Source organism: Colius striatus, chromosome 4, assembly GCF_028858725.1.
Source record: "Colius striatus isolate bColStr4 chromosome 4, bColStr4.1.hap1, whole genome shotgun sequence".
NCBI lineage: Eukaryota > Metazoa > Chordata > Aves > Coliiformes > Coliidae > Colius > Colius striatus.
Window position 1 is genome coordinate 67,702,775 of NC_084762.1, and position 144,179 is coordinate 67,846,953.

The 144,179-nt window shown below is 41.7% G+C and overlaps 1 protein-coding gene across 4 annotated transcripts; it reads right to left on the reverse strand.

The window, feature by feature from the left end:
- Window positions 1-2,393: 2,393 nt before the first annotated feature.
- On the reverse strand, window positions 2,394-119,490 carry PAG1 (phosphoprotein membrane anchor with glycosphingolipid microdomains 1). Of its 4 annotated transcripts, none has more exons than XM_061995204.1 (9): window positions 119,403-119,490; window positions 94,773-94,832; window positions 54,490-54,554; window positions 24,576-24,787; window positions 22,352-22,403; window positions 21,709-21,805; window positions 18,329-18,924; window positions 13,784-13,843; window positions 2,394-11,166 (listed from the first exon to the last, which is right to left on the reverse strand). In XM_061995204.1, the coding sequence occupies exons 4-9, from the start codon at window positions 24,698-24,700 to the stop codon at window positions 10,816-10,818; spliced, it is 1,281 nt and encodes a 426-aa protein (XP_061851188.1). In that variant the 5' UTR covers window positions 24,701-24,787; window positions 54,490-54,554; window positions 94,773-94,832; window positions 119,403-119,490; the 3' UTR covers window positions 2,394-10,815. The 4 variants fall into 4 exon arrangements, with proteins under 4 accessions (XP_061851188.1, XP_061851187.1, XP_061851189.1 ...); XM_061995203.1 differs by lacking the exon at window positions 119,403-119,490 and adding an exon at window positions 113,362-113,441; XM_061995205.1 differs by lacking the exon at window positions 119,403-119,490 and adding an exon at window positions 101,725-101,810.
- Window positions 119,491-144,179: the final 24,689 nt, after the last annotated feature.

Consider the following 144,179-nt stretch of genomic DNA (forward strand, 5'->3'; position numbering starts at 1 on the left):
ATTCACAGAATCACAGAATGATTCGGGGATGTCTTTTTTTTTTTTTTTTTTCTTTTTGCAGGCTTCCACCTTTTCCCAGAACAATTAAAGAAGGAAAACAAGGACTTTTAGGATAATCTGTTTTTTGTAGCTCAGCCAAACCCTTAATAGAATTTTGTGAGACAAAGGAAAAAACACAATGGTAGCATTAGAGTTCTGTCTTTGCCAGATTTCAAAGATTATCTACGTAAATGTGGAGCGTGTATGTGCTTCTCAAGATAGCTCACAAAAAACTTTTATATAATAGAAATTGTCCATCAGTCTTATATGTACAGATTGCAACCCTTATTTTTTCTTCACCTTGTGTCAGACTATAATCTTTAATAATAATGCTACTCACTGTTACGTTATCCTAATAATCCTTGATTGCATTATCTGATTTCCATTTCAGTCACATCTATAAATAAGTAGACCTTGAGTATTTTGGTCAATAATCTTTAGGGGCTATTTCAGAAGTATCTATGGTAGTTCTAATGTGCTTTCTAACACTGTGACACACAAGGGATTCCTGGTTTCTGCCAGAGCTGCTGGAAACAATTCTCTGTTGTTGCCTATCAGTCTTCCACAAAGGCTGCATGGGAATTCCAGTTGTGTGAGTTATACAAAGAGTCAATCTCATTTGTGTGATAACCAGCTGAGAAGAAGTAGTGATAAAGTATTGCATTAGCTGGAGCACTAGGAAGAACAGACATTCATGAAAGATCATGTCACCGCAATTTTGGGCTTTTGAAACAAATCTGTCAGATACATTTTCTACCAAGTAATGTCAGGCCACCTTTTAGTTCCAAGGCTTTCTAGTTCAATATAATGCTATGCTCCATGAACACAGGATGAACTGAGAGTCTTTGAGGGAATATGTACCCAATTAGAAGTAAATTGACAGTCACACTTCACAGGGAATAGTTCTATTTCAAACACCAGGTGTCACTGCAGTATACTCCTGACGGCACACCACGCTCGCTTCAGGTTAAATCTTTACTTTTGAGTGATGTCAAAGATCAGTAGAGAACAAAGATGCTCGTATTTGCTATACCGAAGTGTGTGCATGCAGCCCCACGATTAGCCAGAAGCTGGGCAAACTGTTCAGTGTTTCAGCCAGTCACTTTTATAGTTCTGCGTGGCTGGCCTCAAACCTGAAGCTAACCATTGTCATAGTTTGTTGGCTGATAGCAACTGTTTGGACTGAAGAGTGAAAACCATGTAATATCTGTGATGCAGTTCTCTTGATAATAATAATGCATGCATTTTTCAGAAGAACAGCCAGTAGCAGGTAATATTCAGCAGTTACTTCATAAAATAATGATATCAAATTACATTTTTGGCAGCTTCTTGGCCCATGAACGAATGTTAAACAAAAAGCAACCTTCTTTTAAACCCTCAGATCTGGAGCGATTTTTTCACATTAAATTTACAGCATTTTTACAAGTTCCCTATTTGACCTGTGACCTTATCAAACATTAAAGAGCCATCCCCTTGACAGTGAACAGATAGCATTTGCCTGCGCAAGTCTAATTTTTTTTAGCCTCCCAGCTCAGCATAATTAATCTGTGGCTGCATTGTGAATTTCCCAGGAACCTGTTCATCAGTACCTACTTGGTATTAAGTGGGTAAGGCTGCTCTTCTCTTATCTGTAATTAAAGATAATGAGAAGGAAGGTGCAACTCAGGGAGAATGCAAGTCCTAGCAGATTAAGTCTAGTGTCATGCTGTAGCATACAAAGAAGGCTTGTTCCAGTGGCACGCTTAAAAGATGACATTTCCTTGTGTTAGACGTACACGCAGAATCTGTGTTACACATTCAGTGGTGGTCCTAACTCAGCTGCCTCTGCAACTCTTCAGCATGTTCTTAAAGTATTTCTACACAAACCATAGTCTCGTCATTGACAAAGCAGTGCAGCAAATGGCTCAGGAACATTACCTAGAGAGCATCTCTAGCAAAGAAAAGGGAATGAATTGCCATGGCAGTTTCAGAAGATAATCCATATGGCTGGCAATTGCACTCCTTTAAAAACACTGAAAGCTGCACAACTTTCGAAGGCTTAAGTCCAATATTCTTACCTGCATTGGAGAGCACAGTGCCACGATAAGCCATGGGAGTTCCTGCTTCAGTCTAAAGGAAGCTTAAAACAGCTGCTGGTTTGTGCATGCTTTAATTTTGACAGGATTGTGGCTTTGGGAGAAGTAAGGTGCTACATAACACAAAGACTTCGTAGTTCTTGTCAGCTAAAGAAAACAACACAAAATGCCCAGAACAAACAGAATTCTATGAAATAATGCAGATTTTAGGACTTGCAAGAGGAAGTGACTGCAAGGACTGAATAAAAGATTTGTTAAAAAAACAAAAGAAAGCAAGAGTCAAAGTTTATTTACGGTGTTTTATTCTGTCTGGCTACTGAATTTATATCTAGATTTCAATCCAATGAATTTTGCGAGGATTACTGAATGAAACTAATTTCATTGCAATGTAACGTTTTCCATTTGACATAATTTACATGGATTTCCAATAAATTCAAAAGTTATTTGCAAATATATTTATTGGAGAACACAGCAGAGCATCTTTTAAAAGCTTTCAGAGAATACAGTACAGAATCTTCAGGGGTTTGTTTTTCTGCATATAAACAGGTAAATATTAGGATACTAGTGTACATAAATAAAACCTGGACTTTATATTATTGACCTATGTTCTTACTTTTAGATAACTGCCTCATATGTTTATGTAGCTTTTTCTTCCCCCCCCAAAATATTTACATAAAACTTGTCTACATTTACAGTAAATAACCATAATTACCTACTGTGCTTTCAGCAGCCAAAAGCTGAATTGGCTAGAAACATCAGATGAAGATCCTTGGAATAATGGTGTGACTAAATTACATCAACTGGTGTATACTACTGCAAAATGTTGAGAGGAATTTCACGGCATTTATCAATTTACAAAACGCAACTTAGTGTTGGATCTGAACTGCTCTAACAGTAGAATAAGCCCTGCAATTACCGTCGAGCTACAATTTATGGAATACACGTTCTGCAAAGCTACAGCATTTTAGTGTCTGCAGTGCTGTTAATAAAACTATATTGATTTCAAACAGGCAGCCAGCCAAATAACCCATCATGTAGCAAACAAGCCTCAGCAAAAGCCATCTCAGAAGTCTGCATGCAGTGACTCCAGGTCTCCATACTACAGTCGTTTTTTCAAACTGCTCTCACTGCCTACAGATCTGAACTACACATGCAGCATATGTAACTGTATCCACACGCAGATACCCAGAGACACTTCTAATCCTCCCTTTTCAGAAACTCATCCTGGTTTGAGGACCTTCTGCAGTTCTGCATCAGTGACCAGAGAACCAAATGGTTGTCTGGAAAACAGAAGTTTGTTGCTAGAATGAAAACACTGCTGGAAAACCATTCCAGTAAGAGTTTTTTTCCCGTTATAAAACAATGGATAAAATACATTAAAGTGTCTGTAATTACAAATAGTTACCCACTATGTTCTAAGTATGCAATGTTCCATATACAAAGCAATTTTATGCTGAAGCTCCTATAGCACCCAATTGAAAGTGACTCCTACTGATGCATGATTTTAGTGATAGCTGTTAGAGGTAATTATGCATATACCCGACTATTTTTGTTGTTCCTATGGAAGTCATATCAATTCACTAACATAGAGAAAATATATTTCACTGAAAACACAAACAAAAATATTTAGCACCAAATTAAATCATCTAAACTCTGTCTTAGGGTTCAATCCTGCACCTTTGTCTCATGCAAATAATTCTATTACAATAAAGGAATACAGTTTTGGGGTTGGTTGCTGTGGGGCTTTTTTTCCTTTTTTTTTTGCTAAAAACCATCTGTGCAAGTCTAGATCTGCACATGGTACTTCAATTTGAGTTTGTCTACATTTGTCTATTTTGGGTTCATGATAGAACAAAACAGTGTATTTAGAATTTACTTTCTCATAACCGAGGCTTGATAAAAGATCAGCATACTGCATCATGGTGAGGCAAAGAGGATTTGGTCCTGCCTTCCTGGGTATAGGGAATACTAAGAACAAACAATTGCATCCACGTCCTGTGAGATTCTCAGCAACTTGTCCCTTAACTGTGACCTCTTCTACTGTATAAATTTTTCTAAACAGGTAGGCTGTGACACGGGTGAAGTGCAATGAAATGAAGCTATTGTTCCTTTTACCTCTCTCTTCCTAGCTGTTGCAGTAGGCTATACCTGTCTTGCCCCAACAGTAAATGTTCTTTTCTGAGGTTGCAGGTGGGCTGTTAGCACACTTTCATCTAGAAAGACTAGCAGAAGCAGGTGACATGCCTGTGAACCAAAGGGCCACTCCTAAGTAGTCATTGCCATGAATTAGAGACATGCCCTACTGGAAATCATGAAGGTGGTATGTGTGGAAACTCAGGAGCCAGCAGAATGATCCAGATCCTCATTCAAAGGCTCATCTGCTGGTAGGATATTCTGATGAGGCTAGTTACAAGATCGTTCTCAAATAGCCTCAGAGATAAAGACCAAATTCCAGTATCTTCAGACATGTGAGAAACAAGGTTCTTGTGCTCTTAGGTGGTATTTTACTAATACATTTAAATGTACCAGTTCACCTCTTACATATATCTTTCCATATCAGTCAAGTGCTTGCAAGAACTTCTTGCCTTGAAAGTTAAGACCTCCACAGAAGTCTGCAAGACAGAACATGATTTCCCCAAAACATCTGACTTATATCCAGGCTCCCGAATCTCACAGGCAAATTAAAAAGGTCCCATTCAGAATTTGCAGAGACAGAAAGTTTGTCAGACCATGCTATTAACAATAAATGGAAGCTAGATACTACCACACATGGTAGACCAGTTGCTGTGCAGTAAGGGCGAGTCTCTTTACAGAAACGTCTTTGTTTCTAGGCACTTTGTTATCATGTTTGTGGTGACTGTCCTTTTGGCCACTTTGAAACTGAAGACCTCCAGAAACAAAACGTCACATCTTGAAAAAACCCAACTGTAAGTTTGATGTTATCTAGAGACTGAGCACAGGCCAACGCATGTGTAAGACAAAGATAATCCACACATTGCTATGGAAATTGGAGTGCCAGAGAGCAGGTCAGATCAAGTAAAGCATTACACTGTTCCACTGATTCTGCTTACACCACCTGAGACAGGTTGTCTAGAGTTAACTTAAATATATCATTGTGTAGACGGCTTACATGTAACGTGAGTTTCATCAATTAATCAATAGGAACCTTGTATTACAAATAAGCTGTCATCTTTCTTTTGTCCACAGGAAAAGAACAGTGTCTAAGTGTATGTGACACCCTAATGCACTCCTGTAAAATCACCACATAGGCAATTAATTTGTTTAATACTTTTGTTGTTTAATACTTTTTTGTAAGCCTGGGTCTTTCATACTGACCCAATTGAAAGGGTTCTCCTTCCTTGAAGAAAGAGAACCCTGTGTTTTTGTCTCTATGGTTTTCCATCCATAGCATTTATCTTTGGCATAAACCTCTAAATATGTTGCTAGATAGCACAGCATTAAAAAAATCTTTTTTTCTTGAGGCCAAAAGGAGCTCTGTCAGTGTCTTCAGCCATGACCATCCCTAAAGAGATGCTACGAACCAACTTCAGCACCACAGTATGAAATTATGAAATTACATTAATAACAATTATTCTCCCTGCTTCCAGGAAGAGGAGCCCTTGGAAGTCTTCAGCACACCACCGCAGGAGCATCTGTCTGGCTGAGCATCTTTCTGCATTCTCCTGTTCTGCAGTAGACCGCACACACCAGGCTACTTGTGAGGCACGTAACAACCTTATTCGGGCATGTTCCAACCTAAATAAGTAACACTTGTCTGAAGTAACTGGTAATTTGCCTATCAGCAAAAGGCCCTCATTGTAGCGTGGCCCAAATTAAAACATTTGTTGCAGAAACAGATTTCATACAGTCACATTGAAAGCAAATGTATATCCACAATAGGAGACAGAAAAAAGCCCTTGAGCTGGGCTCTATGGTGTTTCCAATCCCACATGGCACAGATGAGAGTCATGTCTCTATCTGCCTTAAGTCAAAGGCACCTGGCCTGCTTTTACACACCTGTGTCCCAGTCTCGGCTTGTTATGCATGACAACTCCATTCTGGTTGCGTGTGAGATGAACAAGAGACAGGGGCAGCACTGTCAGTCTAAGTCCTAAGTTCTGGGAAGCTGACAGTACTAGAGACAGCACTCTGTGTCACAGCTTTACACATCAGCTTTCGGAAAGCACATTGAAACCATTTATCCAGCATCTTATAAAAGCACCACTGAAAGGTTGAACAGAGAGCACCGCATATACAGAACTGTGATCAAGACAGCAGACAGGAGCTGCTCAGGGAGCCATGGAGAAGCACGCAGCCCAGGAGAATCCCGGCAGGGTGGATTCCCTGAAGGCACAAGAGGCGAGGGCTTAGAGAGCAAGGCAGCTGGTCCTCAGCCAGTTGCTACTGTGGGGATTGTCCAGCTCTGGGTGGCTCATGAATATGAATCCCCACACCTACTCATCCCTCCCCTGCTACATGTAAGCAAGCCTGCAGTTGGTACTCACAGAAAGACTGAAGCAGCTAATTGTTCACAGGTGACATGAACGAAGACCACCACCTCTCTGAATACTCACTGTTGAAAAATGTAGGTTCTTCAAATGAAGACTAGTAGTTCTTATTGCCAAGCTTTGTGATCATAGCTACATTACTGGGCTTTTCAGAGGATGTTTGTGATACACTATTGCTATTGTAGGGCTAATTGAGGTCCAATACATTTAACGTGTCTCTACAAGCTGTTTCCAACTTAGACAAGGAAGTCTTGGGATTGCCTCTTTGTACTTTTCAGTTAAACAAACACAGTATGGAAAAGAGTATGGAAGTACTAGCTGCTTAGTAAAAAAGGCACTATAACTGATCTAACCATGGTAATTGGGTACATGCCTGTGCTACAGGTATCTGTAAAGAATCTATTTCTGCCTGTGACTAAGGGAGCAATTCTGCATTTATCATGGTAGAAACAGGTGACTTGTGTAGGTATGTGATGAGAACTGGTTTAGGTATATGAGAAGCACAACTCCCATGGGAGACACAGATTCACAGAAGAGACATCCAAACTGCATTTCCTATTTCTACCACTTCCTGGAAGGCAATGAGAAAAGACCTTTTCACTAGTGCAGTTACACACACATTACAGTTTGTCTTGACCTTACTGTGGCAATTTGATGTGATCTTATTATATAGTTGTGCCAAATAATGGAGGCAAAGAAACAGTCCGTTGACACTTCCCCAGAAAAGATCACCAGGTATCAAATACTTTATTTTGGATGCTGACAAGGGGATATGGTGAAAAAAAGAAAAAAATAGCAATGAAGAGACAAGCAGAAGAGACTTTTTTCTTTACAGACAGATTAATTTGGGGATTACTGTTGGAAAAATCTTTCTATCCAACAGATTTAATGAAAAGGAAGCACTGGCAACGGCCGTAAAGGAACAGATCTTACTTCTGGAGAAGAGTGAACTAAAACAGAAGCTTCATTCTTTGTCAAGAGATGTAATTATTCACTGAAGAACCTTGGACAGAATTCTAAAACATTATTCTTTAGCATTAGACTCTACTATGGAGATTGTAGGGGAGTTATGGACTCCCTTGTGCACCCTCGTCCAGGGCAGTGATTCTTTTTTGCAGCTCTCAAGAGTCGAGTGTGCAGGGGTCTCAATGGCTGAGGGCAGGTACACATCCTGCAAGCAGCAATCCAAAATCCGGGCTCCTTCCCCACGTGGCTGAGGGTCTGGCAGACGAGGAAAAGGTGGTGACCAGCCTGAGAGTCATTTAAATGGGAAGGAATGTGCCAGCACCACAAGACTGCAGACATAGTACCCACTCCCAGTGTGAGGCTGTATGAGGCACGTTAAAAATAGAAACAAAACAAAACAAAAAAGGAGCTATTTCACCATGGAAAATGGAAGTTTGGGGGTCTCAAGGAGTGGCTGTCAGAACAGGGCAATGAAAGGAAGGAGTTGAGTGTTGCATCCCATCCTCCAAACCAACACTCTTGATCCTGCCCTGAAAGACCACAAAGAGAACCTCCTCTTTCAATTTGCTGGTCCTGATGGAGACAGTTCTAGAGTGATGTTTGATTTTCTTCTGCACCTTAACATTTTACTAGCAAGAGTTCAGTGTTATTCTTTGCTATCATTAACTGTCATTATCTCTTATCTTTATGCTGGTCTTGAAATCTAATCTGGTGAACCTGACAAACCTCCTGTTGCTCCTGTTTCTCCAAAAGCAGCCATCCATGTAATAAGACAATCTTTAAGGGATAATGACATCTTGAGATGTATTTGGGAATTTCAGGAGTTGAGGTATGCCTGCCACTGAGCTTCAGGAGTCAGACTGAGGACTACATATATAAACCCATACCCCTGAGCAAGGAACAGACAGCAAGCACATAGTTCAAGACTTCGTAATTTCTCCAGACTTAGCACAAAAGATCTGAAATAGGGTGCATCTTATCTTTGGCCATAGTGTGAAGCAGAAAGAAGAGTCAAAGGCAAACTTCATGAATTCACATTCAAGGGAACAGAAATAGAAACATTTTCTGAGAGAGAAACTCCACAAAGGCAAACCAAAGTCAGCTTTAAAAAGCACTTCAGTGAAGTGGAAGCAAAGGGTTTGCTCCAGCTGGGGAAGCGTCGCAGCATGGTCAAGAACAAGACGGATGTTGGCTGGTCAGAACTGCTTCTCCTCAAAGGAAGAGAGTCATAGATCAAGCACTGTCACATGAGGTCAGGATCCATGAAAGTCTGGATCACCCTGTGGGCAGAGTTTGTCTGCACACTTCCTTCTTCTCAGAGCTGTCACAGGCCAAGCTCATAAATCAGTACGCTTTCAGTTATGAAGTTATTTCTAATAAGTGTGAGCAACCAGATCTGCATTTGCTCTTTACAGAACCAAGTAATGTTGAGCACTAGCAAGTGATCTGAGAAGGACTCAATCTGGTACCTCAAAACCCAGTACCAACTGACCTGAAACTCAACCTGTGTTGGCTACTACAGAACAAGCCAACCTCAGTTGGCTGTTAAAGTCAGATTAAAAGTAAACTACTCTTCAAGCACATGCCAGATATTATGTACGTGAATGTATGTGAATGTTACCAATTTGGACCATAATTTATCTTTGTGACCACATTACATGTGTATGCTTATATACATTGGTATATATGCACATGTGTACACATAAATGTGTACAAATGCAGATCACACAATGCCAGTTCTCTACAGTTGAACTATTCTTTTATTATTGTACTATTCATTGTACCATTCTTAAAGAACACAAAAGTATCAGCCCAGTACCTGCTCATTTCATCCAAGTGCTGTACTTTGTTTTCAACAGTAACAGAATAACTTGGTATCTTTGAAACGCCAGTGGCTTTCAAACTGCTTATCAGAGCCCTAAGAAATTCTTGGTCACCCTCCTCCTCCTTTTAGCAGAGGAACATGGAGAACCAACAGCTATCCCGGACTAAATCCCACTGCCAGTTCTGCCTCTTGTGTCGCCCTGTGGCAGTGTTCTTTTACATAGGCTCTGCTATTTTGAATTTAAAACCAGCAAGGCGTGTTCCACATCCCTGCCCAAGAAGACATACACAAAAAAGAGAGGCAATTGTTCATTTACACCCTTCTGAAATAGGAAAAAAACTCATAAAGGCAAACCAAATAAAGCCCAAGGAAAGAATGGAGTTCCTCCTGTTACATAAGTCAGCAAGTTAATCTACAAAAATTTTGAAGATGAAAAATAGGTTGTAAAAATAAAAAATATCACTCAACACAGTACAGAGATTGTCCTACACAGTACATTAGACAAACATATTAAAATACTTTAAGCCTTAAAAAAGGGCAAAATTCTTCAAAAAAATGACTCAGTGCCGTTAAGGTCAGACTCAATATTACGTCAACGCATTCATTTTGCAACATGACAGTTTCCTGCTCTGTGACTGCGTCGATGCACGTGTGCACACGAGGGGAGCGGAGCAGGAACGCCAAGGGTGCCACCCGCCACTGTAAAGTGGTGTTTCACAAGTAATCGAACCAAAAACCTACCAATACCAGTGCACATCTCAAATATTGCAAGTCACATGCTACATCCCTTGACATTAAAAAAAACCCAACAACAGCAAAGCTGACAGAATTCATTCAAGTAGTAGGTTCCTTGTGAAGTACTGCTGTTTGCACTTTAGTTGCAATGAATGAGGTCCCCAAAAGACATAGAAGTGAGCACACCTTCCCCAGCCCTGCAAAGTAAGTCTGAGTTGAGGTACAATGATCCGTGACTTGCTCAACATTGTGGATGCCCAAACTTGAGTGAAAAATGATGCTTGCAAAACATTTTGAAGCAAGGGACATAAAATAATCTCTTAAAATGAAACGCTAGCTCTGTATAAAGGCAGTCTTTTTGGTATCCAATCCTGGGACAACAAGCAGGGCACTCCTTACCAAATTAGTGGTCATCTTGGAGCTAACAATAAAGAAGACTTCACGTGGTCCTGGCCGCCATTCTAACCTGACGTACCCTTTCCTGTGAGCTTCTGTCCCCCACCCAGAATAACCTAGCGTGTATCACACCCTGGCTGAAACCCAGGCTGCTTCTTCACAACTTTTGTTCTCTACTTAGCTTTGTACCTCAAAATGAGAAGCACTTTCTTCTCCACGTTTCACATGTTCCTTTGAAAATACCAGCAGAGAAATTTGCCTGCCGGAGGAGTTAAAGTCTGGTGAAATCCCTGTGGTGCTGCAAGTCCCCTATGCTCTCATAGTCATTCTCTCCTGAAAGAGCAGTGTAGTTTGTGTTAGGCACAGACAAGGTCCTGTCCTCTTCTTGACTCACTGATTGGATAGCTTCATAGTCAGGCTCCAGCTCCCCGTTTGGTCTGTCCACTGACTGAGGCACTGTGGTAATATTTAGGGTGTTTTCAAAGTCCTTTACGCTTGCATAGAGGCCGCTGCAAACAGATGGGGACCTCTGAGATGCAATTTCTTGAATACAGGTGTATGGAGAATCCAGCGCCTTGATGGCCTGTCCTGGCTTACTCACCGATGAGTACATGGCTGAGATCTAGGAAAAGAAGACACCTGCTCAGTATTGAAGCATGGCATAAAGCTTGTCTGCCAGTCCATACCCCTTCCACTACAAACACCTCCATGACTCGGGAAAAGACAGGATCTTGTGATGAAAACATGTTCTTTCTCTCCAAAACAAAGAGGATTTCTTACAGATTCTTTTCTGACATGCATTTATAAAATGATTTTCTTTCAGAAAATAATGCTATGTAAAACACTTTGTAAAACAAGTTTATAAATGTGAACATTCTTTGAACATAAATTTCCTGCAGGCAAATTAGACCTAGGACAAAAGGTAATGGCTTTGTGAGCAGGAGCTCTTGCAAGTTTTGCTGTGGTCCTAGAGCCAGCTTGGGCACAAGGGGGAGAATGACATCCAAGGGATGACCAGGCTGCTGTAATGTAGGAGAAGGATTCTGACTAGTCCTTGGGGTTTTAGAACTTATTACTTTTAATGGCAGTAGCTACTTTTCTGTTTTTAGAGACACTTGGATAGGAGAGTAGTTATTTGTTGGACCAAGGAGGCACCAAGTCATGTGAAGAGAACATTAAAAATCAGGAGATAAGCTACCTACACCAGAAAATATCAAATAGTGCTGATGTTAATAGGCAAGGTCTATTCTGCTGACTCAGCTCTGCCTAGAAAGAGGAGCTGCATCTTAGTCACTATGTATCAGAGCTTAAGACTAGAAACTGAAACCTCTCATCTACTATAAACACAAAAGAGCGAGCTGGAGTCTCACTCCCAGCTCTAAAAATATCCTCTGTGGAGGCCGTGTGCATAAAAAACTACACAAAAGAGGCCCTTAACGAAGAGGTGAAGGAGAAGCCTCCATCCACACATGTCCTTCTGCTCATGTCCTCACTCTTGACTCCCTCTCCCCATCCAAGTGGATACTTCTCCTTGCACAGGGCAGGCCTCTGAAATTCCCTGCACTGCTTCGCTGGTACCTAATATTGCAACTGCAGCATGGCTCCTCTGTTACATTTGAAGTCTTTCCCAAGCACACAAGGCCACTCTGGATTTTTATCAATCCAATTGAAGTAGTAGATTGACATGGAAATGTCCATTACCATTAAGCAACACTGACTGATGCAGATGAACCGGATTATTTCTGTTAGCTCTGTGTTTTTAGTTGTATATTTTTATAGAGACATCCAATTGCAGATGGCAAAACTTACTTTTTACTGATTTCAGCCAATCAAACAAAAAATGGCTTTTCTGCTCATCCATACTTTATCCTTTTCCAGCATTAAATCACAACAGAAAGCACTAGCTCACTCATCCCATTGACAAGTGTTTGCTTATTTCTAAGTCCAGAGAATGTATTTATAAATTGCACAGGTGTACATGCCAGATGATCACAAACAACCTTATTTCTGTTTAACTTTTCTAGCTTTGTTTCAGTCTCCTCAATTGACTAACAGGCATTTTAAACAACAGTTTATGTTATGTACTTTTCTTGGGCTTCTGTTTATTTCCCCGAGCCTCAGACACTTTGCATGGGAAGGTGGAGCATGTTTCAAAAGGCTGCTGATTCACAGAATCACAGAATGCTTTGGGTTGGAAGAGACCTTTAAAGATCATCTAGTTCCAATTCCCCTGCCAAGGACAGAACCTCTTCGGACTACCTGTGCCAGTGCCTCACCACTCTCACAATGAATAAAAACTTCCTTACTTGTAATATAAATCTACCTTGTTTCAGTTTAAAACCATTACCTCTTGTCCTATCACTACATACCCTTGTGAAAAGTCCCTCTACAGCTTTCTTGTTGGCTCCCTTTAGGTACTGAAGGCTACTATAAGGTCTCCTCACGGCCTTCTTCAGGCTGAACAACCTCAACTCTCTCAGCTTGCCTGCATAGCAGAGGTGCTCCAGCCCTCTGACCTCCTTCACGGCCCTCCTCTGGACTCAGTCCAACAGGTTCATGTCCTTCTTATGTTGGGGACCTGAGAGCCAGGTGGGTCTCGCCAAGGCACAGTAGAGGGTGAGAATCACCTCCCTCGACCCACTGGCCACGCTGTTTTTGATGCAGCCCAGGATATGGTTGGCTCTGTGGGCTGTAAGCACACACTGAAGTCTCATGGTCAGTTTTTTATCCACCAACACCCCCACTCCACCCCCACAGGGCTGCCCTCAGTTCACTCACTGCCCAGCCTATATTTGTGCATGGGATTGTCCTGACTCATGTGCAGGACCTTGCACTTGGCCTTGTTGAACCTCATGAGGTTTGCACAGGCTCACCTCTTGAAGTCTGCCTCTGGATGGTATCTCTTCCCTCCAGCATGTCAACTGCACCACACACTTTAATTCTCAAGTACAGCTTGTCACCCAAATCAAGAAGCTGCTCTAATGATTAAGTAATTATGGCCTCTCGTTATTTTCTGACATCACTTTTTAACCTGTTGGACTGATGTAGCCTTATGCCAGAATACTTCTGATTTTAGGAACGCGGCAATACAAACTCTGTGCAGAGAAACTATGGCTTTCATTTTCTCTTCAGAAGAATTTCACCTTTCTTAGATCCTGCTTAATCATGCACAGCTTATGCTAATTTCTGCCTGAAAAAAGGTCTCTAGTTACTTATTGAATTTCATGCAAGAAACTTACCTCGTCTTCTGTAAGAGATGGATCTTCCTCTCGAGACTTGTAAGACATAGAACTAAGCCTCTGTAAAAAAGGAAGGAAGAAAGAAAAGGCTTATTACCAGTCAACAGTGTGAAACCTATAATAAAACCTTCCCATTACAATCAATACATTATATTTTATAGTCATATGCTCACTACTTCTGTTTTACAGAGCTAATATATCCAGAGTACATCTCTGGAGATAACAGCCCTGAGGTTAGTAGAGGTTTTTAATGTATCTGCTCTTGTCCTGACCTGAAAAGGGTACAAATAATATAATGGTTAGAACCAACTCTGCTCCACTGTATCCCTGCCTTTACACATCTAATGAAGCATAAAAGAGTCTGCAAAGGATTTCAAACACTTAAAAGTCAGCTGTTGTGACACACTACTTGGCCTTCCATGTGATTTTCAGATATGCTTTTAGATGACAAAAGAATAATACTCAATTGGCATCCTCCTGACAATGACTGTCCTTCATCCAGTGTATCCTGGAAGTGCTGCACCAGAGGTGCTGTGTCCTCCTCCAAGAAAGGACACAGCTGTGCAGAGGTGCACAGCAGCACTGCCTCACATCCCTCAGCACATGAACGTTGAAAAGATCCGCTGCAGCCCACCCTGAGGCAGGCAGCTCAACCCCCAACATCTGGCTGGATCCAGTGGACATAGAAAAGTCACTAAGGATGGAGGTCTGATTTCAAGCACATAAAAGTGTCATAGACAAACTAGGTCATGAAGCCATTGGGGGAAAAAGCATTTTGCTGTTATGAAAACTGTCTTATGACCTTTGTGGCAACAAAGATCCTGGCTGCCTCACAGCAGTCCTGTGATTCCTCCTCCCTGGGGTGAGAAGGCTTTGCTGGACTCCTGCTCCACAGTGATTCACAGGGAGCCTTCCAGCACTGTTTGTGAGGACATTTTTTGGTGTTTCACACAAATTCTCCACCTAAAATACTTCAGACCTCCTCCCATGCAGATCAAGGTGGAGAAGTAGAGCTGGTTTTAGTACGGTCAATCAAATAACACTTCCAGGCACACATTATACACATGAGGCTTCTGGTTTTTTTTTTCCACAGAAGTGTATTACAACAGATGCTTTCCTACTTTCATTTTTCTTGGTGTTTTTATTTCCGGTAAATACCAAGCTTCAAACCCCTGGGGCACTTCTGAGGAAGATCCTGACCCAAACCATACTGAAGTCTGCCTGCTGCTTCCTAGGGGGCTTCCCTCACCCCTAACAACTCCCTTGCTTCTTTCTCCCACCCTGGAGAATGTGCTCTTTCACCTGTGGTTTCTTTTGTTCACCAAAAGAGAAAAAGTAGTTCAAAGGTGTTTTGGCCCCTTACTAGATCTGCTTCATTACAGCAAAGCTCAGTTTAGCCTTTCTTATTTTTTTTATTGAGGATTAAGTTACTAATTTCATCCTCACGCATTAGAACAAACATGAGCTTGCAAAAATACTGAGTGAAGTTATTTTCTCTTACCAGTGTATCTATAAGCACTATGTGTAAGGACCCCTTCTACAGTTTCCCACCCAAGTATTGACAAATGCCCCAGGGTGTTGTCAATCCTGTTCTTGTTTCCCTGGGACCTAGCGTCCTTTCTTCTAAAGGTGGAACCAGTGCCACGTCAAGTTTGAAACCTATTGTCATCTTGGATACTGAAAAAAAATACATGCTCCTAAGCATTTTGTATCTAGTATGCTTGAAACCTCAACAGCAGCAACACAAACAGTGTGAGTTCTTATTTGCCTTCCACTTTAATTTTGTTCCTTGACCACACTTGATATTTTGCTCTTTGGCTCAGTTGCTGCTTCTGACTCAGGCGCCAGAACAAGACAACTGTGCTCTGGTGCATTTGTGTAAGATGCTTTGCCCACCCTCAGGCCACACAAATCTGAAATCAGATGGCAGCAGCCAGACATACATATGGAGAGCATTTCTACCAATGCTCACTCTGGAAAGACTTGAGTGAAAAAGGAGATCTGTACCTCCTTCTTTTTTTTTTTTTTTTTTTAAATTAAAAAGGAAGAACTGAAGAAAAACTATTCTACCTCTCCAGTTTTATTAGAAGAACTACACTCACGTTTTTGCAGGGGATTTAGGCCTGTAAGAGGCATCGTGCTATTAAAGGTGCCTTTCTTCACCAAAAACTTTCAAAGGATTTGGCAGTGTCTCAGCCAAGAATCAATTTAGGTAATTAATTTTCACCCATTTATTGTATATCTGGCTCTGGAAAGGATCTTTTACACTTTTCTTGCTGTTATATACTGGAATGGTCTCTGGTGTGGTCCACCTAGGTCTCTCCAAAATGAGTGTGCTTCAAGAGCTGGCATGGGCTGAGGATCATCCTGGCTGTCCTGGTTTACAGGGTGAGAGATTGAAACAACCTGGACGTGATCTGTTCTCTGTCTGTTGGCAGGTACAAGTATCAGTGACACAAGCAGCCTCCCTGCCTGTCCCTTCTTTGTGCCCTACTAAAGCAAAGCCTGATTGTAGTCAGAGACTTGCGTGACTTAGGCCCAACCTCTCTCTTCATCACGGTTAGGACAGGATGGGAATCAGGCATCACGCTAAGCAAGGCAGCAAAGTAGCCTCACAAGACACAGAGCAAAGAGAGACACCCATGAAGTCAGTTTAACTAAAAATACTATCAGTAGAACATGCATTTCCATAAGCATCTTGGTTTTGGTTGCCGCATGGGAAGAAACAGGCGTCGCTCTGCCATGTTTGGAGCAGCAAAATGGGCAAAAATTATCATCATCACAACAGAAAACCAATCCTGCAACCAGCTCCCCACACAATGCCAACAGTAATGACATTTATATATTCCATCAATTACCATTTCCAACTCTGCTGCAGCTGTAGCTCTCAAGGACAGGACAGGCACGCGCTTCGATGCATAATGCATGTACCTAGCAGCCAACGTGGGAGTGATCTGATGCTGCCGAAGCTTTAGCTCAGGATGGCTTTAGCTCTGAATAAATTTTAATTAGACAAACACCTTTTTTTTCTGGCACTTAGGGGATTGTGTGTGTCATCTCTTAATCCTTCAAAACCTGAACCATTTTAATAAATTCCTACTCCTTGCAGTTACTGACACTGTATACACGGTGTGCTGGGGAGCTACAGAGCAGCAAATGATTTTCCTTTGTATTGGTGCCTGGGAAATGCGATGATTTTCTGCAAGTCTTTTCACACCTGGTAGGAAAAATGTCACTGAGACAGAAAGCTGTTTCTCTAAAAGTTTAATTAGAAATTACATATGGCCCGAATTTGGGAGGGGAGAGTGTTGGGGGGATTATTGCTGACAACCACATCTTATTTTTTTTACTTAACGAGCTCATTATTTATAAGTACATGCACTGAAGAGTCTACACAAACATTTTTTCTGAGTAGTCTTCAGCTTATTTACTTGAATGCTATTGTGCTTTATGTTATGTGGTTTGCTGATTATTTAACAAGATATTTGTCTGCCCTTTGCCCGGATTACTGAAATACTTTAAATAAGAGAATAACCAGAAACAAGTAACAATACCTCAACTCTGCTCTGATTTTTGAGGTAAATGTTTACATTACAATGTCACGTGGCATCTTAAGGATTTTTTAGAAATTTCCATCAATACCTACTATTACTTGATGACTCTGGCACCAAAATTATACTAATCTGCTAAAATCATAGTTCTTTCACTCACAATTAAGTTATCTAAACTAGTCCTGAAGAATGCAAACTCAACGGTTCATGAAACTCTGTGCAGTGATCTGAAAGCATCCTTAAAATTACTTCTGGTGAAAAACTGAAAACTGGAAAATAACTTGTTGGAAATGTCATCATTCTATTTTTCACGGAGTTCACCACTAACTTGTCCCGAGGCTGGGAGAAAGAATAAGCTGCTGAGAAAACATAACTTTTAGCCATGACTTCAGCACATAGAAATTCATTACTCTGTTTATGTGTGACATACAGAATGTGACAAACAGAAAAGCCAACAGTTGCCATCTCTGCTTCTCCCTCCTACAGAGATGCGCTCTGAGCAGATGCCTAACACACAGCTAAGTCAACATGGCCCAACAATGGAGGCCAATCTGAAATTAGGGCATCCACCAAGAATGGCCCCCCTCCTGTTCGTAAATGAAAGTTTCATTAGAAAAAAACAAAGGGAGGATTCTGAACAAGACACAGATGCTGACAGAGATGCTGTGTACCTATCTTAATAGTTCCCACAAGTACAATACCATTAAACAAAGAAGCAGAGGCCTCCTGTGCAATGTCTGGATAATATCTGGGAAAAGCCTTCCAAAACACAGGCTGGAATAGAATGAGCATATGCCTATAATGCAAGAAAACCACTGCACATTTTCATTTGTCCACATTTTACAGTCTTGCATCACCTTGAGCTTTTGTGTTTTGTTTTGTTTTTTTTCCCTTGGCTTTTTTTTTTTAATTTCAGAAGAAAAAGGTCCTCTCTCTCCCACCCATATGTTCTCTATAATCATTTGGCTCTTTGACAAGCATTTGCAGTATTTACCTTCTCTGGTCTACTTGCTCCTTCTGTCACTTCTTCTTCCACTTCTTTTTCTTGCACATTCTCATTTTCATCGAGAAGTTTCATGGGTACTGGAGGGGGAAGCTCATCCTCTACCTCTGGTGTGTTGTCAAGAGGGCTTTCTGAATTAGCACTTTGGCGACTCTTTTTATTTCGGTCAACAGATGCATATTCTGCTGATTCAATTCTGCGCTCAGGAATCTGATTCTGACCTTCAGGAACTGTCAGCGGAGGCTTTGATTTGCTGGTACAGCTCCCTTCCATGTTGGCTACTGCTCCAACATCTTTAATTTCCTTCACAGTTTCATACAAGCAGTCTTCAACTATGTTCTCCTGAGAGGAGCTGTCTTTTAAGACCTCGTAAGGCCCTTCCATTCCAAGACCTTGATAATTCTCTGCATTTCTAGCTGAGATGATGGTTTCCATGGTGGGGTTAGGGGGAATACTGGGTAGTTCCCGGCTCTGGTGACATTTTATAGACTTTCCAAGACTATCCTGTGGATCTAGCAGATCAGAGATGGACGTCTGCACTTCTTCATAAGGCTGGATACAGGCAGTCGTGCTGTCCTCTGAGAGCACTAGAGAAAATGATAAAGATGTATTTAAAACAAATGTGTAACTATTACTGTGAGCTGGGGCTCTCTACATCACTTTGGTTTTGTGTCTCATTGGAAAGGATACAAATACTAACACTGGGAAACGTCTGGTGGTTGTCACACTTTCTTATGCATCAGAAGGTTTCAGTTACAGAGATTTCCATACCCTACTGCTAAAATATCTTTCACACATGATCTTAAACACTCTCTGCACCTCCAAGTCACGTTACACAGCGACAGCATTCCCAGTGAACAGATGTGCAGGCAGATGCAGGTGTGCAAGGATGTTCAGCTGCTCTCTCTTAGATGGAATGCTTACAGACTTCTCAGTAGCCTCAGGTGGGGAATGCTGGTCGGAGACTTTGAACCAAGTGCCTTTAGAAGAAGCTTTATTATATTTTACTCTTTCCATTTCCCTGTCCTTTGGAATCAAAAAGGAAAGTGTTCTTGCCTCCCCCCTACCCAGCCCTCACCTTGTTTAACATGCTGGCCAAATTCTTGTCTGAATCACACCTCGCTCAGCCCCCTGCAGTCAGCCTCACTGCATGCTACACCAGAAGCTCCTCACTGGAAGCCTATGCCATACTTCTCTTAGTCTCGCAGCACATAATGTAGGCTGACAACCTACTAACGAGCCAGCCATATGCACAAAAGAGAAGACTAGACTTCAGAAAGTAGTGTTAGGCAGAACATGTTATTTTAAATCTCAGAATTGGGTCACATGTCACTGTCGCTAGAGAGTATTAGAGACCAAAATCCATGGGACTTTTCATCTTACAGTGCACACATATGACAACTGCCTGCATTCAGGAATGTACACATAGGCACATAAAAGCATGTTTCAGGTAGTATATGGTATGTAACTTTAGGTGACATCATTAATTTGAAAAATCACTTCTGAATGGCTTACTTAAGAGTTTCTGTGATACTCTCTCAGCAAAATCAACCCACTCCTCTATTTCCTTCAGTGCATTTGTCATGATAACATCCACTGTTGCCAAAGCAATCAGTATCCTTGATTTGGTGGTTGTCATGGACTTTGCCTTCTCTTGTGTGCAGGCCATGCAGACCCACAGTCAGCACCTGCAAGGAGCCACACCCTGACAGCAAAACTCAGGAGGGAACTGGAGATATAAGATGGTAATCATTGTCTGAATGGGAGATGGGAGGAGAAGAAAAGGAAAACATTCTTCTTTCACTTGACTCCTGCATACAACTGGGAAGGCACAGGTGGAATAGGAGGAGGTGTCCTATTGCATCCTGACTAGGACTCAAGATGTCTACACTACCCAGGATACCTGCAGACTTCCTGGGGAATATGATGAACCAGCCTACATAATCAGAAGTAATGACAGCTCACATTTCTGTGCTCTTCTGGTTGTGACACAGAAATGGTTGGTGTAGATAAGGAGTTGGCATAGATAAACACAATGTTGGCAGGTTGGGTAAAGGAAAAAACCCATCATTTGATGGTGCTGCTTCCATAGGCCTGCACCTGCTCAAAAGGCTAACAGAAACAGCCAAAGAAGGAACTATTAACAAAAATAACACATAAAGCATAAATAAGAAATTAAAGAACATTGATTCCTGTTATTCAGAAGGACTGTTGTACAGTCTGAAAACTATCAGCTGGTTGACAGCATGCCTTTTAGTAGCAGCTTCGACAGCTGCATGTATGGTGACTTGTGGGAAAGAGAAATGCTTCCCTTCTGCAGGGCTTTGCACATCAGGTCCCCTGGTAAGCCACACACTTACATACCAGTATGCTAACAGATGGGAGCAGTGATTAGCTGCAAAAACAAAGTTTAAAAACGCCTTTGGATACTTGTCTCTGAGGGTTAAAGACCAAATAGCTTCGCTTCTGGCTGCACAGAAAGATGAGGAGGTACAAGATGACAAGAACAGCCCATGGTATTGCTGCCTTGTGTGGAGACAACAGTTGGCTCTCAGTGGCTCTAAGCTGAGACTGAGTTTATTTTTAGGTGCAGCTGAGTAAAATATTTTCCAGTGCCACTTCATTGTGAATCATTTTGAGTGTTCAGGAAAGGGGAAAAAAAAAGCGCCTATTCATGTTGCCTGTTTTCTAAAATTCATAAATACAAGTGGCAGCCTCACACAGCACAGGACTGTGATCCAAAGCTGTAGTCCTTAGAAGAGGTCCTGAAATATTTCCACAGCATCCAGGAGTGAAGCTCCAAGGTACAACTGCACCTTCTGGTCACATCCCAATTCCATAGCTGGCTGAGATTAGAGAATGCTGCAGCCTTTGCCTGATGGCCTGGTCAGTCTGCAGGCATAGCTTGGTCACCCAGAGGAGGACCCTGGCACCTTCCCAGTGTTGGCTGGCAGAGAGGACTGGGAGCTGAGGTGCAGGGCTGTGCCAGAACATACCTGGCAGGGAGATGCAGCCCAAAAGGCCAACATCTCCATGGGAGGGACTGCTGACTTCACAGCAAGGTAAATGTGCTCACTGCCTTTTTAAACTCGACTGTAATTTTTGTGTGACTTACGCCCTGTGTGAAGAGAAGACTGACAGCCCTCCAGGGCACTGCATGCCCAGCCACTGCCCTGGGAACAGCATCTGATCTGGGATCAGACCTCCAGAGGCGAGCAGGGGGGAAACACACGGTACTCGGAGGAATAGCATGACTGTGTGCTGGGAAAGCTGATGGCTAGAACCCTGAAACCCGTGTGCAGCTAAGGTGTGAGCTGTGAGCAGGGGGCTGATGCCACTGGTGTCACACCCGTGGGGGCTGCGCTCCTCACCATCGCCGTTGCTGAGTGCCCCGTTCTGGTCACTGCTCGGCGGCGGCTCTGTTGCAGAACTTGTGATCGAATGGCTGAACACCTCCTTGTCAGAAGGCTGCAACACAAATTAGCGAGATGTGATCATGGGATGAAAATAAATGTTTGTATAAATAAGTAGGTGATGAATTTAGTTCTGATCTTGGGAGCTCTGACTCACAGGTTTTATTGGTGGGAAGGTCAAACCATACCGACTACGCTCAAAAATTCAGGTGCCTGTGTTTACAGATGTTAAAGCAAATAGATGCAAGAATTTCCAGAGTGATCTCCCTTCCAACCTTTATGGTAATAGTCATGAATTACATGGCTTTTACCCACAAGAAGGCAGCAGCTGACAACGGGTACATTGCACTGGTGCTGCCAATGGAGTGAGAGAAGGGCAAGAGACTGGGAGTACAACAGTGTCAGAAAGGGCACTGAGAAAGTGCAGGTTATCGGGATCTACACATGTTCTCCTCCCCTTCCTGTTCTGCAACTTTTAAAGTATTCCTTTCTCAACCATCTCCATAGTTCTGAGATGTTTTCTAATCTACAGTATTCTGCAAGGAGCTTGGTACAGGCCAACCACAAGACAGACACAAGCTGCCAAGAAACAAATACTTACCACATTCATCAGATTTTCATGATCTCCATTCTGATGTTTGGCCTTCTTTTCCCTTAATGAAAATGATACATGAACTGTTACTAAAGCTATCACTAATATACAAATCAATCATTAACAGACCTTACACCCCTGCAGGGAACAGAACTGTGATTCACAATAACATTGAAAATAGAATAACAGAAATTTATGACTGTGTATGGTCACCATCAAGGCAGGGTGGTGATAAATACATCTGAAGAGTTACAACAAACACATACAAACCTTTTTCTCCTTCAGTGTCAGAAGACAGTATGGAGTAACTGATGGTAATCAAAATATTATCCTTTATTTAATACCTGCAATGCTCAGAGATACATGAGAGACATGTTTTTGATGACAGACTACCTGGGGAATTTCTTAAACTGCATCAGGAAAAGGTGCTTATCCTGTGAAGAACTGGAAAAGCCCCACAAGAGCCATCCAGCCTACTCCCAGTCAGGATGCTAGTTCTAACTAACAATAAGCATGAGCAGTTCAAGAAGGACTACCAATTTCATAGCAGCAGAGGCCTTCCTTTTAAAATGAATCTTGATTCACTGGCTACTTCACAGGACTCAAATTATGGATCATGTTTCCTGTTTTTATCATTTTTGAAATACAGCTCTTATGCTGAATTACTGTCGTAAACTATAGGCTTAAAGTACTAATAGTCCTTCCCCTAGATGAAAAGTCAAGTAAAAAGGTGAGAAAATATGGACAATAAGAAACCTGCGCTGCTTCTAAAATCTGTACTTCCCACATTAGTAATTGTTAAAATTCTACCTAATTGAGAAATAAGAAAATGGAGCAAGTAAGGCTGCACCAGTTCAGAGCAGAGTTAAAATCTACACATACTTATTTTCCTTTTTGGAAGTTTTTCCAACTCTGACATTTTAGAAAGAGTAGATTGTGTTCAGTTTTCCATGTCCTCAAACATTTCTGAAGAGTAGATAGGCATACATTTTACATAATTGCATTTATGCCTAAACAGCCTGACCTACCGAATGACTTGTGGGCTGAAGGATTTTTCAAATAAGTTTTATACCTTTAAAAGAAAAAAAATAAATCTTTCACTATTTTTACACAAATATCACAGGAAACTGTGACCAATAGGAAGATGCTGAAATGTCACCTAATGGCTTACAAACAGCATTTATCCAGAATCACATGAAATTACAAGTTCCAACTTAATGCTTTTTAGGGCTTCAACCAAATTCTGGGGTTTGGTCTGTCCCATGACTGTTTTTTGTGATGTGGGCATTAGAGAAATCCTGCTGAAAAACAAGGTCTTCCACTGTAGACATATCTTGTGCCAATATAGATTATTTTATGGCTGAACAGCTTCCTCAATACTCTCAATGTTGAATGGCTGAAAGAACATGAAAGAACAAGCTCCTACAGGCGTAAGGGTCCAAAACAAAGATTGTGCTGCTGTATTGAGTTATGGGTAGTTGGTTTTTTTCCCCTGTACACTTGGCTGATTGAGCTATGCTGGCAAAATGTAGCGATACAGACAACAGCAGTCCTGCTTCTCATTGAGGAGGGTCTGAGTGGCCTGATCTGGTGGAAAGGCAGCTTCCCTGTTCAATCAGTGGGGCTTAGCCTATATGCCTTGAAGGGGCCTTGAAATGTGAATAAGCAAAATTAGGAGAAGTCCCTTTATCGGTGAAACTGAACCCTCTTATGGAGAAAAAAAATAAGGACAAGGCATGAGTACAAGACATTAATTAGTAATTCACTGCTTGATTCTTACTCATTCTGGCTTCAAAGGCAGGATCAATTCCCTAGTCTTCAGGAATGGCCAAAGCAAAGCTCAAATACACAGAAATAATTTTCCTTTCCTTTTTTATCTATACTTTTTTGGTCCTGTTTATCCTACCTAATGTCCTCAGTTTCAAGTTAACAGTGTTATCTGCTAACAGTCAGTGTCCACTTGTGCTCCAGGCTTCAGCTTAGGACAGAGCACCTAGCAAACACAACAGTGCTTTTCCTCCATAGCAGAAGAAAATAAAAAGAATACTTTAGAATGAACAGAACAGTTCAAATTCAGGTTTGCTCTGAAAACAGATTTCATATTGTATTTTTTTTTAATTTCTGGACCCAAATCCTCATTACTCCTTGCTAATCAGTTATCAGTAAATCTATTTCAGTCCTCCCAGTACTTGACCTAAGAACCGTTACTGCCTGCTAAGATCCCGAGCCTTACCTGTTGCAGCTGGAGCACAGAAAGATGAGGAAGGTGAGGAACAGGAGTGCTGTCATGGCTGCCAAACTTCCCCACAGGATGATGTGGATCTGTCCACTGCCTATGAAACCACCCTCTGGCCCCATGGTACTAGCAGGAGCTGGCGTCACTCAGGGATGAAGAGGTTACCCCTTGGAGAAGGCTGGCATCTGTGCTGTGGGCGCCTTCTGATTCTGCAGAAAGAAAAACACTATTAGAGGTAAATGCAGTTTTTGAAGGTAACAAATCCGACAGCTACAAATCTGGCAGGAGAGATTTTCAAATTCAGATCTTACAAAAAATCCCAGTTTAAACTACAAGCCAGCCAAAGAGGTTTTCAGCTACCTTTCTGAGGGTGACATGTAACAAGCCTTGTCAAATATTAACACAAGCTGTTACCTATCTACCATTGCAACATGAATTAAAGGTAGTACTGTATCTCTGCACTCATACTTTGAGGAAGTTTATAAATTCATTTCAAGGCACAAAGTAGTCTACTTTGTAGTGATTAAGTAGTAGTGTACTTAACTTATTTGAAAACTCAGCTTCCAAAACCAGCTAAAATTTCTGCAAAGTTAATAAGCCAAGACCAGCTGCAGCAAGCGTTCACCTCTTCTCCTCAATGTCTCCTGCCTGCACATCATTCAGTGCTTAAAGTACAGCCACACTTCGAAGGAATACCACAAAAACCTTTCTCATAGCAGATCAGATCTAAACTTATTTCTATGTGAAATGTTTATTTTCTTACTAGCATGTCTGGAAACTAATAATACCTAATTGCTCCTAATAATGCCTAATTGCCACCTGAGCCTAAGAAAACAACGAATAACAAAAGTAGAACCTGAATAAACAGTTTTTGCTACAGCATGGCAGCTCCTGGAGAAATATCCCCAGTAAACGGTATTTACAACATATAAGCTTTAGTGCACAATACAGTCTGAAATTTTATACAAGTTTTTAATGTAATACTTAGTGGACATAGCAAAATTAAAAAGAAGTCATTCATTCTGCACTGCTGGAGATATCAATTTCTCTGTAATTTAGGAACAGGTTACAAAAAGTCTGTTTACAGGCTTTCAGCCAGACTTCAAGATTGATAAGCAGTGGAATAGAATACAATGGCTAAGAAATAAGCAGTTATCTTTTGGGAATGGACAAGTAGCACAAACATTTGATTGAATAACGTCAATCCACTAACACTTACTTTAATTTTATGCATGTATTTTCTTATTTATATGTTTATACATGAAATATGTACGTACATATACTTTGTTTGCCTTGTAGCACAAGCATACTTCGTAACAGTAAATTCAATTAGGTACTAATATCATATCTGTATAAAAAATACCATGTCACCATTTTGTTCTTAAAATTTTATGAGGAAAAAAGATTAATTTCCAGAAAAAAGCCATTCCCATCAAAGGAAAAGTCAACAGAATGAACTTAACAACTAAGCTATACGACTGGGTAGTGCTTACAAGTAACATTTCTGTTCCTACAAAAAATGGGCTCATTGGTTTCTATTATTTATCAGACTTCTACACACCTTCCAAGAAGAACTACTTTATCTATGGTGGATAAAAGCATGCTTTTTCCCCCCCACAGAATCACAGAATGGTAGGGGTTGGAAGGGACCTCTAGAGATCATCTAGTCAAAGCCCCCTGCTCAAGCAGGCCCACCTACATACTTTCAGATATTTAATAGCACTGCAAGAACTTTGGAAGAAAGAAACAAAAGACAGAAAAAGTTGCCAATCCTGGAAAAACAACCTTCAAACTACAGTTAAATATTTCTAGATATCCAAGTTAGAGGACAGCCAGATAATCTGTAACTGTTCTAAACCCATAAATATCCAGAATGAGAAAAGTAGGTGTTGCACACCTTGCCAAAGCACAGACATGTCTTACTGGTGGTAACCTTGAGCACTGATACTAAAGAGCGACTGCCCTTTGGAGACCACTGCTGCCAAGCAGCGTGCCTCTGTGGTCATCTTGGTAGAGCTTTTACAACTAAACATTAAAAGCAATGGCAGACCACTCTAAAAGTGATGTACAGTGCAAATGTGAATCGGATACAGCCCTGCCTCATCCGTATTTTAAAGCAAAACTCAGGTTATTTCTACATTGAGTCATAGTCACATCACTGACCATGAAATAGAAAGACCTTAAGAGAAGTGGAATCAGACTTAGTCAGGAAAAAACTTGGTGTAATGCCTGCAAAGACTTCTCTGATGAGGTGCAAGGGCATCATGCACTGGGATGGATTCCTGTAGAGGAATCCATTAGAAAATGCTACAAAGCACACTGCACTGGCTGCCTTAACTAGCTCCAAACCTTTGTTAAGGGGTTTGAATAGAAAGTATTTTTCTATTAATCTTTTCTTTTTTATAAAACTTCAAGGACATTTTCTGCCCTGTTAAAGCTTTGAAAAAAATATTCATAAAAGATCTTTTCCCTTCCTCTTTTCCCATCCTTTTGCTTTTTTTTAAAAAAATCAACTTTTTCCTTCCTTGGAAAAAAAAAGGATGAAATAAAAATGAAAAGTGAAGAAAATGAATCAAATATTTTTTCAGCATTTTTGTTGTCTTTTCTTCCTTAGTTTTGCCCAAGAAACAACAAGACAGAATGCAAATAAAACAGAAACCTCTTTTTCTTTCCCCCCAAGACATCAGGCAAAGATAAGGGAAAAAAACAGGCATTTCAGAATATTTTTCTCTTTTCTTAAAAGGTAGTAACCTTTTTTTTTTTTAAGGAGATATGAAATTGTCTTTAAAGATACAATTTAAATTACTTCTACTATTAAGTTAACAATTTTATACCTACTCTGTAGAACAATACTACATTTCTCTTAGAAGAGTAAGTAATGTACCAAAAGCTAATATGGTAGGAAAAGTTATTCTTTTATTCTACACATATATTCTTAAGGCTGCTGGCATTTAAAGAAAAGTATTTGAGCTAAGGAAAGCTAAGGATGCATGGGGAGCGGCCTCATAGAAAAGCTGCATCTTTGAAGACTTCAGTACAGAGTTAGGAAGTGTTGAGATGAGCAGGAGTAGATGGAGTTGAGATTGAGCTTAAAAAGGAGTGAGATCAGAGGGAGAGAACTGAGGAAACCTACATGTGAATGCCAGGAGTGAAGTGCAAGACTGAAGCTACACATGAAGCTACACATCCTACCAGGCAGAAGCCAAATGGACCAAAGAGAATGACCAAGGATAGAAGATGTAGTTAATCTACAGCAAAAGAGCAAGAATTCAGAAGCTTTGACTGTAAACTGAGAGAAAGAGGTCGGAAAAGGCTGGAAAAGTACAGTGGCACTTGAACCAGAGGAGGCAACTGCCGGAGACAGCAATTACCTGTGCAAGCAGAACAGAGTAATAAACTGGGAGAGACTGATGACAGATGAAGTCCTGCGTCAGGGAAGCTGCGCAGGCAAGATGTGATCTGTGACTCCTCTTAGCTCCAATAACAGCAAGAATTTGGCATGAGTGCTAAAGGACCTAGAAGCTACTCAGCATACAGGACAAATGGAAGTAAATATAACTATGATACAAAAAAATCCCATGCCTACATTCACCCTTTGTGAACCCTTCTCACCAAGTGCCATCCGAGGGCTTACTCCTACTCCTTAATGCTTCCCAAACTATGAGGTTGAAATAGCATTCACTCGGTGCCTTTAACACCTTTAACAGGAGAGCTGCTGAAATACTTGACGCTGGACAAACACACACCAGCTGCCCTGAGCAGCCCTGGACAGAAACCTGGCACAGAGATAACATTGAAAATACAACTGTCTGGACTCCCTCTGCTTCCATTTGGTGAATGTCCAGACACTAAAATGTTAATGTATGCCTAAGGGAATGGATTTTGGAGATGTTTCAGAGACGAGCTTTGGAGAGAAACTCATTTGCAATCATAACCGTGGAACAACAAGCAGCTAATTTCGGAAAGCTCTCAGACAGCTGAAATGGTTAACGCCAGCTTTTGCAATAAAAAGTGATACAGTGCTGCCCTCTGGTGAGTCTCTCCTTTCGGGGACAGAGATCCGTGCGATCTGAAAGCAAACCCGGCGGCTAAACACTGAGCTCACACAGGGCCCTTCATCAGCCGGGCCTGAAAAAAGTCCTACCTCTACCCTTGAAAGGCTGCCAGACCTTCCAGAGGGGCATCGCTGTGGCAGAATAACAGTCAATTGAACTGTTGAAGGTTTCTTTTTTCATATGCGATGATCTTTTTAGGACGAAGATTTCTTTCATTGTACCCTTTCCACATAAATCTCCACACAAGTAGCTGGTGATGTCGAACTCCAAAACGGAGTAATAGAGACAGGCTTGGAAAACCTGAATAAGAAAACATTTCTTTTCATCAAAGGCAAAACGGAAACCATAGTCTGTGTTTGCGTTTCAAAGACACTGTCAGTTCAGAAAACTAATCCTTACACTGTACTGAATAAAATTTCTCCTTCTTGTGGCAACTTTCTCCTGTTCTTGAGATATTAGTGGAACCCATATGGTACTTAAGGCCTGTCGCCATTTCCTTAAAATTGCACTTAAATGAACAATTCCATTTGCAGTTTCAAGAAGACGAATATTTCGCTGCACGACTCCTCTTTTCGTGGTGAACATTGTGTTATTTTTCCTTACAAATGTTTCAGGGATAAAGCAGCGTTAAAGCAGTTCAATCTGAATCAGCATTGATGGGAGTGTAGGACATGGAAGTGCAAATTTGTTGCCAAACTGAAGGATAAAAAACTGTGTTTGGAGTGATGCAGTTTTGCACATAAGATCCAGGATGCACTTTTAGGAAGCACATGGAATGACAATTTCAACTAGTGAGCAAAAGCTTGGACTGAGACTTGAACTTCTCTGAAGCCTGGGAATGGATGGATCCAGCATGTTTCAGGTCCAGGATCTGGGGTTTCTGAGCACAGGTCCACCTGAGCTGACGGTGATGTGTAGGGAATGTGCTTTGTGAGAGGTAGCTGCCATGCCCCAGTGGCCTGGGAGGCCTGGCAGGAGATGGCAGCATGTCCCTCTCCCATCACCTTCCCCTTAGTTTCTTGGTTTTACAACTGGCCATTCATGTCCTGTTGCAAACTATGCTCAGTCCATACTTTCCAGAGGCACAAGAGTGGTAAAAGCCAACAGCTTCACCTCTGCTTTTCTTAATGAATTATAGATGGAGCATAGGCAAGGGAAGAAATTGTTTTGACAACTGAGCAACTTTGAATGTGAGAAGCCAAATGCGACAGGACAGGAGAGAATCAGGGATGGCTGTGGGATCGCAAGTCCCTATCCTGGGCTGTCAGGCTGGATTCAGCTAACAGGGACGCTGCCCAGGAGCTTAACATGCTCACCTCCGTGCTGAGCTTTGGTTACAGGGCTCTGTCTCAGGCTGCTTGGTCTCCTACTGCCCTCCTTCCCTTCCCACCCCTCCTGTTTCCAGTGCCTTGAGTTATCTGCTGCTAAACTGCAAAACAGATCAGTCATATCACCCGGTTGAGAAGATCCCCTCAACCCCAAACTGAGAGGAAGAGTAGAGTAGGAAATTTTTCTTTGTCTAGTAGCATGCCACCAGACAACTGTGTTAAACCGGAAAATGGTCAAATGCAAGATATGTGGAACTGAGACAGGAGCTGAAAAGTATGAAACTAATGCCCTTTGGTCTACATCCACTTGCAGATCCTGTCATTCAGACACAAAAATGGAACAGAAACCTGGGCTACAACAAACAGGCAGTGGCATAAACAGTCCTCCAGGTCTGAGTAACATCTGTGCATGCTGTTCCTTTTACCTTCTGTTCCTCCAAATACTGAAAACAGACTTTCTCTGTGAAGTCCTACAGGAGACCTAAGGAGGTCCTATTGCCCTACTCCCTCTCCAGAAAATTCCCTCTGCAACTTCAGACACAGCTCAGGCATCAGCAGGCCCAATCTATCTGCAAGTGCCCAAGGACTGAGCATCTCACTTGTATATAACATCCTCAGGCTGCCCTAAAGAAAACACCTGAGGGGAGGCAATCCATTACCGCAGCTCCTGCACCAACTAGAGGTCACACCAAACTACATGTTTGATTTAGAGAAGAGGGAGGACATGGCAGACACACTTCACTCAATCCAGAACTGTTTGTCGGGACTGTTGTCTGCATGCATGGAAACATAATGCTGCTGACAGGAAAAATGAAGCACTATGGTGAACTGAGTTAATGAAATGAACTTAAAGCACCCTTCCTTCACCCAAACAGATCTCTCTAAATGTTTTTATTTCAAAATGAGTCTGTTTTCTAACCTTTTCCACCACGTGTCCTCAGCATGCTTTAACGGCAGAGCAGCTGGAGGCAGCTCCTGCCTGTCTCCTTTCCGTAGCTCGCCACAGCTGGTGAATTCCTGACAGCACAAACTGATACGGAGTTACACTCAAATTTTGTGATGCTATCAGGGCTGCATTTGTCGCTGTGTGTGCAAAATACTTGGGCCAAACTTTTCACAACTATGTTATTTAGTATCACATTTCTCCCATGCAGGTCCTGCCTGCCTGCAGAAGTTGACAGGATTTGTGCTCTGAACATTAAGGTTACATCCATAGCAGTAAATTAAACATGTTGTGAATAACTGTCCTGTACTGCAGCCAGATGGCATGGCACAGTCTATAATGTTAAACTTTTTTACTCCCCACGGAATGGTGACTGTACGGTCCTCTAGTAGTAGTTCCTGAGCTGTGCTTTCCATTAGTTGAGGAAAAAAATCCATTTTTCCGCAACCAAAATTATGCTTTATGCTGTTCTAACCTGGTAAATCCAGATTCTTCATATCTCAAGAGTGAGAATCTGGTAACAGTGGGTCCTTTTGACCTTGACCTCCCTGTGCTCCAGCTCCTCTTCTCTCAGTACTCCTCCATCACACACATCCTAGGCTTTCTAACCACTCCAGCTTCTCTCACCAGTGCCCAGCTCTCGTCTCTTTCCCATTTCCCAGTGTTGTTTGCAGCATGGGCAATCACCTTGGCTATAGGTGACAAAAACTATATTAAGAATTAAAATAGCAATGACTATGGATGAGTACCTAATAAATTCAGTGTAAAGATGTTGAAATTTTATCAAAAAGAGAAAGTTCTGACAATTCTCAGGCACTGCTATTAAAATAGATGATACTATGGAACAGTCTGAATGCACAAACATTATCCTTTGGGGAGTTGGACTAGATCATAGAATCATAGAATGGTAGGGCTTGGAAGGGACCTTTAGAGATCATCTAGTCCAATCCTCCTGCAGAAGCAGGTTCACCTAGATCATGTCACATAGGAACATGTCCAGGCGGGTCTTGAAGACCTCCAAGGAAGGAGACTCCACAACCCCTCTGGGCAGCCTGTGCCACTGCTCCCTCACCTGAACAGTGAAATAGTTTTTTCTTATATTTAAGTGGAACATTTTGTGTTCCAGCTTCATCCCATTACCCCTTGTCCTGTTACTATCTACTATAGAAAAAAGGGATGTCCCAACCTCCTGACACCCACCCTTTACATATTTATAAATGTTAATAAGATCTCCCCTCAATCTCCTCTTCTCCAGACTAAACAGCCCCAGTTCCCACAGTCTTTCCTCATATGAAAGATGCTCCAGTCCCCTGATCATCTTGGTGGCCCTGTGCTGGACTCTCTCCAGCACTTCCCTGTCCCTCTTGAGCTGAGGAGCCCAGAACTGGACACAGGACTCCAGATGAGGCCTCACCAGGGCAGAGTAGAGGGAGAGCAGAACCTCCCTTGACCTGCTGGCCACACTCTTCTTGATGCATCCCAGGATGCCATTGGCCTTGGCCACGAGGGCACATTGCTGGCTCACGTTTAGTTTATTATCAATCAGGACTCCCAGGTCTCTCTCTGCAGAGCTGCTCTTCAGCAGTTCACTCCACAGCCTGTACTGGTGCATGGGGTTGTTCCTCCCCAGGTGCAGAACTCTGCATTTGTCCTTGTTGAACCTCACGAGGTTCCTCTCTGCCCAACTCTCAAGCCGGTCGAGATCCCACTGAATGGCAGCACAGCCTTCTGGGGAATCAGCCAGTCCTCCCAGTTTGGTGTCATCAGCCAACTTGCTGAGGGTACACTCTGTCCCCTCATCCAGGTTGTTAATGAAGATGTTGAACAAGATTGGCCCCAGAACCGATCCCAGTGGAACTCCACTGGCCACAGGTCTCCAACTCAATTCTGTGCCATTGATCACCCCCCTCTGGGCTCTGTCATTCAGGCAGCTCTCGATCCACCTCACTGTCCACTCATCCAAGCCACACTGCTTGAGCTTTCTGATGAGGATGTTGAGGGAGACAGTGTCAAAAGCCTTGCTGAAGTCAAGGTAGATGACATCCGCTGCTCTCCCCTCATCTAGCCAGCCGGTTATGCACTCATGGAAGGCTATCAGGTTGGTCAAACAGGATTTCCCCTTGGTGAAACCATGTTGTCTCCCCCTGATAACCATCTTATCCTTCATATGTTCTAGTGATGACATTCAGGATGAGTTGTTCCATCACTTTTCCAAGGATGGAGGTGAGGCTGACTGGCCTGTAGTTTCCTGGGTTGTCCTTCCTGCCCTTTTTGAAGACTGGATTGACATTGGCCTTTCTCCAGTCCCCAGGCACCTCACCTGTCCTCCATGATTGTTCAAAAATGATGGAGACAGGCTTAGCAATCACATCAGCCAGCTCCCTCAGCACCCTCGGATGCATCCCATCAGGACCCATTGACTTATGAGCCTTAAGCTTGGCCAACAAGTCTTTAACCTCTTCATCTTTCACCCAGGGCAAGTCCTCTGCTGTCCAGGCCATCCTACTATCCTTGCTGGACTGGGCTTCCCAAGGGCTGGCCTTGGCCATAAAGACTGAAGCAAAGAAGGCATTCGGCAGTTCGGCCTTCTCTGCATCCTCGGTCACTAGGGCACCCTCTGTGTTTATTAGCGGGCCCACATTCACCCTAATCTTTCTTTTACTGCCAATGACCTTTAGAGGTACCTTCCAATCTCTACTGTTCTGTGTGATTCTGTGACTCTTGCTTTAAATTGGTGCAAGGTACATAAGAGCAATAGTGACTAAATCCTTCTGGAGGCAACAGGCTACAAGACTGCTTCCTGGACTGAGGTCCTGCTTGGTAAAATCTCTGCTAATACCATAGAATCACAGAATTTATACAGTTGGAAAAGACCTTTAAAGTCATTAAGTCCAGCCCCTAACCTCACACTGCCAGGCCCATCACCAAACTAAACCATATCCCTCAGCACCTTATCTATGCATCTTTTGAATATCTCCAGGGATGGTGACTCAACCACCTCCCTGGGCAGCCCATTCCAATGTTTAATAACCTTCTCAGTGAAAAAGTTATTCCTCTAAACCTCCCCGAGTGCAACAGAAGCAAGATTGTGAAGTCTGTGCAAATGCACTGTAAAAATAAAGCTGCAAGAACATTTCACATTACTGTGTCCGTGTCTGCATTGCCTTGTTTTGCCTTCTAGCTGTTTACATGTAGATCCAGTACTGAACTATACAAATCTTAACAGCAAGATCACCCTTCTCATGCAGTACCTATTTGCAATTCACTTTTGGGGTTCCTGTGCACTAAATCAGAACAAATCCTTCCCTACAACAGATTAAACAAGAATATCTTATTCCAAGCAGGGAAGAACTACTGCAAGAGACCAGATGTGCACATAATTAAGATCTGCTCCTGAAAGCCTGATGCTGGAAGGAATTACTGACATGGACTGTGGTGCTGTTGCAGGCTGTCAGACAAGCCTTGCAGAGACTGTCCATACTGTAAACCTTCAAAACAGTTCACGTTTCTGCTTTGTGTAGCAGCAGAGTAATGAGGTTCTCATCTAATTCTCCACTGTATCTACTTTTACAGAAATGACAGCTGGCTTATCAAAGGATGTGTGTGTGTCTCTATAATACAAAAGCAGATCTAAGACAAAACTGAACAGTCTCAAACCACCAGTCACTTTTAACCCCTTCTAAGTCTTAATATCTCCTAAAGAGAAACTGAGTGTCTGAAAGCATCTATCTCTAGCATTGCAGAAAAATTTTAAAAGGCTTTTGCAGCAGTAACTGCTGATCTACACCACAATCTGCATTCATACTGCAATCAATCCAGTCATGCCTTGTCAGACTACATCACCTAAAGGTCAACGCATTCAAAGTTGACCTGACTTCTCTTTCCATTCTCTTCGCTCCACCCCTCCTAGAATTTTAGCAATTCCACATGCGTCTGCACTGTAGGCTGCCTCTCCTCAGAAAGACATTTAGGAAAGTGGGAAGAATCCAGACAGGAGTATGAACAATTAAGAGTGTGAATTCAAGAGCTTGCTCCGAGGCAGCGGATAAAACGGTGGAGAATTTTAGAAAATAAAAGATGTCACCAGTGAGGTTTTCTCAGCAGACAGTAAAAGTGGATTTTCGAAGGAATGTGAGAATAATTGTGTGTGAACATGATTACATCCCAGTGAAATACAGCCTGCATCCTGGGGTTACTGCATGTGCATAATTATTCCCCTAACTTCTCAAGTAGTTAGCACGTTTGTTTGCTACATTCACCAGGTCCTTCTGTGTGTAAGCCACAGGCTCACAAATCTCTGCCAAAGGTATCTGCCATTATAGATCAGGTTCTGAGTAAACAGGTTTTTAAACTACTAACTTAGAGCTCACAAATTCATTCCACAGTGGGTAGTAGTGTCACACCCATTTCACTCCCAGCAGTACAACGCCCCTCAGCACAAATAGGGAGAAACAGAGAAACCGTAAACGCAGAGCATCAGCTGGGCTTGCCCAGCTGCTGAAGAAGAAATCAATAATGAAGACTTTGTGAAACAGCTCCTAGGAACACCACCACATATTTTCCCCAGGCTTTAGCAGCCAAATAATGACTGTCTTGAATGCAACAGCAGAAAGCTTTATCTGACGAGTGACCATGCCAAAGATTACAGCTTAATTGTAGCATATTATGCTCTTTCCCACACCCCCACAATATCCCATATTGCTTTCTGGCTGCAGTGAGGTAATTAGACCACGATTACTGCATACTTCAGAGCATATAGAAATGAAAGCTGTCTTTGTGAAGTGTTTTCTGTCTCTGACACAACTCCTCCCGATAGCTTTGCTTTGCCTGGAACTAGATGCTATTTTGTATTAGACACAGCCTGTTTATAATTGCACTTTGCTGTTTATGTAATTCTAGCATGTCAAGTCCCCTTCCAGCCTTTGCGGTGCAACAGCACTTGGGGCAACCCTTTTGCTAACTCAGGTAATAACGGAAATAACAGAGAAATTCCCTCTAGCCTGGGAAGTGGACAGTCACAGATACTGCACAGAGATTGCCTCAGTCAGCTGACTTAAAAGACTTCCAATATACATGACAATTGTACTTGTTCTCAAACTGGTGTTTGAATCAGGCCCATGAAACACAATGGACAGATAGTACTTTTCCAGAGGATACTTCCCATTTCCAAAGGGCTTTGAACTTATAAAAATACAGAAGACTTAAAAATATGCAGCAGCAAAACACAATGCTCTGATTGGCCTCAATGAAAAGTTGCTAAAGAAGTGGGACTTAAAAAAAGTTATTTTAGAAAAGCAAGACTCCTCCTTAGAGCAGGATTCAATTTCTGTATGTTTACATCTTTAAATACAGGCTTTTCTTCACCTAGATGCTATCTGTGGGATCCCATCTGAGACATCTAACTTCTGTTACCATCACAGGAGAAGGCTAAATAACTTCTATTGTTACTTAACTTCTAGGTTGCTACAATTCTGGTACTTGCAGTGAGATTAACTCTACCTAAACTGAGAAATTTTAAAAATGCCATGGATCTAACTGTAAGGACACTACATCCTTTTAATGGCCCTTGAGCGGGCATTCCCTCTGTAATGAAGCACATCAAAACGACTCACATTTTCAAAAATCTAAGCAAAAGATTTTAAAATCTAAATATTCCAGTCTGCTGAGTGCCAATGCTAGTATGAAATCTATAGATATAAAAGTCTGGAAGACAGAAGTGTACGAGGGAAGCTGAGTGATGGTCCTTGGAGGCAGAGCACAAATTACATCAGAAGCGCCTGTTACATGTAAGATTAAATAATGTTGAAGCAAAAAGAATTAGTGAGAATTGAGTTGTGTAATATCCCACAGCAAGAAAGGCAATAATCAGTCATTTAACTTAGTGACAGACTAATTTTAAGAAAACAGTGTTCACCTTGTGATATACTTTGTAGAGGTGAAGAGCTATGTCAAACTCAAATTTCTTGTTATTCACTCTAATTGATTCAATAAAGTATTTTTCAACTCTTTAGCATTTGTATTTCCTTAGGAATGGCAGCTGTTCTTCTATATTTGGTGCATATATGCAGGGCTTTCTTCATTGCTGGAAACAGTCCCTGCTCTGGGCGACTGAGTTTACATTTTACCTGGACAAGACCAAAGCAGCACATGACAGAATCCCTATGTAAATAACTTTTTTTCATGAAAAAAAAAAAAAGTCCAAGAGAAAGAAGGATTCGTCAGTTTTTAAACAGCTCTTTGGCGGAGATGAGAACTGATCCCAGACACCTGGTGATCCCAGCCAGTGCTGCATCTACATGATCTTCCTTTTCTCCTTCAAGTTGGAAAGACAAACTTGTGGTCCTTGAGGGAATGTGCTGTCTTAACTTCAGTCATCCAAAAGTAATCTAAATTGTCTGCCTATACGCTCCACATAGTCATTAAAGACTCACTTCTGCTTGTGAAGAGTACCTTCAAAGGTAGAAGAGACTAGATGACACCTAGTCTACTCTTACAGACCCATGAATTTTCAGGCACCTAGAATTAGGAAAGGAGATACCCACAAATTATGGACAAAAGCAGGAGAGGTTAATGTGTGGTGACCTGCTGCAAAAGGTCTTCAGACACACTCTTTTGAGGTAACTTCTTTGGTTGACACATCACAAGAGAAAATGTGGCTAAGCCTTTGTGCAGTGGGAGTAGCACTGACAGACCAGGTGGCCTTACATTGTTGCAAAATTTTGTTGCAATTTCTTTCCTACAGTAGCATAATGATGTCATTTTGTCCTATCACAGAGTCCTTTAGGACCTTTAAGATCATCAAATCCAACTATTACTGTAGCACTACCACATTCACCACTAAACGATGTTCGTAGACAGCCCCAACTCCCTCAGCCATACCTCATAAGGCTTGTTCTCCAGACCCTTCACCATCTTCGTTGCCAATCTCTGGACACATTCAATGTCCTTTTTACAGTGAGGGGCCCAGAATTGAACACGGTATTTCAGGTGCAGCCCCACCACCAGAACCTCAGTTCGGTGGGACAATCATTTCCCTGGTCCTGCTGGCCACACTATTTGTGATACAAGCCAGGATGCCATTGGCCTTCTTGGCCACACTACTGGCTTACATTCATCTATTGACCAACATCCCCAGATCCTTTTCCTCCTTTTCCAGCCACTCTGCCCCAAGCCTGTAGCATTGCATGGGGTTGTTGTGGCCCAACCTGTCCCAAGTGCAGGACCTGGCACTTGGCCTTGTTGAACCTCATACAGTTGGCCTTGGCCCATCGATCCAGTCTGTTCAGGTCCCTCTGAAGAGCCTTTCTGCCCTTAGGCAGATCAACATCTGCAAACTCACTGAGGGTGCACTTGATCCCCTCATCCACATCGTTGATGAAGATGTTAAACAGAACAGGCTCCAACACTGAGCCCTAAGGAGCACTACTGGTGATTGGACACCAACTGGATTTAACTCCATTCACCAGCATTCTCTGGGCCCAGTCATCCAGACAGTTTTCCACCTGATGAAGGGTACATCTGTCCAAGTCACGACCAGTCAGTTTCTCCAGGAGGATGCTGTGGGAAAGTGTCAAAGGCTTTACTAAAATCCAGCTAGACAACATCCACAGCCTTTATCTCATTCATTGAGTCACCTTGTGTGGTAGTTTGACCCTAGCTGGATGCCAGGTGCCCACCACACTGCTCTATCACTCACCTCCTCAGCAAGCCAGGGAAGGGGAGAAAATAGGATGAGAGTCTCGTGGGTTGAGTTAAAAGCAGTTTAATAAAGAAGCAGCAAAGCTGTGCAGGTGAGAAGCGAAGCAAAAGCAAATAAAGCTGTTACTCTCTACTTCCCATCAGCAGCGATGTCCGGCCACCTCCCGAGAAGCAGGGCTTCAGTACGCGTAGTGGTTGCTTTTGGAAGGCCAAAAATGAATCTTGCCTCTCCTTCCTGCCCCTCTCCCCCAGTTTATATTACTGAGCTGACTGGTATGGAATATCTCCTTGGTCAGCCTGGGTCAGCTGTTCTGGCCGTGGTCCCTCCCAAGATTGTGCTCACCCACAGCTATTGGTGAAGGTGGGGGAAGGAATGCTGGAGGGACAGCCCTGATGCTGTGCGAGCGGTAGTCATAATAGTGATACCAACAGTAAGCACAGCACTGCAGGAGCTGCTGTGGAAAATCACTACCTTCCCAGACCCACTAAACCTTGTCATGGAAGGAGATGACATCAGTCAAATAGGACTTGCCTTTCATAAAGCCATGCCGACTGGGCCTGATCACCTGGTTGTCCTGTACATGCTACATCACAGCACTCAAAATGATCTGCTACATAACTTTCCTTGGCACCAAGGTCAGGTTGACAGGCCTGTAGTTTCCAGGTTCCCTTTTCATTCCTTCTTGTAGATGGACGTTACATTTGCTGCTGGACCTCCCCAGTGAGCCAGAACTGCTGGTAGATGATGCAGAGTGGCTTGGCAAGCACTTTGGCCAGCTCCCTCAGCACCTTCAGGTGGATCCCATCCCACTCGATAGACTTGTGTGTGTCTAAGTGGTGTACTATTTCCCCTTGGATTATGGGGGCTTCATTCAGTTCCCTGTCCCTGTCTTCTAGCTGAGAGGGCTGGGAACTCAAGAGAATAACTGGTCTCACTGTTAAAGACCAAGGTAAAGAAGGCATTAAGTACCTCAGCCTTTTCCTCATCCTTAGTCACTATGGTTCCTCTCGCATCCAATAAGAGATGAAGAGATTGTTCTTAGCCCTCTTTTTGTTGCCAATGTATTTATAGAAACATTTTTAATTGTCTTTTACGGCTTAAGTTCTAGTTGAGCTTCGTCTCTTCACATTTTCTCCCTCGATGATCTCTAAAGGTCCCTTCCAACCCCTATCACTCTATGATTCTAAGGGTTGCCTGCTCCTTCTTCCAAAGGTCATGTACTCTCCTTTTTTTTTTTCCTGAGTTCCAGCAAAGCTCTCTGTTCAGTTAGTCTGGTCTTCTCATCAGCTTGTCTTTTGGCATGTGGGGACAGCCTGCTTCTGTGCCTTTAAGATTTCCTTCTTGAAAATGTCTAGCCTTCCTGAAACCCTTTGCCCTTCAGGACTGCCTCCTAAGGAAGTGTGGTGACCAACTTCCTAAACAGGTCAAAGTCTGCCCTCCAGAAGTCTAAGGTAGCAGTTCTGCTGACCTCTCTACTTACTTCTCCAAGAATTGAGAACTCTATCATTTCACAATCACTGTCCCTGACACAGCCTCCAACCATCACATCACTCAGAAGTACTTCCCTGTTCCCAAAGAAGTAGAGCAGAGTGCCTTCCTTAGCTGTCTTCCTCATCAGCTGTGTGAGGAAGTTATTTCCACACACTCCTTGACTTTTCCCTGTCTTCTGTATTGTAATTCCAGCAGATATCTGTTAAGTCAAAGCCCTCCACAAGAACAAGGGTTAGTGATCGTGAGATTTCTCTGAGCTGCTTATAGAATATTTCATGTACCTCTTCATCCTGGTTGGGTTGTCTATAACAGACTCCCACTCATATTTGTCTTGTTCACCTTCCCCCTGACTGTTACCCATTAACACTCCACCCCATTGTGACCATCATTAAGCTCTAGACAATCAAAACACTGTCCAACATAGAGAGCTATAGCACAGCCACTCCTTCCTTGTCTATATCTTCTGAAGAGTTTACAGCCACTCTGAAGACTTCATAGCTTCCATTGGAAGGAGAGCCATGATAAATGAAAACACCATTTGCCTGTGACAGTACAGTATATCCTGCAGCTTCACCTCCGCACTGAGGTGCAGGAACTGCCCACCTTGCCAGCTGGAGCAGTGTGGGATAGCGGGGCAAAAAAATCAACTGCTTCCTGCCCCTACACTGATGTCCTGGCACATGGTGCATTTTATCTGCCTGCTCTCCTGCTGCAGAGAGGGAGATACAAAACTCTGGGCTTAATCTTGATGGACTGAGGCAGCAGAGGCCAATCATGGGCCCTGTGGGAATGATCTACAAGCTGGGTTCCCCCCATGCACACCCAAACCCCTCACTCCCTCATCATGACACACAGCAAATACAATTATAAGATCTAATGAACTGCAACTAATGTAATTCTGAAAGTCTTCACAGCTAATGAAAACCAGGTCTTCCCCTTCTCGATTTAATGGAGATCTTTGGTTCATACACTGTGGGAAACAAACTCTCCATGAAGCTATCTATGAACACTGCATTTACATACCCAGCAAATGCAGTTGCCTATCACAGTTTGGGTTCTTTCTCCTGACTGCTGGATACTTTTGGGAGGAAACTGTCTGTGAAGGGAAATGAACTTCAAAAAAATCCATATCACATTGTTTAAAGGGAAATCTCGAGTCTGAATGTCATCTACTAACTAGCACTTTGCAATTTTGAACTTGGTATAAACAGAATATGTCCTTAACATGAATAAATCATGATCCCGTATAAAAATACATCCCTCTTGCACCTACACAAGAATCAGAAGACAGAATTTGGCCTACAGCTTGTAAACTTGAATTTGTTGAATAACAAATGACTAAAAAAAATGATTTCCCCCCCTTTCTCTATTCTTTTCGCTGCCTCTTGGTATCAATTTTTCTGCAATTTAAGCATCACTAACGCTGCGAGACTTCCCCTGCCTCTGTGCTTTCCCATGTTACTATCATTAGCATTATTTTAGCAGGAAGCATCACAATATGGGTAGCACTACAGAGAGAAGGGCAAATACGCCTCCTGCAAAAAGGTTTGCTATTACTTTGAGTTACGAGCTGCTAAAGCATAATGACAGAGAAGCAATTGCTGGTAGGCAAGAGCAGCAGAACATCACATCACTTTACACAATCAATAGCCAGTCTGGCTTTACTTCTTCCTCCCTGAATTATTTTTCTATAATAATATACCACTCACACAAATTCCTTATAAAATTACCAGTACTGATAGTATCATCTATTGATTACTTTGGTTATGGCCCATTAATGTTAGGATATCCAAGTGGTTAGAAAGGCCAAGGCATGTCAGAAATACAAAGAACAGATGACAATAAATACCTGAAAACACTCTCTCAGAGAATGAAATGATAGTAATTAAGTTACAGGCCTGCTTACCTAAAATGTGACAAATAACATTAAGTAATAGTCAAAACACAAACATACATGTAATAATAATAAGTCAGCTCAAGAACATATACAGCTACAATACATGCCCCAGCCATTATACAACTTATAATTATAAATTTACAGGTCTGACTTTCCTTCACCAAGCAGTCTGGATTTCATCTACTTTATCTTTGTTCTTTGCCATGTTCAGGCTTGCTGTAACACCTCTCTGAACGTGGCTCATTTTAAAAGATAACCTAATGCTACATGGTGAACAAACCTTTCATTAATTCTTTTCCATTGCTTAGGGAGACAGTTTTATTATAAAGCAATACAGTTTTCAAAGAAACCATTCACAAATCAAGAGGGTGACCATTAGCTATCGAAAGCTGAAACATTTACAGGTTTATTTGATAGCAGCAACCGTAAATTAATTTTTTTGCTGTTGAAAGATTTTCTCAACTATGATGAACTGGCTGCCTGAAGAGCAAAGGTCATACAGCTCTGCATTTACTTAGACACGGCACCAAACCGAAGTGCTACTTTCAGAAAAATAACCATCCTTTTACGGAATCCTTTCTTAATTTTCATCTGACTTGTAACATATGACCTTGGTTTGGGGCAGCTGCTAAACTACTTGCTTTGCTATGTATTTCTATGAGTTATTCAGTGAACAGGAGAAAACCAAATTTGTCTGGAAGAAAGCAAAGACAACAGAACTCATCACTCTCTTTACCCTAGTTTCACACGTCTAAAACAAAAGCAGAAGGAAGCTAACAGATATTATGTGGGCAAGAATGAGAACCAGATTGGTAAGGGAGTATTTATTTTTAGAAAATCCCTCGTTTTGGAATGGTTATACACAGGCATGCACTGACCCAAATAGATCATGGCTCCTATCATTCCCTAGTGCATGCAAACAGATAAAATGCTGACGTGCACCAAAAAGGTTTGGGGCGAGAACACAAGCAAAATCCGCATAGAAAAGCACAGCAGCTGGCACATGCTGCTAATAGGCAAAGACAGTACTGCTGGCAACTGCAGGTGAAGCAAAGGCAAGGAAAATGCAAAATGGTAATGAAAAAATCAAAGGTCGAACCAAACAGATGAAGAAAATGAGCCAGCTGCCATACAGAACCTACTGCTGTCTCAGAAGGACAGTCATTTGACCCATTTCAGGAGGCACAATTTATTCCACTGTGTTGGTTCTGCCCAGTGATCAGCCCTCAGGGCCACTGATTACCCTCTGGTGCCCCTTTCTGACTTGGCTCGATTGCCCACATTGCTGTTCTGTGGCTCTGCAAATGAGACTGGAAGACTGGGAGATCATGGGTGAAATCCACAGTATGCCTCATCAGACAACTTACAGAGCACAGCAGAGCAGTAACATGGGCAGCAAACACAGTTCTCTGTCCTTTCTTCCTCTCAGCCCTTCCATAGTTTTTTTCATTTCCTATCAACATGAGTCCCAGTGGTACTGTGAGCTCAGTGAAATGGCACACATGTGATGTGATGGGTGAGAGTCAGCCACCCATCATGAGATGCATGAGATGCCCCAATGTGCCTCATCATGTGAATGGTATGTCTGAGCCTCCTGCACTCCTAAGGGCTACCAGGCAATGGAGCTTTGCAAGGGATGCAGCTGACAGTCCCCCAGGGATGTAATTTAGTTGCCTAATCAGTTGGCAGCTAGAATCACTTGAGTTGCCTAAGGACATCCAAGCTATCTGGAAGGCTATGCAGCTATGTCCATGGAGATGGACAACTTGATCACAGAATCATAGAATGGTAGGAACTCAAGAGATTTGTGTCCTTCTGGAGTGGCAGCTGGAGGCAAAGAGGCATAGCCTATGGCATTTAGAAGAGCATTCAGTGCCCTCTCTTTACTCAGATGAATCCTGCATCTGGATTTGGTAGGCAAACATGGCACAGGACCTACAGAAAACTCTCATGCTTCTCAAATAGCAGTTAGAGACTATGAGAAATGTCCCAGGACATCTCAAATGGCACCATCTCTTATTGGATAGGCAGCTGAAGGGGGCTCTGATCTCCAATGACTATAAAGAGACTTGAATGTGCCTTGCAGATACTTGTCTAAATTTAGTTGTTTTCACTTGCAGTTGAATCTCATATGAGTAACATCTTGCTTAATTGTTACACAGATAAAAGCACCTTCCTCTACAATTTCCTACACAATGATGAATGCTCTTAGCACCAAATCCTTCTCTCAAAGCCTTGTGAATTTAGGCAGGGATGAAGCATTTTAATCTAATATCAGAACACTTCTCTACAAGGAGAACAATACCAGAGCATCTCGCTCCTGACAGCTGGTAGGGCAAAAAAATTAAAGTCCAGATATTCAGAAACATTTGCTATCACAGACTCTATAATGTTTAATTATCTGATGCTGCTTAGGACTCTGGGTAGAGATAAAAAGAAGGAAATAAAACCACATGAATCTGGTCATCATATGAATATTTAAGGCTCCTCTACTGAAGCATCAATGTGTGGGCTCATATCAACCTTGCCTTAAACATCTCTACGCTGCTACAGAATGCCAGTGTAAGCATCAGATTAGCAACCATCAAAAGGATCTATATTCAGAGGAAAAAAGTTTTTCTCCCCTCATGAACATTTTTAAACAAAGCATTAACTTTCCTGTAATTTTTCCCGATTAAAATTTTATGTTACTGCAAAGAGATAGGTATGCAGGGAACTTCTAGCCCAATTCTGTTCCCAGTTGCTGTCATAAAATAACTGCAGGCAGAACAGGGTCCCCTCTGTGGGATTATATGCAACTCTAGGCTTCTTTTTATTTAATGCAACATTCACATACACACTAAAATATTAAACCTGTATTACAGACAACTAATTGCCCAACTGTTTTACACAAAAGTAGAATAAACAATAAAGCCTTTTAAAAAAAAAATCCATTTAAAGAGATCAGCAATATTTATAAAGCTACAAGAAAATGCAGGGATCTTAAGAAAAACACAAAAGAATTCTTGCTGCAACAGGAAGATTCCCGGAATTTAAAAAATTGTAAGTCAAGTCATGGATTTCTTTTGTAGACTATTCTTGTTTTGTCTTTAATGCCAGTGTGCTGCTATGAAAAAACTAGCCGAGTGTCCTGCAGGTACTGCAAAGCATTAGTCACTATTTTGTGAAAGTATGCTTAAATGTCAGCCTTCAGTGTAAATCTGCTGAGATTTAGTCTCTTCCCAGCGTACATCTATTACACTTCAGTAAATAGATGGGATATAAATAAAGTAGGAGCTCTGCAGAGTTTAAAACAGGAATTGCCACTGTATTAACAGGCTTATGGCAATGTTACTTAGAAGTATTTGTTTTAAAGTCTCAGCAGGCTTGTCCTGATGCCTATTGTGTAAAACCATCTGCTGAACAGACAGAATCGATCTCTGAGTGTGTCCTGCTTGGTTTGTAAATTTACTTACTGTGATTAAGTACATAACTCATTATTAAAAACAGTCAGACCTGGTCTTTCCTGAGGGTAAACTAATGTTTCTCATCATCCCTAAAAAAATATACACAATAAGAGATAAGGAATAGGTAAGGCATTTAAATAAGAGCTGTTATTTGAAAGACTTACTCCTGTGGCCTCAATCAACATGCAAACGTAGACTCACAATCTTCTTCACAAGATAATTACAATTCATAATTGGCACTTCTAAAGCATTTTTACAGAGCTGTGCAAATATTGACTAATTAGCCACACCAGAATCCTGTGGGGTAGGTGAGCAGGTACACTAACCCCCTTTCGCACCTGAGCAAATTGCTGGGAAAATAAAAAACCCAACTCTCATCCCACCAAAGGGGCTGAGAAGGTGAGGAGGTTTCCAGCCCCCTGCCTTTCCCCCAAGCCCATGTTGTTCCCATAGTCAATGTGTTACCTGCTCCTCTCTTCTGTAGTGGGGGTGAGATCAGCAGGATGTTAGCAGAGCTCTGGAAATAGTGGCCAAACCTCAGCTTGTTAGCCCAAGTCTCATTAAACAAAAGGTCTTGATATTCAAATGTCAAACTAAAGCCTGAGGATTTGACACAAGAACATGCAGTATTTACGTGAGGATGGTTGCCTCTTCTGCTGAGAAACAAACAATGATGTACTGCATGATTACAGCTTATTTCCAGAAACAAAATATTACACTTCCATGTAACTAAATAGTAGAAAAAGAGTTCTACATGTATGGGGTAAGCCACTATTACTTAAAATTCAGCCACTATTACTTAAAATTCAGTCCACTGTGCACCCACAATCAATGGTGAAGAGAGTGGAAGTCCTGACAGAGCCTCCAAGAGGCTCTATCTGCATTGTATAATAAAACACAGATGGCAAACAATGTCACTAAATGAAAAAAGGGTCTAAAAACGGAATGAAGATCCTTGGAGGCCACAGCATCTAGAAAGTCAAATATGACACTGAATATTGCTCCATTAAATCCAGCTCTCCAATCAAATTGCCCTTAGGAAAGCAATGATTAGTCAGTAGTGTCTCAGGTTTTCTGGTTTAAACCAGCAAACACTAATGATGTTGTTATTCCAGAGCTTTGTTATTAATCACCACATTCAGCAACGGCAAACAGGTCTTTTCCAAATAATTGTATTATCACAAATTCCCAATGTATAAAATATACACACAATATGAACTATTTTTACTTGGTGTAATCCTACTTTGTCTATTGAAACCGTTGGTTATATGTTGTGTCTAATATCCACTACAATCTCTTTAGGGCAAAGACTGCGTCCCTCTGTTTTTGTAAAGCCTCATTCACAGTTAAAATTACATATACATTAAAATAAAAAAGGAGAAATCATAAATTGTGGGAACTCATTCTCTGTTTATCAGGAATTCACAAGTGAGGATTTACATATTTTTAAAACAGATTCTATTATGACTATATTCCAGTGATCTGGTTGTCTTCTGTTCTTTAGGGATTGGGAGATGTCTTGTAATTTAGCTGCAACAACTATCTAAGTGAAACAGAAAAAATGTGTGGTGACTGGTTGAATACTTAATCCAGTGTTATTCCAATCTCAAGCTCATTCTTCAGCCTGGTTCACATTTAACAGCTTCTGAGACAAGTAGGTTTCCATCCCCAGTAAAGAGCATTAACATGATGGTATTTTAACTACTACATTAGTTATCTACTATGAGCAAGGCTAGACAAAACAAATAGTAGGAATAGAGCAGAACTGGATGCTCTAGTGAGCAAAATTCATCAAAAAATGCCCAAACCAAAGGATTACAGATTAGGTGGCTCAGGCTGCAATACGATAAAAGGGTAAAAAAGAGGCTTTTGTGCTCAGAACATTTGGAGTCCAACAATCTGTGAAAAAACATGAAACAGTCCAACAACAATATAATAAATAATAAACCACAATAAATTAATATCATAGAATCACAGAATGGTAGGGTTGGAAGGGACCTTTAGAGATCATCTAGTCCAACCCTGCTTGCAGAAGCAGTATGATGCAGTTGTCACTTCTGGCCACTCATCCCCAGTGTGTTCCCTGCACACCGGAGCAGGAACTGGGGGATCACAACCACAACCAGAAACATGGCAGTAACACAGCAGTTACAAGCCAAAGCTAAAGCTCTGTATGGTATACCATTTTATGAATGCACTTTTTTCCTCTTCAGGAGGAAGAGAGGAAACAAAAAGCAGCAGTTTTTAATCTCTATATACAAATACATTCATCTAAACAAGCATTCAGCCTGCTCTGAGGCTTTGATGAGCAATCTAAGGAGACTGCTGGGCTCTCACACCTGGAGCTGGCAAGTTAGCGAGAACACATGACGACTTTGGTCAGTAAGAACAGATGGTAGGGTAAGCACCTCTTATCCAGTACACTGATGTACATTTACAGTAGGTGAAGTGTGACAATGCTGGTAAAATGAGCTGGTTGGGTTACTGTTATCAGCCAGTAAGCGTTCTGCCCTTAGAGACCTGAAACTTCACACTCTGTAAGGTGGAGCGTGGACAATTATCTATGGACATTCCCCATCTTTTAAGATGCTAAGCCCAACTCATCAAATTCATAACATTTCTCATTTTTCTTTTTGGTTAATAAAACTAAAAGCTGTAAAGGCAACAGCATGTGAGGCCAACTCTGTACACTAGGATGGAAAATGCACTCATTTGCACAGAGTTAATGACTTGTCCTTAAATGTCCACTCACCCTCAAAAGACATTAGCACGTAATAGCAGCTGCTCATCCTTTGAGTGCAGATGAGTGTTGGAAAGAAGTGCTGAGAGGTTTTGTCCCAGAATTACATGTCACTGGTTTAAACGTTATGTGAAGAAATTACTTTAATTGCCTGTATCAATCTGGGACTGAAATGGTCCTACATTGGTCGCTATCTTGGTAGGAGAGGTGCAAAAGTCTTTCTCTGGTCAGGGTGTTGTTTGAGAAGAACATGTATGTATCTGAATGTCTAGAAAGCCTCCTCATCACAAAATAAGATGAAATAAAATCATCCCAATAAAATAACTTTGCAAAACATGAGCTAGTAAAGATAGTTTTGACCAGAAGTCTTACATCCAAAGAACTGACTTCTTCCTAGTATGAAAACTGAGAGAACAAGAATTGTTATTCTTGAGATAAATGCTACAGTTCAAATGTTACAGACCATATTAAAGGCATTCACGGTTGTCTCTGGGATTTAAAGAAGAGAAAGGAAACGACACTGTTGTAGGAAGGTTGGTGGTGATCAGAGTGCTAATGACCATGAGAAACACGAGATTTTTTTTCCCAAGTATCATTATCTAGTGGCCTTGAGTGCTAATCAAAACAAGGACTATAATGCCTGCTTTAATGGGGTTTGTCTCAGTAATGCTCCTTAAATGGAATAAACTACATTAAACCCAGACAAGCTACAAAGAGAGATAAATAGCAAAACAATACATTGGAAACATAAAGATTCTTTTAATCTACTATTAACTGAGTTACCATCCATGGCATTCACAGTTAACTGTGGTTTTGTAATCCATTTACTGAATTGTACAACTAAAATAGAAACGTTGCTGTCCTTCTGCTTAAAACAACATATTAAATACGTCCCAAATTAACCCCCAGAATGGCTGGTTTGCCAAATACTGTAGTAGACCAGGCTGCGTATCTACTTTGTTCGTTAAAAAGAAGGAAAATAACTCTCCTGGAGTTTTTTCTTCAAGTAAATGGAGGGACTCTTGTCCCCACGGAGGTAGTCCTGCCTGTAAGCCGGGCCCCTACACACCACAAGAAGGATGTCCCGGCAGATCAAAGACCTCGCATGCTCCCTCATCAACTGCTGCCATTCCCCACGGCTGCAGTGCTGCTGGGACAGATGCCAACTGATCTCAGTAGGCTTCAGCCCTCTTAATATTTATGGGATGAGGCACTGAATGCCATGAAAATTAATTCATCGCCATCAGCTTCCTCCTCCTTGTTCCTTTAGCCTTGCTCTGCTCTTCTCTGCATATGTTGGCCCACTGCATAGCCACACTTAATTTCTCCAGTTTGACACTCCAGAAGATCCTTTGAAATCTTTTTAATCCCTCAAAATAAATTAAAGAGATTTTCTGATGTATCTATTTTGCTGTTTCTCTCATGCTGAGATGGGAGTATCCTCAGCATCTGAGGGAGGAATGAAAACTGCGGATTTTGGCTAGATCCTGCAGGAAGAAGTGAGAATTCAGAGACAAAATGACAGCCAAGGTATAGAAGTAGTGATACTTTTATATTCATTTAGAATCAAGAGTGAAATGCTTGCAGGAGTCCAGTCTTGGAAAGATAACCTCTTTGTTCATGATGTACACAAAATGTAAGATCATGCACCTCATCTCAAAGAAATGTTCAATAAAGGTCTTTAAAAACCGAACCTGCAGCTTAGGGAACATGTAATTCATTCTGTAATTAACAAATTCCCCCTAGCATTACAGAGAAAAAAATTCCTATGGTTTGTATAGCTTTAGTAAAACGGTTGCTTTCCGGCTCTCAAGGGACTGTGAAAGGTCACTGGTGTTGAATATACATGATTTATAAAGTACTCTGGGATGAGAGGTGCTCTGTAAATGTAAAATATTATTAGAGCATACTCTCCTTAATTGATACACACTGAAATGGAATTGGCTGTGCCACAAGAACAGAACTAGGAAACCAAGTTAGCCTGATGATAGTGAATTGTCTACGGCTACTGACAGATGACAACAGTGAAGTATAAATCCATCTCACAGATTTACCTAATGCTGAAAGCTGTGGCTATGGCATCTGGAGTAGGTGTTATGTAGCTAGGAATTTCAAGTCTGTGTTACACAGAAATGACTAAATAGGCAAAGACTGCAGACTACTCTGTACCAGGATGAAAAAGTGGCTTCTGAAGCAACTGTAGGCATGGGAGCTCCTGAGTAGCTCATCCACTTTCCACAAAAGCAGTGCCTCACACAAATCAGCTCTCAAGCGTATGCCAGAGATGTTTCAGATGCCATGGTCCTCACGTGCCTCAAGTGGTGCTTTCAGACTCAAAATATGCACCCTATTTAATAATTAATTCCTGGCTCTGATGAAGGCTTCCAAGTTCCCCTAGCAGATTTCAACCTTAAGATTTCTTCACTTAACAGCTATATCCAAAGAAGCTTCCCAAAAACCAGTTTCTTATTGAAGTGACAATGAGTCGGACTGTTCTAGTGGTCCCATTCCCTCTCAGGGAAGTATAAATTATACTTTCACCTCACTTTTTGGGATGGATTCCAGTTTCTTTCTTCTGACCACAACAATCTACAAGGACAAGTGCAGAGTCCTGCATCTAGGAAGGAACAACCCCATGCACCAGTACAGGCTGGGGGTCGAACTGCTGAAGAGCAGCTCTGCAGAGAGAGACCTGGGAGTCCTGATTGATAATAAGCTAAACATGAGCCAGCAATGTGCCCTCGTGGCCAAGAAGGCCAATGGCATCCTGGGATGCATCAAGAACAGTGTGGCCATCAGGTCGAGGCAGGTTCTTCTCCTCCTCTACTCTGCCCTGGTGAGGCCTCATCTGGAGTCCTGTGTCTAGTTCTGGGCTCCCCAGCTCAAGAGGGACAGGGGATGATCAGGGGACTGGAACATCTGTCATATGAGGAAAGGCTGTGGGAACTGGGGCTGTTTAGTCTGGAGAAGAGGAGATTGAGGGGAGATCTTATTAACATTTATAAATATCTAAAAGGTGGGTGTCAGGAGGTTGGGACATGCCTTGGGTTGTGGAGTCTCCTTCCTTGGAGGTCTTCAAGACCCGCCTGGACATGTTCCTATGTGACCTGATCTAGGTGAACCTGCTTCTGCAGGGGGTTTGGACTAGATGATCTCTAAAGGTCCCTTCCAACCCCTACCATCCTATGATTCTATGATTTATACTTTAACACTGCAATAAATAACCAGTTTGAAGTAGATTTTAAAATATTTTCACAGCTGGGGCAACAACCCCATAAGTCGAAAAACTCCCTCTTCTCCTCCCAGGTAGAGACAGAGATTGTAGATCATATTCTGGATTCTTTTCAAAACCTAGGCCAAAAGATATCTTCAGCACAGTCAGTTCCTCCTCACATTATTATTCCCACTCTCACACATTCTTTTATCTGATTCCCTTCCTCCCTGAAGTTTACACTGTCATTCCAAACATTTTTCAACTGCACTTCTCTTCCTTTTTAAATTCTCCCTCTCATCAGCCATAAAAATCCCTTCTTGAAATAATACTTTTAGAAAAATGACACCATGAATTCAACACTATGAAGTAAGTTGTTCCTTTTTTTCTGTGCTAAACCAAGTAATTTTAGTTTTTTAAATCAAACCAAAAAACACCAAAAGCAACCAAAAAAAGCACAGCACTTTAGCAAAAGTATATGAGCCTCCTGCTCATAAAGGAAAAAAATGAAGCTCTTACATTTGAATGTATTCATGCTTTCCCACGAAAATTGATACATCTGTCTGGGAGGTAAAGAAGATGTGGCTTATCTATACTCAAGAGAACAGTTACATGAAATTATTGCATGCAGTAATGGATTTTCTAGCAATAGAAGTTTTGTTCAAGGATAATGTGAAAGTTATTCTCATCTGTGCAAAACAACTCTCACACACACAAAACCAATGCTCTTAATTTCTTCTATACTGAAAAAAACGCTGTTGTGTTTTTCTCTTCACCAACGACTTAAGCATTTGGTTTATTCTGCTCTCTTTGGATAATTTCTACTCTTAACAAATTTGCTCATTTGGCTACAGCTAAATTGCTGTAGTAATGGCAGACAATCACACTCTTAGGCTATGCTACACATGATTAATCTGTGCTCCAACTGAAAGCATTTATCATCTGGGGGCTGCCCTCCCTGTTTATCTTTTCCCTGTGTTTCCAGTTCTCCTTTCCTAAAAACAGTATGGGCTTTTAACCTAGGGAATGACATTTTTAGCTCTGAGGCCTATGTGTAAATGTAAATTTCCAGCTGTTAGAATAAAGAAATAGCAAATGTGAGGCAGATGTTAATATATTACTCATTGTTGGTAATACAAGCAAAAATCAACTTTAAAAATCCCGCAGCTATTCCAGTAATGAAAGCTTACTTGCTTGGGCATTTACACAGACTGGTGCCTACAGGAATAAGATCTAACTAGTTTCTCACAGTGGAGTCGCTCTAGTCAAATCCTCTGTGTTGTTTATTTATCTTCTGATATTAACAATCTTTGGGCTAGAACATATAGTAAATGAAATCATCTCCATACATTTCTTCTGCTTAGCAATCTGATGAGTGCCCAAAGACCATTTAGGTTATCTATTTTTTGGTACCTACTGCATGATAAAGTCAAGAGGTATCTGGAAGATTCTGTATCCTATGCTATAGCACTATTTTTCAGGGCCTTATTCAGCACCAAAAGTTAAACCACATATCTGATTTCTATCAAGTACCACTTGACCATAACTCTTCAAGCACTTATGAAGTCCGTGTAGGCAGAGCTGATGAGCAACTGCTTGAAGATCCTAAAGAACTCTTTCCTTTAAATCCACCAACTGAAAAATCTACATCACATCTGTGAATGAAATAAGATGCATCTTGGTGTAACTAGTATCTTTGTTGCTTCTACCACCTTCTAACCCTTGGAAACTTGTGAATGAACTGTCCTGGCATGGTGAAGACAAGTCATAGCCAGAGGCACAGAGCAGGATGGATCTTCAGAGCATATTTAAGACTTAGATTTTCTTCCATGGTTTCCAGTCTCTCTCTAGCTCTCGCAATTTCACATCTTCCATCTCTATCATCTCACATGGTCCCTCCCATGGACCTTGGATCCTCATGAATCCTGAAAGTCCCTTCTAACATTTATACAGCAGCGACTTCCAGTCGTCTTGTGTCAGGAATGTTTGTGTTTGCAATTCCTTTCACACCAAGCAATTCATTAAGGGCTCTGTTTTGATTACCAAAATGTGTGAACACAATTTTGTATCTCATCTATACAGGGTCATTCTTATGTCAGCTCATTTTTGACTGTCACAGTCTTTTCCCATCCTAAAGGCAAAATAGTGTTTACATTTGGTTAGTTAAAATATTTACATTGCACATTCAAATGATGCATTTTTCCCAGTGACAGGGCTCTCTGGTATTTCCTCCTGTACCTACTATGCAGCGGAAACAGATGATTAAGATGAATATTCCGTGTGTCTCTAAACAAGCAGACTAAGGAAACAAGCAGTATAGCTCTACTATACTAACAATGCTGGATTTTGCAATATCCAGGCAGGCTGTGTGATCTGCCCAGCGCTGCATGAAAATCTGTCATTTAGGACCCCAAATCAGAAGAGATAATTTCCAGTCATTTTATTTCAAATAGATTCTTCATTTATTGATCGCTCATTTATTCACTTGGTGTGTGAGGTAGAGTAAAACATGACAGATGTAGGTCCTGGGAGAGGAAGTAAGAATGATGTTGTTTGCTGATCATCAGCCTGTAGATAAAAGCCTCAAGCACACTGTGTCTGAATGGGGGCAGAGATGATAGGGGCTGCTACCCACCAAGAGAAGAGTGAAGTGCAGAAGGAAAAGTCACACTAAAGCTGTCAGGGGAAGGTCACAAAGGGATAGCATTTTTAGGAATCAGAAAACACATGGGAGTCTCCTGTTTTAACACTTCAAAACTGAATAAAATACTGCCAACTGGGACCTGCTGCACCAAGAGGTACATCAAACACACAACATGGCCAGTTCCCCACAGGCACTGTTTGAAGCTTGTGTAGAGAAAGAGCATACATGCAAAACTTCACATGAAGGTGAAATTCAACAACATTTAAGACATATTATCATCTGCACAGTAAACAGTTAATTTTGCTCTTGTATTTGTTACTACTGAACAATAAAAACACCATATGCAAGTCTTTCTGAGAAGAAATCAGATGCAAAGTGATGCAACTTTTCACATTTCTAGCAATGCAAAATTAAGAAGAACTTAAAAAATGTGGCTCTCAGTGGGTGTATTTCTTACCTTACAACACCATCCACAGAGGTCTTCATACAGGCTTTCCCAGTGAGGAAGTAAAAGCTTCTGTGCTGAAAAAAAAGGATGAAGCACCAGTTAAGAAGTTACCCTGTGCTTACGTCCATCACAAACTCTCCTGCATCTCTTTGTTTACAGAGACATATACAATAGATGAAAGTTTACTGTGTAAGCAAAAGCTATCTATTTTAAATTGACCCTGCTCACTTAGTGTCATATATTCTGGAGGAAATGGGTTATAAAAATTCACTGTATAAATGAGGAATGTAGCATTTAGCAAATTAACTTTAAGCAGGATTACTTTTTTTAAACTAACAGGGAATAAAACTTTGCCAGCTAAAACACAGCAGTAAAAGTAATAGGCTCTACAGTGATGTAAGGCAGTGTATTCACAACGATGACCAATTTTGATTCAACATAAAACCACATTTATCTACATATACTTTTATTTTCTGTTAAGAGTGTCTACAGTAAGGCATCCACTGAAAAACAAGAAAGAATTGCAATGCTTTTAATTATTCTGGATCTATTTTTTTTTTTTTGCTTGTGTAGACAAGCTCTTATTTGGAATTTCCACACTTGCTGGTCCCTGACAAGTACAAGAAAATCATTCAGATGTGCAGAATCTAATCTAGAGTCTCACTTCTCTCTCTCCTGGAAGGAATGACCATCAATAGCTCTAATTTGATAGATTTTTTTAAAAAAATAAAACAGGCTTAAATATGATTATTGTTACTTTAAAATGTCCTTCTTTACTGTAGCAGGTGTCTGGGACATGCTCACCTGCTGCAGAGGGCATTGTTAAGATGTTTATGTCCTAACAGCAAGACGTGAGGTCCGACACCATCCCTCCCACTCGGCTGCCCAGCCAAGAAGCCCCTCTCCTTCAGTGAGTTGTGCGTGGGGGAAAGCCTGCACAGAGGCAGCAAACAGGGGCTCACATGCCTGCAGGAAGGAGATGCCATAAACTCCCAGGCCAAGGGCAAGGATAAACCCAGGTATGACATTTTGGGTGAGCAGTTAGAAGCCTCGTGGCTCCCCATAGATAAAAGCTCTTTGCTCTGGCCACTATTGCTCCCAAGCCCACTGTGACTACCAACCAGCAGTTACACAGCTTGCAGCTCCTGGCCCTTGGCAGGCTGGCCCTTGGCAGGCCGGCGAGCAAGGCCCCTCCGGTCTTGGCAGAGGGACATCCAGCATGATGGGCAGCGGCTGCCACTGTCACTAGCAGGATGTTTTCCGGAGTTTCTCCTACAAGGCAATGTGTTTATTCTTTGAAACAGTTGCTCCCTAAAGATTAAAACCAAACAGAAGCACAAAAGCAGCATGTGTCCTCTGGGGCTGCTACGTGCCGTTGGGCAAACAGGAGGTAAGAGCTGTGCTCTCCTAAATTACATGCAATGAACAGTGCTGCTACATACACACACTGACAGAAGAGAGTAAGGCCCTTCAGTGCACAGATGACAGTCTCCTTTTCTTTATCTCCCCTTAAAAAAAAACCTTATCACCCCTGTCCCCCTTAGTATCTTTCAAATGCCAGTTATGCCATTAAGTACCCAATCTGGAGTCATGCTGGGGAGTCCCAACCACAACCCCAAAAGCATGTCCAACCACAATCCCCAATGCATGTCAGCCTGGTCACTCAACAGGAACAGTCGCAGCTCCAAGGCACGCATATTTAAGACCACGTTTGTTATCATCCTCAAATAGCAGTAAAAACTCTCAAAAATACAGTCAACAATTACAAGAGACAGACAGCAAGAAGAACAGCAAATGGACCTGGTTAAGCATTCAGACTACAAATATCTTTACTTTAAAATAAGAAAAATAATAGTAATTTAAAAACAACTAAAAATATCACCGAAGGAGTAAGAACACAGGAGGAATATCTGCACAATAACATCAAATCTGTTTAGCACAATCTGTATAATCTTAGTTACTACAAAGAGGCTGAAAAAATAGATGCAACAACAATTTTTCTTTCTGCTGAGGTGTGTGGAACAAATGTTTATTTTTTACCACTGTACAAGATGTTTTCTACCCCAGGGAGTACCTGCAGGGGAGAGGAACTGTCTCCGGTAATAGGAAGAAGTATTTACCTTGCTTAATGGCTATATGTTAATGTATTTCTATTAGTAAAATCCATTTAGTATTGCATATACATAGTAGCTTTTGGCTTACAAAGTAAGAAAGCTGGAGGAGACTAAACATTCTTTTCTGCCTCTGATGGGAAGACATACAGATTTTCTCATTACTGGTAATGTGAACTAGAGGGACATAAAGAGGAACAGACAAACTTCAGTAACATTCAGCTTCAGCACAATGCCACCATGAAGCTTTATTTTCCTAAGGAGCAGGGTGGACTTCAGAACTTCTCCCCCTGGTTGTATATCACTCATTTTTTCATTAATAACTGAATAGCAGCGCTCACTACTGTGCTATTATAAAGAGAAAAGCATTACCTTTGATTACCAAGGTCAGGTCCCCACTTGCACTGTGCAGGTGACACCAGGACAAGCTATCAGTATGTGCTACAAAACTCCCTCTTGTCGTTAATGTAGCTTTAGGATTTTCTGGACCTCTGCCCCCGGCCGATTCCGTATGCGCAGCGCGGATCCCCACCTTCTCCCGCTGCCAAGCCGGCCACAACCCGCGAACAATGCCGCCTCTGTCAGCCCAATGAACCAACAGTGGCACAAAGACATGCTCATATGCAGCCCCCAACTGGCGTTTTTTTTCCCCCTTCTTCTTGGAGTACAGGCTGATGAGAACGGACGAGAGAAAAATGCTTAGGTATTTGTGATTAGCCAAAGCTTTGTTATGTTTGGGAGCAGTGAGATGGTGTCGGCACAGGACAGGCATCCCAGTGCTGAGAGGAGAAATGAAATCTGCACTGTTGAGAGTGCTCCCTGCCTTGCCTCGCACATTTTTGTTTCAGATCCGTGGGTGGCTGCATGAGCAAGCAGCCGAAATAGGGGAGGAGTTACACAAAATGCAATTTATGACTTGGAGCCTTGTCTGCCTTTTCGAGAGCAGGACACAGAGGCAAAATTGCAGCACGATGACAAGACAGCATGCTTTACACATCCCACCTGCCACGGCTCGCCCTCCCAGACTGGCTGGGAAAGCTCCCCTCCTTGCTGAGGAGTTCTCCCCAGGACAGAGCACGGATGCAGTGCCTGCTATTGCACCTCTCAGAAACTACAATACGGAGAGTCTCTGAGCATGCTGGCAGTTTGCTCCCTCCCTGTGGCATTACCAGTTTAATTTCCAATGAGATGTGACGCTTCATGATCTTAACAAGAGACTGAACGATGAGACAGTGAATGACAACCTCAGCAGATGTTTACAGCTGTCACTAGGAAGAAGGGAAGACGTCAGCATCTTAAATCCCAGTTTTCTGCAAAGATCCCTTTGGAATTCAGAGATGCACAGCAGAAAGCACTTTTTAAATCAGATGTCTGTATTTTTCTTGTTTTGAAAGGACTCTCGTGTGCATGTTGCACGCATTTCACGTAACTTTGTTTTCTCTCCTATCAGAAAATGGGGAGCTATCTGGCCCAGCTCCAGAGAAGTCAGTGCTGATCCCTGCTGAAACCAATTGCAGTTTTACAGTTTAACTGAAATATTCCCAGTCCAAGCTTCAGGTTTCAGGTTCCTTCACATCAATTACAGTTCAGATCTTAAAACACCACGGCTGAACTGAGCCGCAAGCAACAATGCATTTTCTTCCAGAAGCAAAAACTAAAGGACACACAGCCCTAGGGTGCAGCACAGCTATGAACACATTCTGGGTCCCTGATGAACCACAGCAGTGTTACACGCAATTAGTATTAATTGGTGACTTGCTGGCAATCTCCCAAGGGCCCTATTTCACCCTTTTAGCAGGTCCTATCAGGTCATGCTTGAGGATCGTCAGTGAGGCCAGGCAGCCATCATCGCCACCCTAGCTCTTGGGGCTCATTTTTGCTGTTACAGTTTTTGGGGAACTGGTAAGAGTTATTTTGAGTAACTATCACAGACACGCCACTTCCAAATTAATGCATGTGAGCTTGTAACATGAGACAGCAAAATAAGAGGGAGATTTCTAGATGGAAATTATAAACACCTTTTGAAAATAACTTGTTTGAAAGCATTTCACCGAGGCTCAACTCCAACACTGTTTTCAGGAGAACTGAGCAGCAGTGACAGTGGATAGTGCCAGCCCAGTAAGACTCTGCATCTTGTACACAGGATTAATCTGAGAGAGGAGAGTTGTAACTGAGAAACCACCTCTTCTAATTTTGTTCTTTAATAATAGTTCTTAAGGAGACTTTCTCCTTTTATCTATTAATAAGATCAAGCTATTTGTCTTAACATGTTGCCAAATGGACTTCAGCAGGATCAGGATTGCTTTATATCAGCAGAGCCCCACAACTCCATGGCAATAAACAAAACTAGATGTTCTTTGACACAACATCACAAACATTAAAACATATTTAAGAGGTGCATCCAGGGTCAGTATCGTAGCTGATGGATCTCAAATGCGATGTCTTTTTGCTCTGCAAAATTACATAAGTAATCTCAAAACCACATATACTTATATTCTTTAAAAAAAAAGGGCCGAGACAGCTATTCAGAGTCAAAGGATGCCCTAATTGAGAACTGCATGGAGGCCAGCCAACACATGCCATTCAATAACTAGTAAAGGATGAAACATCTAATGGTAAAACACATTGGAAATGCTTGTTGCTAGAGGCAAGCAGAATTACTTCAACTAAAACAGGTCAAGTATAATCAAGGGCAATGTTCTACAGTCCAGCTTTATTCCTCCTCCCTATTCTGCTTCTCCTAAGTTTCTAGTCCACAGAAATCAGTGATCCTCAGCATTAGTCGTCTTGTACCATTTTCCTCCTCCACTGTGCAATGTTTGGGAACTGCAGTGTAGCATTAACAGGCTGCCTAGTGCAAAATGTCTAATACACAGCATACTTTGGCCTGGAGGTAGTTGAGAACAGTAATGATGGTTGCTTCTTGTGGAAATCTTAGGTCTGGAGCGGAGCAGAGTGCTGTAGTCTGCCTGTGCCATCTCATTTCATCTCTAACAAATTGCACCTCTAGACTTTACACAAGGGCTCACGTACTTATTGTGTAGAAATTCAAATAGTATTTACATTGGTCAGCAGATGTCTAGACATTTATAATTTACATATGTATGGTTTATATGACATAGTCTACTAATTTTTTCCTTGGATGTCCTTTTTTTCCTCTCAACCTTTGTGATCCCATTCAATGTTGATTTTTTAAAGGCCTTGCTCTTTTTTTTCCACATCTATGGCATGTAAAGACCCAGGTATTATGTGTTACATGAAATACTTTCAAACTATTCTCCCAGTTATTTTTAAAGTACCAAAGATGGCCTCATTTTCAGTGCTGTAACCCCACAGTAATTCCATTAACTTCCGGTATCTTTGGATGTACACCATCCGAGATGCCCTTCACCTCTATCTCACACATCCTTAGCTCTCAAAGAGTACAAAACCACAAAGATATTGCTTAGGGCAGTTTAGGTGGCAAAAGAGTTTTGTCATTCAGTGGAGGGATGGATTAAGGAACAACAGAATGGAAGATTCAGAGCTCTTTTCCATAAAAACATGTGAGGAAGGAAACCAGCATGCAGTCTAGCAGTGAGAGTAAGGTGCAGTATGTGTCTCTGGAGTTGCAGAAGCATTGTTAGATTTTATAGTATGCCGCAACCCGAAAAGTTTGATTTGTTCACAGGCTTTTATAGTACACACATGTTCACACTCCCAGTTTACATCTACAGTCAAAAGGCTGATGGATACAACATTTAGTTTTCAGAAAACACAAGACCAAGAGTTTCTGTCTCAAATAAAGTATGCTGAGACTTAAGTCACTGTCATCTTAATATCCTGAGAACAAATTCAATCTTTACAAATGTAAAGCAAACACCTTTAACCAAATTATGAACATTTCTGTTCACACAGATAAATTACACTTGTAAATTACTTCTCTAAATAGGCTTTACATCAAATCTTCAGCTAGTCAAAGACAGATGTGTTCAGCCTGCATGAGGTGATAATGAAGCCTTAACCCTAGAGATCTTTGTTAAATTTGGATTAGCTGTTGATGAAAGCCAATTTGATATCACTGCTTATTCTAGACTTTCCTCAATTTTAGTTTTTCCAGTCAAACTTGTCACTGCTGTTCCTTCCTCCTTTCTAAGAGTGTTACTTCTTGTGACGGTTTTATTTATAGGACTGCATGACAACATCAGTACATGCACCTTATCAGATCCTTCTACCCGCCTGAACCCAATGCTGGATGGCACCACGTTTTCTTCATCTATAGGAGGTCTAGGGACTAAACACATAATTACACTCAATCAAGCATCACCTTTTGCTCTGTCTGGGAGCTTGTCTGTCCTGAGAAGTACTTGTTATCTCCTGGGCTGCCGCCACTGCTGAAGAGAGCTGTATTCCATTTTCAGCCATCTATTTTACTGAAGTATTTCACTCTGATACAGATCATTTGGGTGTATGGTATGTTCTCTGCTAAAAGCTCTTGACTGGTAGGTACATAATTTATAGAAGTTACATAAGATTTACGGCCATGTGGATTTCAATTTGGCATATCAAGCATGTGTCTAAAGCCCCTTCTTTGAGCAGTCAAGTGAACATCTTACAGAGATACAATCTAAGTTTAACATTCTATATTACAAGAATAATTTTCTTAATTTTTTTTTTTAATAGAAGTGGGTTTGCAGCATTACAGTAATTATGAACTACTATACATTCAGCAAAGCATCTCATCTGCTTCCAGTATTTATCAAGCATTTCAGCATGGCTCTCTGGTTTCTGTTTGTAGTAACCAGAATTTCCAACTGTTTTTTTCACCCAAATACTTGATAGATGTGGGCTTGTTGAGTCCAGATGAGACCAAATGTATTCAATCTGCTACAGTAAAGACTAAATACTCACATATGGTTTCCTAACGCTACTCATTAGGACATGGATGACTACAAATGTTTTTCCTTTGACTTCAGCTTGTCTTTTATTCTTCCCTGCAGCTTGCTCATTTTTACTAAAAATTAAAAAAGAAATCCATTACTAAGTTTTCATTGTCCACTCTTCCTAATTTTTGAATTTATCCCATTTATAAGGCCTGACTATTCTGTGACAAGAACTTTTAATACTATTTAACATGAATAAACTCTTGATTGACCAGGGATTTTCTTTTTTGTTTAATTCGCTCCTGCATCCTCCTGCTTTTCCTATTTTCCACTCCTTAATTAAATCTCAGGTCAAAGCTCCTTCTGACTCATGACATTCAAATGTTTCCAGATTTGGTTAAAAAACTGTGCAAATCCATTATCCTGTATTGTCATAGCTAACCAGGCAAAACTCTCCTGCATTATTTGGATATATGGACAAGATCTGATTATCTTAATCAAATTGCTAAACTATAAATGCACAAGGGAATATTATTTTTTTTTAAATGTCAAATCTGATTAAAGTGTGCTCAAAATAACTGGCCAGACTATAGGACACTAGCAGGTAGAGTTTCTGGAAATGGAGGTGACACCATGCCGATTGTCAAAACAGACATGAGAAGATACAAATCTGTTCAGGATTTGATGATTTCAACTTGAGATTATAAATGCAAGAGACAATATCATCATCCTGTCATTTGTTGACAAGCTGTGGTAGTTGAGAAGAATGACACCTGAGTCACTACTTCATCATCAGCCTTAGCTGCTCTCCATCCTGCCTCCCTCCTATGGCTGACATGCATCTTCAAGTCCTGATCCTGTCAGACCTGTCTGAATTATCCCGCCTTTGCTGCCAGACTTGCTAGCATCATACTCAGTAAAAGAATACCAGACAAAACTGTTCATATGCTGTAAATCATATTATATGAAAAATAAACATTAAGATGTCATTTTCTCCGTATAAGCATTTGCACAAACTATACAAGTCCTCTTACCAGGGCTACTGCTCAGCAGAAACTGTCGGAAGCACATTTAAGCACTGAATCAGTGCTAAAGAAGTCTGTACCATTTATTTATTCATAAAGCAAGGAACAGATTAAAAAAAAACACCCCAAAAGAAACCACTCTAAGAAACTTCTTTTAACCACAGTGAATTGAGATAGTGTTTAATACTGAAAGATTAATTTCAGGAAAAACAGGATGGGATGCAGACTGTCAGCTAGCAGTTCTTGGTCTCTTTGGTCTTGGTCTCTTCTATTACTATATATTTCACAGTGAAAAATGGTTTAAAAAGCAGGAAAAACAAGATTAGCAACCTTAATCCATTTAAAACATCGAGTTGGTTAATTATGTCTAACATTTCTTAACACAACCAAGTCTGTGCTGTCCTCGTAAGTACCCACAGGACATAGCAGACAGTTGGCTGCCTGTGCACTGGCTTCACATGGCAGTGGCCTGAAATCTAATAATACCATCCAAAGTTTGACCTGTGTTACCAGTATAAAATAAAAAAAACAACAACAACAACAATCAATCAAACAGCCTAAAGAAGTTGCTGGCACCTTAAATTCACAGAGCTCCCAAAGCAGATGAAAAATAGATCAGTAAGAGAAGGCATTTCCAGCTTTGTTCTGCTATTGTTGTCTTGGAACTTTACGCTTTGTGGCTAGGCTCCACACTACCTGTCAGAGGTCAGACAAGGTTTTATATCTAATATTATGTAGTCCTTTGATACTATCATGGTTTAACGCCAGCACCTAAGCACCATGCAGCCACTTGCTCATTCCTCCTCCTCCTCCTCCCAGAGGGATGGGAAGGAGAACTGGAAAAAGCAAAACTCGTGGGTTGAGATAAGAACAGTTTACAAACTAAAATGAAATAAAATCTAATTATAATAAAATATAATTAACAATTACAATGAAAAGGAATACAAATGAAAAAATAAAACCCAAGGTAAAAAAAACCAAACCAAAACTCCAAGTGATGCCCAACACAATTGCTCACCACTCACTGACAGACGTCCAAGCAGCAATCTGCCAACTTCCCCCAGTTTATACACAGGGTATGACATCCTATAGTATGGAACAGCTTGTTGGTTAGTTGGGGTCAGCTGTGCTGGCTGTGCTCCCTCCTAGCTTCTTGTGCACTTTGTTGCTGTCAGAGCAGAAAACTGAAAAATCCTTCCGTTTAGGACACAGGCTACTTAGCAACAACTAAAACATCAGTGTGTTATTCAACATGATTCTCACACTAAATCCAAAACACAGCCCTGTACCGGTTACTGGGAAGAAAACTCACTCTATCTCAGTTGAAACCAGGACAGATACTTTGTTCTCCTTTGTGCCATGAGAGGACTGGCATACACTTGAAGCCTCACTCAAACTTGGTTCACGATGCTGGACTGAAAGAATTTAGAGAGTAATTAAATAAGGAAACTTAAAAAGAGCCTCAAATGTTTGATAAAGTTAGGCTTATGCAAGGCTGATGAGAAACTGGACCCTGCCCTGATTTTTCAGTATGCTTTCAACAAACGCTTCCGAGAGTCAAGCAGCCCAGTAAGCCAGAGATGTCTGATCCCCAGAGGAGCTCTCTGAAAGGTCTGAAAGTATCTGTTAACAAAGGTTTTGCCCTGATCACACAGTGCAGCTGAATGTTTTGGGTGTGGGGTTTCCTTTTATTAACAACATAATGAAAACTACCTTAAGAATCAAGAATAAGTCATCTCCACTCCACTAGCATTTGCTGCATGAAAGACAATATCTGCTTCTCCAGGCCTACAGCTCAACAAAGCAGACGATGCCAAATCAAAGCTGCTGATGTGACAGACCACCACTGAGCAGCCTTCATCTGCCATGAGGCCTTCCTTCATTACAGTAGATGAGGTTTGATGGATGGGGAGCACAGAGTATCACTCCTCTGACCCACGCCCGGGCAAGGAGGACTTCCCAGAACACTTGTATGTCTCTGACTTTGCAAAAGAACCTTTTAAATCACACAGCCAGTGGGAACTGAACATGATGCTTAAGGAATCTCAGAATCCTCCAATACCTTGTGGATTACACGTTTTTTTTTTTTATTTTCCAGTCAGAAATGTGTTGGAATGTGACCCCCATGACAGCCAGGGGCTAGCAGAAGCCTATTCACCACCTCCAGTCTCCATGTTGGACAAAAGACTTTTTTTGCTCCTTTAGGCTTCTCAGTTCAATAAGTTGGTATAGGCAATACTGTTTAAAAGAGAGATCAGAGATAGAATTTGCTTAATCGAGCAAGCCTTGCCAGAAGATGTAATTGCACACCACAGAGGATCACATTTGCCTACCTTTAAAAAAAACCACCACACAACCAAATCCTGAAATTCTTCTTCACCATTTGCATTAAATTCATAGGAATTGTATGGGCTTCAGCATGTGTTTTCTCCCACACCAAAGCAGCCAGATGGACCGACAGGGATGTGAGAAAAACATTTTCTGTTAAGCCTAAGGGGAGATGAAGTCCTCATGTACTCCCTTCCAGCCCAACAGATACAACCCCCACCCCTCCTTCTTCCTCAGATTTCACAGAGCTCCTCCTACCCTTTGAGGGTGGGCACAGTAGCAGCCCATGAGGCAGCATGCTTGCCTGCCCCTCTGCCACAGCCTTCCTGGGGCCCTCTATGCTGTGTCAGAGGGGGTGCAGGCCTGGGGCCCCCTAACTATGTTGCTTAACCATCCAGCACCACTCTGGGAAAAGAGGTCGGTCACTGTGTTTCATAGCAATCTGTTCCTGCAACACAGAAGGAAGCCTTGTATAAACAGTTTTTGTTCTACTAAAATTCATCTTTCCTAGCTTGTTTCCTTCCTAACAGTTGTTAATGGATTTCATTACAGTTTTTCTCCTTTTTCATGTGGAAAAGGGAAGAGTTGGAGCAGCTGCAGCCAGCTGTGAACTGCCCCATGGGGACCCTAACTGCTGCCCCTGAGACACCAGCAACAGTCCCATGATGATGGAAAGCAAGTTCAGACAAGATCACTTACCACTGCTGTGGGAATCCAGGCACTAAAGTGCTGCCCATCTTACAGCTGGGGAGATGAGTGTGCCTTACACACTGTAAGAGTAGAAACATTGTACTTGAAATCAGTGGGGCAGAGGAAAAAAATTAATCATGCAGCACGTTTAGGAAAGCCTTGCTTTGTCTGAGTGTCAAGAATAATGTTAAAAAATGGTAACTGTACTCTCCCTGCCTTTGCTTTTGCTGTCTGAGGACGGGACAAAATATTACTTCTCTTTTTCCATCACTTTAAAAATAATATTTTAAGGTGGCTGTTAGCATCCTCTCTGTGTTAGGCACCAGAAGTGACAGTGAGTCAAGGCCTGAATCTTTGCTCAGACAAATCTCCTAGGAACACCAGCTTGGAAAGCATGGGGACACAATTCCTATTCTCTGCCACTGAAAGCATCACAGATGATAATCCCAATTAGGCCAACTAATGAGGGTCTCTTGATTTTTTTCATTTTCCTAATTTTATGGAACAAAGAGAAAATAAACTCAAACAAGGGCAGGTTATCTTGCATACATAGCCCCCTCAAAACTGAATTGAAAACATGGAGAATGTGAAATATAAGGCAGATCTATAACTGGGCTGGCAGATATGTCTTGAAGAAGTACAAGTCTTGTATACACTCTGAAAAGTCAGCTTGCCTCTCTATGATGCTCCCTTTTTTTTGGTGGGGTTTTGAGTGGTGTGTTTTAGTTTGGGTTTTTTTTTTCCTTCACAGAAAATTTCCATTAATTCCAAATCCTGATTGAAAAACAACCAACTGAAAAACCTCCAAACTTATTTTGCTTGTGTTTCATGAGCTTAAGACCAAGAAAAGTTCCCTGTAAATATGTTAACGTGGAGGAGAACATAAAAGAATGAGCAGCTGAAAGTTATGCCTCCAGATAAAGTATGTATCTACCACCCAGTGTAGCCACACGTGCAAACCCACTGTTAACAGACACAATAACAAGGTCAGTTAAGGTCTGCCGTTACCTGTGACCTGCCATCTCCAACTTCTGCTCTCTCCTGTTCTTCTGCCATCCCTTTGCTGCAGCTGCATTCCCGTCCTTCCCCCACTGGCTGTTCCAGCCCTCTCCTCTAGCAGTCTTTGCAGTACCACTCACAGCAACAGATATTGCCTGCTTGACTCATCATTGAATTGACACAACATAAATCCCCCAGCCAGGCCAAAACAATACTACATTAATGCTTCAGCTATGCTGCAAAAGCATCTCTCAAAACACCTAGAAAATAATTTCAGATGACCATGGCTTTGTTGCACAGTGGTCAAGAATTGGTTAAAATGGATGGCGAAAACCACTGCAAATAATCTGAGAGACCGCATTCCCATCATGTTTACCACTTTAAACCCTATTTTTGTCTATACAAATCACTGTGTGATACAGCTCTGTGGAAATCATTAAATGCTTTGGCTTTGTGCAGGTGGAAAAGCACAGAACCCGAGCCAGCGTGCAGAAGCACCACTGCTTTGCCTGCCATGAGCCTGCGGTGCCGCGTCTCTCAGTTATTCCTCCAGACATCTGCCTGCTCAGGATGAAGCTTTTACAGGAATTGTTTTAACTACATTTTGTCCCACGCATGTATGCGACCAAAAGAATTTAAACCGTGCTCTTGACATAGTCTTTTTCAATACAGATGGAGTTCACAGGAACCATTCACATCTGTGTTTTCAGCTTTATCATTTCCGTTTGCTCAAGACACCTTGTCGTATCTCATTCTTCTTTTGGTGCCAGCCCTGTAAGAGTTACAAACATGATTATTTGGTCTCAGCATCATCTTGCTGTCCTCAGTTATGCCTTAAGTGTAAAAAAAGGACAAAAGCAAAACCCCTACTCCTTCCATATAATTTTATGTTCTTACTAATAGTGTCTGAAGGGCAGGTGAATGCAGGAAAACAAAAGAGAGCTGCACAGGGGCAACGTGAAGGATTCATATCGCTGCACAGACCTTATCTTCTCTGTTTTCCCGACTGAGGTAAATTACAGACACTCTCAAAAACGTGAAAAATAGCAAGCAAGTTTGCTTTGTGAACACTTCCCTTAAAAGAGCTTTGGAAGGAAGTATTTGGTGGTGTTAAAGTTTTTGTCTCTTAAACATGCAGTTCAGTACCGAAAGCAGATAATGTGAAGTAAAGTACCGGAAAATGAAGTGGCTTAAGATTATACACAGTCAGCTGGACTTTCTCTAAAGAAACATTACACAGATCCTTTACAGCCTGTGAAGCCGAGACAAACGAAGAAGTGTGGAGTAACTGAAGGCTTGTGTCAAAGGACAGCATCAGGCAGGATCCTGTACAATGGGTCCTGTACAAGGTCTGAATCGCAATTGCACTAATACCCTTGTGGCATAAAAGGGCAGTAGCAATAAACAGGAATGCAAGGGAAGATTAGTTCCTGGTGGCTTCTACAGCTAACAGCTGCAGCACCATCCAGGAAGTTTTATTCTCCATGGCTAGGTTGGTCCCTGCTCCATATTGGGACCTTGACTCTGAGACATCACAAGCATAGAGTCATCTTGCAAATCCTACAGATAAAGAGGCTTCAGAGAGTTGAATGTGGAGAATATATAAAGATGCAACACTGGACTGGATGATGTCTATAGGTCCATTCCAATCCTACCATTCTATGATTCCATGATTCTATCCTTGTTGCTTGAGGATACCTGATTCTGGACACTGGAGCAGCTCATCACTTCTCTGTCAACAGTGTGGAAATCTTTCCTGCAGGTTCATACTCCCTAGAGTACTGGAAGAGGTTCTTGCAGCTACAAAGAAGAAAGATCGATCTTTGAGCCCTTGGAAAGACAGAGGCAACTCAGGATAAGCAGGTTAGATGGGTACCTCTGCTAAACCGTCAGGCACTGAGATCAGTGTGCTCAGTGACTAGGCTGGATGGCCACCTGAGATTGTCAGGTTGGAGCCCTGCCCAGCAGTCTTCCAGACACAGTTCAGGAAAAAAGTGCCCCGAAACAAGACTTAATACCTTTCCACTGGAACAGAAGTCCAGAAATCTCAAGATAACTTTGCACCAGTGACATCCAGCGAGACCCAGCTTCTGCCTGGTAAATGCTCAGGAGCTCCACAAGGCTTTCAGGTTTTGTCATGAAGACTGTTGGAAATCTTAAAGCAGAGCATGCCTAGTTCAAATAATCTCATTCATGGCTTTAACTTCTGAAGGGAACAAAAATATAAGGAAATCAATAACTCCAGTGATGCTTGCAAACACTGCCAAAAAGTGAAATCTAAAAGTGAAAAAACTAAAAACATAAGAGTTTCAGAGTGTAGGAAGAACTAGGTGAAATCAGAGCAAAGATGTGTCTTTCAACAAAGCTATGATAAGACTAATAAATAGAACTAGCAAAAATACTGGTTCATTGCAAAAAACCCCAACAAAACAAACTAAAACAAAAAAATCCAGTACAAATACTTAAATCAAGTTCAAATTAGAACTACTTAGATTTAGCTAGAAGTATGAAAAGAAATACACCTACAAGGTAGAAAATAAAGCAATGTGGACTTGACAGAAATGTAGCTATGCTAAAATAAAGCCACATGAAATTGTGTGAAAGTTGACAAAGACTCTGCTTTTTTTCTTTTTTCTAAACAGTACAGTTTCCTGTTTGCTTGTGCACAGCAGACAAGAGTCCCAAAGCCATGAACAGATCCTTACCAAAAAACTCCCCACCCAATCTGGTGTCCCATAGCACAGGTACACCAAGTTCAGCTCTCCATAGGTTGCTGAAAATGTTTCTGCTCTTCAGAAGTGCCAGCACACAAGGAAAATGTTCTTTAATTTTAGCACTAAGCTCACCTATGGGCTTAAATACGACCTTCTGCACTGACCTGCAGAAATTCATGCCTCTCCTGGATATAACAGCCCAGTGAGGTGCTGATGGACACGCAGAGGCATCACTGCTGTCCCCAAGCACTGCCTCAGAAGCCAGGCTGCCTTCCTCAGCAGGTGCTCAGGGAGGACTTGCTGGAGGAGAAAAGCCAGGAAATGCAGAGAAACTGAGAGAAAAGCTCTCCTTGTTCTGCCCCCCATACAAGGACCTGGACCTTCAGCTTTCGAGCCCAAGTGTCACTTTTAAATTTTTCATCCCCTCCAGATGGAGCGCCAATGCTGTGAGCCCTTCCAGCCTGAGGAGACCGCTGTCGCATCAATGTTTATAGAAGAGATCCCGAAGAAAGTTCATTTATTTTTCAGAATTATTACATTTAATTGGAAACATCTGCTACAAATATCTGTATGCCAGAAGCATCCGCACAAACTAGGCAGTCTCTGCAGGAACATCCACTCTGTCCTTTCTGGATAGATTTTGCCAACGGCATCTTTATTGTCAAAGAAAAGACACCATAAGTCTAATTGGCCAAATGCAGAGTTTAAATTGTCTCTGCTCATTTTCACACAAAGTAGCAACATATGTTGTGCTGTCACAGCTGTGAAAGATATTTTCATCTCCTTGTTTGGCTTTTAAACTGCTTTCTTGCAGTGAATGGGGGTAAGAAGTTTTGGGAACACTGCTCCCCTCTGATACCCAGTAGCATCCTTAACCTAACACAGTGCTGCAGTGAGAATATTCAAGCACATGTAATTAACATTTTACATTTGCATTGAGATAAATGTCAATACTTTATGGGAATGTAAGCACATTATTTAATGTAATGTGAATGTTAAATATTAATTATTGAGTATTTGTATAAGTACTTATGTGAATGAAGGATAAGCATTTGAATGTCCAGTGGGAAAAAAGTTCCTGTGGGGACAGAATGAGGACAGAATGCAGATCGCATTCAATAGATTCACTGAGACCTACTATTTACAAATATCTAACTGGTGGGTGTCAGGAGGTTGGGGCATCCCTTTTTTCAATGGTATCTAGCAGCAGGACAAGGGGTAATGGGATGAAGCTGGAACACAAAAAGTTCCATTAAAACACAAGAAAAAAACTATTTTTCTATGAGGGTGATAGAGCAGTGGCACAGGCTGCCCAGGGAGAGTGTGGAGTCTCCTTCCTTAGAGGTCTTTAAGACCTGCCTGGACACATTTCTATGCAACTTGATCTAGGTGAACCTGCTTCTGCAGAGGGCTGGACTAGATGATCTCTAAAGGTCCCTTCCAACCCTACCATTCTATGATTCTATGATATTGAAAACCTAGTATGGAACTTACAAACACAGAATTTCTATACAGGTTTTCAAAGGTAATGAAAAATATGTGTGGACTGGACTAAGTATTACCACCCCTCCATCTGACTCTAGTGTAACATTATTGTTAATACACTGAAATGTAAGGCATGATCATTTTTAGTAGAAAGATTCTGTTAAAATTGTAAATAATTAAAGAAAATCACAATGTCAAATTTCTTTTTTTTTTAGGAAAAACATGAACAAATACATTCATATTAAGGAGTGAAGTGAGGTTTTGTCTACATATATGTCAGATGAAACTAGACAGTATCTATACAACAGAGCTTGCCCACAACAGCTGAGGACTTCTTATGGCCTGTACATGTATTTCTTCCTGCTTTCCTCAAGAAGAGGTAACTATAAGGCTTGCAGTGATCATCACCTGTACTAAATTCAAGGGATATTAAGTGAATAAACTCATGAACCCATGTTCAAGTTCAATATCGAATAAGTAGTATCCTTGAACCATCACTATTCTGCTACACAAAAATTAATACAACTGTTATACAATTTTAAAAGGCACTGTCAACCAGAAAATTAGACAGCGAAGTGTCTAGTTCCTGAGTATGTTCCTAGGTCTTCATGCCAGGAAAAAAAAAAAAAAAATTGTGCCCTTTTGCTCATTTGGACAGTGAATCAGCTTCTCTGAGAGAAGTGGTGGGTTTGGTGGACAGTGCCACAGCTTCCTCCGTCCCCTTGGGGAAAGCCCATATCAAACTTTTCTGGATTCACTGCAGAAAAGCAGAATGTACTCACACGAAGGTGGGAGATGTGCCATTTCTGTTGCTATTACACAGAACTAGAAGAAGGAAAAAAAATAGTGTGTTTTTGTTTGTGGCATCAAGTCAGTATGGATTCTCACGTTTGTTGGCTTGCCATGCTGCATGTCTGACACAAAAGACAATCTTACTCTCAAAGCATAGTAAATCAGCAAGTAAAATTCCTGGAATAACAACAGTGAAATCTGTCCAATGCTCTCCTAAAAATGCATACTAAACCTGCTTCAGCCATGAAAACTTGATTAATGTGTTTAATATATGTGGAAGAAACAGTCACTTATGTCAAGGACATATAATGTAAACATGGAAACTGGGTGAGAATAATCTTAAGAAAAAAGATGAAGCAGATGCTTCAGGATACAACCCCACTACCAAAAACCATTGTTGTGGCTAATCTGAAAAAGCAAGCTTTATGTGCTCTACGTGGAATAAACTGTCATCTCCACTCTTTATTTATATGACAGATAAGGAAACATGAACATTAGCATATGAATGAATCAAACAAATGGCTGGATTTCCTGTTAAATCTTAAGTTCTGCTTTTTCAAGATTAGGGAGAATAGAAATTGTGACACATGCTTCTCCTGAAATCCACAGAGAGCTCCCTTGGAGGACCACATGCAAGAAGGGAAGATGAGCAGTGACAAGAATGGAGAAGCAGCAATACACACTTTGACCTGAACATCACAAATGTGTCTCTGGTGCAGAGCTGCTGCCACCAGACTTGCCCATATGGTTGTCGGCAAACCACCCGCTATGTGCTCTCATGCTCAAGTTCTCTCCTTCACGTGTCCAAGGTCCTCTCCCAAGGGCACTACCTAAGCAGCAGAGAAGCCATGCATGGCTTAGAGCACTGATGGCACAAATACAGTGTCTAAGGGCACTTACACACCTGCTTTTGGCAGCACAGTGATGGAAGGTGGCACAGCAGAGCTGGTACTTAATCATAGTGTGCCTGGCATGGAAAGTCAACTTGACCAAAGAGGCAATTTAAGAGCTCCAGACTGCCTTTGGTAACTATGTAAATGTGGGATATGACGACACACCGAATCAGGACTTGGCTTGCTCTCACCTCCCATGGCTTAGCTACCTAAACCTCTCTCCAACCCCAAACCTTCCTGCATCTCCTGGAAATCTTCCCATGTAAGGCCTGTCTGTATGACTTCAGCTCACTTCCATGGGGAAACTTCCATAGGTAGCAGAGTATCCATCCTTGGAGATATTCAAAAGCCTGAGCAACAAGCTTTAGGGGGCTCAGCCTGAGCAATAGTTTGGACCAGATCTCCAAATGTCCCTTCCCACCTCAACCCTCCTATGATTCAGTGAAACTGCTGAAGTTCCCTTTGCAGAATAAGACATGACTAACAACCATCCCATCAGGAGATGCAGTTTGCTGTCTCTTAAGTGTTGCCCTCTTCCACTGCACAGCAGCTGCTTTCACAAGAACACAACTTCTGTCATGCTGCCCACAGCGTGCAGACACATACACCACTGGGAACGCTTCCAACACATGGAAGCAGCTACCAATTTAATTAAAACATGCCCACGTGGAGAGGCACATGCACATCCCACTCCTCAAGAGAAACACCTTAAATAAATACAGCAGCATAGGACTGCAAAAACCTCCTGAGTCCCTTCTGTCAGCTGAAGATACTCACGCTAGAGCTGCTCTTTATTTTTATCTCCGCTACATCAGGAGAAGGCTGTTCACAAACCTCAGAGATAACCATGAAGTCCTCTATTGCCTGGCCTTGCTTCACTCATGGTCCGTTTACTTTTCCGATGCCCGCTCTGTCATTTAACCTACTCTCCTCCTGTATATTTACCCTTCTGAAGACAGCAGTATCTCAGCCTCCGCTTTATTATCTGAACAAGACAAGGTTTGTTGAACAATGTTGAACAACGCCTTCTGGTTCAACACGCAATCCATCGTCCCCCTGATCATCCTGACAGTCTCTCTGTGAGCCTGTTCCAGGTTGAGCTCATCTTTCTTTAATGTGAATGGTACACACTATTCTCACTGTGCTTTCATAACACTTCAAAATATGTTGTTAATACTTTCTTTCACTGATACAAAAGCCTCACTTGCTATCCTCTCGGCATGCATTTATCATCTTAATGACAGCATCATGCTGGTAGCTTAATCTTAGAAAGGAGAGTATCCTAGACCTACAATAGGCTATAGATCTCAGATCCTGGTCCTAGATGACCTCATGTAGCTGTTATAGGGTTTTTTTTCTGTTTTTTAGCTGATGAGTTCCCAGCTCACAGAATAAATTGACCCTTACTCCCTCAAAGCATGGCCTTGCACTTCACACAATTACATTTCAAGCCATATCTGTTACACTAAGTCATAAGAAAACCTAATCCTTCTTGTATGATGCTATGATCCTCTTCTGAAACATCAGTGGCACTTAACTTTTTAAGTCCTCTGTAAATTCAGAAGCATACTACTGCTTATTTGTGACAATGATAGGAAGATTTTAAACATATTTTATCTCTTTTGAGGAAGTTAATTAGCAGCCTCCCTTTGGCCTAACACTTCTGTTTCAAGGGTAGTGTTGCCATCTTCTCTTTACTCAATTATTCACCTACTTAAAATTTCTTCTATAAATCTCCTTCTCTTACCATACTGATAAACCTCCATGTGGGTATCATGTCCAAATTCTTTATAAAAACTGAGATGTATTATATCTACTGCTTTTCTTCAGCAGAAGATCTGAAGAAGACAAAACAGCTACTCGTAGCACAAAACATTATTATTTTTTTTTTTATCCCATTTTCTGTTTGATTCCCTGACTTTATTATCTTGGTCAAAATTTTCTCTACAATATTACATACTCTAGAGTTTGGCCTAACAGGTTGTTAGTTGCCCAAATACACTTCTCCTGACTCTATTTTATAATTTGAAGTGTAAATTTTATACTCCTCATTCTCATGCCGCATTGTTCAATATATTCATTAGGAACTCTCCAATCTCATATAAAAATAAATGTCTTTCCAGGGACGAGCAGAAATGTTTTTAGAAGGAAAATGTGATGATCCTTTCACTGCTAGCCTCTGGAAAAGAAGCACTGGATACTATGTTGCTCTAACTTGTCCCTGAAACTGCATTGCTACTGTTAATGTCACATTGTACTGGGTCTTTTTAGTAGCTAATACCAGAAATGTGGTTCCTCTTTGAAAACAGCCTCCAAATCAATCCCAAAATGGAATATCTCCCCACAATTTAAAAGGTTAAAATGGTCAAGATTCTCTTCAGCAACAAAGTACTTGTCCAATTCTCAACAAGAAATTTCATTTCTCTTTTCTAGAGCAAATGTGTATAATACAAATGGCATTCAGAAACTCTATTGCAGTTTGGAATTAAATCCACTTTTTGCAGCTGCTGGAAATGAAACAAAGCCCTGTCTCATTGACATATCGCTGCATTAACATCAACAAATGAGTTTAAGTGGTTTTGGCCACCAACTGTGGAACTCTGCTGTATATTCCACTGTACACTAGCTCACAACCTAATTAGCAGCACTGCAAATATTCTAGATATCAGTTAATATTATGCACAAAGATGTAATTAGAAGTGTGTGTGTACACAGATACATTTGAAAAAAAGGGACCAAATGTACAGCTCCAACTGATATCTTTATTAGCTTGTTCTCAGTGGCAGTATCACATGCAAGGTTGGTGTGAGGTTAATGTCTACCCCACACTGTGACCTTTCAGACTGAATTTAATTGCATCTCTACCAAGGATATAGAAAAATGATAAGGTGCATGCTGATTGATTTTCCTCCTTTCAGACCACAAGAACTCATTTAAACAAAACCTTGCCATTAAATTTAAAGCACAACTGAAAAATAGTTTTAAATTATGTACTCCCTAATCTAATTTTTGAAACTGTTATATCCAATACTCTCCATCATAAGCCGCAAATCCCCATTTACTTCTTCTGCAAACCCTCTATACTGCATACAGCATTATCCCTCAACTGTTAGTGTGCCTAAAATGTGTGTGTAACACTGTCAGAGCCTTGCTGTCAAGCATTAAAGAGCACTTTTCAGCATTCTGCCCCTGTAATCTTTGGGGACTTCAGTAACTACAAGTCAGGGGAAAATCAAAGTAAAAAGAAGAGACGGGTCATCATAAACCTAAATGTAACACAATTTCATGACAGACATTTCTACTATACATGCACAACACATTTAGATTCCACAGGAATTTTATTGTCCTCCTCATTTTAGAAAAGCTGGGATGAGTATTTTTGTGAATACACCAGTAGACAGTGAATGACCTGAATTGGGAAATTTTGCCCAGAATATTTTATATACTATGACTGCTGTAAAAATTATGATACACTTTTATTCTGAGTTTCTTTCCAGCACCAACTGAAGACTTCGGATTTTTTATTATTTTTTTACATTAAATTCTTGTGGAATTTTCAGATATTCAAGGGTAACACTACATTCTGCACTAAAAACACCCATAGGCAACTTTGAGATACATGTTAAAGCAGTTTTCACTTGCAGCAGATAAAAGCAAGGGTCGATGACATTGGGGTTTATTTCTTAAGGAGGTGACAGCAGGCACATTTTGTTATTAATGTACAGGGAGTTTGCACTTATTATTAATGTATAGCTATTGCACTCATCATCATGATCAGAACGGCTCATCAGCATTAAAGTACTGGAGAGCACTGTGCACAGCTGAACCACCACTTGGATCAGCTGCGTTTAAAAGAATGGAAACTTGGATGAGCCCCAAATTATGGTTGGCTTAACGTCTCATTTGCCAGCAAATCATTTGTATCAGAAATGACTTTAAATGACAATACTAAAATTAAATGTATCCCATGTTTAACACGTCCATTAAAAAGAAATCTTTCAATGTCATTCACTAAGGCTCATATGTGGACAGTCAAAATGCCCACGTGGTTGGCCACAGCGCACCCTCAGCAATATCCCCAACTTAAGACAATCTGCAAATGCTGTGGAGTCAATGATTCATTTAGCCACTCAGAAATCCACCTTTACAGCTACTCCATTTCCATGAGTCTCCAACACACAATGGCACTGGGAGTGCTCTTAGGAGCCTCAGGAAACAAAACTCTGGGTAGACTGAGATAGTCTGACCTACGTGCGTTTTTGTCTCTTTACCAAGACTTGATTTTAGTTTTACAACAAGGCCATACCTGAAGCAGTACTGGAGCCCCCTCAAGTCTTCAATAACCTCTAACTTCCCTTGGATGATCCTCAAAAAAAGAGAACACAGTGGCAGCAGCAGGCTGGGGTGGACCTGAGTCTGCATGAGTTTCACAGAGCTTTGAGCAAGGAGTCTGTGCTGTAACAAAGCAGTCTCCTGGGAGCCCACTGTGAACCTAAATTCATAATTTTTCATTTAATTCATCAGAACAGAAGCTCAGTGTGAATGACTCCTCTAAGGCAAAGACAGAAATCAGCCTCATCACACATGCAGCAGCATATGTCCCTTTCAACATGCACTGCAAAATAGGTACCAAATGGAAAACAGATGATTTTTAACTTCCTATTCTGTCTACTAGTATAGAAAGCCCTGCAAATCTTCATGTAATTACTCTACTGCACAAAGACAAATATCAAAGTTATGTGAGATGTTAGATAAGTGGCAAAAAAAGGCTTGAAAGAACAAGGAAGAAATAAAAACACCTACAAAATCTCCAAAGACAAAAAATAAACAACAGTTTGTTTGTGTTCCTAGGAAAGCCCAAAGCCAAACATTAGCATTTTCTTTTGGAGGCAACTTTCTGCATATTGAAAGCCAGATTAAATAAATGGATAGCTTTTCTTCTTAGACTATTTGGGGAGTCTGCAAATTTTTTTTGTCCTTTGAGAAAATAAACATGAAAGCCAATACAGAAGGAACTCCACACAGGAGCAGTGCAGAAGAAATTCAAATACCTTGTTATAATTATAAAGGAGATGTTGGTAAGGCAGGAATGCATATGAAATGCTGTCAGATGGAGTGTTTGCCAGCCATCCTTCAAGAGCAACAATCATGGAAATCCACCCTTGTTATCTTCATCTCCTTTCCCCACCCTTCATGAATTTTATATGGCTATTCCTTTCTACTCCCCTATACCTCTCTTAAACAAGCCTTAACCCATATCCTGCTAGAAACCAGGGATCTTGTTTTGTATTGCAAAAACCTCAGCTGAGGATTTGCTGGTATCTAACATGATAGAGGCTCCAGTCGGCTTTTAATTTTTTTTCTGCCTAGTAAAGCCTAAAGGGAAAGTACTTCTCCTTCCTTGCAAGGTAGTGAACATTCCTTTTCCAGTGGGCATACAAATTATCTTCTGTTATTTGTAAAGACACTCAAGTAATATTCTTGTTTACCTTTATAAAGGCTTTTGTGCTATCCCTAGTCTTGCTCAGGGAACTGAGCTGAAGGTGTTGCAGATAACAGCTGGTGAAGAGGAGCAACAGCCTGAACAGTGAGTAGCAGCACTCAAGACATATTTGTGCACAGCAAAATACAGAAACAGTCACTATGAAGTCTCAGCTTGGGCTAAGACAGCAGCAGCAAAATGCATCTCAGAACAATAAGTCTCTTTGGTGAGCACTTTCATTTTACTCATCAAGTCAGCAGAAACATGGTTTTCTGCCTCCAGGGAAAGGTGCAACATGTACTCATTAATGACTGTTTATACAGATCAACACCACTGCTGTATTAATTTCCCTCTCCCCGCTGCCCTTACATGAGGTATTTCATGATCAAAGTATTGAAATCAACACTGCCAAAGCAACATTACTTGAGCAGTCATGTTAAGCACATGCATGTCTGAAGGATCAAATCTTAATGAGGTTTTTTGGTTGAGTTTTTTGGCATGAATACAACAAACACTTCAACACAAAAATAACTCTGTCCATGCAAAGTGAAGAGAGCTCTGCTCATGTAATTAGAGCAAGTATTTGTTGTTAACAATCGAACAAATCATTAAAAATTTATTAGGTTATTTCATAAATAGACTAATTAGTTCTGAAACAGTTGCTTTCTCAAACAACATGACCGATATATAATCTGTGACCCTTCATTTATCATTTTTCATTGAAATGAATCCTGAAAATCTGACACAACTTCAATAAAACCACCAGATTGTTGGTGAAATCTTTGCAGGTGGTGCATAAAACTCCATGCACCCAAATGAAAACAAGTATACTGCCATTCCAGCCAATAAGGCTGGAGATAAACCTGTACCTTTAGCTTAGTCATTACAACCTCAACTGTTTGACATTCACCAGCATGCACCTACAGAGAACATCTGTTACTGCACAGTATCCTTCTGAAAATGTGAACACATCCACTGTTCACCCAGGTTAGTCTGAATCACCAAAGCTGACTCTAAATTATCAAATTGTGTTTGAAACTGAGGCACTGGAAATGTTTTGCAGTCATATGTCACTTCCTAAGAAAGGTGATGTTACAAGTATTTCCTAGTTGTGGGTTAAGATTTCAGATTAACAGAGAGCTGGAGATAACAGGTTCATCACCAAAACCCATTGACTGTTTGCATTAAACAGCATTTGTCCAGGATGTGTCAGGCAAGAGACCTGAGGCTGGGTTCTTGGTGCTACAGGAAAACGCCTGGACAAAAGACACTTGGCTGCTCTGGGATTATTTTTTCTCCATGTTGTTTCATTAATGTTTCCAAAAGGCCCAGTTTTGCTTCCATAATGAAAAAAATCAAGTTTCAAATCTAGCACCTTGCACCAAAATAAATTTGGAGTTTTGACGAGTCACAGATGCATGCAAACAGACTTCCAGTGCATCTCCTGACCTTCCAATAAGCAACAGAAACCTTACTCGAACTTTTCATAAGTTCCAATATGAAACTTTCCTAAGTATTTCCTCCAAACTCCTATTACTATCTGCCATATCTCAGATTACTTTTTTAGTTTTCTCTGCATTTTTCACATTCCACCATTTTTAACTTATTTATGGTATCAATAAGCTACATAAGGCAGCTGATATAGCAAAATCAAACCTAACACAAAAGGTTTCAACTAATAGAGACTGTAATGTTGTCAGAAATAGACAATAACTACAGAAACACCATGAGAATAATAAAGGCAATACATCAAAGCTATATGAATATTTGTTTTTACTTTCAAGACACCTCCCAGAATTATGAGAACAATTTGGCTTTGTTTTTTTCTGATCACATCTTCTCAGAAGGTAGTGCAAAAACTTTCTTGCTAGCCTGGATTAATAGATTTATGTTAATTGCAGCCATATACATAAAAATACTCCTTAGTATTCTTCTTCCATAGGACTTTTGCTGAAGATGAAATTCTGAATGCACAGACTAAGTAAAAATAAATCTTTTTTATTTAAGAGAAAACTTACCTTGTAGTACACTTTCAGCAGGTGTCAGGAAAAGGTCTGATTGCGTCTAAAGGTTTTGATCTTACTATCATGTAGCAGTTCCTGATTGAAACAAGTGACTTCAGGGGGACTGACAGGGAGTGCAGATCACAGCTCAGAAAGCGCCTTCTCACATCAGACATACTTCCTCGTACTCTACTTTCAGTCTGGACTGTGTGAAACACGAAATCTTTGCAGCTTTAGCTAATGGGATAGGAGTCATCACTTCCTCATAGGTTTTTGTTTCTTGTCTATAGACAGTATAGCAAGATACCTGCTCCCACCAAGACTCTGCTTGATGTTGATGGGGAAATGCTGAAACTCACCTCAGTTCTGTGAGGAACACCCAACAGCAAAATAACAGAAAGGCAACCAGCTGATGTATTGCTTTAACTTCCAGACAGGGTAAAAACTAGGAGAAGAAAAAAAGCCTTAGCCACCACATGTTCTTTTTGTAACATTTACTATTTCCTTCCACAGCAGGAACTAAGCCCTGGTAAGCACCAAGTGATGAATGAGTTGCTTGTCCTGACTACCCGCTGAGCTTAGATCATGGGATAGAAGCTGACAAGAAAAATCACTGAAAATGCAGCACCTGTTGACATTTTCCAATATGCTCTGACCTTCCCGTCACCATTACATTTGGCTTTGCAGCACAATCACATTGTTTCAGCTCTATGTATCGATAAGATCCTCACTATCTCAATCCTACCAAAATCTTTACACTTCCAGTGAGAGCAGAGAAGAAGATATTACTGAATAAGGTCTGTCTGAAACTCAGTTCAGTGACAGCAGAAAGACTCCACTTTGCTGCTGTAGTTAATTGTTCACACCACTGTAATGTACTCTAGCTAGACAAGTACTATGCAGAAACTGTCAACTAACACGAGGATGAGTTCTGGTAACAGTGACAGTAGTAAGTAGCTGAAGAGCACTAAATGCAGTATTAAAGGACAAAGTATGGAAAATGAACCTTGAAATCACCAGCCCGCCTGCACACCAGAAATCATTTTGTGATATATGAGAAGAATCCACGGTAATTTATCATACAGAACACAACACTTCCTATTTCCCCTTGTTTAACTCACCTTATGAGGTTACAATAATTACTTTTATTTCTAGCAAACCTGAAAATTTTGTTTTCCTTCACTTCCCCTCCTCTATTTACATTTGCTTAATATGCAAAGGTAATGCAATTTATTGGAGAAATATGGAAAATCTGCATTAAGTCACGTCTGTTTCAGAATGCAGTTGACTCCCCACCAGCTGGAATCTATTATTTGATTAAAAAGGCTGTTGTGCCAGCTGCCATGCAGCACGTTTCACTACCCTGGTTCCTGGTGGAATTAAATCCATACTAAAAATGTAGTCTAGCATGCATCAGCCTCTACTCAATATTAATAAATACCTGGAAAATAAAAGCATTTTAAAAAGAACCCAGCCTTTCTAGACCTGGCCACATTGATCTCTAATGGGGAAAGTGCTCAGTGAGCTTCAAATTTCACATACTATAAGGCAGCAACTTAATAAGGCAATGTCCTAATTATATGCTTATACTTGTTTTTAAGAGTGATCTCTCCTGCCATAAAACAAACCAAACTCTTCTTCCAACAGAACCAGTCCTGAAATAAAAGACAGCTGCTGAGCTTGAAGAATTAAAAATTCATGTCTCTCACCGATATGGTGAAGTATTTACTAGAAGAGGGCAATTATTAGGGAATTTGCCGAGAGCAAAAAATAGTTTATACTCAAATCTGCTACTGCTAATTTAGTTGGAATGAGAGACTGTAAGGCAAAAAAGCCCATTTATTTGGAGGGGGATTCCTGCCTGATGTTGACTGCAGGAATATATGCCAAGAATAAGAACTGAAAATGTTGCTCAGCTCCTTTTAGCATAAGAATATTAAAAGCTTTAAGGCAATTATTTGCAAAGGCATGCTTAAAAGGCCTCTAAATAGAAACATGGTGATGGTATATTGACAGGACTGATTCTTCCCATTCTTTTCTTCAGATGCCTCAAAGCAAGTTGCAGACTACAGCTTCAGTAACTCTTTACAATTTCATTGGTAGCTCTGAAGAAAGTTTACACTCAATGGAATGTTTGCAGTTTTCTTTGTCCAATGGATGGCCATCACGTTAAAAGGTTTTCATGCTTTGAGACAAGCTACAGTCTCATATATATAAGAACATGCAGAGGTAAGATTGAAAGCCCAAGCCCACATCCATTCCTTGTGATGTCAAGGAGGACAATGCTCAACCCCTTCTTTAGAAAAAACAGGTAAGTACTATGTGAATATTTCACTGAATAAATTGAATAACAATAATCAAAACTCCCAAGTAGCAGCTCATTTATAATTTCTCTCTAAAACAGCTGGAAGATAATATAGTAAGTTTTAGTCACAGTACTTAACATAAGTGAGGAATCAAATCACTACTGGGCCAAGCTGTAATGATTTGATGGCTGCTTAAACTGAACGGATGGTACAAGCATGGCAGAGTAGCCCAGCAACCACGCTATAGCCAGTGCCTTCGTAATGAGCAGCTTTGCTGACAGTGGCCGTGGGGAGGTAAGTCCCTTCAGCTGGAGTCCCTACAGCTGCTGCACTCCTCTGGAGAAACAAAAATAAAATAACTTTGATGCCCCTTAGAGACCTCTCTTTCAAAGATATTTTCATTCAGTTTGGAAAAGCTTGACCTAATACTTCTGATTTTGTGGTTTTAAATTACTTCTATTTCCAGATCCACTGTGACTTGCACTATAGGCAAGAAATGTAATATTCCATATAGTTTCAGAGACTGAGCTTTGTATATTTTAACTTTTCACTCTACAACCTCCTTCACATCAGTAAAAAGTGTTACACTGCACTCCTGTCTACGTTTGTTCAAGCACCAGTTGGAAATGCATTACACGTACACATACACACAGAGACCCTGCAAATACAGAAGATATGTAAATGATGTTTATGTACTCCACTAACTTTCATGGGAATATATGCCAGCAGCCTCAATCCACCATCATCAAATGAGTCAACCTGTCACAGATACATTTCTCTTGTCTATCATGCCAAATAGAGATACTCCATGCCAAAGACACAAAAGTGCTCGGACCTCCAAGAGTACCTGCTTTACTGAGAGAGAGCAACGTCTCATCTAAAGACATCATAAAGAGAATCTATACTGTTGAAAAGGAAGTCTTGGTTCTCCTTGGTATATGCTACTTGTCTCAGAAGTGTCACAGACCGTGACATTTAAAATCATGATGTTCCCATACACCAAAAAAAGCCATACAGTGAGATGTAGCACGATTTCAGGAAGGGAACACTATCAAACCCTGTATAATAAGAGTACATCACACAGATTTGCCAATGGAGACATTAAAAAACAGATTCAGTGGCAATTACAATATTCCTATCCCAAATGGTATACTGGCATGTATTGTGAGTAGGTCCTACATTTCAATAAAAGGAAGCAAATGCTTTCAACAGCACACTGGAGAGTTTTTATAAAATATGCAATCTACAGGAAGACTTTTGTCCCTTAATAAACATTTTTTTACTAAATGTTCTATTCCAATTACTGAATTTTTGTAGATACTGAAGTTTAACTTACAATTTAGGAAAACTACTGAGCAGTAACAGCAATAAAATATGTTAGGTAAAAAATCAAACTAATTATATTAATACTTTAATAGTACTGGTGTAAAAATCCTCTGTACCTGTGGCAGATGTGGAGGACCCTTTTGTGGTCCCAGTGCTAACAAAGCCAACCTGCCCAGGCTGATGCCCTCTCAACAGCAGCAGCGATCTGGGTCCACTCACGCACCTGAGGCAGCACATGGAGCTTTACCACATACACCAAAGCACACACTGCCCTGCAAGCACAGCTCCTAATGCTTGCAATTCTGCCTCAGCCTGCTCTTGCAGCCCAGGCACACATCACATCGTTATGGTGAAAGCTCATGGTCTATGAAGGACAGGTGCATGAGCAGAGGTGTAGGGGAAGGCTCCCACATTAGTCATTTTCTGAGTACTGCTGGCCCATGAGATGATGTTGCCTTTGTTCCATAACATGGAAGGTATAAAGTCATTACATCAGGAGATCTGAGGAAGTGTTAAGATCAAACTGGTGACACAGGTTCTGGCAAAGAGCTCCTATGGATGCTTGGGAAAACACTGAGCAAATGTCCCATCCATTCTCAAACCTCCCATCTCCAACCTCCTGATTTGCAGCAGTGCTGAACGTATGTTCAAATGGAAGCACTGGGAGATGTGACATTAAATACTAAAGAACATTCCAAGACCCTACGAAAACAGATATCTGTATTTCAGATATTCAAAATCAACAGAAATATTTTAAGAATATTCCTTATTAAGGATATATGCCTTCATTTTTTCACCTTTGCCATATGATAACAACATGCATTTTCCCCTGAAAAAGCCCATGAAAGTTGTGAAGCACTGATTCATCAAAGTTATTTTCTCCTAAAGGTCCCACACCAGGACCATAGAATCACCGAACAGCAGAGGTTGGAAGGGACCTCTAGAGATCATCCAGTCCAATTCCCCTGCAACAAGCATCAACTCAGTTGTGTGATAAGCAGCAAGAGATATCAGGAATGGACTGACTGCAGATCCATTCTTTGACTCTGGCACTGTTTAAGGGGGGGAGGTAATGACACTGGGCTCAGGGCTTAGAGGCTGGGAAGAGAGAAGGGGTGAGGGAAAGGTGATCTTTCTTTTACTGTGAGGGTGACGGAGCGCTGGCACAGGCTGCCCAGGGGGGTTGTGGAGTCTCCTTCCTTGGAGGACTTCAAGACCCGCCTGGACATGTTCCTATGTGACCTGATCCAGGTTGACCTGCTTCTGCAGGGAGGTTGGACTAGATCCTTCCAACCCTACCATTCTATGACTAAAGAGCTAGTTGCACCTCCATCATTTGCCCTACTCTGTATTATTTTTCCATTGGATATTTTGGTTTGTTACATTTTGGTTTGTTACATTTTAGTTTCAGGTGGATTATATGGTTTCATTTTCTTCCCCAACCTGAGTAGCTTGGTCTGTTTTGTTCAGGATCATAAGTGGCAATAAAGCCCTCCTTGTCTTCAAGAGTTTCAGGATCTATGGTACTTAAGTCTAATCGTGGTCTTTTGTGCCTGGATGCACCTAAAACACAACATTCTTCTTGGTCATAAGGGTACATTGCTGGCTCATGTTTAGTTTATTATCAATCAGGACTCCCAGGTCTCTCTCTGCAGAGCTGCTCTCCAGCAGGTCAACCCCCAGCCTGTACTGATGCATGGGGTTGTTCCTTCCCAGATACAGGACTCTGCACTTGTCCTTGTTGAACCTCATGAGGTTCCTCTCTGCCCAACTCTCAAGCCAGTCGAGATCCTGCTGAATGGCAGCACAGCCTTCTGAGGAATCAGCCAGTCCTCCCAGTTTGGTGTCATCAGCCAACTTGCGGAGGGTACACTCTGTCCCCTCACCCAGGTCACTGATGCAGATGTTGAACAAGACTGACCCCAGAACCAGTCCCTGTGGAACTCCACTGGCCACAGGCCTCCAACTTGATTCTGTGCCATTGATCACCACCCTCTGGGCTCTGTCATTCAGCCAGCTCTTGATACACCTCACTGTCCACTCATCCAAGCCACACTGCTTGAGCTTTCTGATGAGGATGCTATGGGAGACAGTGTCAAAAGCCTTGCTGAAGTCAAGGCAGATGACATTCACTGCTCTCCTCTCAAGTAGCCAGAAAGCTATACTCTCATAAAAGACTATCAGGTTGGTCAAGCAGGATACATGTACGCTGGACACTGCTCAGAATAAAAAAATGGGGTTTGCCTCGAAGAGTCACAATTAAGCATTAAAAAGAATGGCCAATAAATAGATATGTATGACAAGGAAGTAGGAGTAAACAAAGAGACAGCATCAGCCAACACAAGAGGTAGTGGATGTAACACATTGGTAACCTATTTTTTTGCAGGGATTATAGCAGAGATGATTTTAAGACGGGATTTAAAAGGAGAAAATGAGGTTAAGTGTGTTGATGTCTGCCCACAGCTCATGTTTAATTTCAGCAGTAGCAACAAATAGAGCTCACAGATGCTGGTTTGAGTACATGGCAGGTCAGTGATGAAGTTGATATCGCAGATGACCCAGAAGGATGTGTAGACAGATGGGCCAAAAAGGCTTTGGATAGGAAATCAGGCTGCTTTTTACTAACACTCTTATAAGAGAGATAGATGATTACTACTGAAATGCTTACAAGAAAAAAAAACCTCTTTTTACATCAGGTTTGAATAAAGTAAAAGCTACACAAGCTACATGTGGACCATGTTTGACAATGGACTAAGAGGTGTCATTGTTTCATGCCCATAAGCTGTCTCCTAAACACCTCTCAGTCCACAGACATCTTTGGAGAAGCATGCCTTATTCAACATCCTTCCCAGATGACTTTTTCAGAACACGACATCATTAGTTAAGTTGGTTCTTTTCATGAGTTACTATCTTCTAATGACTCCTAAATTATCTGTATGCCACAGTTGGAAACTTCTGTGTTGCACAGATAATTTAGTTGTTATAAAGTGATTGCATATATACACTTGCTATTTAATTCTGTTAGAAAATAATTCAGCTACTATTTTTTTCTTTTGTCTCCTTAGCTCAGCCATTTTACAATGTTATGAGAGCAGAAGCAACTAGGGTCCATTTGAGCTCAGTAACAAATCTTGGTCTTAAAACACATTTGCCTTTCATCCAACTGACCCGTGAGATGGACTAGTACCTGCCAAGCTATTCCTGTGCCTCTGAAAAGATCCGTTTGTTTGGTGAGGAAAGGTGTTTCACCAAGGACATGTTGACATTAGGTAAATTATTGTTTTAGGGGGGAAAAAAAGGACAAACAGAAAACAGCAACAGACATCTTCCCATACACAACCTTTTTAACCATAGTTTCCCAACCAACCACTTTTCATCAGAAGCTCCATCAAACCATCAGAAGAAAGCAATTATAGGAACACAACATCATAAAACTAAGGGAATTCTTTTTGCTGTGTTGTATTCAGATAAACCTTAACTAAAAAATTCCTGTTAAAAAATACAGCTCACCCTTCATTTCTTTTTTTTCTTTTTTTGCTTAGTGCTCTTCACTATGTCCTTTAAAAGCTAGAAAGAACCAACATCCAAAGGAGGGTCAGTAGGTAACATATTAGCTTGCTAATACATCACTGTCTCAAATAACTGTAGGCTGGAAGAGCACACCCAGTCCCAGCATCCTGATAACAGGAACACTGTGTCCCATCCAGCCATGTCAGTCATCTGTAGCGAGTGATCCCAGGGCAGAGCAGTGCCTGGCTCATGGAGTGCAGCACTGCTTTCCAGGCTACACCAGCTACAGAGATGACATCTCCACTGATTCCAAAGGGGATGCTGTGTTTGCATGAGGACCTAGTTGCTCAGAAGGAACTCAACGTGCATCTCAGCCTGAAGCTGAATTCTACCCAAAACTGGGTACCTATACCCCCTTCAGACTACAGTATCCTATAGAATCACAGAATGGTAGGGGTTAGAAGGGACCTTTAGAGATCATCTAGTCCAACCCTCCCTGCAGAAGCAGGTCCATATATATCCTATAAGGCTCTTACAAGATTTAACTCATAGAACAATAAAGTAAGTTCAATGGACCATGTCCTAAAAGTAGGTACTTCACTCCCCTGGCCAGAGAGAGACACTGGGTGACCAGCTCTGGTGCAGACATTCTGAGTGTCCCAAAGAGCACTCCACAATGGTGAAGCAGAAGATGTGCACATTCATGTTTTGGTGCTTTATCTGGAGCTGGGTATTGTTCTACTTCCTACTGTCAAAAGCAGAGTTAAGCTCTTGGCAACAGTAACGACAGAACTAAATTAAGAAAAGAGAGTTCAGAGAAGCAGAGAGATGTAGTTGAGCTTTGGATGAACAAATCTTATTAATTGACCATCTATCAGCTATCTAAATAGATTAAAAGAATTATTACTACAGCTAGAGTTTAATGGTTTGGAAAAGTGACATTTAAAGTTGCTGCTTAACATTCAGACATCCTTAACACTATGCAGTAAATTTGTTATTTAAAATCTACTTGTAAATACACAGTAACTTTTGCAAGTTAATAGCAGCATTTGGAAGTACTGGCAAGAGCAAATCAAAAAGCACTCATTTCAGAAAAATGAAGTATTTTCAGACTTCATGTTCTCATCAGATAGTAATCATAAAAAATGTGCCCACTGCAACATGTTCTATAGCTCCCAAAAATGTAATTTTTGGTACACTTTCTTCAGATCGTGTCAAGCGAAATTAGATTTTCAAATCCATGAAAGACAGTCATCTGAAAATGTTGTAGGGCTCTCCCGATGCCATATGTCGGAGCACAAAATGTGAAAGTTCATATATTTGATTTCCCAGAAGATCCCAATTAAGTATCATATTTGTTCCCTCTTTTAAAAGGCCACTTCCTGGTTAAAAAAAAAATAAATAAAAAGTATGCATGCTTCAGGCACTTACATATTCTGGATGGACGCAGATTATGCTGTCCAGTTCAGTGACTTAAAATTGCATTTATTGTGATGCTTCATGATTGAAGAGGTCAAAGCCTTCCCTGGGGAAAACAATTACAAGGTGTTCTGCACACCAGTTTAAGGAATTCATGTTAACTTTTTTAGCTTTAGGAGGTTAATGTGTCCTTTGGTTTCAATGTAAATAACACAACCTTCTTATTAACCAAGCGAAAGACAGTCACTTTCATGTAGATAGGGCAGAAATAAATTATTTTCTTACATTTCCCCTCCTCCCTCAAATTATACAAAGCAAATTTTGGAATTCCCAGCCCTATATATCACGGAACATTCAGTTTCCAAAGAAACTGAAAGAGAAAGTCAAGAAATGACAGAACAAATTTAGTTCAGCTCCCTTGTGTTTATACATTAAGATGAAATATTTAATTACAGGATGATGTGCTATTTTTTCAACTGCATTATCTGTGTTTTAAATAACAAGAAACAAATTCCATAGTGCCCTGATTTGACAAGATATTCAGACATCTATCACATTTCCAATATAATACTTCAACAATTGAAGTCACTTACCTTGCTGAGAGAAGGGCAGATTTTTTTTCCCTGAGAATACGCATGAGTTTGTTTCATTTTGCTTTTCAGAAAACAAAACATTTGGGGAAATAAAATATACCTTCCACCAGCAAATACTGCTTAACAGTATGCTGTGATCTAATTTTGAATGACCAAAACCAAAACAAATCTCCTTTTGCCTAATTTTTTTCAAGCAGGTCTATCACAATGACTACCTTATCAAAATATTTCAACTCACATACTAAAAATACTAGCTATTTATTATTTTACTCTGACATACAGACATCAGTCTAACACTCGAGTAAGTGGTTATGAATCGTGCACATTTTAGGAATATTTGGCTCTCTGAACAATGTTTGATTTTTAAATCTTTATTGATAAAAAATATCTTACTTCCAACAGAAATCTACATACAAATGTGCAAATTAAAGTTAGCTTGCTTCATGGCTGAGAGGTGTCTGGGCTTGGCTAGTTGCCTTCTCTGCCTACTTCCACCTTGGCTCAGATAATTGGAATAGAGATGAATGAAAATTTAGGCCTGCAGTTTTAACAGTAACTATTTGTTATTTAAATTTCCTTTCTCACACTGAATGATTGCAAGAATGTGTGCTCAGAATTAAAAAGCTGCTCTTTAGCATCAGCACATTGATTTCTCTGGGTCCTTGCAAAGCTTTACACATTGTTTCTGGACTACAGCTCTACACCCCTCTAACTGCCTGTCAGACATCATTTCTGCTTTATGAATAAATAATATGATGCCCAGGAGAAACACTGGGCTAAGACAAAAAAATCAATATGTGTCTAGCACGTGTTAGGCAGTTGTGCCGATGAAGTCTGTCTCAAATATGTAGAGTAAGTAGAGTAATTCTAATGACAAAAAAAAAAAGCTTTTTAAGTTGAGGCTTAAAGGAGGGTTATTAAGAAAGCATTACTGCTATGTCACTGTGTATCCTACTTGAAGAATAATACTACTGTACTCTTAAAATGTGCATAGATATTCTGACTGCAAAGTGTCTGGCAAATACTTAGCTACGAATGTCAAATATTCATGTTACAGAGATAAAGTAGCAACTGATTTTTCACTCTGTTGGAGTAGTTTCCACACACATCTGCACAGTAAATCTGTTGTTACAATTGACTGATTTCTTTCCTTCTTTTTTTTTTTTGGCAGAGGGTCTGGAATCAAAAGTAAAACAAAATCAGGATAAATTAATCATTTATGCAGCTCTGCAATCACCTTAGTTATTTCTGCAATGGTAGCTTATTTTTGCAGTCCATGTAGTTTGTTGGTCTGACACTGACACTGCAGCCCTGCAGATGCAAACCCAACCCAGAAACATTAGAATTGCTCCACTTCAACAGGATGGGTCTCTATAAAATGACCTTAATTCCTCTCATGAGACAGCTCTTTAATTCCTTTACATTATGTCTGAGAAGGGCTGGTTTTGCTAAATGCACCATTCACTGAACTGAACCAGTAGGAATCATTGCTCACTTGTTTTCCCACATCTTATTGAAGCTGGACCTGCACAAGCTTGGCTTCTCCACCTCCTTTCTTCTACCTCCATGTCCTCCAGCACGGAGAAAGCTTGGGCTCTGCCAGGTGACCATGCTTAGACCCTGCTGATGGCAAGTGTCACCTCCATTCCTGGTTCATCGAGGGCTTTACAGATCCTCATCTAAAAAACATCGCCTTCATACCATGTTCCTCACAATCATCGACCTCGTGCTGGAAACCTATGAGAAGGTAGTTGGGTTACCTTGGGTTAAGAGGCAAGCTGTGGGTGCTTGTTGCCTCACAACAGCCACAGGCATCTGGGCTCAGTAGTACAGCCACGCAAACGTTAAAGGAGGAAAAATCAAGGAGGTAAAGGCAAGATGATAAGCTGCAGACAGACCCATGGATGACCTATGAGATCACTGACTCCAAGTCACCAATATCCATCCCAGGGACATTGCTCTCTAAGGGTTTTTTTCACCCATCCCGTTGTTATGCAGACCTTTTAGTGCAGATTCTCCCCTTGGGAGCTTGCTGACAAGGCAGCTCCTCCTGTTACAATCAGTGTAATGAAAAGCACAAACTTCATGTATTTATGACCCTTTCAGATTGAGGAGCTGCAGCTGAGTGCCTTTGCCTGGGGGTGCTTACTTCTGCAGGAGAGCCAGCCATCTGGAAGGGCAATCTAAAGAAAGTAGAGGGAAAACCTGATGTCTCAAGGAAAGAAACCTGCAGATGTGCAGAGTGACAGCGGTGGAGATAGATGTCCTCAGGCTCCCACTAGCCAACATGGTGGAGCCCATTAGCATTGACACAGACGGAAAATGCTTTTACCAACTTAAAGAAGTGAAGTGTTAAAGAGAGGGGGCTTTCCTGAAAAAAAGAAACTAAACCCACAAACACTCCCCCGCCATGAACTCAAAACCACCAGAAACCCACACAAGAAAAAAACAAGAAGGCTTAGGCTGAAGCTTGTATTTTTTCTTTATTCATGTTGAATACATACAAACCCTAACCCCTGGGTGCGCTGCTGGACTGTTTACATGTGAAGGCTAGGGAAACAGACAGGATGGAAACCAAAAGCAGAGCAGCATTCAGCACTTCCTGAATGACTTCCAACACAGGCAAACTGTGAGCTTTAATCATCAAACCCTATGTCCTGTTCACTGAAGTGACTCTGAGAGAAGCGCCTCTCCATCCCTTTTCCCTGCCTTTCCCACTGCCAGCACAGCTGGGCTCCTGACAGCCTTCCCCCAGACCTGATGCATGTTCACATGCCAACAAACCCTCTCCCAACCCCTATGGCTCAACGGCTTGCACACTTCCTTCAGTCACACACCTTGAGCCTCCGCCATGCCAGCATCACAGAGCAGAGACACAGCGAATATGGCAGATCCCTGCAAAACCCATACACAACCACCACATATATCAAACCATGCCTGCGTGTCCTGCACAAGACATAGGTTTGCAGAGGAGGGCCTTCAAACACCTCAGCTGTCCTGCTACAGAGAGATCAAGAGACCCCTGCTCTGCTCTTCACCCCTCAAACATCCTTCACCCCAAAACAGCTACCACAGGAAATTGCCGTTCCTCTGCTTGTAAGAAAATGACTGTACAATGTGTCTTTCTGCCAGCCCTCGGGTGACAGGACCGCTTTGCCTTGGACACTTCAATGACACCCACCCAACTCACACTTTCTTACATTTTTTATACTATTTAAATGAATAATTATGCCTCTCAAAACTGACACTGGCTGCAATCTCTCACCTTGACATGGCAGAGCTATACCAGTCTCAAGGGAGGAACTCCTCAGTGAAATATGCAGACCCTTGTGTTCATGCAGCGCCGGGAGATGTGGTTCACATTGAGAGACTTTCAGCAGCCTGACTGAAAGAAGTTCTCAGCCCAGTCACTTCGTCACTGGCCACATGTGCCCTCCCTGCGTCCATCTGAAGGTACTTTCTTCAGCCACTCTCTAAACCATAGGTGTAAGGTCATCCATGGGGTGGTTTAGTTTCTTACACAGTGAAAAACCCTGTATCACCAGGCTAAAGTTTGATACTGTTTCACCACCAACAAAGCTGGTTGAAAGGTTTCACATTCCAGCCTCACTCAACCATTTCTGGGTTGTATCATAAATGGGATGAAAGAAGTAACTCCAGACATTTAAAAGATCCCAAAACTTCAATAAAACCATCATTCTTTTTTAGCTCTAAGTTACCCAAATTTTTTCAAATAGAGGGAAAGTTCACTGGACCTACAGCTGTGCTCAGATGGCACCATGTGTCTGTCTAATACTGATGGATGATTACAAGGCATGATAACCTGTTCACAATTTCCTGTGCAAGAGTTCAGGTTATCCAGGTCTTTTAGACATGCAGAGTCATCAACATATCTTTAATGCAAACTGAATTTCCAAAATGATGAGCCGTTCAATAGAGAAGAAAGAAAAAAACCCCTCACCTTTCAGAGGTGCTCCATTTCCAGATGAGTATCTTTTACAGAGAATTAAGAGTTCAGAGCTAAAACGCTTCATCTTTGACAGACTTAAAGACAACTGTCATAATCCTCTGGTTTCCACAAGGTAAGACTCTAGAAGCATTTGTAATGTTAAACTTACTTTATATTCATTCTATTTTTAAGGTGTCTGGTCAAGCTCATTGATTTCTGTGTTCACGTTAAAGATAAATACTGCCAAGAAGCAACGTTTCCATCAATAATATGTCAGTTATATTTATGTTTTTGTCATGGGCTCGAGATTTGGGATTGAGGTATCTCTATACTATGTACAGATTACAAAAAGAGGGAGAGGGACTCGGAACATATGCACAGAAACTTGTACAACCAGTCACTGTACCTTAGGAGGCACCTGGTCAGACAAGTTGCAGCCATTGAGTATGTTATGGAGGTGTGCTATCAGCTTCTGCAAAAGCAAAGTTAAACCAGTAAGCTTGTCTGAGTAAATCAACTTTCCTTGAGGAAAAGCTAGGGACATGCACCAGGTTAGCTAGTGCAATGTGGTTACCTTCAAGGTTCTTTGCTTAACGTCCTATCAACACACCTTAAGTAAAGACCCCTGCTCAGTGTGCATTAGCAAAGCACTGATTCCATGGAGTCTTTCAGAGCTATCATTGGACTACGAAAGGCAACTTGAAATCTTCCCACTGTTTCTCAACCCAGCCACAAACTGAGTGCATTACATACAACCAAATCTGTCCCAGTATCATGTCATCACATATTAGAAAAAGACACTCAGCAAGGGCTGGAATACTTGGAATAAAAAATAACTGCAGTGCTTGAAAATTCACCATCTGCCGGCTATTGGGAGCTGTTAATTATTTAAGCGTCAACCCAATATAAATCTGATGTTGCTCGAATCCCAACGGACTTCCAGTACATGAATGCAAGCAGCACCAGTCTACATACTGAAGACTGGATGGCATTGGTCTCCACGCAAAGGCACCAGATATGCCTTGCTGCCTGCATGCCCAGACTGACTTCCTAACCACAGTATTCTTTTCTATACTCTCTGCAGTGGGATAGCTTTGTAGCTTGAACACGAAATAGGAACCTCCAGCTGTCTATTTTGTTATTTAGCTTCTGTCCATACCACCAGAGACATCATTTGCTACACTTTCAAAGCAGGCTTTGAAATAAACAGATGTGATGTATAGATCTCTGGTGTCTACAGCAACCACAACAGCAGAATCAGCTTTTAAGAACTTCGCAAAGTGAGCACAGATGGCAATTACCAATGAGGCAGTCATTGCTCTGCTTGACCAAACCAGACCCATTGACCAACAACTCCCATCATCTGGGGCAGGAAAGCCTGTTGCCAGTGCTGCCAAGCACATGGTGCCTCTCACATAGCTCCAGAAAGAACCAGCTAGAAGACTAGGATGCTGAGGGGTAAGGGAAGGCTTTCTGAATGGCCACATCCAAACCCATATCCAGCTGACTTTATCTTTCATCTGGGACTGGTAATGCTGCTTTTTAAGACATGAAAGCAACAACTGCATTTTCAAAACCTACCATGTCTTTATTTCATACACATACACACTGGTAGCTCACACAGCACATCATAGATCATGAAGCTGTAAGCAACAGCTTTTGTAAAAGCTGTTTGCAACATTGCTGCTACCCAGTTTAATTGCTTAGCACTGGCACCTTCATACATTACAGGGGTCTTCACAAAACTGAACTGAAGCCAAGTTGACCACCGACAGGAAACAAAGAGTAGTTGCATAAATCATTACCTTGAAGTCTTTGTAGAGCTTGATGTTCAAGTGATCCACTGTATTGACAAATGTTTCCTCCTAGAAAAAAACCAAAACACAATTCTGAATTCAATTATGCCATACTATGAGAATGTAACAGATAACTTATCTCCTGTTTCTTCAAATTTCAAGTCATATCCAGAGGAAAGTACTAGAGAAAGATTTCCGTTCTGTATTTAAAATACCCGAGAATAACTAATAAAGTATTTCAACTTATTTTCATCTTGTTTTTTGCCTGCTTACCATGCTCTAACTTTCCAAAATCTGATAAGAAGTTAGGCTGACAATTAGGACATTTTTGTTCTCTGACCTAAATTATTTTGCCAGTGATAAGGATTTCATAGATTAAATCAACATTAAAGGCTCCTCTATGTAAAGTTAGGGTATTGTCCTGCATTGACACAAGCAACTGCTTGTGTTTTATGAGCAGAAACTCACTGTTAGTAAGTAATTGTATTGGTTTGATACCCAAACAAAGAGCAATCAGGTCAGTGATGAGAGATTTACTAGCAACAGAGAGAGGTAAAGAGCATTAGCACCAGCCTTGCAACACATACTTTTAGCTACAGGATAATGGAGTAGCCATGTGGTTGTAATCAATCCTGCAATGCCTATGTAATAAAAATGTCAAACTTCTCAGGCCGATTTTCTTTCCATGTGAAAAATTAAACTAACTTGGTCTGTAAGTTGACTTAGCTAGAAGAAACTCCTTTCCTTTCTGTGGATGTTTATTTCAGATTTAAAGGGTCCCACACTGTTAATTTTGTAGGGAACTAGCATGCTACAATATTGTAAAACTAGTTCAAACCAAAGTTAGAGCTAACCAGTAAAATTAGAAAATGGAATTACCACCAAACTAAGTTGAAACACATATAAAATAGACTATTTCTGAAGGAATATGCCATTTCTTCTAGACTGTTAATTTTCAGAAGAGATGAGAGTCGAGTCTCTAAAGCAGCTTAACAAATCATAGATACTGTCAGGCTATGTACTCATTCAGACCACAGAGGGATATACTGATTCAACTGCTTTCTTTTGACGTAAACCCAAATTAAAATTGGTACAAGAGTATTTTATATCTCAAAGTTTTTGCACAAAGACAGAAGTAATTTCTTTAAGCATTAACCAGTCGCTTTGCTCATTTAGCCCCCCCTTGTTCTGGTGTAGTCTACTAAAAATAAGCCAGTGCAAGCTCCTGGAGAACTGTTGCTTAGCTACATTCTCAATTATCACAATGCTGGCCTTACTCAGTGTCAAGGTCAAAGCAATTGTTTCTTTACTTTAATGATGAAGTATCCTGTTTATAAAAATCTTATCTGTTTCCTACTTGGTAAAATATTGCACATTTCAGTCAGTCATTGCTAGCTAGTCCTACAGACAGACCAAGTGTGAGAACATAACCGGTAGTGTTAATTTTTGTCCTTAACAGACAGCTTGTTTCCCAACTCCACCCAGAATTCCAACTGCCTCACACTAACACACAGGCAACCAATTACACCAACATTTCTCTCCTTCTTTGCTGTAGGCAGGCAAGTATAGCAGAAAGGCAGAAGTTTTATATCTATTCTTATTCTACCCCCATGCAATCACAAACAGAAGCAAAGTGGCAGGTTTTAATTAGCATTACCTCTAGTCAGCACTGTGGGAAAGCTAAAGCAAAGAAGGAATTTCCCCATCAGTTTTACACACAAGTTTTTGGTTCCCCTTTGCCTTTGAGGGCAGGTGTTCAGCTGCAAAGACTGCAATTCTCCCCAGGCTACTCTGGGCTGCTGAATATTTCATAGCCCCTGAGAAACGCAGCTGTAATCAACTTGCAAATAATTAAATGGGCAGTGATAATAGAGCAGAGGTAAAGTGTGCCATTAGAAAGCATTGGGGCTTTGGCTGCTACTGCAGCCTTGCTGTAACAATTTATCATGTTATTTGTTAAAATAATAATAATGCTATCAACTATGAAATAAAACTGAATGTTATGCCAAAAAAAAAACCCAACCCAGAAAGTGCCTCTTGTGGCCAATGTGAATACTAAAGGGAAAAAAACAAAAAGAGTACCAAAGGAACTATATCCAAAACTGAAACTCCATTAAATATATTACTCACATGCCAGTTACAGCCACATTAGAGTGTTAATAGAAAAGTAAGTTTACAAAAGTTACTTAAGGCGGAAGAAGCTTTATAAATATTAAAATAAACCACAGAAAATATTTAAGCAGTAAACGTTCATTTTGACCAAAGCTTGTGGAGTAATCCAGCAGCTGTCCTAACTTCCAGGTAACAGGATCTTGAGGTTTGACATTCGGAACCTCAGATGTTTACAGCGTCCCCTCTGTAATGTCTGGTGCTGGTGAGACTAAGAGGGAGATTACTGTAACGGCATTTCCTGAACATCTTACATGAGGTGTGATTAAGAATTTCATGTTGAAAACTGGGGCTGAGCAAGAGGTGAAAGGAAACAAGCAATGACGGCATGGATAGCAAGACATACCTGTGAATTATGCAGGGAAGCCCCACAGAAAGCAACCCTATATCCCACTTTAGAAATCCCACCCAAAACCTGACTGTTCCTGATCTGCTCCAGGTTTCCGGGGAATAAAGCACGGAGTGCTTGAAAACATATATTAATGTCACAGCAGTTATGTGGCAAAAGGAAGGAGTTCAATTGTAACAACCCATATGGATGGACAGTAAGACACCTTACATGAGTGTTTCCTATCAGTAAAGATGACCTCTACACATCTTTATGAATCTGCACAGAGATGTGACTCAGACCACTAACTCTCTATCCTGATCTGGAATGATATGCATGGCTAAGTTGAGAAAGGCACAGTCTGCATGGAGGAAAGGGCTACCTCAAACGACTTTCACCTAACCTTGTCCAGAGTGAGAAGAGTGACTGAGGCAAATATACTCTCACAGGAACAGCTTTTGTTATCATGGTCTGATGTGTATCATTAGCACAGGTGAATTTCAATGCACTGTCAGTGTCCAGACTGTAAAATATTAGGATAGAAAAGACTATTTAACTTGGTCAGTCCTGAATTAGTCAGGCAGCTGGACTAGATGATCGTTGTAGGGCCCTTCCAACTGAAATAGTATATTCTGTCCTAATACTATTATTATTAAGGGCATTGCCCAAATGCCTCCTAAACACTGACAGGCTAGGGGCATTGACTGCTTCCCCAGAAAGCCTGTTCCAGGGTTTCACCACCCTCTCAGTAAAGAAATGCTTCCCAATGTCCAGTCTGAACCTCCCTTGGTGCAGCTTTGAACCATGCCCAAATATCATGCTTCTGGATACCAAGAAGAGATCAGCACCTCCTTCTCCCCTTCACCTCTTCAGGAAGCTGTAGAGAGCAATGAGGTCACTCCCCAGACTCCTTTTCTCCAAAACAGACAAGCACCAAGACCTTAGCTGCACCTCATGGAACATGCCTTCCAGCCTTTTCACCAGCAAACAGCTGGTGAAAACACCTATATTTCAAGTTATTCTATGTGATGTGCAACTGTGAGGAAAAGCAGATGAAAAACATGCACAGGCTGAAAAATCAACACAGTGCTCCAGTTTTGTCTGTTGGAAACACAGCAATCCCCCAAAAATGCCACATGACAGGTGGACCAGAACATGTTCCAGTGCAGAAAAGTGTAGAGATTGTCCTCCTCAGCACACAGAGGAAACTCTGCTGAACCTTAACTTCCACGGCTGCACAGTCCTTTCTTGTCCTTCCTCCAAACAAGGACTGACATGGCTGCCGTCTGAATGATATCTGGATGTAATGTGACAAAATGATAGGCAGTTCACAGAAGGCTGTTGTCTCCATCAGTTAACTGCTGATACTCTCAAGAATAAGCTTAATGTTATTCCTAGAAAATAAAAAGGTCTGGATGCAGGGCTGCTGCTAAGTTCACATGCAACACCACACGTTGCAACAAGAAGCCTTGACAGAAGTGTGAGGTTGCTCAATGGGATATTGCAAACCTGTGCCAGCAGAAAGCCAACAGTCATGGGCTACACTCTTTAAGAAAGAACTTCTACATTCAGGAAAGATTTCAATTAATGTCAATCTAGTCATCTTTTATGTTTCAAAAAGTAGTTCATAGAAACTGCAAGAATCCAAGCACGTTACAAAAGAATTATTAATTAAGTTGATAACCATATCCTCTTCCTTCAATCCCTTTGTACTTGCTATGTTCTCTACACAGATACTCTGTATTTTCAGTTCTTTCCTCACCATCAACACATACAGAAGGTGGATAGGTTTAATATTGCCAAAGAAAATCTGGTGTATACATGTTCAGTGCAGTAGGGGAAAATGAGCTCTCTCTAACATCCCAGAAACATCACCTGTCACTCTGAAAGTGTCTCAGGGTGCACTGGAGTAATTCCCATGCTTTGATAATCAAAGGACTCCTCCTAGTGTTATCTTCCATCTGCTAGAGAAGAGATCACACAGATAGACCTCCGAGCCAGATGGAGTCACCAAAAATTCTCTTCATCTATCAGAAAGCTCAGACATAACGGAGATGCACTCATTCATATTCTCCTGCTCTCTCTCCTGCAAATACCCCAAGATAAATTACTCAGACAAACTCAGATTTAGACTTTAAATGTCACTGGCAAATCTTATGCAGCTCATTTTTCCTTTCACTTTTTTTATCCTGGCATGAAAGTATTATTCTTACTAACTCGCTGGGGACCTTATCTTCCTTTTGCTATCTGGGAAAAAGTACAACATGACAGACAGACCTTGTACAATACAAGGCTGGTGGAACTGCTCTCTGAGGTTACCTGTTAAAAATCGAAAAATCTACTTCAACAGTTGCTAATTTTCTACAGAGTCACTGACCTTCTGGATATCAGCATCTCAGTCTGGCCCTTCTATAAATGGGAAGGCTATGGTGATACAGACACCTGTCATTGTCCTGCTCTGGTAGGGGGGTTGGACTAGATGATCTTTCAGCGTCCCTTTCAACCCCTGAGATTCCGTGATTCTGTAATTTGTGAAGTTTCTCTTTTTTTTTTTTTTAATATAGCACTAATCTCAGAGTAAGGATGATGGGATGATTGAGTATATCTAAAATAAAGAATCAAATGACTATTTATATACATGCACATCGGCAAAAAGAGAAAAAGGACAAATTGCTGAAATAGGAAGAGAAACTGTGGAGGCCAATACACCTCAGGGAGTTGTAAAAGTGGGGAAAAGAGGCAAAAGTAAGGCTTAGGAAAAGACAGACAACATGGGAGAAGAAAGGAACATATATAGTAAAAAAGAGAAGGTCAGAAGAGACTCTTTCGTCAGAACTATGCAGAAGAATCTGTAGCACTAAAGCACATTCCCCTCCAGAGCCAAGCCTATGAAGGAGTGCAGTAAAACATACACTTCAGGGACAAATGGGGTAGAACACATCTCTTGCCTTACCTCATTTCGCAGCTCTGCTGGTACCAATAGCACAAAACCGCAGAGTAATAAAAAATGGGCTGATATTACAGGATAGTTCTTTCAAAATATGAAGCAATAATGCTCTGTGCCTGTTAAGGATACTATACCTATTTACTCGAGCTGTGAATTTTGTTCAAATTTTCCTTCTTAGACACACCGGCAGCTCAAAAGTCTGTCATATGGAGTCCATACTTCCAGTGGAAAACCAGACAGGTCTGCATCAAAATCTCTCCCACTCAGCATCTTCCTGAGGCTGTGAGGAGTCAGCTACAGCTCTGCAGGTGGTTGACACCTCCCGTCTTTGCATTGTCTCCAGCACAGCTAGTGCTCTCCAGGTACAACCATGGGCATGGAATATATGACCTCAGCTGCTGCTGGACAAGACAGGGACAAGGCTGGCAAACTGCATGAGAGGCAAGCAAGATTTTTGGCTATATCTTTTTGGGGCTTGTGACTGAAGGAGAAAAAACACTAATCTAAGCAAGCAAATGTCCAAACCCTGTCAGAGATACTCTGGTGCTCTTATCACTACACTCATCCCCAAGTTTCCAGAGGCTGGCAAGCAAAGCAGGTGTGTGGGGGGCTCCCTGTGAACCTCACATCCAGGTGCCTTTCTTGCAGAAACCATGCTGCAAGGGAGAGAGAGATAAGAAGTGGGGGGATGTCTGCCCCAGTCTGATCCTGACGGGTCACATGCACTCTGTACCCACACCCAAGCACTGGTGGGTCCACTAGTGACATGTGTGCCCGTAATTATTTTCATAGGAACTGGCACGTACACAATCACTCCCCTTATGCTGTATTCTCTTTGTGCACTTTAATTCATGGAACTAGTGTGCAAAGCCCAGGAAAATGACTGTGAGATTTAGTTCTCTATCGAAAAAGCTGCAGAAGTAGTGGTACTGATGGCTGCTGCTAGAATTATAGATGCATCAGGATAAAATACTGTGCTGAAAACCTTTCCCATGACCCAGTACGGAAGTAGTTTTTAAAGCAACTCAGCAACATACTTGGATGTCAACAGCAGCCCCTTAGCTACTCAAATAAAGTGTATGGGAGACTTTACTGCTGGTTGATGCAGTTGTCCCAATAAAGTTTAATTTCATATAATCGGCTAGAGCAAGTTCAAGGGAAGATCACAGCAGGGGGTGCAGATACGAAAGGCAAGAGAATATACAGCAGTCATCCCAAACCATAAAAGATGATTTATTGGTTTTACACCTGTGAACTGGAGGTTCTGTGCTCCAATCACCCTTAAAGTCTCAGGCAATTTTTTTTTCACTCATCACCTTGGCTAGACAAGTCCAACTGCATAGACATGAAAGTTACAAAACGTTACAACACAAAAAGGTATATGCACTTTGAAAGAAGGGCAAGAGAACTTGAGCTTCACCTCTTAACATCTAAAAATGATCAGTATAAAACACAAATTATTAATAGCAGTATCTAATTTATGACACCGCAGAATAAATCAAACAGAATAAGCTTACAAAAGGTTTTTCCCCATGTCCTGCAGAGTACTCTTCAATAATGTGTGATCTGGTTCACAGCTCTTGAGCCAAATGAAGAGGTGAAGTTACTGCCTTCTATCTCCAGAGATCTTTCTGCAGCAATATCTTTGTAAATTCATGCCACTCCTTACCTTGGGGCTGCACAGCTTACTTCTGAAACAAAGAAACCAATTTCAAAAGCTCTGGTAATTTTATGAGTATTTTATATTAACTGGGGATTAGATGATTTCCTGTAGAATCAGGAATACTGTTGTGGCAGCTTCTACCACATTTCGCTCTTTTTTCTTCTTCATGCAAAGGCTGACTTCCTACGTCAGACTGCTCCTTTGCCTACACGGTCTCATTGATATGTGTAGTATGGTTAAGTATGAAAAACAGATGGTCTCCGTGTTCCTCTGTTGTAATATCCCATACCAACTGTGTTTTAGAAGAAAATAAATACTGGAAAGAACTCTCTTTATCACAGAGGGATTTGTGGGCTGCAAATTATCCCTTTAGAAGTGAGATAAAGCAAAAAGCAACAAATAAACTGGCTAGTGGCACGACAGACAAAGTGCTCTCTTCCCCATTAGTCTTGACCCAACTGCAAGGCATCAAGTGTATGTGATATGTTTAAGAGTAATACCCAAATGAGTTCTCTTTACCTTCCTACTAATGGCCCAGCACAGACCAGCACTAAGTTGCCTGTGGAACAGAGAGCACTGCAGACAGTCATTGCATGCTATGATCTTAGCGGACTCTCCTTTAATCAGACAGCACGGTTCAGAGCAGTTCAAAAGAGGTGTCTCACTAAGAAAATACCCTGCATCTCAACCACGGGGAGCTTGCTTCAGGAAATCTGCACACGAAGCTGAAAAATGTAGCAATTTAAAAGGAGCAAAATTGGACAGTGAGAGCATTTACCTTTTATCTGAAAATGATTCATAAGACACCTCTACAAAGTGACAACAGCAAAGCAGTTCATCTACTATTGATAACCCAGCATTCCTAAGCCATCAATAGTCCTTTGAGTACTCCTAAAGTAAATTTAGCTTAATCTTCATTATTTTCTGCATTGAAAGACAGGGGACGTATTCATGGCTGTTTACACAATGGCTGAGTACAGAATGGTCTGAGTTTACAGAGAGCCCAGTACTGTATGCTTTATTACACTACCAAAGCAGAAGCTCATTCAGACACTGCTAGCGTATAATTTCCATCGCTCTAAAACCTGGAAGGTAATCATCAGCATGTTGGATTTGGCATGTTCATATTATCTATCTGGTAATTATTAAAAGATGGAGAAGCCTTCAAAAAAAATACACTCCAGTCTCTTCACTGACTACATACCTGATCAAAACACTACCACCACTAAGTTAGCACATCTTTCTTGTAAACCATTATTCAGAATGCATGAACATTAGTATAAAATGCATTAAATAATTATCAAGAGGCTGTAGTGACTGTGTTTTACCTACCTTTCCGACTTATACAAAAGTATACAATAACCTGGACGCAAGAAAATACTTTGTTGGTGGCAACAACAAACTAGGCTACATGCTAATTCGCTGGGCATTATCGGCCCCGGTGAACACTACAATACAGCTCTAGTTTTTCTAAAACACGTACATCATTAGTCAATGCTGTTCATACCACAGCAGCGTCAACATGCTAAGTGCACATCAAAAGATAATCCCATCCTCCAGAGACTGCTGTAGAAAAGGACAGAAAGATGAGAGAAAAAGGAGGGGGTGAGGTCATACATATGCATACATACACAAAGTAATTGGGACAACTGGCCTGTGCCTCATTATGTCATTTATTCATGCTTCAGGTAAAGAGGAGGCAAGGAGGTGCCAGGAAGATCACAGAAGCTGGGAAAAGATGGCTACAAAAGGAGCTGGAAAGACAAATCAAACAGAACAAGGAAAGTAAGGTCAGGGAGGAGAGACCATGAGTGATGAAGTTCAGTCAGAAATAGTGATTGGGGACAAAAAAATCCCAAATGCAAGGCTAAAACTGCTATGAGTGGAGAGATGCAGGAAAGTTCTGTGAGGTGCTTTGGTTGCTCCGTTCTCAGGCAGTAGCTTCACAAACCCTGACATCTCACGGACCACCAGTAAGCTCCACATTTTAGCCTGAATGACACCAACCAAAATAGCAGGGCTCCTTATCTCTCTGGCTTACAGATCACTTAATTATGCCAGCTGTGCAGGCCCTGGGCAGGTTCTCCCCGTGAAGGCCTGCTGCTTGTTTCAGGGCCAGAGCAGATAAACTGGAGTGTCCCCAGGGAGCCCTCCCCCTCAGCCCCTGGCTCTCTCCTCGGCCTCTGCCTGAGCTGCAACAACACCAAACCCCACTTGCTGGTGGGTTTTTTTCAAAGAAGCCTTCAGGTTAAGGATGGCTTCTGCTCGCCACTAATTCATGAAACTACAGCAGCAAACAAATAGATTCAATTACCAAGACAGGCGCTAGCTCAATTTGAGGGGATTGGTATATATATCGTAACAAGATGTCGGAGCCACATCCCCATCGCATTTACATGAAGAAATCATTTTATGCAAATCTCATATCCACAAGTAAAGGCCATACAGGAGAGGAGAAACAGCACTGCACAGAGATTCATGATGCATGGCAGATGGGCAATTTAAGGTAAATCATACAGTTCAGTTACACAAGACACATAACCTGGGGAGAAAGTGTGTAGCTTCAAAGTCATAAATTATTTATAAATAATACAACCTTCTCATGAAATATCCAAAAGGCCAAGCACCTATTTTTTCCCATTATTTTTCTCTACTTTCACAAATCAAAGGGAAGCTCAAGATGAATACCTTATCAAGAATGTTTTGGGGGAAGAGCGACTTAGATGGTAGGTTAGGGGCCTGCAGATAGGACAGCAGGAATGGAAGGACTGTCATGCCCGTCCACCTGGAAGCAAAGCAAAGCAGTGAGATAAGGAGAGAAACTCTTTCCTTGGGAGCCCATATCCTCCCAAGACTGTCACCACCAGCCTGTTCAAATCACCAATTGCTTTCCACCAAAATATTGAGTTTTAAAAGTGAAATCCAGTGCTCAGATTCACAAATCCATGTGCATGGCGTGTTTCCTGTCAGCAGCACTGCCTCTTCAGAGCACTAGCTATGCTCTGCACAACACATGGTGACACCTCTGTATTCAGTTCTCCAGGTTCTTTCAGCACTTCTGTTGTGATAACTCAGCAGTCTGATACCTTCTCACTTTCGTTATCCAATGCAGCACCTGCCCAAATTCCCCTGCAATTATTAAATCAACTGGTTCCTCATCCTTCTGATGTCCTGCCTGGTGACTCTGCGCGTCCACCAGTGCTCTTATAGGTATCCTCTTTTTGATAGATATATACACAGTTCATCATATACTTTTATGTTGCAGACTCTGCTCTTCAAAGCCCTTTTTAGATTGTCATGCTCAGTTTGCATTCGATTTAAGACAGTCTGGCTGGGTTTTTTTGTTGGAATCATTAGGGGCAGATGCCCATATGCTTGAGGATATCTTTGTATCTGAGTAACTCCTAACATTTGTGCTTTCAGCAGACCACTGTTTCTGCTTGCTTATATACAGATGCAGAAGCCTTATGTGACTTTTATAATGTGTTGAAGCAGCCTTCTGTGAAGAGCCTGAGGATGCTAATTTTCTCCCTCCTGACTTTATCCTATTTTCAATGGGTCTGATGTTACTCAGGTGTGGCAAAGATACTTTGGTATCTAGAAAGACCTAAATGTTAAAAGGTAGCTGTGTATACATGCAATTCAGATTTTTTATGAAATTCTTTTAAGTCTTCATATGTATTTTGTTTGTACTACAAATGGTAAATCCTAAATCCAACAAGACAGTAATTTCTGAGTTCACTGCTCACGCAACGTGTAGTAGAAGGCAAAAAAAATACACAACAGAAAAAGCCCCAACTTGCTAGCTACAGATATTAGCATCGTCTCATATAAATTAGGTGCAATAAAAAGGCAAAAGTACCAGAATATTTCTTCTCAATTTTCAGAGTGTTGGCACTTTTTACATGAGCTAAACTAAACACACTTCTTGTACAATAAAGAGTAAACATAGCACCAAGTGTCACTTCTGTGTACCTGGGGTTTGGAAATGTAATCCCTCTGAAGCCACAAGAGGGTATGAACACACAAATTCTGAAGTGACAAATTTAAGTCTTCAGTTATCATGGAAACCTTCTATTGTTTGTGCACACTTTGGCCTGTCAACCTTTGCAGCCTTTTGATTAACAATGAGCTTTGATTCTGAACTTTCTTAAACATTTTAAAATTTATTACAACGCATATGAAATCCTATTCTCTCAAGTATTTCTTTTTTGCTCACACCTTAGGTACCAAAACCACAGAACAAAATGTCTTTTGTAGGAAGGAATATCCCTCTTGGTTGAATTGGTTTCTACCTAAGTCTACATCCACTTTCCAGGTCAAATTTTAAAAGAATAAATTTTCACTCATTTTGCAGCTCAACAAAGTCTCAGCCACTTATCACACACGCAGCTGTTTCTCTACCTAAGCCCTTGTACATATCTTTAATTGGGGAGTAATCGTGTAACTGTGTGAAGGCTTGGATTTCATCCTCTCCTAAAATGGGAATGCTCCTCCTCCTTTAGGAGGAGCAAAAATCTTCAAAAATCTTCATCCTCAAAAATCTTCATCCCTGACCTGGAAAGGCTCCTACAGTCTCCAAGAACTGCACTAAAACAATAGTAGATCAGGCTCTTTGTGAACTTCAAAAACGACAAATATGAAATAAATTGATAAGCAAAATGCTTCATTCTTCACTTTGCAATCAATGGGGGGATAAAAACAAAGCAGACACCAACAGTCAAAGAATAATTCTAATGTTGCTGCTCTATTGACAAAAATTAAAAATAGGCCTGTAATTAATAAAAAATTAGCTTGCAAGCCAAAATGAGAAAGCTAACAGCTCTGCTGCTCCCACGTGCATAAAAAGCAGCACATTTGGCCAGGTGCATTTCCAGGCGGCTGTTAACTCTCTAGGAGGAAACATGCAGTGGCTCACAACAAAAGCCCTCTCTGTAGGCTTGTGTTGATAAAAGTCTCTGGCCTTGAGTCTGAGTTATGATACTGCTGAAGACCTATTAGTATAGCAGCTAATCTCAGCAGCTTGCCTGCTATTCCATGGAGGCCCATGGGACATGACACTAGCTACATGAGCCTTGGAAATGGAGCTACTGAGAATTGGGCTGTAAAGGAAAAAGAACACTTACAAAAAGGAGGACAAGAGCCTTGCATAACAAGAGCTGGAAGGGATCTTGAAAGATCATATAGCCCAACCCTCCTGCCAGAGCAGGACCTCCTAGAGTATGTCCTTTTTTCATTCAGAATGGAGTATCTTTTTCAAAATTTAAGGAACAAACCAGAGAACTGTTATTTCAGAACAGGCTTTCTTAAAAACCAGCCCTTCTGCAAAGAAGGTGGCATAGAGGGAGTCCTACGATCCACCCAGCTCAGCTGCTTAAGAGTGTTGTTGGTGCTATCACAGAATCACAGAGTAGTCAAGGTTGGAAGGAACCTCTGGAAGTCATCTGGTCCAATCCCTCTGCTGAAGCAGTGACTCCTAGAGCTGGTTGCCTAGGACCACGTCCAGATGGCTTTTGAGTATCTCCAAGGATGGAGACTCCACAACCTCCCTGGACAACCCGCCAGTGGGCATCACTGGAAAGAGCCTGTCTTTGTCCTCTTTGTACTTTAAGTATTTAAATACATTTATGAAATCTCATAAATGTATTATGACATTGTGAAGTCTCATTATGAAATCTCTGTGAGCCTTCTCCAGGCTAAATAGTCCCAGCTCTCTCAGCCTCTCCTCACATCAGAGATGCTCCAGACCCTTCATCATTCCTTGCTGGACTCTCTCTAGTCTATGTCTCCTGTACTATGGATCCCAGAACTGGACCCAGCACTCCAGATGTGGACTCACCAGTGCTAACTGGATAAGGATCACCTCTCCCCACCTGCTGTCAATAATTTGCCTAATGCAGACCAGGACACAATTCACTTTCTTTGTCAAAAGGGAGCAGTGCTGGTTGAAGTTCAGTTTGGTATCCACCAGGACCTCCACACCTTTTCTGCCAAGCTGCTTTCCAGCCAGTCAGCCCCCAACACATACTGGTGCCTGGGGCTGTTGCTTCCAAGGGGCAGGACTCTTGCTCCTGGTATCCACCACTCAAAAGTTCAAACCTGAGATTGTGCGATAACTCCTAGCTGTTCTCTGTAGCAGAGTAGAAGGTGACATCCCCTGGAAACAGCACTGACCAGCTGAGGCCAGCCACAGGTACAGCTGCCCCACCAGAACCAGAGTCCTGTCAGCATGTAACTGACCTGTGATTCTCAAACTCACACTGACTACGTCCCCCTGCAAGCTCTGGTTCGCAATCTGCACAGTACCAGCATCCCCAAATTTAAAGCTCCATACTAACTGAATTGCCAGACTACACCTTTGGCAGCTAACCCTTTCCCATATCAAATACCCATCAGTGCCAGGGCTGCAGGACAAAGAACCAGTAGAAAGGATCATGCAGGAGAGTGAGAAAAAGGCAAGTTTAAGTTTGCAGTGCTTGCCTTTAGCCACCACACGCCTCTACTGTTCAACTAAAACACCAGTTTCAGGAAGAGAAAGCAACACACACAGAGACACACGCACACAGAGACACGCGCACACAGAGACACGCGCACACAGAGACACACAGACACACACACACACAGACACACACACAGACACACAGAGAGTTCTGGTCATCTACTTACAGCAATCTTCACACTTGTTCTGAATTCAATCTAAGTGCCAGCTGCTGATGAACTGCAGGGACTATGATTTTTATTAAATGATGAACAGTGACATTTCAGAGTTACACTTCAGAAAATCGATTACTACCTATTGACAGATAGCTCAAAGGACAGAAATTCCTCAGGGTTTGTTTTCTTAATTTTCATTCCTCTAGACTCCAGTGAAAGGAAGACTTTCCTGTTTAAAGTTGTTGCTTTTTTTAAAGACTCGGTGTAATTAATTATACAGGCTAATACTTACTATAGAAAACACAATCGGTCTGTGCAGCACAGCGCACACTGTGCCAGGTGGAACACAGAAAATGCAAAGACTTGTAAATTCTCCTGCCAAGGGAATCATTGTACTGCAATGTATAACTTCTGCTCAATTCAGAAAACCAAGTAAAAAAAAACTTTTCTTCATTACTGTGTTTGCTTAATAAAATACTACTCACTTATGATTAAAACTGCCAACTTGTGCTGATTTTACTACTGTCCAAGAACTAGTATTTCAGTAATTTCCACAGCTGGGAGAAGCAAAGAAGTGACAAAAACCAACCAAGAGTTTCCACATTCCCAGACTGCCAACCATGGAGTCCAAACCAACCTTTTCATCCCCTCTACAGCTGGGGACAAAACCCTCAGGTTGCCGGCCTTCAGAAAACCCCTAAGAGAAGACTCCTGCTGCTCCATGGTCTGCCACCTGTCCTACCCTGCCAACATCTCTGCAGGTATTGGAAAGCAGGACATGGCCAGGCACACTCATCCAGACCACCCACATAGGAGCCTGAGGCTCTTATCATTTGTTTAACGGAGTGGGCTTCTCCTCACAAGCCAACTACAGGTGTTGATACGCTTGTTGGGAACCAACTGCACCACACCATTTGTGCATGCTATGCCTAAGCAATGAGTAAATGGGAAACACATAAATGCTGAGTTATATGCTACCTACCTGCTTTGCTGAATAAATAATTTAGCTAATTTCCTCGTAATAATGACCTCCCATTTTCGTGTGAAACCAATCCTCTGCTTGTGGGCTAGTTTACTTTCTCCACTACTTTTCTAGGGCTGTTTATAACCAAATCTGTTGAGGAAGACGATAACAATCACCTGGAAACCAGCATCCATCTGCCATCTACCATAACTGGTCAGAGCCTACAACCAGACCCAGACATCACTCCTTTCTCTACCATTTGCTTGACTGTTAACGCCAATCAGTTCTTGGTGAATATGCTTTCCAGAAATGCAACAGACTTGTTAGGCAAAATTAATGACAGAGTCACAAGTGAGTAAAGGCTTCAGGGTTCACTCACACAAATTAAAATACGCAATTGGTTCTGAAATGTAAATCAAGGGTATAAAATTAAATCTTAATGTTAAGTATGGGGAAAAAAAAGATTAATTCTTGCTTTCACTTCAGTCAATATAATTGACTGGAATAATGATTTAAAAGATTTGACAGATCACCAAGATATCCTGGAAAACAGAACTGCTACATCTCTACAAAACTAGCATAAAATCATTTCCCGATGCACTGGAAAATTTCATCTACTAAATTGCCAGGAACATTTTTGTCCAAATTCAGCTACACTAGCAACACCAAAAGGTTGGTGGTGTTGTGGACTATATGTATGCATCTCATTTGACTACCACAGAAATAGTTCAGAAAACTGATAAAACTTAAAAGGGAATAAGATCATGTTAAGAACTGCATTGACCAATAATAGTTGATGTGCAGATTCATTATAGGCGGTCTATAGGTAACTGTTTACCTCAGGCCCACATGAATAATGTCATATGCTACTACTCCCTTGAGTAATTAATTAATCCACACAGAAAAGCTCTATGACAAATCACATCACAGGAGTCATGAAATGGAGGTCACTGTGCCAGCTAGCAAATGACACATTAAAAGGGGGAAAAAAAGTGCAGAAAATGCTCTTTATACTTTCCACTTCACTATGAACATGAGGGATTTATTTTACTAATCTACAGCTGGCAGTGTCGGGGCTACTTGGAGCTGGAGAGAAATATCCAATTTTCAAATCCCCTCCAGCTATGTAAAGGTAAGAAAGAACACTTCTGCCCCCATTGAGCTGTTATTGCACCACTGCCTGTATTAGGCCCACACAATTTTCTGAAAAGGCTAAATTAGAGGAAGGCATGCGTCACAAATGGCTTCCTCCTGTAACTGGGGATGGTCGATTAAGATGGCCAAGATAATACAAGAACGTACCTTTTTCTATGGTGTGTTCATTTGTAGTTTATTTTGCCAGCACGATTATGTTACATCCCTACGCCAAGAGTGTGAGGGGGAGGCACTGCACAAGTGACCTTGCCTATCCAAATATGACTTTCTTCAGATTATTTAAGCATTAGGTCACAATTTACCCTTCTAGGGAAGAAGCAGCATCCTTTCCTACAAACTGAATAAAAAACGAGGCAATATTTGACAGTAGCTCAAAGTGTGAGACAGAATACACATATCTAGTTTGGCCTTTCTATATTTTCTCCTTGTTCCTCTAGGCAATCAGATCTATAAAGCCTCTCATCTAATGTGTTAGATTAATAAATGATGAAGCTACAAACAAGAAAGCCCCAACCTTCCATAACGTGTGCTCAATTATTTTGCATTTAATAAGAGTAAAGGAAAATGAAATTAATTTAATCTCTGCAATTGCTAAACTAAATGACACAATCTTGCCTATTATAACAGATCAAAACAATTCATTTACATTTACCAAATCATTGTAAAAAGTGTAATTTTTACTCTGAATAGCTTTTAGTGATTTATTAGCTTCCACCCCTGGAAAAGTACCTACCAAACATTACTGCAGATGTCACGGAGATTACATTTTTCTCCACAACTTAGGCTCTGGATCAGAGCTACTTTTAAGCCAGGCTCTATGATATCATTTCAAAAGAAAGAGAAATTATATTTTGGAATATGCTTGGTGAATATTACTTAATAAAGTAAGCCTGGGACCGCAGATTTTCTTATAGTTTGCAAGCTCTAACAGTCTGGATGTTGGTCCGTGCATTTCACTAGAAGGAGAAGTAGCTGTTATTTGTTAATGGAATAAACTTCTGCAGGCAATACACTTTGTGTAGGCTATCTCCCTCAACACCCTTAGTAGCAAACTATTTAGCAAATTATTCAGCATCATCTTCCTGTATCTCACTTACAATCCAGGTTCTTAAGGCAACATGCCCGGGTGCCAGCCTGAATGGCAGCAAACCGAGAGAGTCTGGTTCAGGCACCAATGCTTCTCTGTATCCCTCAACCCCCAAACCTGTGCCCCTCTTATACTGCTCTTCCTTACTCCTCCCATTGCACATCTGACCTCCTCATTGACTCTCCCCCATCATGGCACAGTCCCTAGAAGAGGACTTCAGGTCATCTTTCTCTGTGTATCTCTTTCTACCTTGAAATCATTTTGCTCGGCCATGCATTAACCACTCAGTACCAGCAGCACCCTGGTAAGGTTTCTCTACAGCCCCGTGCAGTGGCACTTGCACTTTCATACATCTTTTGAAATAGACTGCCTGAGGCAACCTAAGATTTTCCTTTGACATTTTTTTGTAGCCAAAACCCAGTGGTGGCTCATAGTCAAGCAGCAACAAGCATATCCAGGTTTTTCCTTCCTTCAGTCACTTCCTAACGACAAGGCTCTAATCTGTTTGGATTCAGCTGCAAAATTTCCATTGATTGATAACGGATTTTCCACTGATGTAGAATCAGACACTTCGACTACTCCACTATGAATTAACGGAAGAGAGCTCTGTTAATCCTTAATAAGCAAGCTTAATCTTTTGGCTACCAGAAGAAGGAGCAAAGGCCCTGTTTTCTGTACTATCAACCAGAATAGTGATTATTATTTCACATTTTTTTCCTTGTTTTATTTGATCAAAACCAGTATTTTTTTGGAAGACAGAATCCAGAAAACACCACAGATGCATGCTTCTGCCAGGTAAAAAAGGAAGAGTTTCAGCTATTAATCCTGAAGCTGAAAGCCGGCATCAGCACTCTGGGACTTACAGTTAGTCCATAGAAAGTGCTGTCATCTGGAAACAGCAGACTGACAAAGCCTTTATAGCATTCACCTTTCAATTAAACAAGAGTAACATCTGAAACCTCACATTAAAATAGCAGTAAGATTTGTTAGGGTTCTCTCTCAATGATGTGATTTGAACATTTCCTGTACATTAGCAATAGTCTGGGCTATTAAACTGCAAGCAAGTACTAACACCTTTAAAGATTGTTACGGAATTTGGCTAATAACTCTAAAGCAATCAAGTCATCCAAAAGATGAACTGATCTTACATTAAGATACTTTCTCCATTAAAATGAGATTTTGTTCAGCTCAGGTACACTTTATTAAGTCAGTGGGTAGCGGAATGTCTCTTCTTTTTTTTTTTTTTTTTTTTTTGGAAGGGGAAGAAATTCACCACTATGCTTCAATGTCTGGTAAATGGGAGCTCAAACCCTTGCTTGAATGAGAAACCACTGCTCACAAAGGCTTGTCCCATCACAGTCAACAGTCTGATCAAGGATTCTTAACTGCAGCAAAATCTTGAAAGATCAAGACCAAATATTACAGTTGTAATTGGTAGTGCATATCAAACTGCCCTTAATTTGATGTCCTGTCCTGCAGTGGACTAGATACAAAACACTTCACTGATTCAGTAATTCATCATAAGCATTCCTTCTATGCTAGGATGAAGAGAAATCTTAAGTACAGCCACTAAGTGCTTCCTGTAGAACACCGGAATGCCACATATCTCCGTAGGAACATAAAATGTTTACCTTTTGTCATGAATTTCATGGCCACTGTTTAGTTGTGTGACCTTTCGAAAGGAGCAGTGGAGGCTGACATACACCTTCATTAAAGCAGCACCTCCTCCTTCTTCCCCCCCGCCTGCGAAAACAATGAGCGTGGGATGGAAGAGGTGAGCAATCCACCGAGTAATGAAGAGATTTTGTTTCAGAGGGTTATCAATTATTTATGAGTAAATCCCCAGATGAACACATCCAAAGCCGAACAATTTTTAATACGTTTCACTTCTGTACGCACGGCACAACACAACCAGATGTGTGCTAAATTGGATGTCTGACTATTTGAGGTGTCAAATAGTGAGCTGAATCTGGACCTTAGTAAATCACTGTTATGGTTTTTAAAGTACAACAGCCTCCTAGATTTAAAGCTCCTTCACAAAAATTGCTCCAACACTCACAGAAATCGTTCTAGCATTTCACTCATCAGATCTCAGCAATGAAAAAAATCCCATACTTAAGAATTTCTGTAACTGTGTTGACATAGTTATCTAACAGAAACTACAAACTATGCCAACATAGCTAAAGTAACATAGTTCATAGTCTAATACTCAAATTCTTATAAGCATATTGACCAGATTTGAATGGAATTTTATTCCACAACAGAATGAAATGGACCTGAAAGGATAAGACCAATTCAGTCTTCTTCTCCAAAACAAGATTTATCCTTTTCAAAACCAAGTACTTGTCTTTAAAGTAAAATAGTTTTATAACTGTGTGTTGAAAGGCAACATCCAAAGACTTTTTGTGTCAGGGCAGAAGCATTACATGTTGGTCTTTTTTACGAAGCAAGGACAGTGAAACCAAACAGTTTTATTTGCTAGGCATGCTTTCGATAAGAAGCCATAAATCTATTTACAAATGCTGTCATTGAAAGCAGTCATCTCACAAGTCTTGAAATAAAAACAAATCCACTATCATGCAGTGAAATGTCCAGATCTGCAAAACTGTTCCTCAGGCTCATTTTCCCCACAGCTTCCAAATTACAAGATGCTGCCAAAGTCAACGCTGTTGCTGCAGTCATACTCCAATGACTACGTTTACAGCAGCTGTCACGATGGCCCTTAGGCCACCTTTAATACCAAATTCAGGTACTTTCTGAAGCCAGGAGCAGGCTGGGGCACCACCAGCACATGTTATGCAGTGCAAACCCCTCAGGCACGTTAGTGGCCTAGAGGCAGGCTGCCAGCCCTCCTGTGCTTAGGGGAGTTCTTGGGGCAGCCAGGGCTCAGTAATAGGGTGAAGAGCTGGGCTGGGGATAAGGGGGAGCAGACAGCAGCCAACACAGGTACCCTACCTTTCCAATCCTCATTTGTAAGCTGCCTTCCAAAGGAATGAGTCCAGGGAGAAGCTCATCAAACAAGGTGTTTTAAACAAACATGGAACAAGCACTTTCTGCCTTTTTGGCAGAACAACCACAAAAGAGCCATGTCTCTGGCACACTCTCTGCCCCCTCACATTTAGGCTGGCATGTACCCCAGCACCTCCACAACTCTGGGAACGATCTCCACTCCCACTCTAGCCTGGCTAGACTAAACTGCTCCAGTACTAAAACCAAAAAAAGCCACTTAGAAATTCATTTTCCATTTGTTTGCGTTACTCTGGAGGGTTTGTTATGTGTTTGGATGAAAGGAGCCCATTAAGTACATCTATATTTACTTCATTACAGTGTGGCTCTTGAAGTTAGATGAAAAGATTTACTCTGGCCAAGTCTGTTTATTCATCAACATCAGCTCAGATATGTTTTCAAAGGCTCATCCTCATTGCATTTACATGAAAGCATACAGATTTTTTTTAAGGGTTGTATCACATTCTGAGAGCTGGAAAAGGACAGAAGAAACTTTTGTGAGAATTTCAAAATCAAGGATCAGCACAGGAACATTTCCTACCATTTCCAATTATTTATGGGTGGGGGGGAAACCCACTCCTTTTCACCTTGAGTCACTCCTTCTCACCCTGAAGACACATCAACAGACACAAACTGTAAGTGGATGATTGATCACTGTGCCTCTAGCCTAGATAACAGGGACTGGCACATTGCTTACCTAGGGACACCACAAGTGAGGAGTCAACCCCACCTGAAGCCAAGAGTTTAGGCAAATGTAGTCTCACAGTCTCTAATTTATTTTATCTGCCTTTGACAAGAACAATTACTTTTTTTTTCCCATAGTGGTGTTGAAGAAGAGCTCTTTGTAACTGCTAGCAAAGTATTAGGTAGAAATATAGCCCATCACCAACCAGTCCCAGCTGTACAAGGCTTACTTATCACTGACAGGAACCCAAACATGACTTGGTACTTGCAGGCTTTTAAATATAAAAATTTTATCCCCAAGTCATGTAAATATTTGAATGACATTTATGGACAGTATCTTCCCACATGAGTTCACACTTTCCCACGGTAGACTTCCAGAGGGATTAACAATGTGGATCTTTATCCTTCACACTGACTATTCATTCATCCTTTCTAAAACGAATACTGCTTACATACGATCCAAAGGGCTGTAACAAGGCAGTATTTATCTGCCTTAATAATCTGCCGATGCTCCTTTAACTAAAACTTGCCTATATCACATCCATCAAGCAAAGGGATGCCTCCCATCACTCACCATTTTCACTTGACAGCTGTGCTTGGTGCATCTTTGCAACAGCAACCTTCAGAGGTCACATCACCCACAACTTGCCCACCCCAGCCCAGGTAACTGCAGGCACAGCACTCTGAAAAGCAACTTCACCACGGAAGAAAAGCAGAGCAAAACTGCAGAGGGGTTTGCAGCTTGGGGCCTTGAGTGAGTCACGAAACACCTGCAGGGTGGCATTTACCCTGCTTCATGAGCCCCGCAGTCCTGCCTGCACAGCACAAGGGTTTTTTTGGGAGGTGAGGGGCCAGGAGGAACGTGAGCCAGACGTGGCACACACACCTGTGAGAGACCTACAGAGAAGCACTGGCATGGCACAGCAATTCAGAGAGTTGAGGGATGCCAGGATGGAGATGGGGGAACAGCAACCATGAACATCTTACTTCAGCAAATATGCAGCCAAACCTTCAGGTTTCAGCTTCAGCTGTGTAGCAGGATTTTACAGGGCCTGCAAGAGCCCACACAAACACACAGTGATTTCAAAGTCCAGATTTTATTACCATCAATGTAACACAAATCAGTGTACACTGCTTGCCCTTTCCTTGTTTTAATCTATGTAAGCAGTATCTGATCATATAAACATTTATAAATACACCATTTTCCCAAAGAAGCAGCTGTCCTGAACTTTTTCCCTCATCAGAACAGAGGACTTTTGGCATCGTTATACACTATGTAACACCCTCAACTGAAGGCATCCTTGGGATGCAGGGGTGGGCTACAAGCAGCCAGGCAGCCTGTAGGGGCTGTGCAACCAGGGCCTCATCCAGCACATCTTCCCTGACAACTTCACATGGGGCCCAGGCCAGCAGCTGCTGTTCATTCAGCAGACATTCAAACATGGGAGGGGACTCTCTTGGCCCCAGTCTGGCAACTCCATGGGTGAGGGTAAGTCTCAGCATGCTCTGTACCTTCACGCACCCTGGGCTCCCTCCTGTGCTCCACACTTCCTGATGGCCACATCACAGCCACCAGGATGCTTCCCACCCTCACTCTGGGACTGAACTTTCCCTGCATCCCACACCCAAAATCCCAACACCTGGAAGAAGAGGTATTGCTATAGAAGCCTGGGTTATGTTATTTGAATGTTTTACTCTTTCAATTAAGCATTAAACAATGTTCTCAAGCCTTCTTGGTCTATTATTTTTTTTCTTACATTATATTTTGCAGTTACAAACTATACAGTGTTGGAACTACTTTGAAAAAGCCCCTCTGTTCTCCATCCCCATCGTTACTGAAACAGTGTGTCCTGTTCCAGCCATTGAAGTCTACAGCACTCTACCAGCTGATAAACTGGTTTAACTCCTTTGCCTGTCAATGAAGCCTGAACTGCCCCAGGAAAGAGTGTTCCTTAACTAAACACCATTGCATAGGTAGTAAGGAAAATTCAATTGCATTTCTTGTGGATTCCTCAGAATTGTACTTTTAAAAATATAAATTAGCTCTCAATTATTGAGCATTTCTTATTTACTACTTGAAATCCAGCTGCCACTTTCTGATCAATATAACTTTTATAGCAGAGCTTAAGTTATCTAGCAGCAATTTATATACAATACACAATCTAAAGCCACATTCAAATGCTTGGTGATGAGGTCTATGAAGAGCACCATGTGCCTTCAAATGCAATGGATTACATGTTTCTTTTCCTCATGAAATGACATTTCATAGAAGGAACCAAACAAAAGATATGTGGGCTTGCTGAGTATCATATCCCACAACCTTTACTCATATGAGCAACGCGTTGCCTTCAGATCTGCTCTTCATTTGAAAGTTGCAGATTCACATTACTGACCTGAATATTGATTTTATGTTAATAAAATCCTGTGTTGAAATACCGGTTACAGATAAAATTGCTTTTGTACCTCAGATGTTGTACATACTGTACTCACTATTTTCTTTTTCAAAGAGGGCAAAAGACACACACTCCTTATAGGAGATGCTCCACAGAGTGCAGAATTTGCCCCTTGTCAAATAAGCTAAAACCTAAGCTAAACCCTGAATTAATTCCTTTCCTAGTAAGGAGAAGCATTTTTGCTATAATGAAGCTGTGCACTTCATATATAGGTATAGTCATCAGAGGAAAAAAAATCTAAAGCTGTAAAACAAAAAACACTAGAATTTGCAATTACTGCTTCTGCCTTGCCTAAGAGAATCATACACAATGACAACATACTTCCATTTACCTACGGGATATCTTTAGCAGAGCTTGCTTCTGGAAATTCTCTTAACAGGCACCGCTCTGACCATCACTTAACTGCAACGCAAACAGACTTCAAGAGTACTGAGGAGGATTTGCTTCTGGTTTCTCAGAGCACATCTATTTTTTTTATGTTTAATTGAATAAAATAACAACTCGGGGTAAAGTTAATCGAGCCCAGCTGCTAGAAAAGGGGAGAGTATTTTCTGCCAAAATTTTATCTTTGCTCTTTCTCTCTTTTTCTGCATTTATTGTTTAATGGCTCAGTATTATTTCAAAGGCTGTTCCTTTTACAAATGTAATCAACTCAAGTATTCAGCACCACAGATGATATATTACTCTCCTTAAAAACAAATCTCTGAGGGACAGATTAGAAAGAAAGGTTAAAGAGCTCTATCATTCAAAGCATTACAGTCGAGATACCTATAAATCACGGTGTTTGTTTATTTAGATAATTGGATCCATTAGCGTAGGTAACATTTCAAGCTGCACAACTTTCTGATACGACCGCTTGCCAGTGCATTCTTGCCCCTTTTAGAAGCACAAAGTGAAATAAATGCTCCAAGCAGCACAGCCGGCAAACGATGTGTTAGGACTCATTTTTGCTGTCAGCTCTCTTCGCAGCCCTCTGAAGAGCTGCCTCTGCGCTCCCCTGGTGAGCCTTTCCTCTTAAAGAGTTTCCAAGACCTAGAGCAGATGCCACCGCGAAACGAACTGCAGGCTGTCACCATGTAACAGGATTTGAATGAAAATAAAGAGTTCTGGGGCTGACTCGCAGCACTCGGGGCCGGGAGGCGCAGAGACAAACCCCTACAACCCGCCGCGGGATGCCGCCGCGTCGCGCCCGGGCAGCAGCGCCGGAGCCCCCGCCGGAGCCGCAGCCGGGGTTGGGGCCGGACTCTGCCCGCCTCGGACCATGCCCTGCCCCTGGGCCCGCTCCTGCCCCAAGCATCCCCCAAATGGCCGCCGCGCCCGCAGCACAGACAGCGGCCGGACAAGGGCTGAACAGCGGGACGCATCGCGCCGAGTCCCGCAGCCTTGCGGCGGCCCCGCAGCCGCGCAGCCTCCCGCAGCCGCGCGACCTCCCGCAGCGGTGCAGCGACAGCACGTAACCCCCCACCCCTCCAAAAACACCCCAACCCCAACCACTGCCACGGCAACTTCGCGCGCCGCCCCCAACTCACCGGGAGGCTCCGGCCCCGCGCAGAAGCGCCCAAGGATGCCGCTCCCGCTGAGCGCTGCCCGCGGAGCGCAGCCCGCAGGGGCCGGGCAGCGGCGCGGCGAGGGGAGGGGAAGGAGGGGAGGGAGGAGCAGCAGCAAGTTGCAGCGCGTCTCTCTCCTCTCCTCCCTCCCTCCTTCCCTCTCCTCCGCCCGCAGCAGGGTCGGGGGGAGGTGACGGAGGGGGCTGGAACGCGGCCGCGGAGCGCGGCGCGGGCAAGCCCGTGGCACTGCGCATGTCCCCGTGCCCGCCGCCGCCGGGAGACCGATGCGGCGGCAGCGTCGCTGCGGGCGGCCGGCGCAGGCCCCGCCGCCCCTCGCGCACCGCAGCGCGCCTCTGCGGAGGCTGCGCGGGGCACAGGCGCCGCCGCATCGCCTTGGTCCGCCGAGGTGGGGACGGAGTCATACACCACGGGACACGGGCACGGGTACCCTACTGCCCACCTCGCACTGGCACCGGGGGTGGGTCCCGGGCCGCCTGGCGGCAGCTGGCGGAGGGCCGGGGCCGGCGGACCTGGCTGCCCGGCGGCCGCACACGGGCACCGCGGATCGAGGCTGCTCAGCTGGAGGCAGCTGCGTGGCCAGCCTGGAAACGGAGGAAAAAGGGAATGCATCCAGGCGACCTATCATTTTATTATTTCCTTCTTTTTTTCCCCTCCCGTGAAATGAGCATGGCTAATGAAGAGGGGACCTCCGCATAGTTACTGGTGGCACAACATTAGAGTTGTACCAAGGTCCTTGAGTGAAAGAAATAACTGTATTTTACATGATGCAGGGGAGTGTAAGGACTTTGAGTGAAAAGCACTGTAAGAGGAAAGGCAGGAAAGGCTGCAAAGGCAAAATGCCTAACTTTAGATCTCTGGGGATTTTTTAGGGAAATTGCACAATTGCTATAAGTTTCCACCCAGATGTGAGGATTGACCTAACACCCAGTGAGTTTCTAGCTTCCTGAGAAAAAGTTCAAACCCCATATTCCACTCTACAGAATCACGGATGTCACATATGTGGCTGGCTTAAGGTTTGAGCCTGAATCTGCATTCGATACTTGGCAAGCAAGGTTTACCTATGCAGGGAAGTGTTGGAAAGTTTGTTTGCCTGTTTGTTGTCTTTTTTAATAATCCAAGTACTACCATCACATTTTCATCTGCACCTCATCTTTGGCAAGATGATAGCTCCTATTTATTGTCTCCATGTACATCCATCCAAAGAATCCTCTGAGCTGATACTTTCTTCACATCTTTCAGTATTGCCAGCTATTGGGTTCTCTTGTTGATTTCCTTGCTTTGTTTTCATTTTGGTGGGGTTTTTTTCTGAGCCGTCTTTAAACTCTTCCTCCAACAACTTTTGTCCTCATTGGGCGGCATAGTCCATATCTAGCAGAGTCCAGCTCATCTTGTCCACATGGCTTCTGCAACAAAATGAGTATTGTTCTATCACATAGCCTGCCAACTCTTGGAATATCCAGCTGATTATTGTAATTTACCAATCTGCTGTTGCTTTTCTTCTCTGTTCCTAACACAGCACTGTACTGGCACATTGTAGCTGACCTAATGATATTTTTCTCAGACTTTGTTCTCTGATTTCCTTTGTCCATTATTCTTGCACTGAGTTCCCATCAAATCTTTCCATCGGTAGCAAGCAGGCTTTGTGAAACCCCTAACGTTGGCATCCATATCTCACCTGGTGACTTTGCTATGAACTCAACTATCTGACTTCAGCTTTTTCTCCTCTAGTTGTCTTGGCTTCTTGACATTGTACCCAATGAAGATTTGCACAAATGGAGCACTTTTATTCCACTTCCCTCATTCTAAACCAGTGGTTCCCCTCATCTGCTCAAGAATCAGAGGTGTCCCTTGTAAGCTATCATAGCTATTGGGTGCCTCTATAGTGTTTCCAGTTTAAACAATGAAATCATGTTTCGATTCATGGGAAACTTTGGAGTGTAACAGTAGTGGGTAGGTCCAAAAAGCCTGGGAACCAATGTTCTAGCAACTATTCCCCTTCAGCTGTGTATTTTGGCACAGTCTGATGTCATCAGCAAAATGTGTTTTTTCCTCGAGTCTTCACGAGAGATGCGTAAAGCATGCCAGTACACTGAAACCCACAGGAACTTTCCATCTCTTTAAAGCTACTGTAGACATTCCCGGTCCTCCAGATAGTTTATTTGGATTTAATTAGTTGAAAAACCTTCCAAAAACCACAAGCTAAATCAAAACCATATATACTTGCTTTTGAACAAGAGTCACTACATGTGGTATAAAAAGGCTATTACCACAACAATTTATATTCTCATCTTAACCCATACTGTGGAAATGTAAACAAAGACAAGCTGTAACACAGAAGTTCCACTTGAACACGGGGAGAAGTTGTTTTCCCGTGAGGGTGAGGGAGCCCTGGCAGAGGCTGCCCAGAGAGGTTGTGGAGTCTCCTTCTCTGGAGGTTTTCAAAACCTGCCTAGATGCATTCCTGTGGATGCATTCTAGGTGGACCTGCTTTAGCAGGGGAGTTGGACTAGATGATCTCTAGAGGTCCCTTCCAACCCTACCATTCTATGATTCTGTGACAGCTCCAAAGGAGTGACTCTCCTTTGCCTCTCCCTTTCTTCTCTCTCACTTCCTTTCTCCTACTTGTCTTCCAGCTTCAAATACCGTTTGGTTTAATTTATCTTTCTCTGTATTCAGGAAGAAAACATATGTTTTGCTGTGAAATCTAGGGAAGTGGAGTTTGCTTATAAACTAACCTTTATTTGCAGCCATATTCGGCACACAGGCAAAGATCAGGGAGAAAAGGAGAGAGAATGAAGAAAGAGCCTGAAATCTCTTGAGAAAAGGAAAATATGAGCTGTGAAGTTAAAATGGAAGGGTCAGTGTAGGGTGTAAAGGCAATGGACAGCTGGAAGAGATGGAGGGAAGGGAATTGGGTAGGCAAGAAGCAAAGATGAAGTCCTTCGGAAAGGCTAGCAAAAAGCACTCTTAGACATGATTAATTCTGCACTCCACAAGAGCGAAACTATTCCCTCCTGTCATTTCTGTGACGGGTGCTCCCAAAGGCCCCCATCGCTCTTCGAGCTCCATTATCTGAGGCATTGCACTGATGTATAAATGACGTGGTCCCTGCCACAAGGGCCTTACAGTTTAGTATGAGCCAAAATGCAACAAAGGAATGTATAAAATAGCAGAAAGGACTGGGAGAGGAAGGAGAGCTGAAACCTTGCGAGCATGCATTGCAGCCTGTGTTATGCAACTTCACAATGACAATAATATATAAACAATACAAGAATAAGCTACATATGTAGCAGTGACCCACCCTCTAGCTCAGGCACTTCTAGTGCTTCTTTTTCCCATTCAAGAACCAGGAAAAATCAAACATCTGATTAACCTTTCTTCCAAACAGCCATACTGCTGTTGGCAGTAGTTAGGTCAACAGGCTAACACAGTAATAGCTGAAGCAAAAGCCCTATGAGCTGCTGGAGGTCACAGCCCTTGACTTACAACATTTTGGGAGAGCCACAGCAAGGAGCAGAAGGACATGGTACAGCCATGGTGCTGACCCTCTCTGGAACTGCCCACCTCTGTCCCTTGTTCATCCCCTGCGCTGTCCCACATCCTACCGACATAACTCTTGGTAAGGGAGCTGGATATTGAAGCTGCTTTTCAGCTGGATTAGTTCCCAGCCTGGCTGCTGGTGAAGGCACACAAATACTCTGGCCTCTTGGCAAGACAAAGTGGGAAGGAGCAGAAGGATGGGCAGGGGAGAAGGCAGAGGGGGAGCGGGGCTTGTACAAGCTGCTGGAGGCCACAGGCTCTAGGTGCACAGTATTGACCTCAGATGCACTTGTGCAAAGCAGGTGGTTTTACTAAACTTTATTTTCAGATGTGTTAAAATAGATGTAGGTGCTCAGATTTAGACACTTTTGGGTTTAGTTTTGTAGGATGGTATGCACTAAGCCTATGCACTAAGCAGTTCACCTCCATCAAAATAATAAGGCCCTGTTCCCAGCCATGTGCTCCCACCATCTCTGTTTTATCAACTCTGCCTACCCGTGGATGAATGAAGCCCTCCTCTCACCAGTGCTGTTCACTAACCAAGCAGAAGCACAACCCAGAAAGAAATGGCTGCCCATCTTTCTGCTGGGTCAGTGAGTTGAATCAGGTCATAGGCAAGTCAAATAAAATCCTGAGCCACCAGAATGGGGAGGCAGGTGGCTAGGAAGAGGTCTGGGTTAGACGAGAAAGAAAAGGAGGAGAAGGAACAAGACTTCCCCCTTATGGCAAGAGCAAGCCATTGGATATGCTTCGGTTCCCATTGATGCAGATTTAGAGGTCAATTTACATGTTAACCCAGGAATGCACAAACTGTAGGAGCAGGCAGCTCTGCAGTTTGCTGAAATCCCTAAATACATTCCTAATTTATATAATACATAGCATAGTCCTTATTCCACATCTCTTATTCATGTAGAAATACTCATTAAAGAAGTTTTAGCAAGTAACTGGGGAAAAATCTGAGTTCTCAGCCTGCAGGGTTCTGAGGTTGGGCAAACTGAAGTCTCTTTTGAAGACATAGAATCAAGGTATATCCCCTAATTACCATTTGTGTATAGTGTAAGCAAACTATACTAATCCATTATGAAGATAATGCAACTTTAAACTATACAAGTGTAAATTTCCCATGGATGACTAATGTACAGAAGAAGCACTGTGGGTTTAAAACAGCCCTTCCAGTGTCCCTTATCCATGGCACCTCCTGTGATTTAATGGGCTCTGTCTTCTTTAAGACAGGGGAAAGGCTCATCCGTGTGCAGCCTCCTCTCCCTGCACACTGGGGAAAAAAAAAAAGTTGAATGGACTGAGGTGTGTTTCTTTCTTCGAGTCATCCCTGCATCACTCCTAGCCTCTCATCCATCTGGAGTGGACTTTGTCCTCACTTAACAGAGTGTATTATAGAATTGCCTGGAGCTGCCCACAAAGATAACAATTACCCCTCTATAAGTACATTGTTGGTCTAGTTTTCAAAAGGTCTGAACTGTCCTACTTCTTTAAGAAGCAAAAGGACCTGAGGGTACCATGGCCTCTGGAAGTCAAGCCATTGGGGATAGGAGGAGGACTTTAAAGAAGCTGTAGGGGCTGGTAAGAAAGCACTGCTTACATTACATCCATAAGAAGCTGCTACCAACAAGGGGACAGATTAAATAATCTGATAGAACTTCCTTATAGGCCAAAAAAATCCTGTGAAAACCTGGATGGCCTCATGCCACATCTCTGAAATCAATGACAAATCGCATTATGGTTGAGGCACATAAAATAGTTCTGTCAAAGAAATAGGTCCTGGAGTGGCCGATTTATCTGAGATGGTCACAGTCAGTTCTGCCTCCTGGCTAGTGCTGAGTCCCTGCAGGCAAGTAAGCAATCTTCTGACAAAAGTGTCAGGCCTAGGTATCATGGTTTGGCCCAACTAGCACAGCAGCACCACGACAGTCTCTCGCTCGGTGCCCCCATTCACCCCCACCCTTGTTAGGATGGCGGAGGCCCCAGCGAAATGGGAGTAAAAAGATAAGCAAGGCTGTTGTGGATTGAGACAAGGGCAGGGAGGGCTCGCTGCCAATTATGGTTCTGGGCAAAACAGACTCCAGTACTCGACTTAGAGAGGAAAGTAGGAAAGTTTATTCTACAAGAAACAGAATGGATTAAAAGCAAAAAGGGAGTAGGATGATGAGAAAATTACAACCAGCACTTTAAGATCTCCCTGCCCCATCCCTCCTTTCTTCCCGGGCCCAGCTCACTGCTCCCAATATCTCTACCTCCTTCCCCCTCAGCGGCTCAGGGGGGCAGGCAATGGGGAATGTGGTCAGTCTCTCACAGATGGGCTCTGCTGCTTCTGTCTTCTCAGATGAGGATGACTCCTGGCATTCTTCCCCCGGAACACAGTCCTTAACGAACTTCTCTGGTGTGGGTTGTTCCCAACAGCTGCAGCTTCTGCCAATACAGGTTTCCTCACACGGGACACAGTCCTTGGTGAATATCTCTGGTGTGGATTCTTCACCACAGTTGTAGTTTCTGCAGTTACAGGGTCCCTCTCTCGGGACAAGGCCTCTTCTGGGCATGAGTTTAATGAGCTGCTTTGTCGTGGGTTCCTCCCCACAGTTACAGCTGTGGATATTGGGTCCCTTCCTTGGGACACAGCCTCTTCTGGCCATAGTTTTTAAGAAGAAAATCACTGCCCGTCTCGGGGTCTGCAGTAAAGTGGTTGGGTCCCTCCCATAGGACACAGCCTCCTCCGGCCATAATCACTGTCCCTGGCTCGGGGCCTTTAATGAAGTGAGTTGCTGCCCCTGGTCCGGGGCCAGCTTTAGCAAAATGAGTCTCTACTGCTGATGCAGGGTCTTTAAAGAAATGAAAATAAATCTCAGCTTCACCAGTTCTCTCCATAGAATGCAGGGGAATCTCTACTACAGCACATGTCCTCCTCTCTTTCATCACTGACCTTGGAGTCTGCATGGTTGTTTCTCTCACTGTTCCTACTCCTTGTACCACCACCAGCCAGAAGAAGAAGGGGCAGAAGAAGGAAAGAAGATGGTGGAAGAAACCTCCCCTTCCGGCTTCTTCTTAAAAAATGATCATGGAGGCATCTAATTGGCTCAGCCCCAGAAGTGGGCCTGGCTCAGAGCTGGGGAGAGTTGCGAGCAACTTCTTACAGGAGCCATCTTTACAGCCCCTTCCCCCTTACCAGAAAAGGCTGTCATGTCAAACTATGACACCTAGGTTTTCTCAAAAGGAGAAAAATCTTTTATAACAATGTCATCCCTTGTGTGGCCACCATCTGGGAAGCCCATTCCATGCTTCTTGTCAGGGAGGAAGGAGCGAAGACCAGGGGAGCTGTTGTACCTGCCAAGCAACCTGGACCCAATATCGACCTTAGCAAACAACTGGCCTGCCCCACCATGGGCTGTGCTCAGGGGCCAGCTGTGGCTTCTGACTCACTCTGCCAGCCCTGGAGTGCCTTGACTGGGCTGTGATTACTCTTCAGCAGCACAGCTACAGGGGAGCAGAGTGAAGTCTGCTGTGTGTCTGCCCAGCACTTTTCCAAACACAGCTTTCCACCCAGGAATCCTATTGTCATGAGACATTAGATTTTTTTGGGCTCATCAATTCTGGTGACATAATCCAGCAATTTATTTTTAGAGGGAGTGAGCAGGTGTCCATGGCAGCATTTTAGCTGACAGTGCTTCAATATTGTTATTCAGGAGCTCTTGGTTTTTCTTTATACCTTGACTTATTACTGGAAAATATGGTTATTTTTACTCTTTACTTGTTTTTAGCCTTAGGAATGGCCTGAATGAGACAAAGGAAAACATTTGCACCCTTAAACTGGCTTTTATCCATCAGGCTTTCAGCATGCCAATAAGGAAACTGAGAAGCGGTACTAATAATTAATCTGCAACATTGATTGTAGATGGTGGTTGAGAAAGGAAGCAAAAATAATAAATTAAAACTAATGACTGCAACTGATTGAGAAAATATTTTGGTTCAGAAGATCACATCAAAATCAGTTTTTTTCACAAGTATTAGAAGTCTGTGTACCAATTATTTAGTCAGAAAATTGGTTGCTAGTATTAAAAATAATTACTGTCTACAATTAGAGTTATAGTGTTTTTTCTACATAGCTACCTGAAATAAAATCCTTTAAGACTGCTGTGATATCATCATCCATCAATATTTTTTAAGCTGACATTCAAGAACATACAGCATCAGAGTGTTCTTTTGCTAGGAGAAACAGTAAGTGAGTTTGACCAAACCCCATCTGAATGTAATTACTAGGATGGCAGACTGGCTTCTAATGACAGTCACAAGCATCATGCAAATTACTTACTGTATCTGAGCTCCCACTCTTTGTATTAAAAAATGTGATAACTATGTAATTTCAGTTTGCTGCAGCAAAGTTCAGGACACATTACTGGCTCTGGTGAATAAAGGGCCAGTTTCCCTTTGCTAAACAGGAGCAGATTTGCTGCTGCAGCTTCTAGGGAAGCTGAACTGACTCTTAAAAACACACCAAGAAAAAAAAAAAAAAAAAACATCTAGAAATCCAAGTCCTTACCACAGAAGAGCCCATTACAAGTGTCTAGCCTGACCACTGAGCAAGCATTTGGAAGCAAATAAAAACCTGCCCAAGGAACTGAGTAAAAAAGATTCTCACTAATACTCATTTCAACTAATAGCCCACCTGCCAAGTGTAACAAACCTGCACATATTGTGGCCATTAATGCTCAAAAGTAGCTTTCTGCCAAAAAAAGACAAATTGTTGAAAGGAGATCAGTACCATTGCTGCTCTGTCACATGCTGAGGCAAAAGGTTGATTCTTGGGAAGGCTAGAAAAGACTCGTTGCCTTTAGGCTAAGAATGATTAATTGTTACTCACAAAAGACACCAGGAAAATACAGAGAGCAAAGAAGGGCTAAACTCATGGTCCAGAGCGAGAGCTGTATTGGTGCAGGAGGTGAATTACATTTCTCCAGGTGGAAATTGTTCTGCTCCGAGGTTAGAAAATAGTAGATGGGGCACTGCAGCCCATTTGCACTCCAAATGGGAAAGTACAGGATCTGTCTCCGGGTTCTACCGTCTGGGCAAGGGAGGGGCTCAGGTCTTGGGAGGTGGAAGGAGTCCAGGGGAATGCTGAATTTAAATGACAAATGCGTCACCAATGTGTGACTTCTTTTCACAGCTGACCCCATTTAGGAAAAGGATTACAGCCTAAAGCAATTGACCTTTCTCACCTCCCCTGCCAGGAAGCTGGAGAACAAATTAGATGTTCAGAGTTACATGGCACCCTAAATGCTGTGTGTGGGATAAGTCTTGTGGCCTTACAAGAAACATCACCACAAGGGCTACAGGTGGGGGGCATGACAACAGTGGCATCAGCTCCTCTGAAAGCAGCAGCAGGCAAAGGAGGTGGGCTGGGCCAGGCTGAGCAGAGCGGAGCCAGGCCTGCTGCACAGATGTGACAGAGTCCAGCTCCCATACAGTCTTTTAACTTTTACTTTTGTAATAGCTTTTCTTTAAGGCTTCTCTGGATGGCTTTGTCAGGCAATCAAAAGAGAAGCCTGGAAGAGTTGTGGAAAAAAAAATATTTTGAACTTCAATAATTATTTTTATGGCTATGTATATCTTCCCTTACTTTCTCTTACAAATAAGAAAAAAAGGGTTTTTAAAATAACCTTGAAGTTCAGTTTTAATACAGGCATCATAATTAATTAAAGCTGCAGAAATTAATTTTTATCTAAATGCATATGTCAAGTGCCCCAAGACAGGGATGTATTTAAAATGAGAAGCAAACAAAATCCATTACATAGAGAAAAATTACAGGTAGAATAAAATTTAAACAAGTAATTATTTTAAATGCAAAAATGTAATACACGTGTTTTAAAATAGGTTAGATGAAAGATTTTTCAGCTTTCTTTTCCTACCTTTTCAAATCTTGTGGAAGGAGACATACCCCAGGCAAACTCTGAAACTATTTCCTTTTTGATAAAAAGGCCTTTCTGTTTCAAAAGCTATCTGCTCAGTTATATAGCTAAATCTATTTCAAATTCAGCAAGAGTAAAGCTTTTGATTTAGTGCACTGTTAATGTTAGGAAAGACATTTATTCCTCAATTTTCTGAAGTCTCCTTAAACTACTGGCAGATACTACCCTATATCACTGTGCAACATTTGCTCTCCAAAACGTCTGATACTTTCTTTTGCTCTCCTTTTTGGTTTTGTTGTTGTTGTTTAGCATGCAAAGTATGAAAGAAAATATACCAAATTAATATATCTGTTGGGAGCATTATATTACTTCCAAGACATCCATTAGAGGGGAGTTGGTTGTCCCATGTTGGCTGGAACAATCCTGGCATGTAATACCATTTTTGACATCTTCAGACACTGTTTTCTTTCAGATCTTACAAGCTGTAGACTGCACAGCCTTTGCAACACAGCGTGCTTCATGGTGAGTTATCCTCTAGGGTTCTTCTGTGGGATGTCAGGTGGGTGTTGCAACTCCAGTAAAAGCTGAACTTTCTGTCTCTAACTTATATGGTTGGGTAGTAGAGAGAAAATTCTTCCTGCTCATAAAACCAGACAGTCTGATTGGCATCTGCTGCGGTTGCCCCCATCTGTCTTGCCTGCCTAACACATCTCCTGTGCCAGCAGATGAATGCCATGGACAGGGCCTGGGAATGAGGGCAGGGAGGGGGTGCCATGGGCAGAAATCCATCCTGCCTTCACTTAGTTGGTCCTAACCACAGCAATGGAGATGCACAGACAGAGGCTTTCCTTCTGGCTACAGCAGTGCCAAAATACACAGCTCACTCATTCGGCGCTGTGCTGCTGCCACTGCTTTTTGACTTATCAGCATGTTTGTATCAATTATCACCCAGAATTATTTATAAAAATGCTGTAAATATTGTTCTCAATTCCTTGAACTGGTGACCAGATTTGAAAGAGTTGATGAAGAAACAATATGCAGTTCCCTACATATCCTTCAAACTACAGTCTAACAAACAGCCAATTTACTGACTTATGTTCTCTTTTCCTTCACCTGACCCTTTTTCTTCCTTTTGCCACTGGTTATACTGTGTCACCATACCACAGGGATATTATTGTAATTACTGAGAAAGACAAATCAATGTGGGTTTTCAACAGCCTGGGTGTTATGTTCATACTCTCTTTTCTGGGGCAGACCTTGTACAGCTGGTGCAAGGAAGCAGAAGCATGATCTCTAATAACCTCGCCAAATCCTCAAAAGGACTACATAGATGCAGGAGATCATTTTGTCGTTATAGTGGTAGTGATACAGCAGTTATCAATGTCTGTCCAAGGTTCTGATATAAAATGATGTACTTCAGGAGATCCTAACAGATAATGTTGCTCCACATTTTACTGAGGCTGATAATATAAAATCAGAAGCAAATCCTTAAAGAGCTTAAGATAATAATCTGGTTGGGTTTAATTTATGAGAAGTCTGTCCTGTGTTTAAGAGAGCGATTAAGGATTTGCTCCATATAAACTCAGAGGTCTCTTCTGTCTCCTGGCATCAGAGTCAGGTATTCCTTTGTGTCTGTTTTAGGGTGAAAAGTCCATGTCTCCAGGCCTGATGCTGTATACTACTTTGTTTGACAGCATCCATCTACTATGTGCACAGCTTGAGAAGCACAAATGCGAACAGTGGCAAAAGGTGCAGAACACATCCATCCAGGGCTTTGACCACCTCCCTCTCGGGCTGGTAGATATTCCAACACTGTCTTCTCAAGAAACTGCCTTAGCAGGGAGCAAGGGTTATGGAGAAAGCTGGTGTTATTTCACCTCAAGAATTACTATATTGCACTGCAATAGCCTGTGCTGTGAAGCATGTAGCTGGCCTAATTCTACATACACATAAGCCTGGTTTTAGTAACACTGCTATTTTGCACTAGGAAGGACAAAAAGGGAGGGAGGGGAAGAACCTCCAGTAACTTTCTTACAAAAAGGAGAGGAGCAGAAGAAGAAGGTCATCAAAGATTAGGACATCTCTGGATATGTAGACTGCCATTTGAGACCAATTCCCACAGGGTGTTTTGGTAGGGGCCTTCCATGTCAGCTCACTCCTTGGGTGTGTGAGTCATGAAAACTATCATTTGTCTTCCCAGCATTAAGATTCCAAATTCTGTTTTGTGACTTACTTTTGTATTATTTGCCATTTCAGGAAGATGCTGTATTCCTGTAGAACATGACAATTTTATGGTGCTGTAACGCCAAAAGGAATTGGAGTGACTTTCACCAAGCCACATGAAAAGTAGGTCAGTGGCTATACATTTTCAAGAGAACTGCAATGCTACAGCTGAAACTGAGTTAATCCTGATGTATATGATGAATATATCCCCTAACCTCACTACAAGGGACAGTCTGGACATAAATATATCTTCACTAATCTTTTCTCAACTGATTATTTCTAAAGGAAAAGGCCTCATGACATTTTCATTAAATACTGTGGGGCAAAATCTGTTGAATTTGTTTGTTTGAACAGAGGCATCTAAATCCAGATTTAGCCTGTAAATTCCTGGGATGGGAGAATAAAACTTCATGGAAACAGAAGAATATGTAATAGAACTTAGTTTAAATTAATTTATATCTGAATTCCTCTTCCCAAAGTTAATCTGCAATTAGCTGTACTCAAAGGACAGACCTCTCATGCTGTGGTTAAGCTATCAAAATGTATAGATTTAGGTCTTTGCAGCTGCACAGAGTCACCATTAAAACCTTGCAGGAAAGCCCTGTCTTATTCTAACTTACTGAGTTTCCCTAGAGCAGTTCTTTCCTGCTCTATTTCATTTCAGCCTTGGTTTGTTGCTTTTAAATAGCTATTTTTGAAATTCTGAAGTCTCTTTATAGCTGGCAGGCAGAAAGCGTAGGCTGCAGGCAGAGAGATGGGTAAGGAGAGAAGAAAGGAGAGCAAATCTGAAATACGTCAGAATGAATGTAAACATTACATTACATGATGTAGCATGTAAACTCTTTTTAAAGTGGTATTAAAGCTCTTTTGGACAGAGCAGACACCATGGGACAGAGCAAGAGCATATACACCAACTAAGCTTATATATATTGCATGGAGTCACTCTCAGAACAGTTCCTGTTGAATTATGAACCCTTGGTGAAAGTGATGTGTCAGTAACTAAAAGTAAAAATAGAAACATCCAAGTAACTATAGATTGCCTAGGATGGAGAAGATGCAGGGAGATCAGGGACTGTGCAAAGGATTTAGGTGGCCTCCTGGGTGATGGGTGAACATGAGCTCCTGGTGGGATGTGTGGCTTCAGAGAACTAATGGGGGCTTGAAGAAGTAGGAGACAGACTGCAAGTGACATATCAGTGACAGACTCATTACATCTGGGAGTTGAAGGCTGCACATCAGGGAAAGGGCAGTAGCGACCAGCACCGTAGCTTGTGCCATTGGACATTGGGGAGATCGTCAGAGTGTGCAGTGTGAGGGCAGCGATGGTCTGACAGCCTGAAAAGGTTTTGTCCCAATGAGGAGGGGATGGTGTTAGCAAGGAGCAGTTTCTGTGCAGTTCAGGAGACTCAGCTGAGAGACAGACGCGTGAACAAGAGGACCAAAGCCATTCTCCAGGGCTTTTCTTTTAGTGAGAGAGATAGAAATATCTATTAAAAAGAATCTAATTTAGCTTGTAAATGAGGAGATTTCTGAAATGATCTGTCATAGGCTATAAATAACATGGTTCAGAAAACAAAGACCTAACAAAGATTCAGTGGATGAAAGTTGGAGCTGGGTAAGTTCAAGCTAAAAATAAAATGTAGATCTTGACCAGTGAAGCAGCTTATGACAGGATGTGGTTAGCTTCTCTCTCACGTTAAATCTTTAAATCAGGATTAGATTTCCTTCTTTAAAAAAATGCTCTCATTCAGTCAGCAGACAGGCATTCTGCACTGCCCTTCCCAGGGTAAAATCACAGAATCATAGAATGGTGGGTAAAAATGGTAGTATCATAGAATCCTAGAGAGTTAGACTGAAGCCTGCAACAATGCACCCTGCACTTGAATTCTGTGTCTCTAGAATAACCACCCTTGAGTAATATGTGATTAGAAGGGCTGAAATTGTGTATTAATCAACACTGAAAAGCTAATCAAAGTGGGCTGGTAAATCAGGCAACCCTAAAGGACAAACTATAGAAACAAGTTAAGTTTCAGCACTAGAAAGATACATGGGAAAGAAAAGTACTTCAAGAGCATAACATTTCTCCTTTGCAACAGCCTTGTGGAAGATTGCTAATTTATTGTAGGCTTTTGGGGGCTAAAACACACTTAAATGTTCCTCACTAGCGCATAGGCACATATGTTGTAAAAGATCTATGTAAAGTAGGGCTATGCAGGATTACAGAATTGCCATTTGGCTGTATATTTTGAGCACAATTTCATACTGGTAGCAGAGATGGGACTTTGGTCCTTCTCCTGCATGGCAAGATTATTTCTCTGAGTGGAGGATGTTGGCTTCTGAGAGACACAGCTGAACGGCTCCAGCTTTGCACAACCAAGAACAGCTGCAGATAAATTTGCTGTAGGAAAGTAAACCTTAGAAGCATGTACATGCTTGTGAAATCCTCTAGGGATTTCACCCCCAGTGTCTTAATGCGTCTGGTTAATTGTCAAGTGCCAAGTCTACATTCATCAATTAAATGAGAATCATTACAAACTGTCTCACCCATTGTCACAGAGGCAAAGGTTCCTTTCAACTCTAATAAATTAAATTAAATTGGCTCAGACCCTGCAACCAGAGTCAGATTGGCTTTGTGTTGAGAAGCATTAGTTTGACTGACACCTGCCTGATTGACTGGGAATGGTTACCAGAATGAATAGCATCAGATAAAGGGTTTGGTGTCTTATGGGAGGGTGTTTACAGGTACAGTCAGAGCATCAGCTGGTGGATGCAGTGCCTGTGAGACACATCCAACCAGTTAGGTAGCATTACTGGCTTTAGGTTAGAGTATAAGAGTCTTCTTATGGGGCTCTAAATGTGTAGCTAAATATGTGTAAATGTCATCACTGTTGCTCTTTCATCCATCTCTATTTGAGGTATTAAGCAGGAAACAAGATGAATCTGCAGAGAGCAGCAATTCGGTAAGAAAACATATCTCACATCTGAGATTTTCTCCACATTTCTTCCCAGTTAGCAAACACTCCAGTGACCGCCTGCTTTTGTTGTGAGGAAGTGGATCTAGCTGATCTTCACCTAGTCTCTATATTTTTTAAAAAAAGACTTCTTTACTGTAACAGCTGCTGCTCACCAGAATTTCCTGTTTTTTAACAGTTTCATCAGAGCACTGTCTGCAAACGTACTGTGTTGCTGGCAATTCACCTTTGCTAAACCTCATCTATGTTGACTATCTTCCGAGCAACCGCTGCAGACTTGCATTCTGTATGAGGAAGCTGAATTGCCACACCAGCTGCCACGTGATTATGTTCTGGCGGCAGACAGTTGCATGTGAAATAGCAGTTGGCTGGGCACAGTTCAGGATGGGTGCCGACAGTTTAGTTTCACAGCTGCTGCAAAGCCAAAGTGGTTTTCACTTAAGCCATCAGGGTGTTCTTCCACCTGAGGCTCTGGCACCTGGGGTATCTGAGAAGAATGGGAAAAGCTTGAGAGAAGATGTGTATGTTTTTAAAATGTACTCAGCTATTTTAAAGATGCCCTTTGCTAATATGTGGTGCCGCTGAATTACACAACTGCAGTTTCTTCAAGGTACAGTTAAATGGGCTACAGTTTTGCAGACTTTTAAAATTGATGATAAATAGCAAGGGAACTGGATGGCTATGGTCATATCCTAACTGTATCAGAAAGGCTTAATGTTCTGATTTCCTCTTACGAATTTAGATACAAGAGAATTCAAAGGGATAGTTATCCCAAAATGGATTATTGAAGAAGAATATACCAATAATTTCGCCATTTAAGTGTAACTGATTGCCAGCTAAATCCATGTAGTGTCATTTTCTGTGCTGGTTCTTGTAGGATACCTCATCCTGAGAAAGATTCAATCAAATTCAATTGCAGCATTGTCTTCTGGTCTCCATTACTAGAATCCCTAGTCTAGAAGTACCAGTGTTGCTTCTTTCTTCCTTCTTTTTAATGCTTTTGGTGTGGTTCTCATAGCAGAGACACAGGTGGGTGTAACCACAAACAAACACTGCCAATGAAGCAGAAGCAGTCTGCACAGGCAGTCTCCTCAGGGCTGGTGGCAGATGGGGGTGATGGCTGATAATCTTGCACTTGGCAACATGGTGCTTGCGGTTTTCCTCAGCGCTCTGAAGGCCTGTTTCTAGTCTATTTCCCTTTCTCCACTCAGTCATTTGAGCGCAGCAGATTTTAGCAACTTGCTGCTGACTTCTCCGTGTGCTATAGACTGTCATATTAGTAAGAGTGATTTGGACAGCAAAGCAGTTGGTGCTGGAGATGCAGTGTCCGTATTATATGAGGAAGCTGTATTTTTACAGGGTTTGTGATTTTATTATGTAATGGCACCAGAAGTTTGCATCTTTCAGGAAGTATTTGTGGACCAGGCCTAGTCTGCTCCTATGGCTTGAATTCCTGTTTATGGTAGGAGCACGTTAGGTATCTTCTGTTTCGGTTTAATCTGAAAGGAGTTCATCTCATGCCCTCCAAGAGCGCTCCAGGATGACAATCAAACCAGCTGTCTGAGTGCAATCACAAGATTCACTTCTGAACTGAAATGGTAATGTAGATATCTAGACAATATCATTATAAAACACCAGTCTTTCTAGTAGAGTTGTGGAACAGGTTGTTTTTAAAAAACCTGAAAAAAACATTTGTCTCTTTCTGAGTCTAAAAAATCTGCAGTTATGGAGATGGAGAGGGCACAATATGTGACCTGTTAATGAATATGGAGATAAGCCTAGCAAGCATAATACCACAATCCACAGCTCCTTCCAGTCTTTCTCAAAGGACAGGCCTTTCCATGGACCTACCTCCTTCTTATTTATAAAAGGAGACCAGCCAAAAAGCAATCCTTTTTGTAGAAATGGGATAGAATCCAGGGAGCCAGGAGTAACTAAGCTGCTGTCCCAAAATCTTCTTGCAGAGATGGAGGCAGAAGAACACTGTGACCCTAGCCTGGTGTCCTGGTTTAGGCCCATCAGGGAACAAAGACCACGATTAGCCTCGAGTACCGAAGAGGCTGAGAATTGCTCAAGGGCAGGGAGGGCTTAATTGCCGCTTAAGGTTCAGGACAAAGCAGACCAGGCTACTCGGTTTGGGGAAGAGAACAGAAAAAAAAATAATTTAATGCAACATAAACTAAAACATACCCACAAAAAACCCAAAACATAACCAAAACGAAACAACACAGAGGAATACGTCAATGAAGAGTCCAACCAGCCTTTTTAAGAACACCTTCCCGCCACACCTCCCCTCTTCCCGGGCTCAGAGCCCTGATCCCGGGGTTTTTTTCCTTGCCCCCCCCCCCCCCCCCGAACGGTTCGGGGGGGGCAGGCAGTGGGGGTCTCAGTCAGTCTGCTCCCAATAGCTTCTGCCGTTCGTCCCTCCTCAGGATGGGCCAGCTCCACACCAGTCCTCCCTGCAAGTCCGTGGGGTAACTCACACGCATGGCAGCCCTGCAGGGGCTGCTCCGACGTGCACCCATTCCAAAGGCTGCAGCTCCTCTCTGCCTCTCGTGTGGGGCTGCTCTGCGACGTGCAGGCTCTCCAGTACGGCCTGGGCCATGGCCGCCTCCCCACACAGTCCCTCGCCCGTCCGGGCTCACTCACATGGAGCTGCTGATGGCTCTCAGTCCTGCCACGGATCTCCATGGGTTTCAGGGGCACAGCTTGCATTCCCGCCACGGCTTGCAGAAGGGTCTCCGGTCTACTGCTTCTCCTCCTTTCCTCCTCTGGCCGAAGGGTCCGCGTGGTCGCCTCCATCTTGTATCCCTCTTACACCTCCTGCCTCCTATTTCAAATTCCCGTCCCCTAAATAGTGATCGCAGAGGCGCCAGATTGGCCCAGCCGGGCTGGAGGTGGGTGTGAACCCAGGAGCCGGGGGAGGGTCCGCAAACTCTTTACCGGGTCTTTCACTGCAACCCGCTCCCCCTGTTACTAAGCCAAAAGCTGCTCCTTGCTAAACCAGAACACCTGGGCCTGGGTCCTTGAGATACTGTCACTTGCCTGAGCTGTGCTCAAAGCCCTCATCTGCCACTGCTCACAATAGATATCACCTCCAGCTCATTTCTGCTAATACGTTCACATGCAGATTGAGCTCAAGAGGAAAATGATAGAAATCAGACCCAGACTGAATGCAGTAGCATGTCTACCAGTATCACTCTGATGATGGCGATAGGGGAAGCTATGTGTCTATTAGAGCCACAAAGAAATTTGAAGAAGGTGAAATGGCTAGAGTTTTTGCACAAATTCCTGAGTAAATCTGCGGTGAACCTGGAAAAATTGTTTCAGAAATGACCATTCATAGTTCAGTGATATATCCAGGTGTCTGGGTTAATGCTTAACTGTCAGCTTTGACAAGTGTTTCATTGCTCATGAAAGAGACCCAAAATTTATAAATTCCAAAATAGGAATTTATGCTCATGGCACTGCTGGGCCTGTGGAAGAATTTATTCAAGAGGTCAACAAAGTGAATTTATAGTAGCTTTTCTAAAGAACAGAATCAGTGGATGCATCAAATAATATCTTAAGAAGAATGAACACTTCTATGAGCAAGGCAAATTATGTCTCCAAAATTTACTAGAGCATGAGAAGTCAACTAATATACGGATGACTCCTGGTGTTGATATATTCTGCTTAGCCTTTCAAAAGGCGTTTGAAAAAGGTTTTCAGAAAAAGCTTCTGAAAAACAAAGCCGTTATGGACTTAAAAAGATTGGTTCTCATCTAGACAAATGACTATTTTAAAGACAGCAAGGTAGAAATAAATGGTTTGTTTTTGCAGAAGGGAGAAGTCAGTCCCGGGATATAAAACCCGGAAAAGATCTCTGTGAGAGCTTGTTCTGATCAAGACATTCATAACTGATCTCAAATGAGTGATGAATTTGCAGGGTATCATTGTGTGATGATCCTAAGGTTATTCATGGAGGAAAGGAAAAGGCCAACTCTGAATAGACACAAAATGAATAAGCTGGGTAATGAAATGGAAAATGAAATTCAATGTAGGTAAAGTGATGAACACAGGAAAAAAAACAACTCTACCTTTATGTAGGCAATGATGGGCTCTGAGTGAGTTGAACTACACAGGAATGAGATTTTAAAATAAATAATTCCCTAAAAATGTTAGCTCAATACACGGTAGTGATCAAAAAAGCAAGTCTAATGTTAGGAATTACTAGGGAAAGGAATAAAGAACAAAGTCAGAAATTATTATTATGCAGAATAATAATCCACATTTTGAATGCTCTATGCAGTTCTGGTTTCTCTATCTCAATATCTATAAAGCAGAACTTAGAAAGATGTACAGAGAGAGAAAGAGAAGATAAAAAGAAAAAAGAAGGAATGAAGGGGAAGCATAATGGAGTCTACAGAGTAATGAATGAAACAGAGAAAGTGAATAGGGAATGGTCATTCTTTGTGTCAGTAGAAGAAGAAGCAACAAATGCAACTAGCAGGCAGCAAATTCAAAACTAACGAAAGGAAATATTCTTCATACAGGATGCTGTTTAAGCTATGAAGTGCTTTGCCACTGGGTATGTGAGATGCTAAAAATGTACATGGGTTAAAAAAGCAACTGGGATAAATTAATGGAAAAATAATCTATTGAGGGCTATTAAGTATATGCTATGTATTAAGTACCTACCATAGAATGCATTTAATAAGCTATTAAATACCACCTCTAGCTAAGGAAGTCCCCAAGCCACAACACACTGGAAACCAGGGGGAGACTTTCAGAGTAATATCATTAGGTGCTTGTCCTTCTCTCTTGCCCTTCCTTTGGCATTTGCTTGTAGTTTCTGATGGAGAGAAGAAACTGGATTTGGTGTTGCCAAAAAACAGTGACTGTGTTGGGCAACACCAAACCAGTCACTATTACATCCAGGGTGATGTTTAGAAGATGGTACCTTCAGATTTTCCTTTTGAGGATGAAAGATGACAAACAACAAAGGACAGAAGTGGCTTGGGTCCAACCTACAGCTGACCAAGGAGAAGCCACTGTCTAGTGTCTTGTAAAGATTTTGAATGGGCAGGACACATTTACTCTGGTGCAGGCATGTCATTTGGCATCGCTGTATTAGGAACTCTTTCTGGAGGGGCACAGTTCACAGAGAAACAGTGCCATTTTCACCTTCCCAAACAAAGCCATGGATAGGCATTGAAAGATATGCTTTTCTTATTATATTAGCAAAGGCATGGCTCTCCCAAAGATGAAATTGCATAACAACATATTAATTGATTTCTCACATAAGAAGTTTGTGCCTGCCAGGATGAAAGGATAGCGCCTGACAGTGCCACCACCTATATGCAAAGAGATGAGCTAAAATAGTTTTAAAATTTTCAATATCTAGCATGCTCTACACATTGCTATTCAACCTTACATTCCAGCTGTCATTCATAAATTATTTCATCTATATTCCCTCCTTTAATGACACAAGCACATTCCTTAACAAAAGCTAGCTGTCAAAACAGTGAATTCCATTTTGAATCAATTAAATTTATATGTACATCTAGACCCGCAATAAAATATTTGTGAAATAATTGTCTGCTGGAGTAGAGCTTATTTCTAACATCCAAAGTAATTAAGACTACATGAGGACCATTTTGACAGTGTACTTTATCATTAGGACCTATTTTCCCATCACACCCTCAGAGAGCAATTTGATGTCCACGTAAACAATTAATCACTTAAGAATGAACAATGAAAGCTTTCTCAACAGTCCAGAGATTTAGTTTCCTTAGGAAGCCCATTGGTACATAGCAACAGCAGCATTAGTACCAGTGCCACTGACATTGTGTGAGAGGCACTGGTTGGTAGAGAAGCAGAGGAATTTGGCTCCCTTTTCTCTTCAGAAAACTCCAGGCTGCTCTGCTCTGGCTATCTGAATCGAGGAGGAAAAGTGGTGATCTATGTGACATGAGTTGCTACCAGACACCCATGTTTAAAATACATGTTTTTAATCCTTCAGACCATCATTATTTGATGATATGAATGCTTGAAGTAGTTGATATGCAGCATCTGCCTTGGTGTGAAGATGCATGTGCACTTGCCTTAGATTCACTGACTGAATTAGGTGGAATTCCCTTCCTTCTTGCCCTCCTGCCAGCCCCTGTCCTAAGTCTCATGCAGTGCTCCTAATCCTGCAATCTGGTAACAACCTCCTCCTCTTCCATCTCCTCATCTGGCACTGAATGCTGTGTGTTTTCAGAAAAAATATGAGGAAAGCAGTGGCCCTTTGCAGGTCGTTGCTCTCCAGAAGGACTTCTCTGAAGACAACATGTAGTGAGAATGATGGGAGGAAGACAAACTATTCAAACAAACAGAATACTAAAGGCAGTGGAGACTTCTGCTTATGGCACCCTGAAGATTCTTGCTTATAGGATCAACATACTCATGTGTTGTATCTGCACGAATGTCAGGAAGACACCAAATACATTAAAGATTAATTCATGTGAATCAGGATACTGATGTGCTGGGGATGGAGGTGGACTGCGTGGCCTGTGACACACCTGCAGCATTGTGTCATAGTGATGGAAGAATTTCAGCACACAATAAATCTGCCAGACATGTAAAGTAGGATGTAGGAACCTGATTTTCCGCAGAAATAGAACAAATGAGTAGAGATCCTCCCACTGTGATAACAGAAGTCTCTAATATTGCAGCCATAGCACAGAGGCTTTGATCCTGGATTGTCTAAGCTTGAGCAAAACTTGTCCTGGCTTTAGGGTAGCAAATCCCAGTTCCTTCCCTTGAGTTTCTCCCATTCATGCCACTGTCAGAGAAGCATTATAGGCAATAAAATACAGAACAGGTCCCTGGAGAGCCTGGGATAAACATGGTTGTAGTGACAGAGAAAGAGTCCTTGGAGAGAACTATGTACAAATTCAACTTTATCCCTGAAGGTGGATAATGGAAACTGATGAGTATTGAGAGGAAAAAGATTGGCAAGATTTGCTTTGTTTAGAAACATGTATTTGAGCAGAGATAAGCAGAAAGGCAGTCTTTATCATGGCAATGTAATTACCAAATATCATTATTACTTTTTCAAATTCAATGAAATTCACAAAATCGCATTGGGCTTTACTTAAAAAAAAAAGAAAAAAAAAGAAAAAAAAAGTAAAAAAAAAAAAGTAGATGCCCAAATACCTGCATCTAAATCAATGACTGATCCTCTGAAATCCTGAGCACTCGACTCTGTTGACAGACCGTGAATTTCACTGTTACAAGTTCTGACTAATTGTACTGTGGATAATTTAAAACACAGAGCCCTGCACAAATCTGCTGAGGCAGAATTTGTAACAAGGCTTTTTGCTGCTACAGCAGCAGTTAGTAGGAGTTGAGTAAGCTTAACCCAGCCTGGCAGTGTTTCCATGAACAGTGGCTGCAATGCAGACATAGAAGGAGCAGGAAGAGAACGAATGGCTGCAGATGATGAAGAGCAGTCAAGGTCTAGCTCACGTGCCAGAGGTTTGCTAAGCAATTGTTTAACGCTCAGTGTTTTCTGTGGTGTTTCACAAACTTGTTCTTCAATTTCAGGCATGGCAGGAACTTGGCTTCTTGGCCTCTGAGGTAGACAGCAGCAGAGGGGCTCTGGCTGGGTATGGCTTGTCCCTGCTGAGTGTATCTAATCCAGCCTGGAGAGGGACCAAGAAGAAGTGATAGCTGAGGGCTGAGAGAGCTCAAGTGGAAATGAGAAAGCCAGTTTCTGTTTTGGGACAGGTCTTTGCAGCCTTCACTGCTGTTTTATTAATTGCCTGTGTAAAGAACTGCCCTGTTCGGAAAGGCTTGAAAGAGATCTAGGGTAATCTTAGTCTGCTTTAAGATGCTCAACTGGTTTAAGGTACTTGCCTTGTAAACCACCATAAATAAGCAAAACAGAAAGTAAATTCCTTCCTCCCCATCCCTGGTGATGAGGGATATGACGTCAGAAACTAACTGCCTGAAAGAGAACTGTACTGGACAGACAATTCTGAGGGTCTTTATATGTATTAAAAAACTAGATTTCCTTAAAGTGTTAAAATTCTAATGTGCAGAAATAAGAGATGGGGATGCTGTATAGTTGTGAAGGCTTTTTGGTACCTTCTAGGGAAGAAACCCCAGAGATTTGTTTAGAATAATAAAACAGAAAAGCAGAGAAGATCCCAAAATTAATTATTTCTTTGTGAGGACTTGTTAATTAATTCTTAATTCAGATGCAGTGTAAAAGGAGTTTGCTCTGTATCTACATCATTTATTTACTGAAGTCTCCTTCTCTAGTTAAAAATGGCAGAACAGACCCATTTATATAGTCGCAGTTTTGTAACTCCTTGTGTGTAATATGTCTTGACTGGCAAAATCGTTGTACCTTATCCAAACAATATGAAGCCAGTTGTTAATATCTTGTGGAAGACCGAGCTTCCTTTTATTTGAAGACAACCATTCTGAGTAGAAGAAAAGCTCACTGTACTTTATAAATAAAAGCCAGATATTTTCTGCATGGATCATTGTATTTAGATGCAAATGTAGCCTTTGGATCATGCTCCATTAGGTGTACAAGGTAGTGCTTCTGGAAGGATATTGCTGATTCTTGCAATTTTCGATTTCTATAATATGAATTAGAAAGACAACTCTACAATGCTCAGCTAGTGTTGTGGTGCTATAGGCATTTAAACTCAGTGCTAGATGTCTTCTTTTGAATTCAGTTTGTATACTCCACTGAGTCTGTACATTCATAGAATCATAGAATCACAGAATGGCAGTGATTGGAAGGGACCTTTAGAGATCATCTAGTCCAACCCCTCTGCCAAAGCAGGTCCACCTTGATCAGGTCACACAGGAACGTGTCCAGTCAGAATGGACAGATCTACAGTATAGATATATAGTAGAAGCACATTGTTTACTTTGTGTAGATGCCTTTGATTCATAGCAGAAATTAATTTCTGACTTATTTGGAATTGTAAAGCTCAGTGTCTTTGCTAGCTAATTGCTTCACTAGCTTGCACTTCACACCATACGGAAACACTCTTTTAAATATGCAAAGAAAAAAAGCTAAAAATAAATCACAGCTGCTGTTAGATGGGGGTCTAAAGATGCAGCCAAGGCAGCAAAAAAAAAAAAAAAAAAAAAAAAAAAAGGAACTGTGTTGGTTTAAATACAGCTAAACTGCTTTTAATACTGAGAAGTTCTTTTTCTGTTCTCCAAATCAATATTCATTAACAGCAGACAGAACAGAGAACTTTGAATACAAAACACTGAGATAACACCAATAATTACAACATGCAGTTTCAGAGTGGTAATATTTTCATACCCTCGGTTACTTTAATGATTGCTACAATAAGTGGTATTTGGCTTATAAGGAACAATTTATATCAACACGTTTCTTATTGGTACGTTCAACTGAAGTCCAAACCATACTCTTAACTTACAACAACATATAGCTCTGTAGGTGGAAATGAGTTTTATCTTTGCAGCAGTAACTGTTTCTGACAATTCCCATTGTAATGGTACCTTGACTTACCCACACAAGAAGATCAAATGAATATATTGAGCCCTGACACATTATCTCTGATTTCCTATAGCTAGCAAAGTAAAAACCTGATATATGCTTTATTGTGTTGTTCATGTTATCTAGAACAGATCTATGATGGAAATCTCTCATTTATTGCAGAGCTTCAGTTATTCTGCATAATGTATGCCCCATCCAAAAAGCAATTTTTTTCCTGTGCCAGATTTGTAGATACACACGTCACAAGAGAGTCAGTGAGCAAGAGGAAACAAAAACCTTTTCACTCCCACCTTCCTTCTTAAACTGCTGTAAAACGGCAATGTTTTTCTCACTGGAGAGGTGTAAAACAAACACCGGCATAACCTCCATTTCACTTGTGACCTTCCCCATGACTTCTCATCCCTCCTTGTAAGAGTAGAAAACACAGTCTGGGCTCTGCCAACCCTTTCCCGTGGCCAGAAGTGTGGCTGGCTGAGCCCAGGACCCATCATCTGCTAGCTCCTCTGACACAAGAGAAGGGAAGGGGCGAGGACACAGGGCTGAGCCAGGGAGAAGGGTGGCAAAATTG

What these genes read in the sequence shown, in the direction of transcription:
- PAG1 (XM_061995204.1), bottom strand. Translation starts at nt 24,700, where the DNA reads ATGGGGCCAGAGGGTGGTTTCATAGGCAGTGGACAGATCCACATCATC. An exon ending in ATGAAAATCTGATGAATGTG is followed by an intron (nt 21,806 to 22,351) that starts GTAAGTATTTGT and finishes TTTGTGTTGCAG; the next exon opens with CCTTCTGACAAGGAGGTGTT. An exon ending in GAGCAAGTAGACCAGAGAAG is followed by an intron (nt 13,844 to 18,328) that starts GTAAATACTGCA and finishes CCTTTTTTACAG; the next exon opens with AGGCTTAGTTCTATGTCTTA.